General features: G+C 43.6%; 1 protein-coding gene and 3 pseudogenes across 1 annotated transcript; 2 read left to right on the plus strand and 2 right to left on the minus strand.

The window, feature by feature from the left end:
• Positions 1 to 19,589: 19,589 nt before the first annotated feature.
• LOC115321250 lies at positions 19,590 to 31,611 on the plus strand (annotated as a pseudogene).
• An 11,100-nt stretch (positions 31,612 to 42,711) lies between these two features.
• LOC115321246 ((3R)-3-hydroxyacyl-CoA dehydrogenase-like) lies at positions 42,712 to 60,009 on the minus strand. The gene is made up of 3 exons (XM_029981466.2): positions 59,721 to 60,009; positions 53,590 to 53,789; positions 42,712 to 43,116 (listed from the first exon to the last, which is right to left on the minus strand). The coding sequence occupies exons 1-3, from the start codon at positions 60,007 to 60,009 to the stop codon at positions 42,712 to 42,714; spliced, it is 894 nt and encodes a 297-aa protein (XP_029837326.2).
• Positions 60,010 to 89,894: 29,885 nt separating this feature from the next.
• On the minus strand, positions 89,895 to 92,360 carry LOC115321249 (annotated as a pseudogene).
• Positions 92,361 to 120,493: 28,133 nt separating this feature from the next.
• Positions 120,494 to 134,859, plus strand: LOC115321244 (annotated as a pseudogene).
• Positions 134,860 to 144,179: the final 9,320 nt, after the last annotated feature.

The following is a 144,179-nucleotide window of genomic DNA, read 5'->3' on the forward strand; positions in this document are numbered from 1 at the left end:
GCAAGTAGAGCGACAACTCGCCAGAAATCTTGGATTCAATCCACACCCCTCTCCGTTTTGAACTAAATAAACATCGTCCCTGCTAGCGGTCGTGTAGCACTAGTCCGCGGAGCATGTTAAAGACCCCAGGCTAGCAGTTGTACTACATTGGCTCCATTTCGCATTTATCACTCTAACCCAGCACTGCGAACCTCATTATTCTCAGAACCATCATGGATATCGCCGCGTACCGATTTTCCACTAAAAGTAGGGATCTCATACTGCATCACCTCCACTTTTCTGCCACCTTCCTTCCCCTGACCTCTGTCGACTGGAATCGCCTTCCCGCACCAGTAGTCTCACTTACTGACGCTACTGATATTAAAATCGCCAACACATATTCTGAATAATATTCCATAGCGATTCTGTACGTTGTGTTTTGTTCTCATTGTTTAATTTATATTGAGGTAAATTTCCACTCCTCTCTGTAATGCCTTCGGGCAGTGAGAGTATGACAAATGAAATAAATGAAATATAGCGCGAACCAGTGTCGTCGCAACTGAACCGGTGACCGACCTTACTCTGTAAATACAAAAACTTCAACTATTGTATTGTCACAATCAGGGGTGGGCAGCAAATATTTCAAATAAAAGTATGGGAATTACAGGTTTAAAATGCTTTGTATCTTTTGTATTTTGTATTGAATGTCATGGGAAGGGAATGCATCTATAGATAATATTTAAATACAACGAATTTAGTAATTCAAATGCTTCACTGCTGATACAAACCAAATCCAGGTTTGGCCACTGTTTGTCGCAAAAAAAAAAAAAAAAAAGAAACCAACCTTTCTGACCCCCTTCACAGGTCTTTTTTTTCTTTTCTTTTTTTTTTTTACAGATGTGGCATTTAGGGCAGACAGGCTATGAGAAAAGACTGCGTTGCCTGAATTACAACCTTAAAATTAAGCTCGCACTGATGAGAATGTTTCTTCCAAATGTACCCAGCTATGATTTGCAAAAAAGAAAAAAATCTTTTCAGGTTTGATAATTTGATTTTAACATCTTGATGCTTGATATAGTATATAGACTTCACTTTTTTTATAGGGACACGGTCTTTTTACTCCGGGATAAAGTTAAACCTAAGATGTCACACTATGGACACAAGTATTTGTAAAATAATTTTTAGATAATAAAATAGCCTTCATTCTAGTAGTGTTTTGTATGTAAATACTTTCGTAAAAAGTGTAATTGGTTACATAAATGAATACTTTTTTATCATTTCTTTTGTATTTTTATAGTGATACAATTTTGCAAGCATTATGCCCACCGCTGTTCACAATGATGTGCGAACCATAGGAATTAGGGCTGTGCAATTGATCGAATAACCTTCCGATTAATCGATTAGGGCTTTAATCGCGACCAAATTTTTTAGACGGTGAGTTGGTTTTTTTAATCGGTACTCAAAAAGAAGTCAACTTTACGCACGCAGGGCTCTATCCTGGATGACCTGCCCGAACTAGGGGTGACTCATGTCCCCCCCCCCCCCCCCCCCCCTCTAAGGGAAACGCTGTGTGGCGTACGTGTATCCGGTTGTTCTGTCCCGAGCGGTCTTCCGTTCCCAGCAAGGTGCTACTAGCAAGGTTGAATTCTCGCGCTCGCGAAGCGTCACGTGTTCGAGGATGTAGATTACAGTTCTGCAGAGGCCAGACGAACAAGCCGGGCCCCGAATTGATCTCCGCGAGACCGCGAAACTTCACGTGTTGAGGATCTATTACACATTCTGCCCAGGCAAGACAACGAAGCAGAAAAGCCAGCTGGGAAGCTAAAAACGCCATGGTTACTTGTTCCATTATTTGGCCATTATCCATTATTTATTATTCGAGTTCACGAGTATGAAAGGCAATCTCGCTGGAAAGTTTGGGTTTAAAGTAAACTCCAGCGGTGAAGTTTTTAACTCGAAGGAAGTCCACTGCATTATCAGCAAAACGCCGTTTTCGTACAGTGGAAGCGTAAGTTCGCTTCAGTATCACCTACGAGCGAAGCACCCATGTACGCCGCAGCAGCAAGGACCATCCGCCAAAATGCAGACAACAATCAACGCCTTCTCATCGACGCCCCCTTCTCTGAAAAAAGAAGAAAGCACCGCCCAAACCCTGACTTCTTTTCTTCCTGTTGAAGAATGTGGACAAACTTCTTTGGCTTCGGAGCTGGAGCAAAAATATGTGCGTCTTTGAATCGTTGAACTACTGTACCTGTATCCTCAATTCTAAATATCCTTTGCGCCGTGTTACAGAGATTAAAATAAGTCTTCAAAGGCAAGACGAGTTATTGCACACTTTTAATATATTATTTATAAAAATCTACGCAACCGATTGATCGATTAATTGATCGATTAAAGGGTGGCGTTTAATCTGGTTAAAATTATTAATCGACGCCCAGCCCTAATTGGAATTACCAGTAGAAATCCCACGGTTCATTTGGGTGTGGTCTACTCCACACCTCCATCCAATGTTGCAATGATGTGCGACCGGCAGCAAATGACAAATACCTGCTCACTCAATGAGATTGAGATATATTATGGAAGCCCGGTCGTGCGCGCGAAATGATGGTGGATGGTCAGGCGCGCCACGCAACATCGTCGTCGTTTTCTTCATCACAATATTAAGGAAATGTCTCCTGTCAGTCAAACATTTATTGATCTAGGTTAATAATTTTAGATTTGAGCATTACAAGAGAAAACAAAAACACATTCGGAACGCGACATTTCAATGACAGACAGGCAAAACATTACTGTTTATAGGTATCCTCTTACACTACCACCCAGTCACGTAGTTTACATGTTCGTAATGTGGGTCTCAGAGAACAACACATATTACACCGGGGAAGGAGTTAGAATACTAGTGATGCGCGAATATCGGTTGGAACCTATAAGAGCAGAGTCTTCCCTAGCTTTAACACTGTTAAGAAACCCGGTTGTCGTAGCTTTTCCTTCGACTCCCAAAACTACGTATGGGATGCTTCTATGTCTATGAATAATATTATATTAAGCTTTTTTGAACGTGGAGTGGAAGCAAGCCATGGGCAGAGTAGAAGCATTCGGGGTAGAATCATGTTACCCTGCTACACTGAATGTTATTTAGTTCGATGCCCTTCTTCTCTGAAGGCTTTGCAGTTCCGGCTCTGAAGATATCAACGCCCGCGTTGAAAAGGTCTAAACTACGCAGCACTATTTACAAAAAAAAAAAAAAAAACTGACAGGAAAGGTTGCAAAGCACCTGCTATCAGGAACATATTTTCCGTGTATTGCTACCCTGTTTGTTTGCTAACCTATCTGCTATCCCCAACGTGTTTTCCGTGGTTTGCTACCCTGTTTGTTTGCTAACTTACGTCACTTGTTTTGAATCTCCCTCGATGTAATGCGTCCTTTGGACGCCATTGAGGTGAATGAAATAAAATGAAATGAAATAAAATGAACGCCGCAGCTTTCACAAACTATAGCGAGTAGCCTTGGCAATGTGACTTCCTGTAATCAATTTCACTTTGCGTTCGCCCTTCTTCGACTCAAGGGTCCGTTCGAGGAAGTCAAACAGTCCTACGAACGTATCGCATTGCGCTAGTTTTTAGCACTGAAGCAGTAGCTTGTAGAAGCCTTTTGTTCCTCAGTCGTAGGTGAAACCTCAGCGACGATTGAAAAAAAAAATTTAAATAAAATGAAAGACGTTTACAAATCGCTGTAATGCCAGATTCGAGCTCAGCTCTTTGAGGAGGAGGTGAGGAGGGTATGCAGGGGAGGATATGCCCCTCCTGCTCCTGCATACCCTCTCCTCCTCCCCTCCTTGTCTTCTACTCCTCCCTTTCCTCCATCCCCTCCTGTCCCCTCCCCCCAATTCAGTTTTCCCGCTAAATTCAGCGGGGAAAATGACGTCACATGACTGCGTCACGTCACCTATGAACGAACTTAGTTTCTCCGTAATATTTAGCGGGAAAATTGACGTCACGTGACCTACACACCAATTCGATTTTCCGCTGAATTCAGCTGGAAACGCAATTGGTATTGAGGTTACATAACGTGAATTTTCCCGCTAAATCTAGCAAAGAAACTGATTTTGTCCACTAAATCTAGAGGAGAAACTGAATTTCCCCGCTAAATTTAGCAGGCAGTTTAATTGGTGTTGGGATCACGTGACGAAAATTTTACCTTCTAAATCTCAACGTGGTTACGCCGTCGCCGCTGAACCCGGAAACGGGAGCCTAAGGTGTGCGCTCTAAAAACGGCGATCAGTTGCGAAGACGGTGAACGTAATTTGTACACCTGAAACCAGACTTGTACGTAATCCGTTACAAGTAACGAAATTACTTGTAATCCCTTACATTTTTCAGTAATTTAGTAACGGAATAATTACATAGTTTCTAGGGTAATTTTAAAGTAATTCCCTTACATATTTGACGTAACGGATTCCTTGTAATCCGTTACATTTTTTTTGTCAGGACACGCCCCCCCCCCCCCAATTCTAAATAGTTTTTTTTTTTTTTTCATTTTTGTAAAGTCGAACGCAGTGACACTGTCACGCGAATTGCCCAGCGCAAAGTGAGGCTTGACACTCTTCAGTTCCGCAAAGCCTTTTCTTGCAACACCAAGCCCCTGAAACTATTTTTTTAGACCCTAACAACAATGTAAAAAAATCCAAATGAACATTTCTACAAAAAAAAGGGGGGGGGGGGGCAAGTTATTTCCGTTTTTTTTTTTTAGTCCCTGTGTTTGTTTGTTTTTTTGCGGTCGAAGGCGCGGAGAGGAGGACACCAAGTGATTGTGCGCCTCTTCGAGAAGCTCGAGGCGCTAAGTGCACTGAAAAGAACTAACAATGTCCTTCTCGGTTATAGTGACTACGACCATTTTCATAATGTCACAACACGGGACAACGCTCCGTCTACCCTACCCTTTTTGTGAGTCAGCATTTTGCGAAAACTTAGAAAATGGTAATAGTCTTCCTTTCTTCTTCGTCCTGCTTTGCCCCAGCAGGACGCATCTTATCTCAAGCAGATATTTTTACAAATAAAACATATTGGTGGCTGACGTAGACTTGATATTCTGGGCTTGAGGAGAAAGTGAAATTCGTGAGGCGCCGCTTACTTAGTACTCTACCCTTTGCTGCCCGTGGCATCAGTGGACGTCTATCTGGAGAACACCGGAGTAAACTGCAGTCGGTTCGTGCTCCGTGCGTTTTTGAACGGCACCAAGAAAGGTACACACGGCAAACGCTCATTTACATTTCCTTGTTTTAACCGACGTTCTAATTCATTGTTATTATGAGTGTCCTTCGTTTTCTTTTATTACTTATATTTGTATACTGGAAACTTCTTTTTATTCACCAACGTCTCAAGTGAGGCTCGAACTGTTCAGAACCAAAGGAAGAAGAATATCGAACCAAACCTTATTTATTGTTTAATTATCACCTTACTGTTACAACTATGTTTTGCTATTGATGACTTCTACAGCTTCGCGATTTAGACAATGGAGAATTTTAGTAGATCGGTCCGATGATTCCGATAACGATATCCGATACTTCGCCGCCGTCTTTGCGTATGCATCATATCGTTATCGGGTACCATTATCGTGGGTATCGGAGGTATCGGAAGGATCTACTAAATCTCTCAAATGGCAAGCAACGGCTGCAACGACGAAGCTTTGCTCTACATTCGAGGTAAATAGTACTTCCCTTGCTTCGCTGAAAAAGCTCAATGCAGAGCATGAAGCATTCGTGAGGAACAAGATGGCACTCCCATCCAGTGCCTCAGCTCAAATGGTGTTCAGCGTAGCAGTCGACATATTGAGTAAGAAATAACGCAAAATGTCTGACGAGACTTTCGAGAGACAGCTGTTGCTCAAAATACGCAAGGTCATTAAATGGAACACGTTGCAACAATAAGAACTTGAATAACCCTCTTCCCTTTGTTTCTTACTTGAGGACAATAATGTCAAAAGTAACGCCACGAAAGTAACGGATTACTTTTTCAAGTAACGGTCAGTTACTTTCATGGGAGGGTAATTGTAATTGTAATAAATTACAATTTAGCCTTGAGTAATTGTAAATGTAATTCCTTACTATTTTTCAGTAACGTGTACAAGTCTGCCTGAAACCCCCGGGCTATGTTTCGATCTAATCCCACGTTCAAGTACACAATGTATATAACAAAATTATTAAAATAATGGCTGGCCAAGAACACCGGACATTAGAGCAATCATAACGTGATAGTTCGTACTAAAAGCCCCTTCGAGATACGGGGATCTAGATCTGGTCAAGGGACCCTTTCCAAAGTTCTGTGCCATCTGGAGGCTCAAAAAGCAGTTTCACTGTCGGCAATATAATGACGGCCATGAAACTGTATTTGATCGAGAACCGCCACCTTCGCACGTAAATGGCAGAGGAGAATTCGTTCTGTAATCGCCACATAATTCTCTCTTTATTTGCTTTCCTTCCGATAGCGAGAGCGTAAAAACTGGCCAGTCTAAAGCAGCAACTTGTAAGCCCCTCGATTATATTCTCGAAATATATAGGCCTTAGAGCCAAACTTGCGCTAAAAAAATTGATTGGAGAATACTCCTAAATAAACACTTACGTAACCGTTACGTCTAATTCGTGCATCGAATTGTACATACTTCTTGAACGTACCTGTCTTTTGCAGCCTCCGCTTGATCGTATCTTCAACTTCTCCCCTTTATCACCATTATGAAAGCATCTATCAGTTTGGCACAGACGTCATACCTGATATGATGATACTGACCAATATTGTCAGACTGAATCTTGAACGGGTTTATTCCAAAAAGTTCATCGGATTGGCTTAATCCAGTTGTTTATCACGGCAATGAAAAGTTACTTTCTGAGCGTGATACTTCACACCTCTCGGCTACCCATGCGATGAGAGCTATTGAGGTGTATTTTTATATTTTTATGTCGACAGCCACCTAGAGTAAGTTGGCATGGTTATGGCGCCTCCACCTAGAGTCAATACAGGTGGTTCTGCAGAAAATACTCGTATGTAATTTGCGTTCCGCTAGGCACGAATTCTATTGATAGAACGCATCTTCAGCCAAATAGGCGCTCGCGAGTACACTTACGTACGGGGAGACAATTTGATTTATCTCTAATTTGGGGAAGCGCTAATATGAGGCAGAGAGGACGTGTCGAAATGTTAAGAGCACTACTGATCACGAAGCTAATAGGATATAAACACTTCTAAAAACGTGAGTTTTTTTTTTTTTTTTTTTGTGAGGCTCGCTGGCGTGGGGAAAATATGATCTTGTATTTACAACCGAGTAAAGCTAAACTATTACTTTTCTTCATTTGTCACTTAAATTGTGTCATAATTAAAAAAAATAGAAGTGTATATTAAACGTTTTTAGTAAAAACTGTATCACAAGGTTTATTAGAGAAATTCCGTCCATTACGAAAAATTTGAAGAATCTTCAAGATTACACAAGAATCGGAAAATCGTGAATCGAAAAACGTAACCGACTGCTCTAAAATTATAAAAATATCTCCGCCTTATTTTAGCTCAAACTGGCGAAGAGTTTTACAACATTATTATTTTGAAAACAATAATATATTATTTGTAGTCTTTGTTTTTTTGCTTGTTAATGAAATAGAGTGTTATCCAGTTTGTTGTGGCTGCATTAAAAATATATCGCCGCGCGCGCATCTTATCATATATGCAAAATGATACATTTCATATCAATTCACGTTTTATAATAAACGACTATCATATACTGCTGCTAATAAGAAACGAAGCAATAAAAAATTATTTTTGAAAAAGTCGATTTTGATTTTCGCATATTTTTTAAATGTTAGTTTATTCAAATGTGTGCAAAAAGTTTGATTTAATATATATATATATATATATATATATATCAGGGTGTCGAACCGGAACCGAACCGAACCGGAAACCGGAACCGAACCGGTATTTTTTCCGCAACCGAACCCGAACCCGAACCGTTATATTGTTATCGCGATGAACCCGAACCGGAACTGAACCGGAAAAAAAATAACGGTTACCGGCTCATGTCAAAACGGTTCGGCCACGCGGTGTTGACAATAAATGTGCTCTCAATGCCATTTGTTTTTTAAGTGCCGTCAACTGACACACACCTCGCTTAGATATTTTTCTTCTCCACTCAGTCTTAGGAATATAAACGCTGCATCCATGAATCTTGACAAACGCTCCATCCATGAATCTTGACATAGGAACCAGTATTGCTCTGGTCACGGCTTGCACGGAAGAAAAAAAATTGAAAGACTGTGCAAAAAAAAAAAAAATTCACGTCACGGGATTTCATTTTTCTACAATCTCGTACATCTGCTGCTGCTGCTGTGTGCTGCTGTGTGCTAATTTCATAACACGTTTCTAGAAAGCGCGAGTTCTTGGAGCTTGCTTCCATCGGAATGAGAAAAGAAAAGGCTGTGGAGTTTGATAATAATGCATCCGGTTTCGTATAGGCACTTAGAAGCTAACATATTTGTGAGACAGCGAACTCTTCCATTTTAATATTTATCCTATTACGTCCTTCTGGCGTTGCGTTCGGTGAAGTGTTTTTCATATTCCGTATCTTATTTAATGAAAACTTATTTAAGGGTCTAATTTAAGTTACCGAAGGCTAGTTCAAATAAAGAAATCTGTATGTTCTCCCCACTGTTCCTTCAATTGCTTACACGCCGAGGTGGTGGGATAGTTAGCGAGTTCTACTTGTAAGTGGGTTTGTAAGGAGGTCGCGGATTTTACAGCGGACCCAATTAGACGAAGTCCGAATGCGTAAACGTCGGTGAGGTAACCTTTGAGTGCACATAAAGAAACCATTCCTGGTAGAAATCCCTGAGCCTTACACTACGATGTATCCCGATTCGTATGTGCTGATTTCAGATGTTTTATTTGTAATTCATTTTGATGTTGCAATTTGTCATTTATAATTTCCGAACCGGTTCGCGAACCGGTTCAGCGCTCCGAACCGGTTCGCGAACCGGTTCGCGGATCGAATTAATCGAACCGGAACTGAACCGGAACAAAATAAATTTACCTGAACCTGAACCGTAACCGAACCCGTATTTTTTTCGGTTCGACACACTGATATATATATATATTACTGAACTTGTAATAATTGAAAAGGGGGCAAGTAAGTTAGTGCACCGTAGATCGGAGCAAGTGGAGCGACAACTCGCCCTCTAGAACCCGAAAATCCTGGATTGAATCCACACCCCTTTCCGTTTCGATATAAATGAGCATTGTACCGGCTTGCGGTCGTATAGCACTAGTGCTTGGAGCGTGTTAAAGACCCCAGGCGAGCAGTGGTACTACATTGGCTATATTTCACATTTATCACTCTAACCCAGCACTTCGAACCTCATTATTTTCAGAATCATCATACATATCGCCGCGTACCGATCATCCACTAAAAGTAGGGATCTCATACTGCATCACCTCCACTTTTTGTGCCGCTTTCCTTCCCCTGACCTCTGTCGACTGGAATCGCCTTCCCGCATCCGTACTCTCACTTACTGACGTTACTGATATTAAAATCGCCAACACATATGTTCTGAATAATATTCCATAGCGATTCTGTACCTTGTGTTTTGTTCTCATTGTTTCATTTATATCGATGTAAAATCCCACTCCTCTGTAATGCCTTCGGGCTCTGAGAGTATAACAAATGAAATAAATGAAATATGGCGCAAACCAGAGCCGCCGCAACTGAATCGGAGACCGACCTTACTCTGTAAATACAAAAAACGTCAAATATTGTATTGTCACAATCAGGGGTGGGCAGCAAGTATTACAAATAAAAGTATGTGAATTACATATTTAAAATGCTTTGTATATTTTGCGTTTTGTATTTAATGGTCATGGAAGGGAATGCATTTGTCGATAGTATTTAAATACAACGCATTCTGTAATTCAAAAGCTTTACTCCAAATACGAACCGAATTCAGGTCTGGCCACAGTTTGTCGCAACAAAATGCCCTTCTGACACTCTTCGCATGTTTTTTTTTTCTTTTTCTTTTTTTACAGATCTGACATTTAGGACAGGTTATGAGAAGAGACTGCGTTGCCTGAATTACAACCTTAAAATTAAGCTCGCACTGATGACAACGTTTGTTCGAAATGTAACCGGCTATGATTTGCCAAAAAACTTTTATTTTCAGGTCTCATAATTTAATTTTAATAACTTGATGCTTGACATACCATATAGACTTCACTTTTTTTATAGGGACACGGTCTTTTTACTCCGGGTTAGGTTTAAGCCTAAGATGTTGCGCTATGGACACAAAAGTATTTGTAAAATAATTTGTACATGATAAAATAGCCTTCATTGTATCTGTGCTTTGTATTTAAATACTTTCGTGAAAAGTGTAGTATGTTAAGTAGTTCATACTTTCTTATAGTTTCTTTTGTATTTTAATTTTTATACCATTTTGTCAGTAGTATGCCCACCCCTTTTCACGACGATGTGCGAACCATAGGATTTATCAATTGAATTCGCACGCTTCATTCGGATGTGGCCTACTTCACACCTCCATCAAATGTTGCAATGATGAACGACTGGCAGCAAATGGCAAATACCTGCTTCCTCAATGACATAGAGATATCGTTATGGAAGCCCTGTCGTGCGCGCGGGGTGCTGGCGGATCCGCAGGCGCGCCACGCAACATCGTCGTCGTTTTCTTCATTGTAATATTAAGAAAATGTGTCCCGTCAGACAAACATTTATTGAGCTACCTCGATAAAATTAAATTTTAGCATTCCATGAGACAACATAAGCACATTCGGAAGGCGACAAGTGAATGACAGACTGGCAACACATTACTGTTAATTGGTATTTTCTTTCACTACTACCCAGTCACGTAGTTTTCATTTTCGCAATGCGGGTCTAAACGAACAACACAGATTAGTACGGCGAACGCGAATAAGTATTAGTGATATCTGGATATCAGTTCGAATCGATCAAGGCAGTGTCATCCCTAGCTTTAAGACTGTTGAGAAACCCGGCTTTCGTGGCTTTCCCCTCTATTCGAAAACTATTCATGTGATGCTTCTATGGTTATGAATAGAAACGTAATAAGCATAACTGAAGGTAGGCTGGAAACATCCTACGGGTAGAGTGGAAGCTTTCGGGGTAGAATCATGTTACGCTTCAACCCTGATTGTTATTTAGTTCGATGCCCTTCTACTATGAACCCTATGCAGGTCCGGCTCTGAAGATATCAACGGCCGCGTAGAAAAGGTGAAACTACGCGGCATTGTGCATAAAAAGAAAGAAAACAGGAAAGGCCGCAAACCATCTGCTATCCGGTACATGTTTTTCATATTTTGCTACCCTGTTTGTATGTTAGCCTACGTAACTTCTTTTGAATCTCCCTCACGTAATAGGTCCTTCGGACACCCTTAGGGTGAATACAATGAAACGAGATGAAATTAAATGAAATGAAATTTATAAGCGTTGCAGCTTTCTCAAACTATCACGAGTAGCATTGGCAGTGTGAATTCATGTGCTCCGTTTCACTTTGTTTTCGACTTTCTTCGACTCAAGGATCCGTTCGAGCCAGTCAAGCAGTCCCACGAACGTATCGCATTGGTTGCTTGCAGGCACATTTTGTTCCTTAGCCGTAGTTTAAACCCCAACCAGCATAATAATATTAATACAAATAAAATGAAAGAGGTTTACTAATCGCTGTGACGGTAAATTCGAGCTCAGGTCTTTCAGGAGGAGGGGAGGAGGGTATGCAGGGGGAGTATATGCCCTTAATCCTCCTCCTCCCATCTTCCTCCCCTCCTCCTCCTCTTCACCCATTCAGTGCTCTCCTCTCCTACTCCAATTCAATTACCCCGCTATATGTAGCGGGAAAATTGACGTCACGTGAACTGAACACCAAATCAATTCTTCGCTGAATTGAGCTGGAAATTGAATCGGTGTTGACGTCACACGACGTCAATTTTCCCGCTAAATCTTGCCGAGTAGCTGAATTCGTCCACTAAATCTAGAAGAGCAAGTGAATTTGTCTGCTAAGTCTAACCGAAAAACCGAATTTTTCCGCGAAAATTGACGGGGAATTGTATTGGTGTTGAGGACACGTAGCGGGGAGTTGCAGTGGTGTGGTGGTCAAGTGACGACAATTTTTCCTCTAAATCCAACACCGTTACGCCGACGCCGCTCAACCCGGAAACGGTCACCTAAGATGTGCGCTCTAAAAACGGCGATCAGTTGCGAAGACGGTGGACGTAAGTTGTACGCCTGAAACCTCCGGGCCGTGTTTCTATTCAATCCCACCTTCGAGTAGACAGTGCATATAACAAAATTATTAAAAGAATGGCTGGCCAAGAATGTCGGACATAAGAGCAATGATAATGTGATAGTTCCTACTAATATCCCTTCGAGATATGGAGATCTAGATCTGGTAATCGAACTCTTTGCAAAGTTCTGTGCCATCTGAAGGCTAAAAAAACAGTTTCACACTCGGCAATCTAGTGACGGTCATGAAACTGTGTTTGATCGAGAACCGCCACTTTCACACGTAAATGGCAGAGAAGAATTCGTTCTTCAATCACCTCATATAATTTTTCTTTATTTGCTTTCCTTTTGACAGTAAGAACGTAAAAACTGGCCAGTCTAAAGCAGCAACTTGTAAGCCCCTCTATTATATTCCCGAAATCTAAAGGGCTTAGAGCCAAACTGGCGCTAAGATATTGATTGGACAATACTCCTAAATAAACACTAAGTTGCCGTTGTGTCTAATTCGCGCATCGAATTGTGCATACCTCTCGAACGTACCTGTTTTATGCAGCCTCCACTTGGTCGTATCTTCAACTTCTTCCCGTCATCAGCATCATGAAAGCATCCATCAGTTTGGCACAGATGTCAGACATGCGATGATGATATTGATCAAAATTGTCAGACTGAATCTTGAACGGGTCTATTCCCAGAAGTTTATCGGATTGGCTTAATCTAGTAGCTCATCACGGCAATCAAAGTTGCTTTCTCAGCGTGATACTTAATACCTCCCGGCTACCCATGCGATGAGAGCTATTGTATGTACTTTTACATTTTTATGACGACAGCCACCTCGAGTCAGCTGAGGTGGTTATAACGGCTCCACCCAAAGTCACTTAAGCTGGAGCTGCAGAAAGTACTCAATGTAATTCGCGTTCCGCGAGGGACAAATTCCATTGACGGAAGCAATCTTCAGCCTATAGGTACTCGCGAGTACAGTTATGTTCTGGAAGACAATTTGATTTATCTCTAATTTTGGCAAGCCCAAATGGGAAGCAGAGAGAAAGTGTCGAAATGTTAAAAGCTCTACCGATCACCAATGTAATGAGATATATGCTCTTATTAAACAGTGAGTGTTTTTTATATGACTCACTAGCGTGGATACAATATGATCTTGCATTTGCATCCGCGTAAAGCTAAACTATTACTTTGCTTGCTTTTTTACTTAAAACGTGTCCTAATTAGAATTTATAGAAGTCTATATTGAACTTTTTTTAGTAAAAAGATGTATCGGAAGATTTATTAGAAAAATTACGTCCTTTATGAAACCGTTAAAGAAACTTTAAGATTATACAAGAATCGGCAAAGTGTGAATAGAAAACGTAAATGACCGGACCAAATTTATGAAATCATCTCAGCCTTATTTTTGCTCAAAGTGCCGAAAGGTTTTAGAACAATATTACTTTGAAAACAATATTTAACAAAAATATTATTTACAGTCTTTTTTCTTTTTTTTGCTTTATAATTAAATTAGGGCGTTATAGAGTTTGTTGTGGCTGCTTTCAAAATATATCATGGTTTTGCTTGTACTAACGCTTTCGCACGTTGGTGCATCAGAGCTCCACAATGTAGTGTTAATTTCGTAGTGTACGGATTTCTGGATGGAAGTCATTTGTGACATAAAATAGTTTACCAGTTTTTAACACAAAAATATCGTAACATCACTTAGTTGAAGTTTACTTATTTATTTACTGATTTATTTATTGTTGATATGACTTTATATTTTGGAGCGCTTGTATGCCTGATGGTTGAATTTTCTTGGCAACACGGTGTTCAAAATATTAAAACATTTTTGACAAGAAATTTCTTCTATTCTAGCTGTTTTGTCAAGCCGCGGGGGTAGTGCTGTTGGAGAAAGATATTTTTTATCAAACTGAGTTACTCTACTTTCTTGTTTAAGGATACTGGTTAATTTATTAATCCATAAGATTAAGTACAAAAAAATAACTCTTTCCTGTAATGACTATAAAGAAAGGCCGACAAAATTTAGAAATAAAAAAGTAATAATAAAACAAGTTAGCAGCGACTTTTACCTTTAAAATCCTATAACGCATGAAATGCATTGTAGGGCTTTGCATTTTCAATTTTAGCGCTAAATTTAATAGAAAAAAATATATTGATGTATACTTCAGGTGACTTCAGGTTACGTGACATCTATTTCTCCGCCAGATTTAGCACGGAAACTAAATTGGTGTAAAGTTCCTGTGACGTCCTGTCGCGGAACAGCAATTTTCCAAGTTTCCCCAAAAATCTGGATTTGTGCATAAGGCACGTGGCATCAATTTTTCTGCCAAATTTAGTGGGGAAAATTAATTGCTGTATAGGTTACGTGACATCACTTTTCCCCGGCGAATCTACCGGAAAAAATGAATTGGTGCGTAGGGTCACGTGATATCAATTTTCCCGCCAAACTTAGCGGAGAAACAAAATCGGTTTATTGGGCTCTTGGCATTAATTTTTCCACCCAATTTTGCGGACAAACTGCGTTAGTGTGGAGGTTACACGACATGTATTTTCCCGCCAAAAATAGCGGGGAAACTTAATTGGTATATATATATCATGATACATCAATTTCCCGCCAAATCTATCGGGAAACTTAACTGGTGTATAGTTCATTTGACTACAATTTTTCCGCTAATTTTACCGGGGAAAGTGAATTGGGTCATTAGGTCTCGTGATTTCACGTCACGCGACATTATATTGCCCCTCGAATTTAGCGCGGAAACTGAATTCGTGTATAGGTAACGTGAAATCAATTTCCCCGATAAATTTAGCGGGAAATGCACGAACGGAAAGAGACAAGGAGACAGAACAATTTTTTGGGGGGAAGGGGGGATACAGTCAAAAAGCCCTTCCTGCTTCAAAAATCTGTTATGTGAATCTCACCCGAGCACCTCCTGGATTCAACCCCTACCTTAGATTTAAATGTACGACTTACTGGTATGTTGTGGTCTGATCACAGCTAATTCGTTCACGCTATAGAGACAAGATTAAGTGTCAAACTGCATTTGTCAAAATTGTTCCGATGCAGCTTTAACCCAATATCGCCATTTCTTACGTGCTCATTGATTTCCCCGTGTAGCAGCATTCTCGAAGACGAATTTTTATTTCTCTTCTTTTTTTCTTTTTGACGGAAACGTTAGGGGTATTACTGTGATCGCGCAGTCAATAAGGTTTTTAAAGGCTAGAGGGAATAACATTAAAACAGAGCATCACGGACGACACTCAATCTGGTCACCTTTTCTTCTTGTCCTTGCTGCTCGTGCTTTTCGCGGTTTCCTCCCGGAGAGCCAATTACCCCTTACGTCCCGCACCGTCAGATAAAAATAGCTTGCACGAGTCGCACGACTGGACAAAGGCCCCTGTAAGCCGGGTGCCGAACCGGTCATTATTTTTGGTTCGGTTCGGGTTCGAGTTCAGTTGCATTGTATTATGTTCCGGTTCGGTTCCGGTTTAAGGTAGCGCACATAATATCACTCCGGTTACCGATTTTAATAAGCGCGAACCGGTTCGAACGGGGTCCTAACTCGACCTTTGAATATTGACCCAGCACTTCCAGCAGCTTTTTCTGAGCATGAGATACCCTGCAGTAGACCCATCCCAATGCTACTTTCTCTTCAGGCAGATATGAAAACTCTGCACAGTGACGTGAGCAAAGGACACTGTTATAATGGCAAGGATATTACTTGTATATTTCACTTCTTAAGTAAACTATACATACGCGATCGGCTTTCCATTTTTATGGGTCCTTTTGCGCACGTCTCTGTGTTTTCATATCTGCCTGAAGAGAAAGTAGGCCGGTGCCATCTTTAGTTTTCGGGCGTATAGCGCGTGCTCTGCTCGCTTCCCGAAGCGACAAACACGCACGTGCTGGGCTGTGATTTTGTAAACAGTAAAAAGGTATCTAGCTAGATTGCTTGCCCTCCATATGTTTTGGTTTGTTTTGTTCTGCACACACGTGTTTTATTTATACATGCTACCTGTTTTCGGCACCTAGTAAGATGTCACAGCTATGCCCCAGAGTGGCTGACAGGGGAACGAGAGGAAACAAATGTGCCGTAAAGCACAGAAACAGGGACGTCGAGTGCAAAGTTCGGCTAGTTTATTGAATCCCGTTAAGCTGTGGACGTGTATACATATGCCAGACTGGCCGATATGTCAATGACCGGGCACGTCAGCACGCACGTATAATAAAGTGTGACTTCATCTTGACAGCACTTCGGGTTCCCGCGGAAAAACACTGTTCTAAAGATCTCCTGGCGATGCTTTGTCCAGTCACTTTGACCTTTTATCGCAAACAACGCTCTATGCAAATCACCCGGTCCGAGGGACTCAGACCGGTTCATTTGTACATATCAGCCACCAAACAAAGTTCCGGTAATGCCACCACAGCGAACGACGTTTCTCGAATGCTCAGTTGAAGACGATTAAAAAGGACTTCAAACAAAAATAGAAAAATGGTTGAAAAGGCGACATGCTGGCCTTGCTAAAGTCTGACAAACCTACAAAATAAATGAAGAGACACAATCTCTTCTCCCCCCCGCCCACCCCAACTCCCCCTCCCCTCCTCCCCTGGCCTCCTTCCAGTGCGCGGCGCGTCGGCGAATCATCGCCGAGTAACGTTGCCTCCGGCAGCCCATTATTTATTTATTTTTGTTTTTGTGCAAGACATAACACTTTGATCTTGTTCAAGAAGGGATTGTTTTTCATTGAAATGGGGACCACAGGCGACCCTACAAACTATACTGCCGATTCAGCGTGGTACTTGTCCCCCCTTCCTCCAGGATGTCGCTGAATCAAAATATTCTGGCGGGCTAGTCGCTGAACTCAAGCGGAAGGCCACGTGGTGCGCTCTCTGTGCTCGATTGACTAAATGGCTCATCGACTGTAACTACGGTCTATCTTGAGGTCAAACATTCGCGGACGCGTAGGCCTCCGTTCCTAGAGCGGCGCAATCTGCTCCGACTCTTGGGCATTTCGTAGCCGAGCGGCTAAGCGGTGCTTTGAAATTGCCACCACCGCAACCGCGCCGCCAGGGTCACTCCAAGAAACAAAGGAAAGTTGATGCTCTCCAGACGATGATGTATTTTTTATTACGTATGCTATAAAAACAGAGTGACTAATCATACACAGTATGTAGGATTAGTCTTGGCAACATAAGAAAAATATACGCCCACAACTTTCCCGTTTAGACCAATTATTGACACAATTGGCCCTGAACCCTTTTCGTTGAACCAGTAACCGCCACATCAGATTATGGTTTTGTTCCGGTTCGGGTTCAATATGAAGCGTTCGATTTCGGTTTCGGGCTTTTTCCGGTTTGGTCAAAAATAGCGGTTTTGATCCGGTTTTCGCTTCGGGCTCGGGTTGGGTTTGACACCCTGCCTGTAAGGCGATTTCAGCCTTGTCTTAACTACAAGAGGCGGCCGCCGTAGATTGTGCACTAATGGTACATCAACCGAAAAAGAGGTCAAGAGTTTAATTCTTTTCTCTACTGGGGAGGGGGGGGGGGCTATTCAAATCATGTCCGGAGCCTGGCACGAGTTAGTTTTAATAGAGGGATGCGTATGAAGATTTAAAGCGTACACCTTTGTGCAGTCAAGAGTTGTCCCCGATATCAGCGATGGTACACTCTTAAAAAAGGGTATGGATAGTACTCCCTTGGGGAGGAACGGTCTTGTAAATTATGATCCTTTAAAAAATTAGAAAACTTTCGTCCCTGAAGCAGGGGAGCAGAGTTCCTCCGTCGCTTACATCTCAATATGGCGGCCCCGAATCGAGCAAATCGAGCCCAATAAGGCTTGACGAGGACGCTACGTTTCTTGTACGGGACGAGAGGAGCAGCAGATGAAAGCGTAACACGAACTTTCCGTGAACTGTGTTTATTTCCCAAGCCACATTCCCCCCACAGGTACAGAAACTTGCGTTTCGAAAGCAGTTACTCAGTCTTCTGTGTCGAGAGCACTGCGATGTTAAACGGAGACAACCGATACCCAGTTACTTCGCGCACTTTGAGTCTTACCTTTGGTGTTCCTCGAGTCACAATTCCTTCGTCAACAACACATCACGGAGAAAGACAAACTCAATCCGCGAAACCAAGAGCCGCTCTCGAAAGAACAAACTCGAAGCCGCTGTTTATCGCGTAGCGTGAAAGAAGGTTAAATCGCTAGCCACGAGATGGCGGGGGTCAAACAGAGTAATTGCAAGTAGCTAGGCTAGGTGGCGCTAGGTACCGCCCAATTCATGTTGTGTACAAAAAAATAATTTGATTTCCACAGGCCACTATTGCGCTAGGGGATTCTCTACTATACACACATCACGCTTATTAGAAGCATCAGGTGAACATACATTGACCACATACACGGCACACACTAATATCAGCACAACAGAACACCACACTAACACCTACACTACACCCGTGCTCTGTGTTTCCGTCTTTTATACTGGTCGTTTTGAAAGGACGGAATTTTTCCTTGACTGAATAAGCAATAAAAAATATTCCCAGCATGTTGATTTTTTTCCAGCAATGTCATACCTCTGAGAGTAATTTGAATGGCTCAGGGGATGAATCTCTTATTAAAAAGCAACCGCTCGATCACGCCGTAATTATTTGAAGGCCAATAAATCAAGCCGCTCCAATGCGGTTCGAAGCCTTGAGCTTGTTTCGCTGCCGCTGAAGCTCAATCAACTCAACAGCTATTTAATAAACAACGTGCGCGACCTGCTCGAAAAACGAAACCGAAAGCAGATGAGTCGGGAGGGCGAAAGCTTTCTCCCGTCTGCCTGGAGAAGTAGATAAACGTTTCATTCCTCCCCTTTTCTCGTGTCCGCTTGGGGGCGCGTCAGTAGAAGGGAGGAAGATGCGCCGTTGCTACTTTTTTCCTCCATTTTTTCTTAGAGTGTAGTGACCGAAAGTATTGTAGCATTAACAGAAATTTCCTTATTTTTGTGACCCTACCACCTCAACGCGTCCTGGAATTAGATAATATTTTTTCATCGATCTTGTGGCCAGTATATAAAACCTGGCTGTTCGCGACGTTCCTCAGAGCAGACACTTCTCACGTCTATTCTACTTTTGTACAGAGTAATTAGAAATCGGTAAATATGTCTATCATTTCCGGAATACGTTTCCGGTTTGTGCTTTGCTGTAGCCTTTCGTGGAAGCTGGCCACCTGCGAAGCTGTACGTAAAGACAGTAGCACCACAGATGGCAATGAGACTTTTCCTTTCATATCACTCGGGGTCGGCTAGCACTTGTCACCGGTGGAGCAAGCGAAATTGACCGTACCGCCGCCAAAATGCTGGCTCGTGAAAGAGTTACCGTCTTCATCGCCGGCAGAAATGTGACGGGTGGTGAAGAAACCATAAGAATGCTACGATGATGGTGTGCATTTCGTGACATTCTTGTTTCTGCGAAAACTACTTTCTTATGAACGCTCCCACATCCCTCTTGCAGCATGTCACGTCAGCCAGTTAATATTACCTATTGAAATTCACGCAAAAATATATGCGATGGATATGGAACTCTATTTATGAAAGCGGAATGCTCGCGTTTCTCGGTGGTATTGTAACTCATGCTCACTGCATTTGATCACTTTTATATATGAGCGAAACTCTTATTTGTCTCGGACATTTTATGACAGCGGCATTAGAGTATAGTAGAATGATTGCCCTACAGGTAGGTACATACCAAGGCTGTGTAGATATACTCGAAAAAAGTATTCGGGAATAGAAATACTGAGATAGATGTGTTTTAGGGCCCAAAATACAAATACTGAGATGCATTTGTCTTTTCTGCAAAGGGATATCCCTGAGATACTTCTGCAAAACCGGCGAAGTAGTATTGGGGAATACAGATAGTGTTACTTATAGAAGTACATTTGTTGTCGAACGGCACTTGAGGGCGAGGGTGTAGTTCTTGGCGAATATGAATGATAATTTATGCTTGTGCTTCTTTTTTTGTGACTATTGATGCTGTTAAACGTGCCTCGAACTCTTTATTTAGCATTAATGCCGCTATAGGAAACATGTCACCCCCGTTGAAGAACATAGTTACAGGCTGCGTACCATGCTTGACAAAAAACGTCTGCCCGTAATGAACCCTGTTTCGCCGTGAGGGCGCATCTCCAAATGTCGTACTATAAGCTTCTGAGTCACCCATAATATAGGGAGATTCCACAATAGGGCTGTAATGTTTCTTCAATCAACTCCTTTACAGTGATCTCTGCTAAATTGGTAAGAGTGGAGGATTTTGTGAAAGGAGCTGATTTTGTTATTCTTGCCCGTAACATTAGTTAAACCACTTTTTTTTAATGTCGGCTACCGAAATGAGGTATGTTGTAGGGGGGTTGTATTATAAACAATGAAGCATCTTGCAGCAAAGAGATGTTTTATAATCTTTTAAATTTATCTGAGAAAGGACAACAATTGTAACGAGATACCTAAGCCTGGAAACGTATCGCGATACAAGCGATACATCTTAAATGTAGTTCACTACTAAGATACAAATACATTCATCGAATGTGTTTCGATACAGAAATACAGACACTCGGAAGCGCCTCTAAGGTACTATCGCGATACATTTGTATCGCGACACTGCCCAGCCCTGGTGCATTCATGCTCGCGAGACGCTCCTTAGAGGGAGATTTGGTCAGCTTGTGTTGTTTACGGAGTAGCATTTACTCGAGGCTTTGAGCTGGTTTGTCCAAAACGTTAGCCCGAGAAGTGTTATCAGCATTTTTGTTGTTCCCAAAATATAAAAGCTTTTTTTAGCATCTCGATGACATGTCGGCTGTCACTTACACAAGGGGCTTCATTTTAATTCAAACTTATTTATCTCAAAATTGTCGTGAAAGGTACTCTAATGTGGTCTATATGGGCGAGTTATATGGCCAGGGGGATATAATATAGATTGTTAAATTTCACAACAAGTAGATTAATTAACTAAAATTTGTTAAATGAATTGTTAATTATTGAAAATAAACATAATGTTCTAATCGTTCGTGTTTCCTAAGCGTCATCATGCAATTAAAAACAAATTAACCACGAACCACGTGGTAAGCCCTGGGGTGTACTAAGGTTTCCACTCGTACAAAAGGCGCAACGCCGGCGGTTTTTTAGCACGCATCAGCGCTTTTCACGTTATTCAAATCCATTAAAAATTGACTGATTGCGTGTTTCATATGACGCTCATCAGGTTTATATTTGGTATCGCATGTTTAGTATCGCAAATCAGAAGGTTGATTTAAAAGTATAGTTAAATATTTGACTTGCTGTGACGATTTGACACATATAATATGTCCCTCTATCCGTATATCAATCAGCGGCACAAATCGCATTAATCTACAATTCACGTTTTTTTTTTGTATTTTATTTTGTTTTTAATAAAGCTGTTCGAGTTAAAAGTCATACGCCTGGCATACCTAAGATAACGAAACCTTCCTAAGATCTTAGTAGTTTGGATATTGGTAATTTTAGTGTCCTTTAAATTTGGAAATCAATTAACAAACCTTTGCCAACATTGTAACTATACTTTATTCGGTAAAAGTAATGTTCACAATAAAATTGCAAGGGCCTAAGGTACTGTCCACTAGCGCACCTGTTTTTCCGGTAGTACGTAATTTGCTAAGGATCATAATTAGTCGTCAATATAATAATTCTATTCCTAGACGGTCAAACGCTAGTACCCTTTTAAGCTATGACAAGGTGTTCTTTTGTACCTGAAAAGCTAGGTTGTTTCTTTTTTATGGCCCGTTTCATTCAGGCATGTCGACATTTCTGTGTACTTCTTTCCACACTGGGTCTCCATTTTTTTGTGTTTTTTTTTTTGGCGGGGGGTTTTGGTTTACGAACGAGAAAATTATCTTTTTAACGTATGTTTTAAGGAGTGTTTGGCATAGCTAAATTTGTATAACTTTATTTGTAAACTATCAATAATTTCGATGCTTCTTGTGGTCACGCATGAGGGGGAGTTTATTTCACCGGCAATGCCTTTTTTGTTTATCTCCCAATAGAATATTGTTGAATATATAAATTGATAATATTTTAGTAGGTAATTCTTTTTGAAATATTTGTTTTACATGCTAATAATAACAAAAGTACGCTTTACATGCGTATTTTATAACTCGTACATGTGTAAACTGAGATGTTGCAAGTTATTCTGCCTGAGAAAAAAAATTCCTTCAAATAAAAAAAAGTAAAATGAAAATGGCGTAAAAACGGGGTAAAGTCCAAAAAAACAATTGAGGCAAATTCAGGTAGACAAATCACTACCTCTCGATCGGTCAAGGAGAGCAAAACGTTTAGAATAATTAAGACAAAAACAAATACTACCTCAAAATTATAAAGTCCTGGTTTGACATTGTTTAGTTCGGTCGATATTAACTATTCAGTATAGTTGTGGACAACAAACTAGCAGATAATTGTCAAAAAGCAAATACTTATCTATTTTTGTAAATTCACAAAACGCTAGCAAAGGAACTTTACTTTTAATGCAGCGTCATTAAGCTCATGGGGCACTATTTAGTCAAGACTAAACAGTCATCTTTTGAAAGAACATGCGCAATTAAAAGAATTCCCAAGTTATTGACATAAAAAATATTACCAAATGTGCTCCAACTTTTTGTTATACAAAATGTAATTCCTTTATTGTGTTTTCCTTCACAGCTATCCAGGACTTTAGTCACATAAGGATGTCCACTGATCTCTGAAAATCCGCCGACGTAGAAGCTCTCTTCAAAGAAATCGAAAGCAAAACTGCTTTCCCCGGAAAGGAGCAAGGTCTCGGGGTGAACATCGCGGAGAACCTGCAGAAGTCCACACCCCTGGGCTTGATCAGCGACGCCACATTTGACGGCGTAATCTTTATCAACCTAAGAGTGAGTCACGCAACAAATATTCATTTCATTCTCTGCACCTGTTTTTGATGAGTTGTTAAGCTCCAATAATACTTTAAAAAAAAGTCAGCTGGTGATGAATCATGGTTATAAAACCCGAGACTCAGCAACGCAGAAGGGGACGAACACAACACAAAATGAGAGGCCGTGACCTAAAAGACACCTTGGAACAGGCATCCGATTCAGTAGGCGTTCTAGGTATCAGTCAGGTGGGCCATATGAACGGAAACCTGATTTCAGAAGGAAAATTATATGAATCCTGTAGGATTCATATACCTGCAGAAGATTAAAGACGAAAATTTCGGGCAGACGGACCACAATTAAGCGTTTAGATGCAGATATGACTGGAAGTGCCGCGACAGGCGATGTGTCGATTTTCCCGGTAAATATATCGAGAAAACTGAATTGCTGTGCAGGTCATATGACATCAAGTCTTGTGACGTCATTTTTCCCGTTAAGTTATGCGGAGAAACTGAATTAATGTTGGGTACACGGGACAGCAAGCACTGATCTCTATGACAATTGCTGGATCGCGTTTATCCGCTCCGCGTTACGGCCACTGGCGGCCATCTTTTTGATAGAGTTATATTACCTCTAGACAAGGTACAGCTGGTGCAGCCACTATCATCCATCCATGGCAGACAGCGTTGTGGCAGTTGTGGTGGCAGGCTGCCATCAATATAGCGCAGGTTATATTTCGTGCTTGATTGAAATTGTTTGACGAAACATATTTTTGAAACCCGGCGTGAATGGTAGCCCGATCTTTGAGGACCCGGTACAAGTTTCACGAAATCGCTGCACAGGGGAAAAGCAGCACAGCACACATCGAAAGTCGCCTCGAAAGAAGCATCGAAAGCAGACGCCGATACGGAGTTTGCTTTCGATGCGAGCTGCGCTGCTTTCCCCCGGCGCTGCGCTTTCGTAGAACTTTCACCGGGTCCTCGAAGATGAGGCTACCGTTCACGCCGTGTTTCAAGAATCTGCTTTGTCTAACAACTTCAATCAAGCACGAAATATCACCCATGGTACAGTGTACTAGATCCACGGCTATATTGTGGCAGCCTTCCGCCATTGCGCTGTCCGGCATATAACTATGATGATGTAACTCTACCAAAAAGATGGCCGACCGTGGCCGCATTCCCGTCCATAGGCGGAGCTGGTCATTCGCGATCCAGCAAATAGGCATAGAGATCAGTGACAGCAAGTCATGCAACCTAAATTTTCCCGCTATAATTAGCGGGGAATCTGAATTAGTGTTGAAATCATGTGAAGTCAACTTTCTCGCTAAATTTGGGGGGGAAACTGAATTTCTGTACAGGCAACGCGACATCATCCGGCCTAATTTTGTCCGCTAAATTTTCCGGTGAAATTGATTTTGTAAATAGCCACGTGACATGAAGTCATGTGACGTCATTTTCCCCAGTCAATTTAGCGGGGAAACCATATTACTGCTGAGGTTAAGCGACGTCCATTTCTCCGTTAAATCTAGCGGGGAACTCATTCAAGTCATCCCTACCGAAAAATCCGGTATAACTTTTCGCTATCCGGATTATGGAACCGGAAATCTATCTGGATTCTATCCGGATTCTATCTGGAATTTAGGTTTTCAGAAATTATTCCTTTGTCTGCAATCTGGATTTCGGGTTTCCAGAAAAAAATTTCCGGTTCCATAATCCGGATAGTGAAAAGTTATACCGGATTTTTCGGTAGGGATGTGACGTTATTTTCCTCGCTAAATTTAGCGGGAACAATAAGCGGCCAGAAACATGCCTCAAAGTGCACTGAGATCTTAAAGGGGCACTGCAACGGTCTTAATGTTGAAAGAATTGCCGGTTTGCATTTTTTATATTGTTTATGCAAGCCCAAGTGACCAAAAACGCGTCACCTTCCCCCGAAAAACTGCTATCCTGCTGCGTAATCGCAAGGCAAAAAACGAATTATTTGCCGATCTGCAGCCGCCTGTGACGGCTATGGGAACTAAAATGACGGCTTCTCTGGGGGTACGCGGAAGTCAACAAACCCTGTCCCCCTCCGCTGCTACACTCGCCGTCAGCCCATTGGCGAACCGTCCTTTGTGTCCGTCGCTCGCCGCGACCTTCGACGAGGCTAATCCTTTGAAAGTCGACAATCGCGGCGGAAGCAACTGCGGACTTTGAATGGAGGGCCCAAGGGAAACCACGTGAACCCCCAGAGTACGTCACTCGAAACTCGGCGTGGAGAGTTGAGACCCACTTCGACCTTCGATTTGTTCCATTTTTAAAAAAAATAAGAACTAGCGGTGTTTGTGGAGAATAACATAGAGGACGAAAACCGGACGACACGTTTCTCCAACTGGCAGCATACATTTATTTTGACACCCGTCACCAGATGCAACAGTCCGCGGCTCACCTCCTGGAGATGTCCTGGGTTCAGTTCCTCCGGGGTCTGAAGACCAGGATGGCACAACACCCCAAGCCGCAGCTCGAACCACCCATTAACATTTCGAAAGTCAAGCTCTCGCAGGCCACCGAGGCCTTCCTGTCAGAGGGACCGAAGTTCGCTCAGGAGCTTCCAGTTTCAAGAGTCGACAACCTGGCAGCGGTGCACGAGGTGGCCTCGAAGATGCCGGAGGCCAACCGCCAGGATTTCATCAGCGCCGGCTCCAGGACCGTCCGCTTCCACGGAGGTGGATCCTCCACCGGGAACATGGCCCGAACGGTCATCGAGGAATTCCGCCAGGCGGACCTGAAGCTCCTCGAGGCAGACAAGGAGGGAATCTTTGTGGTTCTTGACAGGGACCAACTGGACCAGAAGACGTCGGCCGCCCTTTGTAAGAATTTCAGGCCCCTCAGAGCCCGGCCCTCTGGCTCACTTCGATCCGAGGCCAGGGCCCTCTGCGATTCTCTGAACCTTCCCTCTCTTAAGAGCTTAATAAGCCTGCCCTCTCAGCAATACCTTTCTATCTTTTTCTCGGCCAAAACCCACAAACCAGACATTCCACTTCGCAGCATTATCTCGTTAAAAGGCTGCTGACAGAGACCCTTGGCCCTCTTTCTACAAAAGCCACTCTCAGTCCTTGATCTCCCTCACCCCTTCCGCACTGACAACTCCACAGCCTTGATAAAGCCCCTAGAGGAACTCCATTCCGCCCAGAACACCGTCGCCGTTTTCTCACTTGATGTAGTCGACATGCACTATAGCCTAGATATCCCCACCATGCTCGGTTTCATCAGCGAGGCTATACACCTCCACGGTGCGGTCAGGTTATAGAACTCAGCGGGGGTCTCTGTGTCGGGGTTTCTGGACCTCATCGACCTTTACCTACGCTCAACCCTAGTGGAGCACGAGGGACAGGTCTTCGCCCAGAAGACAGGGGTTTGCATCGGCTCGTGCCTCGCCCCCATCTTGAGTGAGATCTACCTGTTCTTCGTGGACAGGCAGGTTTCCGACGCCCTCACAACTCTCGCCCAGGGCACATCCGTCTTCCGATATGTAGATGACTACCTTATCGTTCACCAAGCCACCTCAGACCCTAAAAATATTGAGCAGATATTCTCAGATAATTCGTTCGGTCTAAAATATACCAGCGAGGCCCCCACACAGAACGTACTACAGTTCTTAGATCTTCGCCTTCACCCCTCGGATTCCGGTATTTGCTGGTCTTTCCAGCAAAGATCATGCAAACCAGTGCTTCCCTTCCACAGTAAGCATTCAAAAAACGTCAAAAGCGAAATCGTTCAAAAGCTCCTGACCTCATCCCGATACAAGTCATGCCCTCACCTAATCTCGACGAACTGCTCCATACAGCTCACCTGCCTCATCAAAGCGGGCTACCCAAAGGACTTACTCAAGACCCCTTTAAAACGCATTATGACAGCCCAGGCCACCAGCACACAACCTAAGGACAGGCCACGCGCATCCCGCTTCGCGTGCATTCCACACGTGCACGTCTCCCACAGAATCAAATCATTAGCACTCCGACATGACACGCAGGTGTTCTTTCCATGTCGCCTCAGGCTCTCCTCGCTCTGCAGGAAGGTTAACAAACCAACTGCCCAAAGCCGTGCCCCAAAAAGCACGCTACCAAGTTCGTTCCTTGTAGACAGGCCAGCGTCTACTCGATCCCGCTCAAGTGCGGCTCGCAATACATCGGCCAGACAGGCCGATGTCTAAACGACCGCCTGAGCGAGAGCGCCAACGAGGTAAAACAGGCGGCTTCCAACCCATCCCTCCATTCCGCTCCTGCCCCTCTTGCGAACCAGAGTTTTCGGCCACAACGACTGTGGGAGCACGTAAATCAAGATACGGCCGCGCGATTATCGAAGCCTTCGCTATGCGCTATTCACCGCAAAACATCGGGTCCCCATCGCTTTATCTCTCCGACGCCGACGTTTCCTTTCTGCGTCCGGAAATGCGACAAAAGTAGGCGCCTTCGAAGTAGGGTCGCCCTTCCCTCCTCAAGGTCACTTCCCTTATTATCCCCCCCCCCCCCCCCTCTTTGACTCCCGCGTGCGCTGCCGGCTAAAAAACATGTTTCGCTTTCCCTCCATCTCCATTTTCTCTCCACCCCTACCCTCCCTTTCTTCCCCGTCCTCCTCAACCCTTCCAACTCTGCGCGGTGACTGTCGCGTCTGGTGACGGGTGTCAAAATAAATGTATGCTGCCAGTTGAAGAAACGTGTTGTCCGGTTTTCGACCTTTATGTTATTAGGGAGTTTTAGCGGGTCGTTTTTCAAGCACACGGTTCCGAAATCACGAACGGTACAGCTTGTCCGTTCCGTGAAACCGTACCTCAAATTTGATATACTTTAGGGAATCGTGAAAGTGGCACGACCGTGTAAACAATAATGATGATTGGGCTGAACGGTGGCGCCATCTTCTAGTAAACATGTAAAACATTCTGCAACCTGTAAATCCGCGGCGACGGGGGCGGACACCGTGGTGGCGGCTCGTGTTTCCGGCGTACGACTGATGTAAACAAGACGGCCGACGTAACATTTGCCGGTCGGAATTTCAAGAACTGCGAAGCTAGATCGAGTAAAAAGTGTCCGAACGACCGTAAAGGTATGTGGCGTGTCTCCGTCATTTTGAACTTGAACGATCGTTCACGTTGTGTGCCGTCGAACCAAATCATTTCGTCTGCTCGCGGTCGCCACGGCAGCTAGTCTGCCCGCAGATCGCAAAAATTTACTAGCATGCACAGTTTACAGCATTCACGATCGCTTACCATCGTGAGCAGTCCTCGAAATGATTTGGTCTAACCTCTCAAAGGAAGCAGACTAACAGGACGACAAATCGCCTCCCGGTGTCCTAAGCCTAACGCTCTGCTCGGTCGGCGAAGGCGGTCGCCGAACCGACCGCCATCTTTTTTTTTTACCCGAGTCGTGAACGGTGCCGGTGTTGCCAGATGGTCCCACCAAGAAACCGCCAAACGGCTGGGAGGTATAGCCCAAATATAGCCAAAGTCATAAAATAAATATAGCCCAAAATAGCCAAGACTGAAATCAACTATTCTTAAGGCTTTTATTGCCAATTTTTCATACGCGTAAAAAACACGTTACATTCTCTTTTTCAACCCTCAGATGTGCCACTTTCTGTGTACATTAGGTCCCCTGATAAAAAAAAAAAAGAAAAAAGAAAAGCTTCAGGAGGATGAAAATTTGTGAAACAATGACCCATCCTTCGTAGGTCTTCAGAAGTAGAAAACATACATGGACAGCTGTATTGTGAAGCCCGGCAGATATGATCATACAGTAAAAAAACGGAATGCAGAACAGTCAGAACTGGGAGTTTCAAGCCAGAACCCCCTATATCTAAGGTTCTTACCAATAACTAGGGTGTGCATTTTTCGGTTTTAACCGAAAAACACCGATAAACATCCGTCGGTGCGAAAATATAAAATCGGTTAAAACCGAAAAACACCGGTGGTTGGATATTTTCGCCCTGGTTAAAACCGAAAAACACCGGTCGTTGCTAGTTTCCGACCTAGCGAAACCCTTTCCCCGTAGAGGTTCGTCAAGCGTGTTATCTTGTGGATCCTGCATTCTTCCAGTGTTTATACATGGCTTGCAGGTGGCGTCGGTCCGCCCTCCTTTCTGGGGGTCAAAAGCGTCTAGTGAACGCAGTGGAAGCTAAGCTCTCATACGCCTTTCTCCCATAGTGTCTCCCATGGCCCCCTTTTGCGGACAAATTAACGCAGTGGAGGGTAGGCTCTTACGTGCCTTTTCCTCATTGTGTCTGGCCAAGTGATGTCGGTGCAAGCCATGTATTTAGAGGTTGCTGTGGTTCCTGGAAGACACTGCCAACGTCCGTGTCATACAGGAGCGTGCGTTTTCATAAATGCGGGTTGCGAACCGCAAGGAACGTGCTGCCATGACGGCAGCACGTTCCTTGCGTGTAGATGCAAGCATGAAAGTATGCTTGCATCTACTATAATAACCAAGTCTGAGAAATAGTTGCTTTCTAGAGAAAAAGTGTATGAACTATATGTGAATAAAATTGGAAATCTTTGTCTGTGATCAATCGCTTTTTTTTCACCGATAATCACCGATTTTAGCCTCGTCGTGAGACGTTCCTCCGAAATACACCGCTGTTTTGAAAATAAATAAACACCGAAAAACATCCGCCGATTTTTCTCACAAATAAACACCGGAAAGTACACACCCTACCAATAACCCACCCGTCTATTTTTCTTTGCGTAGAATATGAGCGTCCCCCGTTCCGGTTCACGTTATTTTTTATTGTATTTCCTTTCTTAAAGTGGGCGATGCCTAAGAATTTTCACAATGAGCACCAAAGCTGCGCTTGGAGAGTTCAGTCTACGTCCGGGTAGAAGACGCGGTACCGGGCCTGTGGTAATAGTGCAATCTGTTTGTTTGATTTGTTCCACTGCGTTGTGGGGAGACCGCTTGAACTCTGCTAGCACTGCTTTTCTGCGCATTGTGAAAACCCCGAAGTTTGTAGAAGTTTGAAGCCCTTCTCCTTCCCCTTTCTTTTCTCGACTAGCGAAAAGAGAAACAATTTTTTTCGAAACTGATTAGAAGTTCGGAAATTAACTAGTCGAACCTCAAAGGTCGACGTCGAACCTGAGGTTCGACAAGAGTTCGCCGCACCCTTAGGAATAGCCCAAAATTAGCCACATAGCCAACCACGAAATTTTGACGCCAACTATTAAAAAATGTAGCCCAATTTGGCTATATATAGCCCAATCTGGCAACACTGAACGGTGCTGGCCGCGTTGCGGTGACGACTCCAGCGGCCGGAATGGGAGAAACGAACGAGAAGAGCCCCCCGACTCCCCGAACGACTCCCGCGCGCATGCGCAGTGGTGTCGCGGATACGTTCGAGGGCGAACGGATCGTGTGGAAACGACCTGCTAAAACTCTATATTCTCCACAAACACCGTAACTTAACCAGCACGCTCCATTTCCATGAGCAAGAACTAGCGCTCGCAAGAAAATGCGGTTTACGGTTTTTCGTTCCATAGGTGACGCAGATTAATTTCCGCAGTTAATTCGCCAAAGTCTGAAAATCGTCGCACTGCCCCTTTAAGAACGCGAAAAATTTAAAACCTATTTTTGACTTAAGAAACAAAAAAAAAAAAAAAAAGAAAACTTGTAACTCGTTTTGGTCATCTCTGACAAGCCTGTTCAAGGTAGAATACGTTACTGAGTGGTCACGTGACGTGGCCACGTTCGCGTCACGTTAGTGACGTTATTTGTGCCGAACGTGAGTACGCTGAACATGGTGGCCCATGTCTGCCAAATTTTGCGTCCGACGCCACTTTCGCGTGGTTTGTTTGTATGAAATATATATGATATGAAATGGCAGATTGGGACGGTACGTTCAAATCTGCCATTTTATTCTTAGTGTGGTATATATTCCACTCAACGCTAAGTGTATCGCCGTTTATGGAAATAGTATGTAGTGTTTAGTAATGTTTTTGGATGGAGAGAGTTGGGTCATGCATTTTTAAGTCTCTCACAGGTCGGGTGGTGCCTGGCGCATTTTTTTCCGCGCATATATACACCTGGCGAGAAACATATTGACTATGTCCACGCTTCTAAGTATACGAATTTAATTGCAGGCCACGCTCCTCGTTACATAGGAAGCGGTCAATACATGGTGGCTTAAAACGGGAGCAATGGCACCATTGTGAACATCGCGAGCATCTTCGGCAGAAATGGAGCTGCGGGAGTATCCGCCTACGCGGCTTTAAAGAACGCAGTTCTAGCGTTCAACACATCTGTGGCTTTGGAGCTTTCGATCAAGGGAATACGGGTTAACGCGATCGTGCCCGGGCTCACCGATTCCCCCAGGATCTCTCAGTCACCACAGAAGTTGTACAAAACCAGGTTGCGAACGTCTAGCCCATCCAGCCTACTTCGAAGCCGGAAGAAATATCTGAAAAGATTGCGTGTATTTTGAGAGCCACGAGCAGTACGTAATATAACCAGGGGGTTCATCGATGCTACGGCAGAAATTAACATCTAAGTCTTCAATAAAACGTTGTATCCTCATAGCTTGTCGAATTACAAGAATGATGACTACGCAACTTGATCTTAGTGTGGATTTTAAATAGTAGCCTACTGAGCATAAAACAGAATATAATATCTTCTTATGTAACGTCGGGACTTATTAGCCAATAGGGAGTTGGCGATGAAAGGAAGAACATAACGTTAAAGCTGAGTGTAATGCCCTGGACAGCCGCGCAAAGATACGCAAAACCAAAAATGCCGCCTGCCGATAAAAATAAAAAAAATAAAACACGAGACGAAGTATTTTTAAAACATTAGAGCTCCAGAACGTCGGAGTGACGGGACATATTTCCAAACACATCGTCAGTCAAACCACACATACATAAAAAGAAAAACATATTTCCGCGCGCGCAGCTGGCCAAGTAGGCAGAGCGCGCGTGGCCTAACGGTTATTGCGCTTGCTGTCCACGCAGAAGGCCGGGGTTCGATTCCTGGCCGCGGCTTCACATTTTTGTTGACATTGTAATATGATGTTCTGGTGAATTCGAGAACCGTCTTGGCTGACTTGAGGTTGGAATGTTCAACGCGCCGAACCTCCACGCCGAGCGATCCAGAAACCTACCAGCGTACATAAGGGGGATTCCGCAAGGCGAGCGGAGTCGGTTTCGCCCCAGCGTTCGACTCTGCTCTTTCGCCGACTTCGACGCCCGCGACGCTCTGCTGTTATCTTTTGGTTCCTTTTTATGTTTGGGCACAAGTTCGCCCTATTAAACGTTTAGTTCCTTCAGTTATTCGCCGCCTCATTACTTGTCCTTCGTGACAATATACGCATAGTGTGTGGCATTGAAAAAAGACTAGGCTCATCCGTTAGGTTACTTTTTCAAACGTGTGCCTATCTCAAACACCCTACTCAAGTTACTGTAGTTCAAATACTTTTTGAAGTATCTTGGTATCCTGCAAAAAATTTTGGTCGAGAGTATTTGCTACTATATTTTAATTACATTTCTGAGTATCTTACACTCATTATCTCAAATACATTTCTGATATTCATTATTTTTCGAGTTTTTCGGTATTAAGTGGCGTGGGCGTGGCACAAGCAAACTTGAACATTCTTTCGAGCATCCAAATCCTGTTGCTAGCTCCGATAAGCTACGATGACCCAGATTGAGTTTGTGAAGACGTCGCTCAGAGGACGATTGGAACTAATATTTCACCCAAAATTTCGTACAACGAAGGATTTTCCCCTCGCCTTCCCAAAGGCGGCTTTTTTTTTTTAGAGTTTTCCACAAAATGTTTTCAAACAAAAGGGGTGGTTTTACGAAAGTAAGGACTGCGACACTGAGGTGCAACGCAGAATGGAAAATGACCCACGGCAACAATGCAGAATTTCGGTATGAAGAAAATAACAAATAGAAGAAAATGAGAAGTGAACGCAATACGAAGACACTTATTGTTTTGCTTGTATATCTGACCCCGCTACGGCAAAACGTCGAGGTTTTCTTTTTCCTTTTTTTGTCGTTGGTCCGGCAGTTATTGCTCTCGCGAGCACTATCTGTAGGTGAACATTGAGAAGCATTGAACAGGACTCTAAATAACAACAACGCGTCTCCCAACGATGAGTGCCTTTCTGAACGCACCTACTTGAAGAAGGTGCGACGAGTGCCGTGGCAATTATATAGGCTCTCGTTGCTATTCATTTACTAATTCCCGTATCCCAAGCTGGTTCATAGTTAACTCCCCATGTGGGAAATATGGATCGTAGTTAAACGATGCGCCTAAGGTCCGCCCGCGGGACGTGATATTCAGCGATATCACTATTGGCAACTTGCAGCGATGGTGGTACCGCGGTGTGAGAATTGCGCTCCTGAGCTCCTGGATAATCAGCCTCACAAAAAAGGTGCTTGCCTACACCTTTTTGTCGGTAAAAAAACAAGTAAGGGTGCTCGTATAAACCAAAACAAGAATTAATTACGCGCTGCAGACCCCGCCTCTTACTGCTATTCTGCAACGATCATCCACATGATAGCCATCTTGATAGTCACCACCGCGCCCCTTACAGGTCGTAAAAGTTGCGAAGAGCTAACGCGACCTCTTTTTTTTCCCAGAAATGTTTTGTAACACGTATCAGTGATATTCCGTTCCCTGTGGTTAAATGCATAGAATAGCCCTACGATGTTTTTTTGTTTGTTTTCGTTCTGTATTGTTGCGTGCTAATAAACCATTCTGGTAAACCAGATTTCCGCAACTGTATAATTGGGTTTGTCACTGACGTCGATACAAATTACGCAATGAAGAAGCATATTGAAAAGCTTTTGAATTACATCTCTAAGTATTTGTACTGTACTCAAGATACCTTACAGTGAAAGTAACTTTAATAGTATTTTAAATTCTTTATGAAACAATTATTTAGTAACTTAACTTAAATACTTATATCGAGTCTTTTGTCCAATAGTGCTTTCTAGATATAGCAATATTTTATTTTGCTTCGGTATTAAGACACACGTCTCCGCGTTGTTAAGATGAGTTTCTGAAGGTAATCATGTATAAGTAGCGAATTGTTTTTTTGAGGACTAAGTGAAATCACGTGATTTTGTTTTAGCTTTGCGTTGTGTTTTTTTGCAATGCTGTTTTCTCGCCGAAGTGTAGCACGCTTCAGGACTTCGTCAAGCTGCAGCAGCAGCTTTTATTCGTTGCGCCCCTTTTTATTTGTAAAAAGATGGAAAATCAAAACTATTATAAAATTAAAGGTTCTTTATTACGAGTACTGAGAATATTCGCCTATTAATCGCGCATGTGTTGTGTTTTGAGACCTAATATTTTAGCTGTTTATCCATTGCATTTGTATTGTTCAAGTGTGAAGATTGACTTGAAGATTCTGAAGGTCAGTCTGCCATAACATTGTAGGCGTCACCAATGTAGTGACGGGTAATCTACCAAAATATATAATTTATTATACAAACATTACATGAGCAGATTTAGAATACCGATGAAGACGCGACGTCGGTGTCTGTATTGGCCGCTGGTGTCAAGTCGCCTGGCCTAGTACAGGCTTGTGCGCGGTTTCGTCTGCTTCCTCTTTTCGCGGCACCATCTCGCAGTGCATGAGACCGTTGGCTGATGGGAGAGCATGTCCCAAATGGCAGGTCGGTTGTCGCCCCCCGCAATGAGTGGGGTCTTCTGAGAATGCTGTCTGGGGGACGTGTTGGTCGGGAGGAATGCGGCTGCCTCCATTACTGTCGGCCCCACCCCCACATCTTTTATTGCGACAAAGACGAGCTAATGCAGTGTTTAAAAGAATATATTGGCAGATTCGCGAAATTTATACACTCAAAGGGACACACAAGGTATTCATGCTCGCCGATGTTTGTAGTTGTACATAACATATGAGAGCCAAACTGACCAGAACAGTATTTGCGGATCGAAATTCAGTTTCTTTCCGCATGAAAACCGCCGATCGAGATCTGGCCCATTTAACCCGCGCTCACTCTCTTCTTTGTGGTAACGGGCCGTTTACTAAGGTTTAGACAAAACCACGAAATTTAATCAAAGTCGTGGGCCACTGAAGGCACACACTCATTATTAAAAATAGAAAAACATATGAAACCTAATTATGTGACTCCTAAAGAGCTCCGAATGCATTGAATACAAAAAAAAATTAAAGCCGTCTACAACTCCCTGTAACGCCAAATTAGAGCACTACTCTTGAGGAGGAGGAGGGAATGGTACTGAGGGGAGGGTATACCCCTCCTCCTCACCTGCTCATCCTGCCTGCTACCCCTCCCTCCGAGCGGCGTCGCCGTCGCCGTCGGCGTAAGCGCCAGGTCACGTGACCCTCGTGACCTCGCGGGGGTCACGTGACCCCCTGAGGTCATATGACACCGCGAGGACGTCTCGGCACGGTGCCGAAACGTCACCATGCCGAAACGTCACAGCGGTTACGCCGACGCCGACGGCGACGCCATTCAAGCCGGAAACGGGCGCCTAAGAGCTGTTCTGTACAAAAAAGGTTGCAGAAAAAACCGAAAGCATCTTGTGCATTGACTGCGTAATTTTCAACATGGCGTCGCATCGCGTATCGTGGGATACGCGGGATGGACGGAAATGGCGGCGGACAACGGGCGTGGGACATCTACTTGAGAATTGTCGTTCGCGGTAGGGACGAATCTGCCTTTAATCGAAAGAAAAATTTTGAACCGATCAAAACAATTATGATTCATTCCGAACGATACGCCCGACCCCCTAGCCGATTTGCACAAAGACTTCGCCGTGTCGTCGCCCCTTCTCGTGGCTAAATACATCTCGGGCCTTACGAACACGAATTCGTATGAGTTTGAAAAACGCGCAAAAGTCAAGCACGAAGGGTGTACTTCGAGTTAAATATGATTTTTTGCCCGTTTCCGGCTTGAGCGGCGTCGCCATCGCTTTCGACATCGGCGTAAACGCGAGGTCACGTGACCCCCCGTGAGGTCACGTGACCCCGCCCCCCCCTTCCCGAGGTCTCGTGACCTCAGGGAGTCACCTATCCCTCAGTGCCCTTTCATCCTATCCTCTCTTTTTGACACCTGCGAACTTACTTACCACAAAAGTGCAAGGAGCATATAAATCAGGTAGCGTCCACTTCGCCAGGTGCCCGTTACTGTTCCGCAGGAATTGCAGCCGACCATTGTCCCAGATTCCGTTGATCATTCGAAAACTTGTCCAGACCCTGCCGCACAATGCCACATTGGGATGCACGACCTGTGAGGCAGCTCTTCACGCGAGATCCTGGGGCAAACTTTCAAATTATTTTCCGATAATTTGGGAGGCGTACATCTTTTACTACGTTTAAAAAACTTGGAGCTTGTTTCACCCACACCCGATGAACAGGACAACTAAAATTCGTTCATATAGATACACCAAGAGGAGCAACGTAAATAGGATCCATCGGTAAGTAACCGACACACCTCAATAAAGGTGAATCATCGTACCTTTCAAACATCCAGTTATAAACACCGATTATTTTGACAAGCAAAATAGGAATTACGTAAATTGGGCAGGAGCACCTGGAAGTTTCGCCATGGTTGTCAGTATATTTCTTTGAAGGGAGAAAGTTTGGAATGCAACTTGATCCAGCCCGTAGCTGCAAAAGTTATCTCGTAATCGATGTTCCCTCGTTTCCAACGCAAAATGTAAAAGTACTTATGGGTACATTTGCTATACAAATATCAAATATTTATTTCTGTTTGAGTTCACAAACCCAAGATATAAGCAGAACACACCTGCCAGTCTTTTGAGTTGCATGTATTGAGTAAGAATTTATTTTACAAGAAATTGCCACAAAGAGCACTGGGTTCGAAGCCGGGCTGGGAAGTGAAGTGTAAGAAATAGGTCCAACTTTTTATTTTGAATGTAGATTTAGACAGACAAAGATACTTCAATTTCATGCAACTTTGTGCCGCATTTGTGGTGACCCATGTGGCATAGTTCTTTAGGGCGTATTTTGGGTCTTGTCTGGGAGTTTAGGTTCTTCAGAAGGTCGAAGCTGTAGAGCCAAACATTTACTTTCTTCGGCCAGAGTTCGGATACATTGACTCTCATTAGCTAAATGAGAGCCAAAGCTAGCCTTTATTTAGAAATAGGTTTTTTTCACGAAAACATTTAAGCTATAAATTTCCAAACAAGTGACTACTTTATGCTTCACTTTTGGTTCTTCGGGCTATAACCTGAACCTTCGGCTCAAATGTGGCGCTTAGGCAATTATGCGGCCAGCCACACAATAGTCACAGAAACGTCAATATAAATACTCTGACACAAACTAACGCCTTAGGGTAAAACCGCTTTGGGTCCAAAAAGAGACTTCCATCAGTGTCAAGCTTGTGCCGAGTTAGGCGTTTTCCCTGGCCTGATACCTCGTAAAGAATATAAGAACAGGCACATGTCAGTACTGAAACAAGCGTGAGTGACATATGAGTCACGCGGTACAAGACCTTTACGGCGCTGCTTGAACAATTTTACATACCGGTAAAAGTCAACAGGCAGGGAAAAGGCGTCATATCGCACATTCAGCATTTTTTATTCATATCTCTGAGTGTTCCTAAAACTGGCGAGTCATGAAGCCTGCTGTTATACTGCGTTTCACTTTAAGTCCGACCACAGCCAACGCTAGGCTGCTTTGGAGCCAATCAATCAGCGCCGTTGGTGGATCGCCACAGCACTCGTTGTCTTTGTGGGTTCGCTTACACCGGTTGAATTAACTACGTAAACGGGGGTGCCTTTCTCGCACGCAATGTGCTACGAAGCAAAACTGATAGCTGTAGCACGTTCGCGTACCTCAGGATACCTCGGGATCCTCACGTCGCCGTGTATGAGGTGCACGGGCGGCCTCTCGTTAGTGGTCAGAGTGTGCACGACGCCGGTCGCGAGACGCGGAAGTGCAGCCGTTCGCTCTGCGCTCGCTCCAGAGACGCAGGACGGCACTGGTACGGCGGCGCCATTAGGAAGACTACGTTATTTGACGGCGCAAGCAAAGACGCAGGATTTTCCAATCTTGTTGAGCGGTGAAAGGAGAGAGTGATGTTGACGGCTCTGCTATGAGTAAAGAAGGAGAAGCATGCAGGGAAACGAGGCAAATCTCTGCGGGCAAGGCGCGTGCAAGGCGACGAGTTTTGGCATAACATATTTTACGTTTCATGTAGTGATCGATAAGTAGAGATGTGGTAGTGAAATCGAACGAGGTTGGAAGCTTCAAAAACCCTCGAACATTGCGTGTAGGAACTGGAAACCGCCACAGTGGGGATTTCGTATAACGCGAGGAAAGTTCGAAAACACTTGTTTTGCAGTTGTCAGCAGACGACAGAAAAAGACGCTCCGCTGACGCTTCTTCGTCGTCGCACCGTCATTGGCATATCGTCGGGGCTCTTCTCTGTTCCCTTCTCGCGAGGAGTGTCCGATGGGAACACACGACGTGTCTCTCTTCGTGCCACATATTCGTTGCGACGATAGCCAACTACAAGCACCGATACCGAAATTCCTGCCAAGTATCACCCTTAAAGCTATTGGTTTAGAAAGCGCTGGTTTTCGGCGCAATCAATGTGAGTGATGGTGTATTTTCGGAATAGCCAACACGCAAACTGAGTGAGCACCGCGACGATGAAATTCGGCCTTGTTTTATCGGCACCATCGGATTGTAATTTCAGCCGTGTTGGGACTTGAAGTGAACTGGAGTGTAGTCGCTCGAACAGCGCGGTAGTGAGAGCAGCGACCGTGTGGTAGCTCAAAGCTCTGTCCAGTGCATGTATGTACAATGTGTCTCCTAAAAATTGACAGTTTGTATTACAAAAAAAAAAAAAAAAAGAAGAAAAGTACGACTCGCCGACCGCTCACTTTTTGTTGAAATGTAACACTAGTGGTTTAAATTAAATGCCGAAGTTTCGGAACTGATCGTTGTTTTATTCTAAAGTTTAGTGATTTTCAGTTTTAGCGGCAAAATGGGTTTCGACGGGGCTTTTAAATACATCGCATTGAATGGCGCTAGTAACTTAGAACGGGTCCATTTTCAAAATTTATAGTTTCAGATGACTTCAAGATTTTGAAGGCAATAACAGTTGGCTTTGAATCCTTCGCATCTGGTTCGAACCGCGCTAGCGTTACATTTCGGAGGAGAATTAGAAATTGCAATCCTGTGTAAATGACTTTGTTTTAATATCCCATACGGGAAGGATATGTACATTAGCATGATGTAGATGATATCTAAATAGGTTTATTTGTACAAGTTGCACTTCTCACTTCATTGTAAACTTTGACAACATAGTAACACTGAGGTGAAAGGCAGTCGTGGCATCTGGTAGAATTGCTTGAGGAAAATATAATGCGACGCATGCTTCAAGGGAACAGTAGAGCTTTGTTGTAACGTTCAAGCTCGTGGAAATGAGAAAAAAAATATTGCCGAAATTTTTGCACAGTTTGTCGTCGAAGTGCGAAAGGATTACACACTCTCTTGTTCAGCGTAAACGTTTTTTTTGTTTATTAAACTGCCTAGGGGGGAACTGCCTTTCAGGTTTTAATACATTTCATCGACGTCCATGAAGCAGTCAGTTATATTTAAAGCCAATTCACATAGCTTCAGGAATATACTAAAATATGACCTCCTCCGCAAGGCACATAACAACAGTACTTCGTCGTGTGACGAACTCTTCAAATAACCTGTCACAGTATTTAAATAAAAAGAAATGGGGTGAATGACGCATAGCTTTGAAGCTCGTTACTCGTATTATCTTTTATCTATTCATAACGCTACTTTTTCAAACCGAATAAAAATGAGGAACGTGCCACTTTCATAATCGTCGTTATCTTTGTTTAAAATAATTATTGCGTAATGCAAGGCGATTTTAACTAGGTTCAAAATAACTTGAAATCTAGCCAAAACGAGTTCTGCACACGTACAGTCAGAGGAAATTTGACCTGCGACAACGTGAACGCTGGCGGAGTAGGCAAAATGCCGCATGGGGCGCAGCGGTCGCCGCGTCGTTCTGGGAACGAAACTCTGCGGACTGGTCCACTCTGTAGAAGCGGGGGGGGGGGGGGTCGGCGGGTCGGCTATGACGAAGGGCCGGCTATGCGGCGCGGCATTTCGAAGCGGTTAACAAAATACGCCGACTTTTATTTTTTTAAGTATTTTTATTATTCCCTTGGCAAGGCTATCTCGGTTTGCTTCAGTTCTGGCACTCATATCTTAGCATGAGTTTGTAAAGCCGTCGGGCATTACTATCAGTTCTTTCGCACGTAATGATTCCAACTAGATCTCAGTTTAAGGTTCGCAGTTCAGTCTAACAAATATATAACTAAAAGCAAACGTATACCGTTTCCTCACATATCTGTAAAATTGTTCTGCCACATTTACAGCCCACATGTTCACTGTTTTGTTTCAGAAAAAAAAAAGAAAAAAAAAATGCCAACACATGAAAAGTAAGTGTCGAATTTCTGTCAAGTGCTGGCCGATGTGTTTATCACAAGATATCGCGAAGTCGGGAAGAGTGCTTAAGTTTGTTAGTTTTTATTCGGGTGTTGGAAGCATGAAATATACTTTTGTCTTTGTTTTAGTACGACTTATAAGATAAGCTGATCTTGAGGCGACTCACAGACGTTTCCGTAATGTCACAGGTGCCACTAGAAGATAGAATTTGTATATGTACCTTGTGTCGGGAAGAACAAAGTCAAAGAACTATAGCTTCTAGATTTGGATATGCACTGGACACTGTAAATCGCAAATCGCATCGTGCGAGCGCATAGGAATGAAGGGCGTGTAGCTGATGCGGCGCACAGGCGAAGACCCCGTTCAGCGACTCGTCAGGAGGACGAGCGGATTGCTAGTGCAGCTTTTGACCAGCCAAGTATAACAGCAGCAAAAATACGAGGGCAGTTGGGCCTTCAAATTTTTCTCCGAACCATCAGGCGGCGGCTTCACGACGCAGGGCTTCGGAGTCGTATTGCATGTCAAAAACCGATCCTGACTTCACACCGCAAGGAGCAAAGACTTGCATTCGCAGAGGCCCAACGGGACTAGGATGCCAGCGGCTGGGCCTCAGTCATCTTCAAACAAAAGCTTAGGTTCACGTCTGAATGGGACCAGCAGAAACGTGTGGAGCGTCCTACTTGCGAACGGTGAGACCAAAAACCACATACTGAACCTCTCTTGGCCTTTTCTTTTCTAGTTGAGTGAATAGGTGTTGTTATAGAGGTATGAACCTCACTACGTGCAAAAAGTGGCAACGAGCGGTCGTTGTTCGGTCAGCGTATGGGGCGCCGTAACTGCGCAAGAACTGGGTCCACTCACGCGAATCGACGGAAGGCTGACGTCGGAGAAATACTGTGACATGCTCCGTTATACCTTGCTTTCTTTCGCCTTGGGTGGCCAGTTCTCCGACGGCTGCTTTATCTTGCAGCAAGATAACAGTCCGATTCACAGGGCTGGCCGGGTGCAGAGCCTGCGCGACGGCTTAGGTGTAAGGCAATTAACATGGCCAACAAGGTCGCCGGATCTAAATGTCATCGAGAATATACGGGAACTAAAGAAACGGAATATCTTGACGCGGGACCTTCATCAGGCTTCTTCAGAAGTCCTTTGGGAAGCAGTCGAACAAGAATGGACCAACCTCCAGTCCATTGCGAGCCTCACCAGCGACCTCTATGAGTCCATACCCAGGCGCCTTCGAGAGGTGGTTAGTAGTGTCGAGTGCCCACTTTTTTTTCTATTTGCTTACTGGAAATAACTTCTGGCTAGATGTGATTATGAATCTTATTATTCTTTCAATAGATTCTAAAAAGAATCGATTACCTTTCGTGGTATGAGCAAATAAAGACTACGCTGAAGACAATGTTCTTGCAGCCGCGAAATTCCCGAGCACACGCACACAGAATCTTACACAGAAAAAATTATCCTTATGAAGTCGTTTTTTACCCTGGCCGTTCACAGTATTATTAGGAAAACTTCCATGCTACCATATATTGAGCGCACGCCTATATATGAAAAATTTGTCATTTTTAACTAACGTTTCATGACCAAAATGAAACAGCGGAGCGTTTGGCCCCTTGAGGAACTACAGTCAAAATTTACAAAGAGAAGGCGAAAGATAAAACACACGAAAAATATTGCGCAAAAAAGAGCTCATCTGATATGATAGAAGGCCATTCTAGCGTGAGGGGCATTTGTTTTCACTCGACCTCTCAATGATTATCTGACGTTATATGACAATCTGACGTACCAATAAGGTGATTGGTAGGAAAATGAGCCAAGTTGCGTTGATTAGTGTGTTTATTGCGGCGCTTACACCCATGTAATTTCGGCCGAGCCAAAGAAATATGAAAAAAGAAGGAATTGATATAAACAATTTTTTGTATGTTATATTTAAACTAAAAATAAATGAAATGCACACAGGAAGTTTTTCGTACAAATTTATTTACTAATTGCAGAAGCTCTTGAGTGTTTAGTTACGGAATCGCACCATACCCATGAAATAATTTCTTTCAACATCACATATTTTTCAGTATTTGAGGCTATATTTTAAATGAAAAGCACTCGTTATAAACATTTACTTATGTTTGTGTGCCTCCGGCAACGTCAATAGAAGCTCCGGTCATGTACGATGTTTTGGGGCTACACATGAAAAGAATTGTTTCCGAGATTTCGATTGGCTCCGCGATGCGCTTCATGGGGATCACTGCCGCTAGCCTCGCGGTTACAGCTTCGACTGAGTACTTCTGAATCATGGGAGTGTTGGTAAGGCCGGGCAGAATCGCGTTCACCCGAATTCCCTTGGTCGCCAGCTCAAGGGCGACGGACTTGGTGAACGCAATGACACCACCCTTGGAGGCTGTGTAGCCGCCGAGGCCTGGAAAGCCACCCTTGCCAAGTATGCTCGCAATGTTCACAATAGCTGCTCCTGTTACATTCCGTGATAGCATGTGCTTTACTGCTTCTTTGGTCACCAAAAATGTGCCCTGCAAGCAAAAAAGGCTGCATTAAAGTTTGAGGTTATCATGCAATAACACTAGTCGATTATGAAATATTTTGATATAAAAAAACCATGCATACTGGAATAAGGTGTGTTTAAAATATATCTAGAAAGTAGAAATGAAGAAAAAGAAATAATACAATTAAATATGTAGCAGCAGTATTATTTTTATTTGAGCATTTATCACCTCGGTAGCTAACCATCTCGCGACAACAAACACACATAGCGTATTCACCTTGGTTTGGAATTGCGCGTGAAAACTGGGCGATGTTATTAAAGACGTTCTAGATGAATGTTCGTCACTCTGTTGCATATAATAATTAACACTTAAGAACCATATTTGCCATGTAAGAATGACCGAGCGAATTTATTAAGAAATACATATCCTTAAGAAGAAAAAAAGGTGTTATAAACAAACGAAAATTAAGAGAGGGTTGTTCAGAACAGAAAGACATTGTATATGCTATTTTTGATACATGTGCGCAGGGAATTTCGCCCCGTTCCTGCTGTAATTGGAAACGCAATAGACTGCCATGAAGAGAAACGGGATTGAACTTGGTGCCACTTGCCCCCGATCTTCTGAAAATTTCAAACGGCATATTCTCGTCTGCCAAAGTGTGTTCTGGTTTCGATCTTTCGTGAACGCACCACGTACATGAATGCAGAGATAACGCGCTACTTCGTAGCAGTCACCCTCAGTAGACGGCACACGATGCGTTTGACTTTATTCTTTGAAAGTTTGCAGACGCAAGTTCGCCCCGTTAAGCACTTATTTTGAATTCTACATTTGTCCATCTTTTCTCTATTAGTAACAATATTTCAAGGTAGGTGAACATCTCGACGGGCAGCGGCGCTCATGGTCATCTCGACGTAGACTCCACGAGCTGGCTCGCCCTCTTTAAGTCGTTTTATCATCTGTCATCGCGTGTCATGTTCACCATGCGGCCGACGGTATCTTCGTAACACCATAGATATTTAAGTTTCAAGCAAAAATATTTTAGTAATACAGTTTTCCCTATAAACGCTTGCGTCTAATTTGCATTTGAAATAATTTTTGAAATAATAGTTTGAAAAAGTGAACCAAAATAAATTACCCCCCCATAAAGAAAAACCTGCTGTATTTTTTTATATATTAAGAATGAAGCTTTGGGTATTTATCTTAAATTGGCGTCAATTTTTTTTGTATTACATCCGTTTAAAGAGAAAAAATACTGCTGACCTAAAAAACTGATGCTTCTTTGTTTTTAATAAAGTTATATCTGGGTATCTAAAAAAACGACATTCCCAATACAGATACATCCCAACTTCTGTAAAAATATCTGGTCATAGAAATTACCGCATTTGACTGGGAAATAGGTGGGTTTATGTCTCACGACTGCGTCACATATATTTCTTCAGATACTCGTCTGGTTATAGACTTTCATTCCAAGAGTTTAAAGAGCACACTGTTTATTTTGATACAGTCGGTGCTACTCAATTGTTTAGTTCTTTCATTCATAAAAGTTGGGATTATACGAAAGTAATTTTTTAAACATTTTCTAGACACAAACGTTGGGACCAGCGTGGATATTTGTTAAAGACCTTTTTAATACTGTCGGCTATTGCTCGTTCCGTCTGCCCTCATGAGGAGTCAATCAAAGGAAGCGTAAAATAATATATTATACAACTTTAAAACAAGTCGACATTAATATAGGTAAGTCAGAGGAACCTTGTCATAACATGACGAACGTCATTCAACATAAAGCTTGTGCTTCATCTTGTTTGCATTCATCAATTATGCTCCTGTTATAGGTGTTTTTCGCAACAGTTCGCTTCGCGGATAATTTTGTATTATTAAATAAGTAAATAGTTGGATGAAGTCTGCTCTAAGGGTGGATAACTATGTCTCACTTTAACTACTGAAATAACCTCCATTACATGAATATATCTACATGTCATGAACTGAAGCATTCTCATGATCGAGGAATGCGTTGTAATCAGTAAGATACGTATTAGGTTACTTAAGTGCCGGAAACTCACAAGAGTTTCAAGTATGTTTTGGTAGGCAAGATGAGGTACGAACAAAAATTTAAAAAAATGCAGGGTTTCCAATAAAAAAAGAAAAAAATATCGGTCGCTACGTCATTACCAATGTATTTCTGCCTTTAACAAATGTTATGGTAAGAAGCACGTGTCGTACGAAAGTAGAGTGTCTTACGGTAACGCACTCAGTTAGAGATATTTCCTGGTATTACCCATTCAAGGCAAATGACAAAAATTGGTCTACAGGGTCCGATCGGCAAAAGTAAACCCAGCTTTTTAGCCCTCATTAAAAAACTAAGCTCCGCAGGAAGCTGAATGTTCACTAGAATGCGACGCAAGGAATATAAGCCAGAATGAAAAAGTTTGAGAGCATGATCTTACGTAGATCAAAGGATAAAATAAAATAAGGACTCATCTCTACGAGCAGATGACATCCCAGGAAAAATGGGGAATAATCATGTTTCTACGAGTAGACGACAACCCCCCTTCCCCTTTCGAATTCGGACTCTCTTATTTTCACAGGCGAGGCTGTGTTTCACCTTGACGGACAGGTCAACTCACAAAACAGCCGTCACTGAAGCGGCATCATCCCGCAGTGGATGCTCGAGAAGTGCTCTTTAAATGCGGTAGCTTCCCGTAGCGGACAAGTCGGCAGGGTCTGAATGTTTCAAGTGAATGAGTTATATTGTCGACAACAAGAAAACAAAAAGACGGGATGCATGGGCACAGCGAAAAAAGAGAGGAGCCTCTTTTCTGTTAGAGTTCGATCAGGTGGCCTAATGCTTTTATATTTCTAACCTTTTCTTTTTTTGTACAAATACTTGATGTTTGCGTACTTTTTTTTTCGTTGGTGGCAAATAATGAAAAATACCTAAAGCAATTCTGACATAAAAATTCAAACTCAATTGCTTTAGTTTAGTTTTAAGATTAAGAACATAAAAATTAAAAAAAAAGTGAGAGACGCTATTAAGCGGCTCCGGTACAGCGTCAGATTTGGCTACTGCGCAGCGGAGTCGTACAGCTAGGAAAGCGGCGGCGCCAGTGCGTCTGCCGCGGCTATGACGTCACTCCTCTGAAATGCGCAGACCGGCCGGGCGCGGGTGGAACGACAACGGTTCCGCGAGCGTCGTCATTTCTCCGGTGAACCAGCGGCGGATTTTTGGCCTTGCGCTCTGCGAACTGAGAGCGTCCTGCAACTTCGCCGCTCAAGCCGACGAAAACATGTGCGACGAGTTCTTCGCCGGAGTCACGTGCCCGCGTTTGCGTGAGAGACTGCTCCTAGAAAAGGACATGCTGACTTTCAACCGCGCAGTGGAAATTGCGCAACTTCGCGAGCAGGCTGCATGGGAGTCCGAAGCCCTAGCAAGCTCTTTCCGTCGCGCAGTGGGGTACCAACTTGTTTTTGAGTGGGTGGGCAAACGAGACACCACCCTTCCCCCCCCAGGGCCGGGGGCGGTGCCCTTGGTATTCCTTGAGCGCCGCCGGCCAGTGTTTGTCCTGCCCAGTGACGGCTTTTCAGGGGGGGAGAAGGGGGGCAAAATACATGACTTGCCCCCCCCACACTGAGAACTGGGGGGGCAGCGCCCCCCTTGACCCCCCGGTTGGTACGTCCATGCCGTCACGTCACGTCGCAAGCTCCACGGGGGCGGAAGTCAACCAGACGCAACGATCAAGGGAGATGTCGTTTTGACAGCCGCTCACGCGGTTCGCTGTGATCGCGCCCTGCACGCTCGCCAGCGTCACGAAACTCCGGCAGCGTCGTTCCGTACTCCGGCACCAACGGTCCCGCTGCATGTGGAAACTACTGTACATCAACGTGCGACTCGTCTCGCTGCCCCGCGCGTGGTCGTACCTGCTCCGCATGCGGCCGCCGCGGCCATTTCCAGCAATTCTGTCCACGCGCCCGTCAGAACCGAGGGGGAAGTTCACCTCGAGTTCATGAAGTGGTGCCAGACGAGGATGCGGCGAGCGTCTTCAGCTTTCTCTCCGTCCACACCGACAAGCGTACAGGAGTCTACGTTGACGTCCGAGTGACGCCACTTGTCTCGACGTCGCCGCCGCGTGTCGTCACGTTCTTCATTGACACCGGCTCTGCGGTCTCCATCATCGGGGACGAGCATTTCCGGAGCCTGTTTCAGAACAAGGTACAGCTGAGCAGCCCTTGACTTTCCCTGCCGGACTTTTCACGGCAGGAAATTCCAGTGTGTGGTTCCTTCTGAGAACGTGTCGCCCACAAGGAAGAGGCCCTGCTGACCATCTGCGTCACGCCCAGTGGAACATCGCTTCTAGTCCTCGACGCCGTAAAGGTTCTTGGTATTCAGATTTTGGGCGCCGAGCTTTGCTGTTTGAGTAGAGTCGATTGCTGGGCTAGTTGGTTTTGGAATTTGGAATACATTTTAGCGCTCAAAAACAGGGACAAAGAGGCGAGAAACAGACAGCACAGTGCGCTACTAACAACTGATTTTATTACGTGAAACGACACTTTTATACCATCCGAGTTTCTGATTTTGCTCCGTCACTAGCCAACCCGGTGCCAGGCCGCGTCATTGAGGAACGCACGTTCCTTGTCCAGTAAATCAATTGAGGCCACGCTGACACATGCTGCACCACCCTTCCTAATCTCATCTGCCTCGATTATCTCCCTCACAGTTTTTCCTTGTGCCGTGCCAGAATCTTGCTCTCGGAAAACAACGGCATACACTTGCACCTTTCACAATGATCAGACAGATGACCATCCCGATAATTTCCTACTTTAAGTTTGTGCTCCCTCAGCCTATCATTAACACACCTACCTGTCTGACCTATATACTTGTTTCCGCATGATAAGGGGATCTGATATACTACTCCCTCCGCACATTCAACGAAGGGATCCCTGTGTTTTACCGCGCAGCCTGAAGGGGCCTTACAAAAAGGATCTGTCATCCTACATAATCTACTAAGTTTGTTTGGTGCGGAAAACACTACTTTCACGTTTGATCTATTGGCCACCTTTTTCAAGCCATGCGCCGTTTTGTGAATGTACGGTATCACCGCGACCTTCTGTTTATCTCTGAGAACCATTGGGCAAGGGCGATCTTCACTACGCAATCTTTTTAATACGATCTCTGCAACTGAGACCACTACATTCTTCGGGAAGCCAGCTGCCAACAACCGCCTATACTGCGTGCCCAGACCTTCTGACATCACATGCTGTTTGTACACCCCTGCAGAACCAACGTAGGCCACGCTTGCCTCCACCCCGTCCACTTGTCCTTCAGGCAGCGTGAAGCCGACCCTTGTTGCTCCAAGCCTTGGTCTACCAGCGCCGCTCTCAACAAAAGTTGGTCACCTTTTCTGACCAGGTTTGGGACTTGCCAAAGGGGTGCAGCACGAGCTCAAGATCAAGCAGTCTGTTGTTCCAGTCGCGCTGACGTTGAGGCGTCTAATGCTTTCCCTTGACGCACACTGAAGAACTACTGCACGCCCTCAGTGGAGCCCGCCACTTCTCCAAACTGGACCTGGCAGCTGCATATCACCAAGTCCTGCTTCACCCAGTCAGTAGAGACCTCATGGCATTTATAACACATGAGGGGTTCTTGCGTTTTAAGAGGACCTGCTTCAGATTTGCGTCGGCCCCAGCTGCGTTCCAGCAGCTGATGCCAAGGATTCTGCATGGCTGGAGTAGCGTCCTCTGCTACATAGACGATATAATCGTCTTCGGAAAGACTCAGCTAGAGCACACCGGGAGCCTCCGCGAAGTTCTTCGTCTGATCTGCAAGGACGAACTCAAGTTCAATGAGAAGTGTGTCTTCAATGCATCTGAGCTCGCATTTTTCGGACATCGCGTCAGCGCTGAAGGCATAGCACCCCTTCAGGCCAAGGTCGATGCGATCGCCCATGCAGCCGTTTCACCTGAGCCTGGCATGCTGCGCTCTTTCTTGGGCCTCGTTGAGTATTGCGCCAGGTTCGTCCCTATCTATTTGGAGAAGGTAGAGCCGATGCGTCGACTACCTCGGAAAGGTTTTCCTTTCGTCTGGGATGCCGCCGCGGACGCAAGCTTTGCCAGGGTGAAGAGACTTCTCGCCTCGCACCAAGTGTTGGGCGCCGTCCTGCAGCAGGTCGACGGGCCTCTTACTGGCACTGTTGCCTTCGCGTCACGGATCTTGACTGCAGCCGAGCGGAAGTACTCGGCAGGTGAGCGAGAGGCCTTGTCCTGTTTATGGGCCTGTGAGAGGTGGCACACATACTTGTGGGGACGGCCCTTCACTCTTCTCACGGATCACCAGGCCTTAGTGGCCCTGCTCTCTGCACGAAGCACGGGACAGCGTCCTCTTCGCATCGCACGATGGACAGCACGGTTGCTATGCTACAACTTTAGGGTCGAGTACCGTCACGGCTCTGACAACAAAAAGGCGCATGGCCTGTTTCGACTACCAGTGCCAGGCACCGAAGGTGGAGAGCAGGCCGAAGAAGAGGTCGTGGCCGTGGTGACATCAGTTGTACATCGAGACGACCTGCAACGCGCCACAGAGGAGGATGGCACGTTACAAAACGTCATGCACTGTGTCCAGACGGTATGGCCTGCTCGGAAGAACCTGACTGCAGACCTGGTTCCATACTATGTGGTCCGCAGCGAGTTGTTGCTGGTCCACGGTCTGCTTCTGCGCTCAGAATGCTTCGTAATCCCGGCCGAGCTAACGACCACATTTGGATATGAACGCGCACGAGTCCCACCCTGAGATTGTAAAGACAAAGAGGCGCCTACGAGAGAAGTTCTGGTGGCCTGGACTAGACAAGCAAGTCGAAGGCACCATCCGCAGCTGTACAGTCTGCCAGTCTGCTGACAAGAGTCTCAAGACAGAGCCAACACCGCTCTAGCCAGGGCCACTGCCTGAAAGACCTTGGAGAAAGGTCGCCATCGACATCGCAGGCCCCTTCGAGCAAGCACCAGCGAACTGTCGGTTCGCCATCTCAGTTGCGGACTGTTACTCAAAGTGGCCGGAGGTCGCCTTCGGCAGCGACATCGCATCGCAGAAAGTCATGAGTTTCCTGTCCACCGTTTTGGCACGAGAAGGCTACCAACAGAGATCGTCTCCGACCATGGCAGACAGTTCACATCAAGAGAGTTTGAGACGTTCCTCGAAGCAAGAGGAATAAAGCACTCGTTCTCCTCAGTGTACCACTTCCAGGGAAACGGCCTGGTGGAGAGGTTCAACAGGGTGATAAAATCGTATATCCAGTTGGCGCTGCTAGAACACCGTCCTCTCAAGGCAACCGTCGTAGATTACCTAGGAAATTATAGGGCTACACCACACTCCACCACCGGGTTGGCTCCTGCTGTGCCGCTCCATGGACGCCCCATGAGGACAGCACTTGACGTCATTGGCCTTCCGACTGCAGAGCTTGGCACCAACCCTGCTCGGGAGATGCGTCGCCTTGAGAAGAGGGTGAGAGACCAACAAGCCAAGCGTAAGGCTTATGCGGACCGACGCCGAGCTGCCAAGGCCCCGAGATTTCAAGTGGGTCACTATGTGAGAGTGCGGAGTCAAGGTTCTGACCCAAATCATACCCCACTTTCGCACCACCGCTGGAGGTCCTCAAGCACGTTGGGCAGTGGTCGTTTTATCTAGAAGACGGACGTACGTATAATGGGTCGAAGTTATCGACAGTGCCCAGGGAGTCATGGCCAATCCAAGACTCTCTGCAGAGTTCTTTGTATGACAGCACTGAGTTACCTGGCACGACTGGGTCGACTCCCTCCACGTTACCGGTGGGCACACCACTCAGTCACCGGTCGGCGCACAACCAGAACTTCGGGCGCCACAGGTGGAACGAAGTTCACCGGTGCATTTCCAGGAAGGTGACTGAGAGCCCGTACTTCGACAATCTTCTAGAGAGTGACGCTCATCCCAACGTCTTCTGGCCGGACTATGTTTAGTTACTCTTCGTACCTTGCAGAAAGTGACTGCTTGTGTTTTTCAGACTGTGACTGCTCGTGCTTTGCAAACTGTGACTCTTTTTTCTGTACAGAGAAACTGCTTTAAAGTGAGTTAATGCTCAAGCAAAGCATGTAGTCATAAGGGGGTGTGGATGTGGTGACGTGAAGCGACACCCTTTGGTTACTTGGAGTTTTGATGCCTTTCGTCAGATGGCACCACCACCCATACTCTGTATAGTATTGCACGAGACAAGTAAAGACACTTTCTGTCTGGTCGGGACACCGTCTGGTCGTTGTCTAGAGTTGCCCCCTTCCGCAGCTGTCCTGCCCGGAACACAACAAAAATATACAAAATTAGGACAAAACGAGGGGAAATAAAACAGATCAGTTGTAGGATATTGTAGAAATTGTTTTTTGGCTGCATTACGTCGTTTGCTTTTAACTGCCGTTTTTACCGCGTCTAGTTTTTTTTTTTTTTGCCTGCAAATTTTTTATTGTGCTTTTTTGTAGTGCATACGTCCCCTTCATGGTGCGGGTAGATCTCAACGATCGACTCATGGTCGATTTCCGGTGCAGAGAGCGGCACTGGCCGCAAGAGGTCGGCTGACGTTTTAGGGCACAGTTTCGGAGGCGACCTAAGGACTCCTCTACAATGCTACGCTGGGTGAGGCGCTTCACTAAGGAGATAAACCAACAAATCAGGCCACCGACAACAGTGGTGTAACCACTTGCGACTGATACTTTAATATGCGGTTGTCCCTGCTTTTGCCGCTGACCCTCGCCTCTCTATGCGGAGGGGACCAGCGAGACCTGTCGGCTATTGCGGCAATAAGGCGTCTTTTGCTAGTAGACGGACGCTGTAGGCAGAAATTCGAGGTGATTGATTTGTAACTTTTTACTCAGGTATTTAAACAATGGAATTCTTATTTCTTAATGCACATTCCTCGGTAACATCTCTGCATACTTTTAGCTAGATACTTTGAGAAACTGATTTATGCGGCCCCTTCAAACAGCCATGGGCCCCCTTGACTCACTCTGTAAAACTGGCGGAGGACAGACGCTTCTCAAGGATCGGTTCGTGCTTACCTCAGTAAAAGATGAACCACATATCTCTCCTATTTCAACCTGCATTCAGGTTGCATTCACTCCAAAATACAAATCCATTTTAATTCCAGCCTTTAGTATACGAGAATAATTTAGGTGAACCGGTGTCATCAAACTTACATAAGACTAACATCGCGGCTTAAGAATCACTGAAGGGTAACTGAGATGGCATTCATGAACAAAAATACAAATTTTAAATGGAGACTTCTTATAACAAAACGTAAAAACCTCAATTGGCGTAGAGCTTTTTTTTTTTGTTGACATTTATAGGTTTTATTACTCTGATATTCAAGAGAATTGATTATTTTTTATGTACCGAGCGTAAAGATTTGTTAGGTGTTGAAAATGGCAGATTGGCGTAGACAGAGCTGGTTCCAATTCCTCGGTGTGAACGATAAAGGGGTGTACGGGGACGAATTCGATAGATTTTACATTGTTATATTTAAAAGTGTCTAATAGTCAGAATTTAGTTTTACAAACTTGGCACAACGATTTATTTGTACAAAATTTCGGGTTTTACGGCAAGAATAACACTCGATAAAGCACCCAAGTCTACACCAAAATCGTCATTTTCTCGTGTCTGCCACATTTTGGGGCTTTTAGGGTTCCACCATGTTTTTCTCTGACTGAAACAAGCCTATCAGATAAAAGCTGGCCTATGTCACGGGGTGAACTCCCGCCTAAGAAACCGCAGGAAGATAAATCTAAGACCTCTTCAGCTCTCAACAATCATTACAGAATTCCTCGAAGATTCGTTGCCTTCATTGCTCGCCCTGAATAAGGCGCCAAGCCACGACTGTACACGTGTCAATCGGCTTGAGTTTCTAGCGACAGAGACGACGGCGACCCGCATTTTCATACACTCCTTTTCCGCGAACACTCCCTAGACCTAACCATACCATAGCGTAAATCCTCAGTGTAAGAATCGCCCGGCCTCGTCCTCTCGACAGCGAGACGGGCCAAGCCGGTCCTCGTTGATTCTGATTCTTAGCCCGACGAAGCAATTGAGCTCTTGAAGCCAACGCAAGTTTGTGACTATGCATTTCTTAGAGTTAACCATGTTAAAGGTAACTTCTTGGCAGTGGCGTCACTAGGATGAGCGGCACCTGGGGCGGCAGCCCGGCGCGACACCCTCCCTCTCCCCCCCCCCCCCCCCTTCCCTCTCATGGCCTGCCGCGACACCACTCTGAGCGCTGCACCCGGGCCGGTCCGCACCCCCCCCCCCCCCCCTTGTGACGCCACTGCTTGTCGGTATTACAATAATTGCATATTAAACTTGCGTGGTATCATACATTCATATATAATCGTGAGTGTGTATAGTGAGCAAAATAGTTTTCAAGGTTATTTCTTATAACCCTACTAAACCCGTAAGGTATTCTGAAGTAAGGAGTGCCGGAAGCCAGCTCAGTGATTCACCTTTAGGTTGGTGTTGAATACATCGTCGAATATCGCTTCACTTAGATTTACGAGCGGAGTTATACGATGCAGAATCCCAGCACTGTTGACCACAATACTGATGTTCATTTCGTATGTAGTTTCGATGCATTCGACGAGATCTTTGACTGAAGCCGAATTTCGAACATCCACGTAGAGGGCTCTGTGGTTAAGGTGTTTGTCTGCAAGTAAAAGTAAGTTTACTGAGCAGTTAGACCAGTTGATTATCAATTTGAAGAAATACGAAGGGTTCTTAAAATGAATTCGAACAGTTTTCTTAATGCTTTAAGGTAATGCAGCCTGTGCGGGGCAGTTATACGACTAGCGCTCCATATTATAGCTGGCTAATCGTTAAAATACGTCGGCTGATAAACTATTGCCACGCGAGTCACTGTGCGAGCGTGTGCGTGGGGAAACGGTAACGGTGCCTGGCTTTCATGCCGAAGCGCCAGGTTCAAGTCTCAAGAGCCGACACTTCTCATATTTTTTTTATCCGTTCTACGCCGAATGATCCAGAATCCCTCGAGGGTACAAGAGATGCTCCCCGTGGTTTTCCGACGTCAGTCTATGCGCAACACCGCCACGTCAACTCCTCCTAGATAACGAAGGCGGAGTGCTGAGTGAGATGGCGTCATCAGAGATGGCCGACGCTGGACACAGATTGGAAATGATTACTGCGTCAACGCACGGCTTCGAGTTTAGTTTGAGCCGAGCGTTGATGCAATCGCGCCGTGTCCATCCTGTGTTCAGCGTTGACCTTCGCTGGTGACGCCATCTCATTCAGTAGTACAGCTTTGTTATCTAGGAGGTTTTGGTATAGCCAACACCTCCTAGATGAAAAAAGCTGTAGTGCTGATAGTGACGATTGCGTCAACGTTCGGTTCAAACTGGACTCGAACCCGAGCGCTTACGCGGCACTTGTTTCCAATCTGTGTCCATAGTTGGCCTTCAATGTTGACGGAAATACGTTGGCCGTACACGGCCTTATCTTCTAATCGGTGTTGCCTACGCACCGAAAACTAAGGGAGAGATGTGGAAAGATTATGAAGGCATCCGAACGCCGAGCTTTGGTTCAAATTATTAATGAGTATACCTCAAGCTACCCGGTTTTGTCTTCACTACACTCGACAAAAGCGTTCTAATGCGAAAGTCAAACGCCGACGCCTCCGTTTCAAGTCCTAAGGCGTTCGACGCGTGGTACTGGAGGCAAAAGCAGCTAGATTTAGGTCGACCCATTAATCATTCGAATCAGTGGTCGACCTTCTGACATCCCCGCGCTCTCTCGTCTCCTCCTCGCCCTCACTTTCGGCGCATTGCCAGCGCTTGACTCTGCTGTGACGCCGACATTCGACGCCTGCAACGCTTTTTCCTCTTTTGTTCTTGGCACAAATTCGCGACATTAAACCTGTAGATTCTTTGGTTATTGCCTGTTTCTCTACCGGTCATCCCCGACACTAAAATATATTATTTAACTTACTAACTAGTGAAAATGAACATAAGGCTCAAATTAGAAGCTTGCTGAGAGTTACTGAAAACAACTGATTCATTAAATTTAAGAACATTTTAAGGCACATGGAGCGTGCTTGCGGTCGCTATAATTAACACCGAGTTCTCGCACCGCGAAACTTGTGCCTGTTGCGGTAGTGGGTATTTTAACGGACACCAGCACTTCCCACGTGCCCGAAATCTTTTGAAGTTCATTTACTTTGGAATTTGGGTTACGCTCAAGAAATTTATAATTAAAGGCGTATGTTTTCGTTCAACATTTCAAAAGTTTATTAGCAAGATTTGGTCAGTTATCTGAGGTGGTGTGAGGAATTTTATGACCTACTGTCCGTACAGCTTACCTACATTGATCGTATTAGTGAACCTTTATCAGATTCTTTAAAAATAAATATTTTGGAAATGGAAATTAAACACGCTGTCTATTTCAAGCTTGATACCGTAATACTTAATTATTACTTTCTTAAAATTTGAAAAAAGTTAATTAGAACACATAAGGCTTATTCTTTTGACATACCCTTCATGCCGTTCAACGCTGAGTAGTATTAAAGGGGCGGTGCAATGATTTTAACACTGTACGAATGTGCAGCTTGTATTTTTTATATTGTTTACTTCGGCATAAGCAAGAGAAAAAGTGCCACCATATCCTAGAATACCTCTATTTCGCGGCGTAATCGCAAAATAAAAAACGCTTTTTTTCCCAACCTGCGGCCACATGGTGGCCGCAAATGGAACCTGTAGTGTGACGTCTTTCGGAGTGGTTTTTGTAAGTGATAGTGTTAGGCAATTGTAACCTTGATTTAAGGTTAAGTTTAAAAAATCTTGTTGTTTAGGCATGCAGAAACGCTTCAGAAGCCTAATATTGCCGCTAAAAGGGTATGAATTACTCGTGGCGCCATCTACCGCAAGTCAACAAAACCTGCCGTCACCGTCATCCGTCGACGCCCGAGGCGCCTACGGCGGCTACACGAGCAACCCGGACGTTTTGTCTTTCCCTCGCATGACGGAGTGCGTTGGTTGTGGTCCGTAGTATCGTGGTATCGTTATTGTTACTAGTGTCTCAACCTCGACTGCGACTTCGACTTCAACTGCCCGCCGCGTCGACTGCCCGTTGCACAAGTCCAAGACTTACTATACGCAAGCATCTTGCACTCGACGTCGCTCAGGCCGTCCGCCCATGCCGCCATGTTGGTCGGGAATCGGCGGGAGCGCGGCGAGCCGGCGAGCGCTGGGGAAACGGAAGCCAGAAGAACCCAACCGGAAACCAACGCCACTCCGAGTGACGTCACAGGCGAAGCTGGTGCCGCTTCAATGTTGAGTTGAGGGGTGCCAGAGATACCAATTTCTTTTATTTTTTTAAATGAAAACTAGGGCAAGCAGGAAAGAATAGTTTGCGGCCCTTCGTTTTATATGTGGCCGGGATCAATTCCCGCAATTAATTACCCAAAGTCCGCAAATTGTTGCACCGCCCCTTCAAGCGAAAGTAAGAAAAATTTCCTGAAGGCCAAATTAATATAAGAATAACGATTTCGTTCAAATACACAAAATGTAGGTACGCAATTCAGCTACTCATCCACATAATAATCACACCGATTTAGGAAGTGATTAAGACATGGCATAGGTCTTGGATACCCTTGCTTTCCTGCCAGGGATTTCGCCAGTGTTTTCACTACATACGAGTCCTTCCGAAGAACGGAATAAGAAACAAAACAAAACAAAAAAAAAGCACAAGGATATATATTTTTATATATACACATAATGTTTATAAATACTCTAGCTATATCTTAGCACACGTATGTAGACAGGTATCATGACGTGGCACAAGCTTTTGCATTCCCCCCCGAAAAAAAAGTGGCCGCCTGTGTTCTCAATCATTCCGTCACGAGTTCAATAAAGCCACCAGTCGCCACAGCCGTTCTTTCCTAACCCCCATCACGAAGGACGTCTCTCCGCCCTATACGAAGCATCATGCCGTTTCCTCTATGCACATACAAGTTTGTGGAGAGTGACGGTCTCAGTGACGCATAATGAAATGACTGAGAACACCGACTGCAACCCTTTTTAAGGAAGGCATCAAAAAACCTGTGCAACTTTATAGTAACTCTCTTAGTTAGGGGTGAGCGAAGTGGAAAATTTAAGCTTTACTGCATGGATTATATTTTGATAAAGCCTGTGACGTGAGACTGAGTGTCAAATGCCCGTATACATTCCAATGAAATCAAGATGGTCAGACTCGGCACGTCACCGTTTCTTTTCAGCTGTGTACTGCTGAGTCAAAACCTTCCTCTTGCAAAGCATTCTGAGCACTGAGGCATATCCAGTGAACACCTCGCCTTCAAACCCGCGAATGCGCGCGATAAGAATAAAAGATTGTAATATAATAACTGTCGCTTCACAAGACTCCCCGTAGGCCTATTAGGTGAGTGTCGTGCTCAAAATCCTGGGTCCTGGAATCAATTATTTTTGAGGGACGTTTGGAATTGTTTTTTTATCTCAATGCATCCACTTATTGCCATAACGCGCATGCGCATTCGCTTCGTGTATTTGATTGAATTTTCGTAAAGCAGGTCTAGGAGAAAAGAATTGCTATCGCATAAAAGAAGAGAATCCGCAAAAACGTGAACAAAAGTATAATGTGTTTATTGTTTTGCAAGACACAAGGAAGGACGATGTTAGCACCAAAAAAAACGTTGTTAATGACCGCATGTACACGACGAAAGTAAGACGCAGCTGACGGATGTGCACATTATTCCACGTGTGCATAGGCAATGTAATGGGTAAATGGAAGGATGTGACTGAACCGTTTGAATCGGGCGATGTCTCGCGTCACATATAGCTCTATACTCCGTTTCACCTTGCGTCCGATGCCAGTGCCGGCTACGAGTCATCACAGCCAACCCAGTTCTGTGGACTTAGCACGTGACTACGCTTTCCTTGCGTCACGTCGCTTTCTCTAGAAAGCAACCTTAGATTGGCTTCGATAGCTCATAAGATCCACTTAGGATGTCATGAGTCATCACGACGGATTGTCGGGAGCGGCCGGTTCACTTATCGCTGTTACTATTATTTTCACAACAACTTGCCATGTTATGGACGTAACAACCGAGCATATCTTTACGGTTCACACATCTGACTGCGGGTGGCGCAAGATTCTACACATTCAAAGTCACGATGCGCGTACGTCACGGGTTTCTGTCGAATGCATCCAAGAACATGGAAGTATGACTGCATCGTTCGAGAAACATGAAATAACTAAATTCTGCAGAAATAACTTGTTAGTGTGTTCTTCTCAAAGCAGCTGCTTGATTATGATCCTACCCAAAACAGTGAGGACTATTTCGCCATATGAACGGCGCAGTAAAGCAAAGGTTTTCGTGAGCGGCACTGATATTCGACGAATAAAATTATTCGAAAACTGGAATACTAGAAAATTGGGAAGTTGAATAAATATATTCTGTCAATCACTACGTCATTCAAATTGTATTCTAGTATATTCTCACACCCCCAGTATTTATCTGTGTGGTGTTTCCATGACGAAGTAGATAACATATTTGCAGTATTTTCCGGGCAATAGTCCGAAAAAGCCCATTTAGACCTAAAAAGAGAGTTTTTGCTTAGATTGTCTACACCCAGGGCATATAGTCCCCACTCCGTGCATAGTCCGCACCAGGCGCTTACTGGGACGCGACATTCGCCTCATACACTGCACACATTGAAGAATGTCTGCTTTCCAAGCTGACAAAGAAGATCGTATTATACATAAATCATGATTAGCACATTTCATTCACAAAATTCATTACGTCTCGTCATAACGAACGATCTTAGAAACAAAATTCCAGTATTCCGCACGCGTAGGTAGTCCCCAAAGCCTAAAATCTGAACTTTAAAAATTCTATAGTGTACGGACTATAACCCCAGAAATACGGTATCAACATTATGTTTACAAAAAAAAAACAAAAAAAAAACGCCTTTTAACCATTAGTTTTTTTCTAGCTGATTTCATCGGAGCGTGAAAAAAGAAATACAGCCCTCGTATTAGTTTCAGTACTTGCATCATACGTCATTGGTCCTCATATCCCATTTCTCCTACACGAATATTTGTAAGTAACCTTGCGTTCTGCAGTGAGATGAACTAGGTTTGTTCATACATATATATCAAACACTTGAGTTTGCGAAGAAACGAACCACTGGGCGTGATTTGCTGTTTTCCGCTAGAAAAATTTTCCGCTAGATTTAGCGGAGAATTTTTTTCCGCTAAATCTAGCGGGAAAACTTTTCCGCTAGATTTAGCGGGGAAATTTTTCCGCTAGATTTAGCGGGGAAATTTTTCCGCTAGATTTAGCGGGGAATATTTTTCGCTAAATTTAGTGGGGAAGTTTTTCCGCTAGATTTAGCGGATAAATTTTTCCGCTAGATTTAGCGGGGAACTTTACCCACAATGCACCGCGCGGTTACGCCGACGCCGACGGTGACGCCGACGCCGACGGCGACGCCGTCCGACGCCGCTCGAGCCGGAAACGGGCCCCTAAGAGCTGCGCTCTAAAACAAACAACTACAAAAATCGTTCCACACCCAAAATTCGCGTATGCAGTTAATATGGTCATACGTACTTGGAAGCATACCAACGGTTTCTTCTCCTCCGGTCGAGTTGATATCAGCAACGATTACGGTGACATTTTCCCGAGCGAGTACCATAGCAACACTCCGCCCGATGCCACTGGCCGCACCAGTTACAAGTGCCAGTCGACCGCCCAATTCGAGTGAGGATGTTCCAGCATCGTTATTTAGCTTTCCGACATCCGCGTCGCCTTCACGACTATCAATATGACCGTTTGAGATGCTTCCGGTAACTAAGCAGCCAAAGACAAGGTAGCAGGCAAGCTTGTGATTGTTTAACATGCTGCTACTGTGAAAGAAACGTGGACAAGTCTCTGGGAGTCGTTGCGGCCACGTTATATAGAGCGATGTTTTTGTTTACTTATTTTCTATCTCAGTCACACATGTGCGTAAAAGAAAACTAAAGAAACATAAATTCTTATCCAATATCCGATTTTTTCGCAAATGCCAATAGAGGCTTTGCGCGACTACTGTTTTTGCGGAAAATATACGAAATCTTGCTTTCACGGAGCAGCTGCAAGGCCTTAGATGTACACACGTAATAAAAACAAATGGCGATGTCGCATTTCCCTTGCGGCAACCCGCCTCGGCAATTAACATGACGCAAACACGTTGGTTCAACACGTAGTCAAATGTTGTAAGGTGGTAGGCTGAACGAGTTGGTAAACGTTGAAAATGATGAAAAATTGTGCACGAAGAGACGAGGACAAAGAGAAAGTAACACAGAACAGACAAAGAATGTGGTCGTTAGTTGTTTTATACAGCAGGAGTTTAGTCCGCGAGACTATGGCCACATTGTTACCCACTGCAGATCAGGACAGTACGGCTGCTAGCCTGGGGTCTTTAACGTGCACGACGCGGTTAGAATACGCGTCCGCACGCCTGTACAATGCTCATTCAGTTCGAGACCGGCAGGGCTGAGGATTGATCCCGGGATCCCTGGGTTCTGCAGCGCTAGCTTTTGCACCACGTGCTCCGAGCTGGTGTGCTCTTGCCCACTCTACCACCGATCCCCCTGAAGGCAACTTAAACAGGCGCGTACTAATAACTCTGATATATGCGATGAACCGAAAGATGGACTCATAACAGGGAACAGCGGCACCAGTAAGAAGACAGTTCAGTCGCAAGGAACGTTACTGGAGTGGGTCGCTATGCGAACTCGAGCGGCATTCCTCGGAGGAGCGCGGGCGGCTGCGGTAGCTGGCGAAACGGTGGCGCTGCCGTCGCCGTCAAATTAAAGCCACTGCATCAAGGCGTCTCTTATTTTTTTTTTTTTTTCAAGTAGTGCCAACCATTGTTGTGAAAACGCGCGAGACACGTGCCACGAGCGGGTTGTCCGCCGTCTTACGCTTCCAAAGGCCGCTAATTTCAGTGGTACGCCACAATTTGCATCAAAGGGCCACTCGATACCAGAGATGGCAGTAATGACAATACTGTAATGAAATTACAGTAATTAAATTACTTTTTTTAATAATGAGTAAGTAATTAATTACTTCTCCGGGCTAGTAATTTAGTAATGTAATGAGTTACTTTCAGGGAGTAATTTCGAGAAAATTACTCATTACTTTTTAAATTACTTTTGTCCTAAATTAGAAAATTCGCTTGCATCCTTTAGGAAAGACGAGAAACATTATTTTGCATTGCAAAACGTTGTTAAAGAGCATCAGAGGAAATATTCGACGGCCACCTGAGCGCAAAGCCTTGTACGAACAGACACACAAAGGAGGGCTGGAAAGGCAACGGAGTGCACGGCGTCGCGTCATCTCGACGACATATTCGTTCCTCTCTAAGCTAACAGTGCTGTGGGAGCTGCAAGCTAACCAGAACCAATCAAACACCTTCTTTTAATAACGTGTCCCGTCCCTTTCTCTGCGCGTGGGTATAAACGGGAGTGTGGTTACGTGGCGAACGATAGACGTGTGACTGTTCCAAGAAACACGTAGTTTCCACCGTTCATCCCTATGTTGACGGAGCGTATGCTTAGGGAGGAACGGCTCCTAGGCTACAAGGCGACGGGCACATCAGTGAGTTAAACATAGTTTAAAACCTGAGAGGACAAGGCAAACAGATCCCCAGTCTCGTACTTTCGTCAAGCAAGGTCAAACCGTAAGCTTCGACCATTGTGAACAACAAACGACAGGAATAAAGAGTTAATTTCAAATTACTTGTCAAAGTCCCAGACCGTTTCGTGCGTCCTCGAGCAAAGCAGGTGCCCCTCGCGGTATTCCTCGCTGCCTTCCCTTGGGAAGTTTATTCGGGAATAAGCCTACAAGCAGATATCGCCCCCCGTTTGTTGGGAAAGTACATAATTTAAGAAGCTCGCGCCATTCCTCAAGTGGCGACGCTTCTGCTTAGCAACTATTCGGGCCCTTTGTGTGACAATGCGCAACAAACTTGGACTCTTCGATTGTTTTGGAAAAATACTCCTTGAAAGAAATGACCGAGAATAGGTAAAAAAAAACTCGGTGACAGCTATTCTTCACAATGCAGTGAAGGGTTCAGGCAGCCATTCCCTCTCCCATTTGGAGCACTGAATAAAGCGGTGCGCGTGCTCCCCTCCTCTCCACTGCATTGCCAAGAAAAGTTACCGCCAAGTATATAGTTTTCTCGGAAGAATAGAATTCGACAACGTCAAAGCAAAAGCGAGACGTTTCACGTGACGACTCCTTCTAAGGACGAGCTGCCATTGCCCGAATTAAGAAACTTGCACGGACTCCAATTTCTAAATCAGAAAGACGGAAAAACATCACCCTTTTAGTAAAAAAAACTTCATCGTTGAATAAACAGCGAAACAGGTGAGTCGACTGTCTTTCTGAGTCACATCTAAAGAAGCTATTCATCATGTTAAACACTTATGTCGTGTGCGCCAGCAAAACCACTGTTCAATATGGTTCACTTTGAGGCAGATAAGGTTGTTGCGTTGTAAACAGGAAGATGGGAGTTTTGGTAAATATAGACCAGCTCAGCTCTTTGACGTGACATCACTGCGGTGGCGCTGCTTTCGGTACTGCGTATGCGCAACGCCTCGCTTCTGCCGGATCTGGATCCTCTACACTCGCTGTGTGGGCAAACGAGGGCTTGTTTTGTAAACACTGTGTTGGTGTATACGGTAAATAAAATGAGCAAGATTCGCTGCCTCAAGGTCTTCAAAAGTAATGTCAAAGTAATTTCAAAATAATTTTTTTACGTTTGGGAAGTAATTGTAATGTAATGTCATTATATTTAGTCTAAGGTATTTTGTAATGTAATTTAATTACATTTTTGCAGTGTTCAGAAAAGTAGTTCGTCATGTAATCTAATTACTTTTTGAAAGTAATTTTGCCATCTCTGCTCAAGACATCGACCTCGTACACTGGTGAATTTGACGCTACTTGCAAGAAAAACGCAAACATATCCTTTGGTGGATCTCTCCCCGCGCAGTGTGGAGGGATCCACGCTGCGCGGAACACACACGACACCAAACGTAGGTGCTGTTGTGTGTTCGGGAGATGCCATCGTCGTCTGCTTCGGGTTCATCTCTGATTGTCACATCGTGGGTGGTGACAGAACTGGCTGCAGCCTGAGCAACGGTTCGATCGGTGGGGGCCTTTGGTTTTGTGCTCTTCGTCGTTGACTGCAAGATATGTGCGGGCACATTAAGGAACATACATGGTACAGCAACCTTTTAATGCCCATTGGCGCATGGTTATCAAAACCTTATTCTTTTTTATCTCGGAAATGAACTGATACATCATTCTGTATAAGTCAGTTGGCCTGGCAGCATTTGCGCCATCGAAATGCCTAAAGTTTTCGTAGTTTCGTTTCTGCTGCTGCTCACTTTCCTGGTTCCATCATGGATTACACCAAACGGCGACGGGAACACTATCATCGGCTGCAAGATTACATCATCTGCTTCCGTGGAACCTGCTGGAAAAACGTATTCGTCATCAGAAGCCTACCCTTTGTGGGTTGTGCATAGAAACGTATCCACTGCTACACCGTTTCCCACGGTGCCGTTACAAATCGGCCTATCTACTTCTACCATCACTGCCACCTCAGGGCCACCGAGAAGTAAAGCGCCTGCTTCCGTCAACTTTGTCAGTGGGCCTGGCAGCATCTGCTCCATCGAGATGACTAAGTGTTTCGTCATCTCATCTCAGATTGGTAAATTTTAAAATCTTCAATTGAAAGGCTTTTGTCGTTTTGTGCTGCCGGGCTCCAAGGCATGCCTTGAGTTGCATCTCTAATGTATAGACCTGTACAACATTGCCTGTGCATCCATTTCTACATATGTCGATAGTGTTAGATTAAGGGTGCTCCTACCCCTCGGTGGGGATATTGAGTATAACCCTGGGCCTATGTCCAAAGAGCAAGACGCTCTAATAAATAAAGTCCTTGATCTTGTAACAAGACTTCAGGGAGGCCGAAATAATATCCTTCAGGAAGTCAGAGACCTTAAAATAAAACAAAGCGGCACCCAAAATTCACAACATGCGCTAAATATACGGGTCAACGAGTTAGAAAACAACCATTCGCAACAATATCAACCGGTGTAAACATCAGCGTCAGTTCTGCTCACCTGATGGAGTCTACTGCCGCCGCGATATTTCAGCTCAGAGCACGCTGTGATGGCGCTGAGAGCCGAGAGCGTTGGGCTAACCTTCTTTTCTTTGCTTTCCGCGATACTGAGGGGAGCCTTGGGTGCAACCCGAGAAAACTGTGCTTGATGTATGACTCGAAAGATTAGGTTTACAACTTTTCGCGTCATGTATCAAATAGCTCATCGCCATGGCTTATAAATGGTTATAAGTTCATGGGCACCGACTTCTCAGTAAGTTTATAATTATAATGCAATTAAATGCAAAGGTGCAAGCGAGCTGGACAAGAATGATGAAAATAATCCCTGGAGAAGGGGAACAAGAGGGACAAAGGACAAACACACTTAGCTGTGTTTGGAGATTTATGTTTGTCCTTTGTCCCTCTTGTTCCCCTTCTCCAGGGATTATTTTCATCATCTCAGTAAGTGAAGATTTTATCCCCTCGGTGCGTCTCGCTCGGCATAAACGGCTCCAGTTTGTCAGGACAGAGGGACGTCCTTTTGAACTGCGGTTCGACAAATTACCCACATTTCATTTGAACATAATGCCGGAGCTTCCAACTCTCGTTAAACTTCATTACCGCAGTTTAATTTGCGTCAACATAATACCTGTAATACCAATCAAGCTCTTCAATAAGATGCAGTGATGAGTGGAAGCTGTGAAGTTATCGCGTCTCCTAATATTCCTCTTATTTTTACTAACATTATACGCGTCATGAACAAGAACGATGACTTATGGTCTTTTATTTAGTGTTCTAATGATGACGTTTTAGTCTTAATAATACCTGGTTATCCGGCGAGATACCTAACAGAGAGATTTTAAATTGCAGAAAATTTTGCATGTGAACTGTCATGACAGTGTTGAAAGACAGGTGGCAGCGTATTGATTGCGCTATCGGAAAATGTACCGTCATTTCATATCAGCGTGGTATCTGAATTTGAGCTAGTGTGGGTTCAACCTAAAAAAAAAAAAAACAAGAAATACATTTTAGGCGCGTGTTATCGCCCTCCATCTAGAAGTGACACTCTTGTTTCTAAATTTCGGGATGCAATCAAAATAGTCATTGCTCGCTTTCCAAATGCTCCAATCGTTCTTTTGGGCGATTTCAATTATCCTTCCTATGTTTTGACAGATGTTTCTACTCACCTTAATCCTTCTCGTCTGAGTGTAGGGAATTTGTGAACTTGTGTATCGGTTTTAATTTCTCACAAATGGTTACACAAGCGTGCGTATTGCTGTTTCGACTCGTTCTGTTTTAGAACTTATCATAACAACGTCGCCTGAGCTCATCTCTTCGTTAACTCATTTCCCAGGTCTTTAGTGATCATTCCTTATTGCATTGTTATTTAGATCTAGCTACATGCTGTAGGTCGAAAGAAATTAAGCGTATTTTTGAGTATGCACGAGCTGATTTTGATTTCATTAAAAGGAACCTTTGCCTTTCTCCTGATACTTACTAGGATTGTTTTGGTGAGCAGTCAGTTGAGAATAACTGCTGTTTTTTTTAAAGAAAATGTTGCGTACCTCATGAAAGCGCACGTGTGACTTCGCTCTATTTCGTCCTCTCCTGAATCGGTTTGGTATAACCTGTTCTTAAAAAGGCTAGCAAACAAGAAAAAACAAAGATTTCGTACTGCAAAGCTATCGGACAACGAACAGCGGTGGTCAGCGTATTGTACTGCAGCTAGTGTGAATAAAAAAGCAGTTGTATATGCAGAATCTCATTATTTTAATAATACGGTACCCTCCGTATGGTCAAATAACCAGCCTTAATTTCGAAGGTTATCAATTCTTCTTTCTCTTCGAATATAACGCTTAGGGATGCTGACGGAGACGAATTATCCAACAATCAGTGTTATTTTATTTTAAATGAAGCGTTCACTAAATATTTATCTATCTCAGTTAGTTGATGTGGCCTGTGAGTTTTTGCCTATGCATCCTGTTGTTGTAGATAGTGAAGAAATTGCTTTCTAACCTAAAATATCTTTTGCGGTATGTACTGATAATATGAACAGAACATTTTTGAGAAGCACTGAAATGCATTCTAGCATTATCCTGGCCAAATTTTATTCTCAGTCACTTCAACATGGTGTCTTGCCATTGGATTGGAAGATGGGGAAGGTGGTTTCTGTACGCAAAGGTGGCGATCAACAAAATCTATTTAACTACCGTCCAATCACCATAAAGAGCACAGCTTGCAAAATCCTTGAGCACGTACTTTACTCTCATCTTGCTAACTTTCTGGATTCTAACTTTGTCCTTAACACATCATAACTTTGTTTTCGGAAGTATTACTTCTGCGAAAACCAACTTTTTACATTTACTCGTAATCTCCATGTCACCGACCAGGGTTCCAGAACTGACTGCATCTTCCTTGGTGTTTCCAAAGCTTTAACAAATTTCCTCACGCCCTTCTTCTCCATAAACTTAGTAGCCTTAACATATGCCCATAGATTTTCGCTCAAATAGACGCCTTTCTGACTAACCCTCTACAGTTTGTCCACGCCAACGGAACTAATTCTTCATAGTCGCTTGTCCACTCGGGTGTCCCACAAAGTTTTGTACTCGGTCCACTGCTATTTCTTATTTATATTAATGAACTCCTTACCCGTGTCTCCTCTTCTACTAGCCTTTTTGCTGACGACCGTGTAATTTACAAATAAATCCTTAACGACTCTGACATATCTGATCTTCAGACCGATATTAGCAATGGAACCTAAGGGTGCAACGACTGGCTTATGGAACTTAATATCTCTCGATGTAAATCCATGCGTGTCTCTCGTGAAATTCATAATTCCCCTTCTTACTCCATAAATAACTCTACCCTCCATATTGTGCCCTTCTCTAAATACCTCGGAGTTCACATTTCAAATGATTTGACTGGAATATTCAAGTCGACTATGTCATGAAATACGCTCTCACTGATCGGGATACATTAAAAAAAAATGTTTTCCTTGCCTCTCTCTCATTAAAGCTTTTCGTTTATAAAACGTTAATTCGACCCGAACTTGAATATGCCGCCTTAATCCGGAACCCTGGTATGCTGGTATCACCCTTGCATCTGCATAGAGTCCATTCAAAACCGTTCTGCCCGTTTTATACTTTCTAACTATCACCGCACAGCTAGCACATCTTTAATGAAAGCATCTCTATCCTTGTCCACTCTTTCTGTTCGTCGAAAATTATCCCATTCATGCTTGCTTCATAAGATTATTCACTGAAACCCTACTCTTTGTCACGGGCTATTTTCTGAACGATTTTAGATATCATCACGAACCGATCATCACCTAACAGTTGCGATCCCCCATTGCAGCACATCTACATTTAATGTCACAATCACTGCCTCAGATGAATTTAAGATTGCCATTACTAACTAGTTAAAAGATGTTTAGTAGTAATTTTGTGTATTTTTTGCCTTTTCATTGATATATTTTTCATTCCATGTACTTTGCCATTACTAACCTGTTCAATAGTGTTTAGTAGTTATTTTGTGTATTTTTGCCGTTTCATTGCTTTTTGTTTCGCTCCATTGACTGTGCCCCACTCCTCTCTGAAATATCTTCGGGCCCTGAGAGACATAATAAATGAAATGAAATGAAATGAAAGTTTTGTATCTTGTGGTTTTCGACAATTTGACTTTGCAGAGTTCGTAACTTTAAAAAATTTAAAACCACTTTCTCTTCTTCTCTTCTAGGGCGGAAGCTTTCCGGTACGTTGTTTTGCGTAAGAGTAATAAAACTATTTCAATTCATTAGAACTATGTTCCACCCAGAAGCACACATGTGCTTTTGCAGGCCCGAGGCGATTTATGCCCTCCTTTATTCTGCAACAAAAATATGTATGTACGTATTTATGTATGTATTATTGGCTTGCGAGTAATGACGATTAATGTCATTGAGCCGAAAATCCAAATTGCACACATGGGTCTTTTATGTAAGTGTGAACATTTTTCCAGGGACCACGTTCTGCCATACGTTCAGACACAGCTTTCATCCAAGCGGTAAAGAAGTGGCACTTCTCGTCACTTTTTGAAGACTCTGAGACGTTCCCACTGCGACAGCCGGAAGCGAAGCAGTTCGGCATGCTTTCTCATTCATTGGAAAAGCACTCGAGGATCCAGGAACCAGAAAAGAACGCTTAGGAGCCTACGACAAGCCACTGATGAGACGAGCGAAAACATGAGGCACAACAAAGAGAGCTAGACACCGCCGAGAATCGATCCTAGGCAAAGTTACGTTAATCCTAGGTAAAGCCCCTTGATCTGTTCGCGTTTGCCTTGCAAGCAGGGGCTCTGGAACTAGGGGGCGGTGGGGGCAGTCGCCCCACAGGGTCTAAACCAGTGGGGGCATGCCCCCCCCCCCTCAAAGCCGTTCCGACTGCCCCCCCCCCCTCATCTCCCCTCCCGCACCCCGTGAGGCTTTTTCATGTTGAAGCTGCACTCCGTAGGCGACGAAGAGCCACATGCTAATCCGACGCGAAAACCAAACCATTTGTGGAAGGTGCCAACACCAGGCTGTACCGCGTTGCAACCTTCGAAGATTCTATAAGAGTGCCGCCTTCATTTCTCTGCAGAGTGCTTCGTCAGTAATCGTTGATATATATATCTCTCTGTCTCTCTCTCTCTCTCTCTCTATATATATATATATATATATATATATAGAGAGAGAGAGAGAGAGAGGGGTGAACTACACGATGCGACATTTGCTCAAGACGTCGCCCCCACACATCACATACACTTCCGGGCCCTCTGCTCTCAAGCAGCCTCAAATACGCCAGTGCACGAGGCCCGTGTCTCTAGCGGCCCTTGAGAGCAAATGGCGGCGCAGAACTTAAATGAGCGGCCCTTGAATGTGAACATGGTGGCGGACCACACTCTCATGCCACGTGTCTTACGCGTTTCGACAACAATGGTTGGCCGTACTTGTAAGCGTGAATTTTATTAAGAAACTTTTACCCCAGGGCGACCACAGCACCACTTCTCGCCTGTTGTACGAAATCGCACCACGCTAAGAAGCTAGTTTGAAAACTAACCTTTCTGGCAACTTTGGTCTACACGAAGTGTCTGCATTCACTTAATGCCGCCGACGGCTGACAGCGATCGGCCAAACCCGAGACGGTAAACTCCTCGAGAAACTTGGGTGCATTTTTTTGTACCAACCGCCCAATTTTTTAGGTTTTTTTTTTCTAAAGATGGCGAACGCGTCCAGCTCTTACAATGTACAGAAAGCTAAGCAAGAAAGTAAGTAATATTTATTTTTAGCATTATTGTGCTGAGGGCACCAGGCAAAAAGCTTCCATGACATAGCTTGTTTGGGTCTGGTGCCCCTGCACCCACAGAGCATGGTAAAAATAACCACAAACCCGTACATCCTTTTTTGCTAAACAGTGAATGTCATTGTGGTTTATAATGACCTTGTTGAGTAATGTAGGCAGGTTATGCGCAATAGATTATAGTGCATAATTTGTACGAAAATGAGGTACATTCCAGAACTCTCTGAGTCTGACAAGGATGGAAGATTCACGTTTTGTAAGGTGGGATACATTAGACAAAAAAGGAATAAACCCATTGGTCGAAAATAAATAAGAACAAAGCAAGTGGTACTCGCATAAACTGGCAATCTTCATGACGTTGAATTAAAAAACAAAATATGGCTTGGTATGACAGTCGTAAGGCAGGATTCCAATAAAACGCAGCATTTTCTTTTTTAGGATAGTTTGTTAATATTTGATTTATCGTTGTGACTCAAACCAAATAAAAATATTTAGTTTGTGAGCAAGACAGATCATGATAAATTTGCATTAACATATATAGGCAGCAAGGAGTGACAGTGACGTACTATTCCAACAACTTTTAACCGTTTCTTAATTAAGTATTAGATGTGATTATCCCAGTGCATATGTTCTGAAAAAAGACACCTAGCATTTTATGCTGTTTAACTATTTATATCTGGTCGGTGCCAATCTCTAGAGGACATTTACTAATAACGTGTTTATTAAGAGGTCTAAACAAAATTGCTTTAGACTTTAGAGTGTTTATTTGAAGACCATTTATTGTTGACCACGAAAGAAACTTTGCCAAATCCAAGTTTCTCGTGGCTAGACGTTCGTCCATATTCGATGCAGATAGAAATATACTCGTGTCGCCTGCATACATGGTAAAACATGCTTGGTAGCAAACACTGACTTGATCGTTTTTATAGACACTGAACAGCAGAAGGAGGAGTATGCTGTCTTGGTGCACACCAAACTTCAAGATTTGCAAAGAGGAAACATGATCATTCACTGAGCCGCATCGCTTAGGATGTTTTCTTCCCTAAATTTCCGTGGTTTTCCGCGCTTTCCATGAATTTTCCCTTGCGAAATCGGAACTGGGAGTCAGTTAGCACTGATTTCTGGGTTAAAACTTCGTCTAAACGATATACTCTAACTTTTACAGCCCTCTGAAAATGTTGGAAGGACCGAGATTGGTCTGTAATTTCTAACTAAATTTTTGTCTCCACCTTTATGCAAAACTGAAACTTTCGCAAGTTTCATGTTCTTCGGACATTGGCCAATCGACAATGCTAAGTTAAGTCTATATATACCAAGAGTGGGCCACCACATCGATTGCGAATTTAGTGGGCTTTATTTGCATATCGTCTCTGTCATAGCTTTCACTGTTATTCAGCTCCATAAATATACGGATCACTTCGAATTCCTGTCGGTTGTAGTAAAAGTGTGTCTGCTACACGGTGCGAGATATACGAGGAAGCATGCTCATTGTGCGCGCTAGAAGGCAAGTTAGTAGAATGTCTGTTAAAGAGCACATATAGTTGTATTCCGCACACGCTTTCACCAGAAAGTGAAAGTTCATCGATTGAATTTTTCTGCTGGCTGCGTTAAAGCACTTTGTTTGTCGACTGCGAAACAATCGCAGGGCGTCTTGTGAGCGTCATCAAAAGTGACGTTCGTGATATCCTGTTTTTAATATTTTAGCGCAGATGTGAGTTGATTAATATACTTATTTAAAACTGCATGGTCACCGTCATTGTTTGAACAGAGGTACGCCTTACATAAACGATTAGTTTTTCTTATTATTGTTAAAGTAGGTCTTGGTGCACACCAAACTTCAAGATTTGCAAAGAGGAAACATGATCATTCACTGAGCCGCATTGCTTAGGATGTTCTAAATATAAATGAATAAGTATCAACGGCGTGCCACGTATGATATAACATGAAAGGTTATCGAAGAGCGTTGAATGGTGAAGGAAATCAAACGCTTTACTAAGATTAATAAATATTCCCATTTTCAGCCGGTTTAATTCTATCTTGTGTAATATTATTTATTTCTGTGATATCAAAGCGGTTTCCGTGGACTTTTCCTTGCAAAATCCGAACTGGGAGTCAGTCATCACTTATTTCTGGGTGAAAAATTCGTCTAAACAATATAATTGTTTCCATCCCTTTGAAAAATGTTGGAAAAACCAAGATTGGTGTGTAATTTGTGACTAAATTTTTGGCTCTACTTTTATGCACAACTGAAACTTTCGCAAGTTTCATGTTATTCGGAAATTGGCCACTCCGAGAATGCTAAGATAAGTATATATATACCAAAATTGGTTCGCCACATCGATTACGAATTTAGCGGGCTTTATTTGCATATCGTCAATGTCATAGCTTTTACTGTTATTCAGTCCCATAAATATACGGATTACTTCCAATTCGTCTGTCCGTTGAAGAGAAATTGCGTCTGCTACACGGTGCGAAATCAACGAGGAAGCATGCTCATTGTGCGCGCTAGAAAGCAAGTTAGTAGAATGTCTGTTAAAGAGCACATATAGTTCTATTCCAGACATGCTTTCAGCAGAAAGTGAGATGTCATCTATTCAATTCTTCTTTTTGCTACGTCGAATCACTTCGTTTATCGTCTGCCCGACCTTCGCCGGACGCGTCTTGTGAGCGTCATCAAAAGTGACGTTTGTGATATTCTCTTTTTTGATATTTTACTGCAATAAGAGTTGACTGCGATACTTCCTGAAAACTGCATGGTCAACGTCATCTTTTGAACAAAGGTACGCTTTATATAAGCGATTTTTTTTTCTTATTATGGCTAAAATAGGTGGTGTGACCCATGGTTTTCTTATTCGTTTTTTTTTTTTTTTTACCAGTAACCGTCTTAATTGAAAACGATGCGATGTATGTCGTCTTAAAATATTTATGAAATCATCATATACTTCGTTCACGCATTGCTTTGACAAGACAGAAGTCCACTCTGTTTGCATGACTGTGCTTCGAAAAGACCCCAGTTGGCTTTCAGTTATCGCTTGGAAAGTTGAGTCTATCAACGCTCCCCAATAAATCACGGGTTTGAAAAAAAAATGCTAATTCATAGTACCTGCACTGCTAACTAAATTATTTATATTGGTAATAAAAACGTCCATGCAACTTGCTGTAGAACGGGTAATTCGTGTGTAGGATACAATCAGATTGTAAAATCCACTACTACTGAGTGTATTACTCTGTCGCGAAGAAAGAGAAGAGTTTTCAGAACTATTTACATTTACGTCACTGCCCAGAACAAGTGAGTAGTTATTCCCAAGGATATGAAATCGAGATACCTCTCAAGAAAAGACAAAAAATGATTAAACTACCTGTTGGCGGTCGATACATTACAAACAGCAGCTGACGTCTGTGCTTCACAGTTACGATTTCATAGTCGTCTGTAATTTCGGTAAAGGCATCGGGTTTTTCGCACCTAATATCCTGTCAAACATAAATACAAACAACTCCCCGTCGTCTTCCGCTTCGACTCAAAAAGAAGTGATTCGAACCCAGCACGATAAGAACATCGTCATCTGTTACGTACTATGTTTCGGAAAGCATCACCATTTGAAACGAAACGCAGAGTTGATCTAAAAAAGTGATGAAATTATCGGTTTTACATTTCAAAGAACGTATAATTAAAGCGATTGTCCGGTGAATTTTTGTATTGGCGCAAACCATTGAATATCATTGTTATTGCCTCGAGACGAATCGTACGTATGCCCCTCTGCCCCTCTGCGTGACTAATTGAATTTATGCTGCTGCAATCGCATTCTAGCGCAAATGCTGCTTTCCTTGGCAACATTGAAGCTCTGACGTCACGAAACACAAAGCGAGCATTTTTGTCTGCCTCAGCGTGCTTCAATTTTGTTGTTAGGCTCGACTTATTTCGTAGTTGGGTGGGATTTTCGTTGCGCGGTTGGGTGCCACAACCAGCGGGCAGCACTTGCGAGCCAAGACATGACGTTCCACACTTTTCCGCGAGACGGACAGTGTCGAGCGAAGTGGATCGTCGCCGTGCGTAGGGACTAGGTTCCCGTCGATATCGAGATCCCGTTTATGCAGCAATCATCTCACAGAAGAGAGCTACGAGCTGAGCTCTAAGCGGACGGAAGGCTCGTAAGCTGAGGTGTGATGCTGCGCCAACGATATTATACTGCGTCCATCTACTCGTCGCCCAAATCGGATCAATCAATTTGATTATGCAGCGAAACCGAAACCAAGCGCTAGGCCATCTGGAAACGATACCAGAAGATCCATTTAGCACGCGTGCAGCCCGATTCTCTTAGACCCGCGTGTGAAAATGGAGCGTGACTGCGATTCACCAAGCTCGTCCAAGTCTGTCTTCGCGGTCTGTCTTCGACTCGCGGACATCGCCTCTGAGGGAACGACCCGCAGTCTCATCACCGATCCAGTGGATCCGCTGACATGTGTACCCAGATGCCGCTTCATGTACTGAGGTGCCGATTCAGGGGCGAAATCTCCATCCGTCGCAGTTGAGTTTGCTCGAAACGGCATACGTTTGCTCGAAGCTAATGGCTGTCTGCGAGTAATTTCCTGCTAAAAGGCGTGACTCTTTTTGCACATGCTTCGAAACTCCAATAAAAGAACCGTATTTAAGTAGGGTACAACCTAGGAGACTATATAATTCGAACAAAAATATAAGACATCCATCGACCAGCGCTTGTTATCCCGACCATCCGACAAACCTTTGCGTTTTGTGACGTCACGCAGCACCTACGGATGTCAGCCATCGACAATGGCGAAATCTGGGGTGCAGTTTCGTACATAGGCTCATGAAAGGTTTTATTAATAACGGGAGATCATATATCAAAATAAAAATGACGTTTCTCTACATGAACTTAAGTACTTCTGAAAAAGAAGACGAAGACGATTGAAAGTCAACACGGAAGTCCACCGAGTTCCGCGATTTTTCTCCTTTTTCATCGAAAGCTCAACACGGATCCTCTAGATTTGTGCAAGGAGGTACATAAGATCACCCGGCACTAGGCGGCCACTCCGCGGCCCACCGAAGACTCGACAGTCGTGTTTTGACATCGACCGCTCACGGTCAGAGGCATATCTTCAAGCAAGGACGCGGCATCCGTCCTCGTCCGAGACCACAAAACCCTGCAGAATGGACACTCAAGAGACTCCGTCGGAACAGGAGTGGCGATTGGTCGGATCTGACCAACGCCTGAAAGATAACATCACAGTCGTAATGAAGTTCACTGATGGCACAGGCCTGGGGACCCTCCCGCCTGATACAATCGTCAATAGCGTTCTCCAAGCAGCCGGCCTCAACTCGGCTGAAAGAAAAGACGCCTTTATCAAGATAAGAACAATCCAAAATCTTATCGCGATAGACACCTACCGCCACTCGGCAGCGTAGAAGATTATCCGTCTCCAAGAAGTCCAGATGCATGGTCAAACGCGCAGCTTGATTGTCTATCAAGCCAGTGGAAAAGACACAATCAAAGGAGTCATCAATGGTATCCAAGTACCTGTCCCAGACGAAATAATCCAACGCTCACTGGAGGTCCAGGGAGCGAAGATCCTTCAAGCGCGAAGAATCGCATCGCCAAAAACTATTTTGATAACCCTGGAGGGCAACCGCCTTCCCCGATATGCTCTTTACGGTCGGGTAGTCATGAGACTGTACCCCTACAGACCCAGGAGCCTTTTCTGCCACATCTGCGCCGTCATAGGCCACCAAGCAGATGTGTGCCCCAACAAACCCCATTTCACCACCTGTCTTAACTGCGGAACCAAGCTTCCACCGGGATCATCGGGAAACACGCCCCACAACTGCTAGATTCAGAGTCAAAACTGTGGCAAAGAACATCCAGCCAACTACTTCCAATGCCCAGGACGTCAACAGGAAGACCATGCTCGAAGGGAGGAAGAGCGCAACAGGAAGCGGCGCCAACAAGCCCCACCCAAGAAAGACCCTGAAACACAGACTAGAGGAAGATCGCGCAACCGTGACAGGTCACAGAGGAGACGCAGCAAGAGCACAACGGGAATCCAGTGGCCAAGCCTACCAACAAACAACAGGCACTGGAGCCTCCGTAGCCCGGAAAGGGCAAGGAGCAAAAGCAAGGACTCTAAAAAACGAGACAACAGCCGCCCACGCAAACAAGCAGAGACTTAGGCCAAGGACCGACAAGTCCCCTCGAGAGATTCGTCAACCACACAGAGCTCGCCGATCCACCCATGAAACGGGCGGAGCTGGAGGGTGAGTGGGCAACTTCCTATCCTAGCCGCTGACGTCACCTCTAGCCAAGAAGCACCAGCACCCATATTATGCCCCGTAACGCACTATAACCTAGCACTGGAAGCAGCTAAAGAGGCTCCCTCTCAAGTCAACCTTATCAAAGCAATGAAAGCAGGCATAGGAAAAACTCAGGAAACCAAAACTCCCGCAACACAGGGCGAGGTAATGACAGAGATTCTCAGCAGGCTAGACCTTTTCCAAAAAGAGCTGCAACAAAGAGATGAGATATTTCACCAAGAGCTTCAGAAAAGAGATATTATTTTGCAGAGTATGCAACGAGAATTCCAAAAACGAGATATTATCCTAGCAGAGAAATTCGCCAGTCTAGCGGCAGGACAAACACAACTCGGAAAGTCATATAGCAGGCTCGAATCAATCCTTAACTCGATTAGAAAGAGACCTTCAAACCCGAATACGGACTCGGTAGAGAGTCCCTGCAAAGTAACTATCCCTGAAGTCAGCACCCAGAGTACACCAACAACTATGCGATATGAATAATCTCAACCAGCCACAGAAAAGCAACCCTAACAACCTTGCTATCAATATGGCAGTGGAATTGTCAATGACTACGAAAGAAAAACGGCTTACTCAAACAATACATTCAACAAACAACAAAAGCCCCTGATATCATTCTAATACAGGAGAGCAATGGGTTAATGCACATACCGGGTTACAACTTATTCAGTCAACCTAGCATACAAAGAGTCAAAGAAAACAACCCAGGTAACAGTGCTCCTTAAGAAAAAGTCGCTACATATATACATAAGAGCCTAGACGCTATCCAAATGAACACCACGAACCTAAACACACAAGAGCAAGAATACGTAGCTACGAAGATTAAAATCACAGATTCAGAGCTCGTAATACTAAACGCATACTGGCTTCCTAACAAGGCACACAAAAAATGGAATGACCTAGACCGATTCATTCGCGAAAATAACAGGCACCCCTTACTTATAGCGGGGGACTTTAACAGTCCTCATGCCAGTTGGGGATAGGCCTACACCTCGCCCAATGGCAGGAAGCTAGAATCAGTCATGTCTAATAGGCAATCAACCCTCATGAACGACACCACATCTGCCACACGACAAGGTAACAGCATAGAAAGAGACACCATTCCAGATTTAGCTTGGTTTAGAGGAAAACTGAACTGCGAATGGGAGAACCTCTTAGAAAATCTAGGTAGTGATCACTACATTCTGTACATAGCCATTCAAATCCGTAGAAGAAATAGAAAAAATAGTTAAAGGTACGAAAATAAGAATCACCAAATGGGATCAAATGAGAAAAGAACTAAGAGAATCTTTGGAAAAAAAACCACATATGAACTGGCACCAAGGACTAAATTTCATACGTAATAGCTATAAATATAACACGAAAGACGTCCTGAGCAACGAGGACGCGCCATATGTCGATTCCCATCTTTTCAATTTATGGGATAAAAGAAATAAACTCGGCAAAAAAATAAAAAACAAAAACAAATAAAAAACCATTCAGATAATGACGGAGGAAGCCTCCGAATACGCGAACAAGCTGGCAAATGAAAATTGGCTGACAGCATGCGATCAACTAAATGGCCAACTGCATACTCGTAAAGAATGGCAGATTCTTAGAACGCTACTAGGACAGCCTAAAACAAGAGATACTACAACTAAACTATGTCTTCACTATTAGAAAGGACCCAAGGAAATAGCTGAAAAATTCGCAAACAAATTTTATCCTAACCAAAATGCTGCACCATCCTCGGCAGTCGTTACAGAGGATAATTGCGACGAAGATGCTGAGGGTATCAATTCACCATTCTCGGAAGAGGAGCTACTGGTAGCCTTAAACAGCTTCAAACGCAACACCACCCCTGGAGAGGACGGTATAAAGTATGGAATGTTAAAAAATCTACCAGATGAATATATAGATCTCCTACTTGAGGAAATCAACAGGGTCTGGAACGAGGGCAGTTTACCGCCTCAATGGAAAGAGGCACTAATCATTCCTATCCCAAAACCAGGGACACAGCCCAACTCTGTTGACAACTTTTGACCTATTTCCCTAACATCGTGCGTAGGAAAAGTAATAGGAAAGATGGTTCTCAGAAGACTGGAATGGCACATGGAAAGCCAGAATATCCTCCCAGAAACTATGATAGGATTCAGGAAACATCTCAGCACGCAAGACGCAAGGTTATGACTTAAACAACAATTTTTTGATAATCCATGTTCGGTGCAACTAAGGCCGGTTGCAAGGGTTGATATGAGAAAAGCGTTCGTGGGGGTCTTGCACACCACCATACTAAACAATCTAAAAGAATTTTATCCCGGTCGAAAAATATTCAACTACATTAAATTTTTTCTCTCGAACAGGAAGGCCAAGATTAAGCTGGACGACTTTACCTCAGACAGCCACCCTATCACAAGGGGAACCCCGCAGGGCTTTATACTCTCCCCAACACTCTTTAACATAGTAATGAAAAACCTACCTAAACAGCTGAACCTCATACAAGGACTAGAACACAGCATATACGCAGATGATATCACAGTATGGACGACAACAGGGTCTCCTGGAGAACAAGAAGAAATAATGCAGAAGGGCATAGATACCATCCAAGACTTTGCATCCTCCATTGGGCTAACTTACTCAGCCGAAAAGTCTGAATACGTCGTGATTACCCAGGACACAGCCAGTAGAGAACCGAGTACAGAAGAATGACAAACCTAGCGATAGATGGGAAACCATTACCCCGGAGAAATTCTTTAAGAATGCTCGGATACCTACTACAAAATGACGGCAAATTCAATCTTACCATAAATAAGCTAAGAAGACAAATAGAGCGAATTTTTGCCATGTTACGGAAAATTACCAGACAAAAGAGAGGCATGAAAGAACACAAACTGCGTAAAGTTATTGAAGCGCTAACATAACCAAAACACAGCACGCCAAACTAGAAACAGCACTCCGAAACACCACCCGATTGTCGCTAGGGGCATTCAGATACGCAGCCAACCATAAAGTGTAAGCCACAGGACTTTTTAGCTCACTAAATGATAAATAGATATACACAAACTTGGGCAAGAACAAAGGCTAAAAGCATCAACCCAAGGCAGGAAAATCCTTCAAAACCTCGGCTACGATATAACAAACCTTCACTTCAACCCCTTGGAAGCCCCCCCCTTGGGACCAACTCCCCAGAATTATAGTTGACCCAATCCCTGAGAATATGCATCAAGCAAGAGATATAGAGAGAAGAATAGATAGGGTCAAACGCCTCCAGAACGAGGAGGAACACTCAAATGCAGTATTTTATTATACAGACGCTAGCTACAGCACGGAGCACTGCACTATTGCGATATGGAGCCGGAATAAAACACTGACCCGCAAGTATCAGGGAGCCCCAACGCCCATGCACGTCGAGTTGCTAGCCATAGCAACAGCAATAACTGAACTCATGAAATATGAAAAAGAATCTATAATTAGAACCGATAGCCAAGATGCCTGCAGAGCTATCCTGAATAACGATTTACCTACATACATTCACAACACTCTACAACGACACATGCATAGCTACCCGCTTCTAAATATCAAGATCCAATGGGTTCCAGGACATCAAGGACTGAGAGGGAATACCCGAGCTCACTAGCTCACCCGCGAATCAAATCCGGGACTCCTCTACCCTGGCCTGAAGAGTGTGAATATGAACCAAAAGTGGAAATGAAAACTCTACATAAAGCTAGAAAAGATATCCTTAAGGACAGGCGAAGAATCTTCTCTTTTCTACCCTCACCATCATATACACATTCAAGAGAAGAGGCATCCCTCATTAGAAAAGCACAAACACACACTTTACTCACCGAGCAGTATATTCATTACTTCGCCAATGCTCCAGGACACCCCAACTGCTCCCATTGAGGTGGATACCCCTCGAACCAGCATACATTCTGGGACTGCCCAGCAGCAGACCAGAGTCGACATGAATCCCTCTCCCAGTTACCCCACGACCTCAGTCCAAGCGGCTGGGAGGAATGGTCCTTCCCCCCCACCAGAACTCCAGAAGTTGTGGTGGCCATCCCTCGTTCATCATATTCAAACTATGATGGGTGACGGAGACCGGCACCGCTACATAGGCCCGGACCTGGGCTAAGATCGAAGAGATTCTACTCTTCGGTTAAAATAAAGTTTCTCTCTATCTCTCTTGAGTACTTCCGGTTTTGACCGGACAATTCCTTTAAATGTAAGATCATGGTCGAGTCTTTGATTCCTGCATATCACTTTGGCTTAACAGGCAATCGAAGTTCATGGTGTTCGGGAATCAGACTAGAGGTTAAAAATGCAAAAAAAAGCCATGCATTACGTTGCAGTAGCACCAGCCTTAACGATGCTTGCTGCACTATTAAAGTGGTGCGACGCAGTAAGCGGTCAAGTATGTTGCCTGAAGATGCTGCCTTCTGGCCAGACAGACACGCTGTTTATCGCTGCAAATACGCCTTTGTCACAGAGAATATGAAAAGACCTATAGTACGAAAGTTTGTTTTTCAATTTTGTGCATACAAAGGTTAGTAGTGTATTATGATACACGATGGAACAGGAAATCAACAAGGGGGCTAGCCCCCGCCCCCTTGTTTATTAAGGGGGCGGGGCCAGTCTCGACCAATCACAGAGCCGCAGGGCGGGGCCTCTTCCCTCTCTCCCATCCCAGGGCCAGTCTCGACCAATCACAGCGCAGTAGGGCGGGGCCCTTTCCCTCTCTCCCATCCCATTGACGAATGGGAGCTCATCGAGGTACCGCCCTCTGGTGACTTACGCGGCACGTGCCTCGTACGTAATACCAGGAGTTAACAACACCTGGTATTATGCACGTGCCTCCTGGTATTACGCACGTGCCTCCTGGTATTACCCACATCCCTCCTGGTATTACGCACATCCTCCTGGTATTACGCACGTGCACGTGATGTTAACCACGTGATTTTCCCCGGGTTCGAGTTGCGTCCGACAGAGGGCGCTCACGTGATCTCACACAGGGTTCGAGTTGTGTCCGACAGAGGGCGCTCACGTGATGTCATCAGGGTTGGTGTTGCATCCGACAGAGGGCGCTGCGCTGCGGTCACATAACAGTCACGTGGGATGTCATCAGCCCGGCTCCCATCACGTGATTCTAACTACGTGATTTCCCCGGGTCGAGTTGCGTCCGACAGAGGGCGCTCACGTGATGATCCACAGTGTTCGTGTTTCATCCGATAGAGAGCGCTGCGCCGCGGTCACATGATGGTCACGCGACATTATTTGAATCGCTGTGCGGTAAACAACTTTTATTCGCTAAAAAAAGGATCTGCGGCGGCTGGGACTCGACCGCTCTACCTTCAGCTCAGAGGTCCAACACTCTACCCCCTAAAGCTACGAGCACTTTTTGTTTTTGTTTTTTGTTTTTTGTTTAGACAAGAACACAAACAGTCACATGGATAAAAACACATGCACGACGGATGGCCGACGTGCGTGAGGGTTAAAAATTTCTCATATTTTCTAGCACATTCAGAACTCACACAAAGTCAGGTGGACACTTCAGCGTGGCATAAACTGAGTTCAGTCTGCGGACCGTTTCCACGAAATACATCCACACAAGACCTGCATCAACATCCGCGTGCCGCACAGCCATTCTGCTTTGCCAAATCGCGTGCAAACCCAAAACCATAATAAAATCAACAGGAGTTTCACCATCTTTATCAACAGGAAGGAATCTGATTCCTTGGGGCGTTAACGGCAACTCTTTTTTGATAGTCCTTTGAAGGACATCCCAGAACAGCAAAGCGTCCCAGCAGTCTAAAAATACGTGCTCTATGGTCTCAGATTTCTTGCACAGAAAACAATGAACACCCCATGGAACAAAAATATTTTTCTGCTCAAGCCAAACTTTCACAGGAAGGGCGTTTGTGTGTAAATAAAAGAAAAATGTTTTTATACCAGGTGGGATTGCCATCTTTTTAACCCGGGATAACACGTCTTGCCCAGGACTTGCCTGGAAAATGGACCGGTACAAAGGGACGGGGAAAACAGTTGCAATGATATCACGCGTTAAACGCTTGCGCGTGACACCCGACAGGTATTCAAGAGAAAAACGAACAGACAGAAAACGGAACGCCTCTAACACTTCTCTAAGAAAAGTGCCAATGTGGCGCTGTTTCCGACAACACGATGAAACGACAAACAAAGGAATTTCTTCTGGCAGTCTGGTCTGAATTACAGCTCGAAGAAATGGATTTGATTGGTCCCTAAGAAACATGAAGCGCGACAGAACCTGCCTGACAAAAATGTGTGACAATGACAACCCGCCGTTTTTGACGTGACGAAACAAATTGTCCCGACAAATCCTTTCCCATCCAGACCGCCAAATGAACTCAGCAAAAACGCGGTGCAGCTTTTGCACATTCACACGTGCGCACGCCAAGACTTGAAGCACATACCAAATTTTTGCAATTAAAAAGATGTTACAGACGGTGGCGCGCGTAAATATAGACAACTCCCACCCACCCAACTTACTACACCTATCGCTTGTTTCCTTGACAACATTTGACCAGTACGCCTTCGAGCTTTTATAATGCTGCAACGATACTCCTAAATACTGAGTAGGCGTTGACATAAAATTGATATCTAGAAATACACAAGGCTTCGTGGCCCACGTTCCATGCCAAAGCCCGCAACACTTTTCCCAATTAACTGCCGCACCGGTCAGGTCGCAGTAATATTTTAGGTCACGAACGGCTTGTACAATGCTTGCTTTGTCTCTACAGAAAATAGCGACATCATCTGCATATGAAAGTAGTTTTACTTCGGTTCCGTGGAGCGAAAAACCATTAATTAATCTATTCTTCAATACAGTTCTACAAAAGGGTTCTTAATAAACACAAAAGAACAAGGGCGACAAGGGGCAGCCTTGCTTGACGGACGACTGTACGCTGATGCGCACAGACGGCTTCCCATTAATTATGAGTTGTGTACTACACCCGGTCTATGCCATCTTGACAAAGCTAGTTATAACTTCACCCACTCCTACATATTCTAGGATTTTGTACATTACACTGTGCTGAACCCGGTCGAAAGCTTTTTCCAGGTCAATCTGGAGCATAGCTACCTGGTCCGCCTCCTCGTCGCACAGCTCTAATAAACTTCTTTCAATATGCACGTTTGTTAAAATGGTTCTACCTTTAATAGCACAAGTCTGATGCTCCCCAACTATTTCAGTAATAACATTCTGTAACCTACGGGCTAGAACTTTCATTAAAACTTTGTAATCAACGTTACTAAGCGCAATCGGTCTGTAATTTTTAACGTTCCTTAGCTTTTGGGCGTCATCATTCTTGGGTATGAGTACGGTATGCGTGTTTAGAAAAGACGACGGCAATTTGTTTGTCATGTATGCCTCACGTATGACTTGATAAAGCTGCTCAGAAATTTCGCTTTTATATTTTTTATACAGTGCCGCTGTCAAACCATCAGGTCCCGGAGACTTTTTCGTTGGCAGTTCCTCGATGGTGCGCTCGATTTCGGCGACGCTTATCGGATCTTCTAATCTTTCTTTCATCTCGTCGTTTACACGCGGCATCACCGACAGATAGTCGCCGAGTTGCGAGTCATTGCCACCGTCCTGCCGCTGCAACATTGCGCTGTAGTAATTGACGAACGCCTTTTCTATAACATCGGGACGACTACTTACAAGACCACCATATTCTATTTCGACAATGCTTTTCTTTTTTACATACTGAGCCTCGCTACTTAATGCCCGTTTGGTTGGTTGCTCACCTAAAACATACTTTTCTGCCCGCGCTCGTACAAGTGCCCCTTTATATTTTTTCAGTTTCGAAATCCGCGATATTGGACTTTACTCATTTAAGCTCCTCTGTGAACGTGCCGGGGTTCTCACATTCAAGGCGATGTATCCGTTGAAGATCTTCCATGAGTAGCTTTTCCTCCGCTTTCTTCCAGTACGCGAGAATACCGGAGCGTTCTATCGCACAGTGCAGTTCGTGGCGAATATGAATGGTAATTTACGTTTGTGCTTCTTTTTTGTGACATTTGATGCGGTTAACCTTGCCTCGAACTTTTTATTTATCATTAATGCCGCTAAAAAAAAAAGATGTCACCCCCGTTGAAGCACATAGTTACAGGCTGCGTACCATGCTTGACACAAGACGTCTGCCTGTAATAAACCCTGTTTCGCCGTGAGGGCGTTTCTCAAAACGTCGTTCTGTAAGCTTCTGAGTCACCCATAATGTAGGGAGATTGGATAATAGGGCTGTAATTTTTCTTCAATCAACTCCTTTACAGCGATCTCTGCTAAATTGGTAAGAGTGCAGGGCTTTGTGAAAGACGCTGATTTTGTTATTCTTGCCCTTAAGATTAATTAAACCACAATTTTTTACATGTCGGCAACTGAAATGAATTATGTTAGAGGGGGTTTGATGTTGTAAACAATGAAGCATCTTGCACCAAAGAGATGTTTTTTATCTTTTAAATTTATATGAGAAAGGACAAAAAATATAACGAGATATCTAAGTCTGGAGACGTATAGCGATATATCATGTAGTTCACTACTGAGATACAAATACATTCATCGAATGTATTTCGATACAGAGATAATGATACTCGAAAGTGTCTCTAAGCTACTATCGTGATACAATTGTATCCCGATGCTGCCCAGCCCTGGTGCATTCATGCTCGCCAGACGCTCCTTAGAGGGAGATTTGGTCAGCTTGTGTTGTTTATGGAGTAGCATTTACTCGAGGCTTTTAGCTGGTTTGTTCGAAACGTTAGCACGAGAACTGTTATTAGCATTTTTGCTGTTCCCAAAATATAAAAGTGTTTTTTTAGCATCTCGTTGACATGTCGGCCGTCACTTACACACGGTGCTTCATTTTAGTTCAAAATTATTTATCTCAAAATTGTCGTGAAAGGTACTCTAATGTCGTCCATGTGGGCGAATTATATGGTCCGGGGGATATAATGTAGAGTGTTTAACTTCACAATAAGTGGATTAACTGACTAAAATTTGTTGAATAAGTTCCTAATTATTAAAAATAAACATAATGTTCTAATCGTTTGTGTTTCCTTAATGTCATCATACACTTAAAAACAAATTAACCACGAACCACGTTTGTGAGCTCTGGGGTTCACTAAAGTTCTACTCGTATAAAAGGCGCAACGCCGGCGGTTCGTAAACCCGGATGATAATCTTTTGGTCCACATTTTTGGGCAGCCAGCGTTGCTCCTGCCGCCCAAGTGGAACCTTCAGCACGCTTCAGCGCTTTTCACGTTGTTCAATTCTATTAAAAATTGACTGATTTAGTGTTTTATATGACACTCACCAAGTTCATAATTGGTCTCGCATCTTTAGTAACGCAATTCAAAAGGTGAATTCAAAAGTTTAATTAAATATTTGACTTACTGTGACGATTTGACACTTATGATATGTCCCTCTATCCACATAACAATCCGCCGCACAAATCGCATTAATCTACAATTCACGGCTTTTCTTGAATAAATCTGTTCGAGTTAAAAATCATACACCCTGCATACCTAAGTTAACGAATCCTTACTAAGATCTCGCTAATTTGGTGATTGGTAATTTTTAGTACCCTTTAAATTTGGAAATCAAGTGACAAACCGTTACCAATATTATAACTATACTTTATTTGTTAAGAGTATTGACCACAATAAAGTTGCAAGGGCCTAAAGTACAGTCCACCCGCACACCTTTTTCCCGTCAATACGTAATGCGATAAGGATCATAATTAGCCGTTAATATAATAACTAATCCCTAGACGGTCAACCGCTAGTTCCTGTTTAAGCTATGACAAGGTGTTCCTTTGTACCCGAAAAGCTATGTTGTTTCATTTTTATGGCGCGTTTTATTTAGGCATGTCGTCATTTCTGCGTAGTTATTTCCACACTCCGACTCCGTTTTTCTGGTGGGGAGGTCCTGGCTTACGTACAAAGACAATTTTCTTTTGCAACTTATGTTTTAAGAATTGTCTGGCATAACTAAATTTGTATTCTAAAATATCTATATTTCGATGCTTCTTGTGGTTATGTATAAAGGGGAGGGGTGTTTTATGAATAGGCAATGCCTTGTTTGTTTATCGCGCAATAGAATATTGTTGCATATATGAATTGATAATATTTTTGTAGGTAATTTTTTTAAATATTTGTTTTGATATACTAATAATAACTAAAGTTTGCCTGACATGCGTATTTTATAACTGGTTCATGTCTAAACAGATGGAGATGTTGCAAGTTATTCTGCCTGAGAAAAAAATCTGTTAAAATCAAAACAAAGGTAAAATGAAAATGGCGTAAAAACAAGTTAAAGTCTAGAAAACAATTGAGGCAAATTAGGTCAAGGACAGCAAAACTTTAAGAAAAAAACAAATACTAACTCAAGATTATAAAGTCCTGCGTTGACATTATTTAGTTCAATCTGTATTAACTATTCAGTAAAGTTGTAGAAAAAAAACAGCAGACAATTGTCAAAGAGCCAAGATTTATATATTTTGTTTAAAGTCACAAAACGCTATGCAAAGAAACATTACTATAAATGTCGCGTCATTAAGGTCATGGGGCACTATTCAGTCAAGACTAAATAGCCATCTTTTGAAAGAACATGTGCAATTAAAAAAAATTCTAAGTTACAAGCATAAAATTACTGCCAAATGCGCCCGCAGCTTTTATAATACAAAAAAAGTAATTCTTTTATTGTATTTTCCTTCATAGCAATCCAGAACTCTGGGGTTGAACTTCTATCATCTAGCCAAGATTGGCTGGCCACTCGGCCACTAACCTGGCTCATGCTGTATATAGAATAGAGAGCCCAGCATGGGGTACCACTGAGCTTCCCGCCTGGCCCAGGCCATAATTCCAGCGATCAGCCAGTCCACAGCTATACAGGGAACTGCCGGTATTCGCTAGGCTGGCATACAACCATGGGGCTGCCTAGCACCAAGGGGCAAAACGATCTAAGCAAAGTGAAACTTCCCCCGCTGTCTGACTCAAGCTTGAGCCGCGCTTGTCGCACCTTCTTCAAGTAGTAGAGTAGGCAGTTGGGCGAGTTGGTAGTTATTGAACATACAGTTGCGCTCACAGGGACAAGGACAGGGACAAGGACGCAGGGACAAAGTCATCTACGTGTTCCTCTTCTCTGTCCTTGTCCCTGTGTGCGCAACTGTAACTATGTTCTTCAAGTAGGTTGCCTTCAGAAAGGCGCTCAACGTTGGGAGACGCTTCGTTGCCGTTTGGAGTCCTGTTCTATGCTTCTCGATGTTCGCTTACAGATAGTGCTCGCGAGAGCGATAAGTGCCGGACTGGCGACAAAAAGAAAAGGAACAACCAAAAGAACCTCGACGTATTGCCGGAGCGGGGTCAGATATGCAAGCAAAAAAAATGAAAACCGTTAACTCCCTGTAAATCTGGATTAGAGCGCAGCTTTTGAGGAGGAGGAGGGGAAGTGTACTGAGGAGAAGATGTATCCTTCCTCCCTCCTCCTCACCCTGCCTGCTACTCCTCCCTCCGAGCGGCGGCGCCGTCGTCTAACGAGGGTAACGTGACCTCTCGGAGGTCACGTGACGATGACGATGACGTCACCAGTGACGTCACTGATGACGTCATCATTAATAGTGACGTCATCAGTGACGATGACCATGCGGATGCCGATGACGTCATCAGGGACATGACTGATGACGTCATCAGGGACCATGACAATGCGGATGCCGATGACGGCGTCAGTGACGTCACTGCTGACGTCATCAGGGACGATGACGATGCGAATGCCGGTGACGTCATCAGTGACGTCACTGATGACGTCATCAGTGATTATGAAAATGCCGATGACGTCATGAGTGACGATGACGATGACGATGCCGATGACGTCGCTGACGACGTCATCAGCATCGTGGGTCAGTTCCCGTTCTGCGTTGCGCCTTAGTGTGGCAATCTTTACTTCCGTAAAACCACGACTTTTGTTTGAGGACTTTTTGGGGGAAACTACAAAAATAGGCGCCTTTCGGAAGGCGAGGGGAAAAACCTTCATTGTACGAACTTAGTTGTGAAATATGAGTCACAATTAGCATAAAAGCGATGTTTTCATGAATTCCATCTAAAGGCCCATTCACATTCTTGCAACCGAGTACGACCGAGTGAGACGAGACCGGTTTTTAAGCCTTTTGAGACTTCTTAGGACCGGATGCGATGCAGCGGAGCTGGTAATAAGAGATCGCAAGAGGCTTAAAAATCGGTCTGGTCTCTCTCGGTCTTAGTCGGTCGCAAGAGTGTGAACGGGCCTTCATAGTTTGCTCGTGCCACTCCCATGGCACTGCGTACCAAAAAAAATCAAAACTGGCGGAATGCCAAAATGTATTTGAGATAATGCGTACAAGATCCTCGGAAATATAATTAAAATATAGTAGTAACTACTCTCGATTAAAAGTATTTGCACGATACCAAGATAGTTCAAGAAGGTATTTGAAATGCAGTATCTTGAGTAGAGTATTTGAGATAGGCACAATCAGGGATGGGCAGTATTTCAAACACAAGTATTTGAAATACGTATTTCAAATACTTTCTGTATTTTGCCTTCGTATTTAATTACAAATTAGGTAATGTATTTGACGTGTGTATTTAAATACTAAAACGTGGGTATTTCGAATACAATTGCAATTAAATACAATTTTGTGGCCGAAACTACATCTTGTTTTTGTGCATGTGGTTGTAAGATATAGTCTCCATCGTTTATTCGGCCATCGGGCTTTTTTGTTTACCTCCTCCGGCTTTATTTTAAAGGCACTGTCCAGAGCAGGAAAGAAACTACGTTCTGCACTGAATGCAGTGTCTCTCAATCAAGCACAAGCGTTTAGTGACTTTGTGATTACGGTGCTAGTCCAGGGCAAGAATAGTTACGAACTCTACGTTCACAGGCAGACTGGCTAAATAAGTGCCTGTGACAACTTGTGATGCTTTCAAGCCTTATTTTCATTCATATTTTTGCCGGGAACATTCTAAATGCGCGGGTCGTCCAGATTTTCGTAACTGGTGCGAGTTGCGACAATAAACAATTCTCTAGCTAGTGCTGCGCGTTTTGGTCGTCTCGGTCCTTTGTTGGTCTATACCAAAATGTAATCGACAAAAAAAAGTTGCTTCAAGCTCTGTACCTTTTTCACCTATTACGCCCAAGCTGATTACTTTTTTTGTGTGATTATATTTCTTTTACGTTACTAGAGCCTCGCACGCTAACTCCCGAGTGTGCAATGCAAAATTAAAATCATATACCCATAAACCCGTTGCAAGTGCCCTGAAGTCGCTGACGCAAATTTTGAGGAATGTATTTGAAAAAGTATTTGGAGGAAATCAAATACATTTGGTTGTCTTTGTATCTGGTTTTTAAATGCTTTTTTGGAAATGTTATTAGATTTGTAATTAAATACATTTTTGACGAAGTATTTTGTATTTGTATTTCGATACATATTTGCTTGTTTTTTGCCCATCCCTGGGCATAAGTCTGAAGAAGTTACCTACTGGATCATCCTAGTCCTTCTTTTAACGCCACACAATATGCATAGATGTTTTTCTTTTTATGGGTGTGTTGTTTCACTAACAATGTGTTTTGAAGGTCTTTCTCCTGACTCTGACGTTCTGGAGCTCTGATTTTTTAACATTACCTCATCGTCGCGTTTTTTTTTTTTCGTTAGGTGATATTTTTAGTTCCGCACACCTTAGCGCGGCTGTCCAGGGCATAACCCTCAGCTAGAGTGTTGTGTTCTTCCTTTCACCGCCAACTCCTTATTGGCTAATATGTAGCGACGTTACATAAGGTATTACATTCTGTTCTATGTTCAGTACGCTACAATTTAAAATCCATACTCAGAGCAACCTCTGTAGTCATCATTCTAGTAATTTGACAAGCTCTGAAGGCACAACGTTCTATTAATAACTTAGATGTTAATTTCTCCCTTAACATCAATGCACGCCCTGGTTATATTACTGCTCTAGGGGCTCAAAATCAACGCAATCTTTTCAGATATTTCTTCCGGCTTCGAGGTATACAGCGTGGGATTGATGTTCACAACCTGGTTTTGTACAACTTCTGATGGTGACTGACAAACCCTAAAGGAATCGGTGAGCCCGGGCAAGATCGCGTTAACCTGTATTCCCTTGGTCGACAGCTCCAAAGCCAGAGACTTAGTGAAGGCCCGAACTGCGCCCTTTAAGGCCGCGTAAGCGGAAAATCCACCCCTGCCGAAGATGCTCGCGCTGTTCACAATGGCGCCCTCGCTCCCGTTTTGAGCCCCCATGGACTTGACTGCTTCCCGTGTAACGAGGAACGTGGCCTGCAATTGCATTCGTATACGTAGAAGCCTGGACATAGCCAATGTGTTTCTCGCCAGGTGAATATATGCGCAGAAAAAAATGCGCCATTCACTACCTGACTTGTGAAAGACTTCAAAATGCATGACCAAACTCACTCCGGCGAAATACATTACTAAACACTACATCATATTTTCATAAACTATAATAAACTTAGCATTCAGTGTAATATAAACCACACTAAGTATAATATGGCAGACATAGATGGTACACAAACAAACCATGCGAAAGTGGCGTCGGCCGCAAAACATGGCAGACGCGGGCCACCATGTTTAGCGTACTTACGTCCGGCACAAATAACGGACCTAACGTGACGTGAACGTGGCCACATCACGTGACCATGGAGTAACGTAGTCTCCCTTGAACAGACAGTCACAGATGACCAAAACGAGTTTCAAGTCCTTAGAGCACAGCTCTTAGGCGCCCGTTTCCGGCTTGAGCGGCGTTGCCGTCGCCGTCGTCGTCGGCGTGACCGCGGCGACCTTTCGGCACCGTGCCGAAACGTTCGCGCGGGGTCACGTGACCCCCATCATGGGGGTCAGGAGGCCATCTGATAACCCTCGGGTGGGGGGGGGGGTCAGGGGGCCACGCGACAGCCCTCGGGGGGGGGGGGGGGGGTCAGGGGGGACACGTGACACCCCTCGAGGGGGATAGCGTGCCCCCCTGAGGTGACCTGACCCTCGTGACGTCACATGACCCCCATGAGATCACCTGATGTCGTAAAGTCACGTGACCCCCACGAGGTCACGAGAATCATGTGACCTCACGGTTACTCCCACGCCGCTCGGAGGGAGAACCAGCGTCGTGAGGAGGTGAGGAGGAGGGAGGAGGGGTATACCTTCCCCTCAGTGCCCCTCCTTCCTCCTCTTGCGCTCTTGAGGAGAAGATTTGAATGCAATTTGATGCCTGACTCTGCGCGTTTATATTTCCCGCTAAATTTATTGAGGAAAATAACGTCACATGACTTGAATCAGTTCCCCGCAAGATTTAGCGGAGAAATGGACGTCATGTAACCTCAACACTGATATGGTGTCCTCGCTAAATTGAGTGAGGCAAATGACGTCACATGACTTCATATCACCTGATTTATTCACAAATTCGATTTCACCGCAAAATCTAGCGGGCAAATTAGGCCCGATGATGTCGCGTTGCCCATACCGAAATCCAGTTTTTACACCAGGTTTAGCGAGAAAATTGGCTTCACATGATTTCAACACCAATTCGAATTCCCCACCTAATTGAGCGGGAAAATTGACGTTGTATGACTTGATGTCATCTGTCTCCCACACCAGTTCAGTTTCCCCGCATAATTTAGCGGGCGAAATGATGTCACAAGGCTTGATGTCATCTGACCAGCACAGAAATTCTGTTTTCCCGCCACATTTATCAGGAAAATTGACACATGACCTGTCGCGGCTCTTTGAGTTATGCCTGCATTTAATCACTTAATTAAACAAAAACATTGTGGGTTGCGCTTGCCCGATTTATTTGCCATTACTCTTTCGCAGGTATATGAATCCTACAGGATTCATATACTTTTTCTTTTGAAATCAGGTTTCCGTTTAAATGGCCCACCTGACTGATACTTCGCTCTCCTATTAAATCGGATGTCTGTTCCAAGGTGTATTCTGGATCACGGTCGTTTATTCTAACTATAAGGTTAACAACTCATTAAAAGCAGCTGCAGTGGATGAAATTATTATTTTTCCTGAGACTCACTCTTAGGTTCGTAGCGATTACGTCGTCAGATGTGGCGTCGCTGATCAAGCTCAGGGGCGTGGACTTCTGCCGGATCTCCGCGCTGTTGACCACGAAACTGAGCTTCTTTCCGAGGAAAACAGTTTTGATTTCGATTTATTTGAATAGAGGTTTAACGTCGGCGGAGTTTAGAAGATCAGTTGACATCCCCATGCGACCACAGTCCAGGATTGCTGTGAAGCAAAACACAATGAAGGAGTTACTGTTTTGTATATAAAAACTGCGGGCGCATTTGGTAGTAATTTTTATGTTCATAACTTAGAAATTCTTTTAATTGCACACGTTATTTCAAAAGATGACTATTTAGACTTGCCTGAATAGTTCCCCATAACCTTATATGACGCTACATTTATAGTAAATTCCCTTTTCATAGCGTTTCGTGAATTTACACAAAATAGATAAGTCTTGGCTATTAGAAAATTGTGTGCTGTTTTTTTTTTTTTTTTTTTTTTTACAGCTTCACTGAATAGTTAATATAGAGTGAACTAAATAATGTCGACGCCGGACTTTACACTTTTGAGTTAGTATTTGTTTTTTTCTTCGTTATTCTTAAAGTTTTGTTGTCCTTGACCGAATGAGAGGTAGTGATTTGCCTGCCTGAATTTGCCTCAATTGTTTTCTAGACTTTACCTTGTTTTTATGCCATTTTCATTTTAGTTTTGTTTTTGATTTGACCTGATTTTTTTTTCTCAGGCAGGATAACTTGCAACATCTCCGTCTAAACATGTAACAGTTATAAAATACCCACGTAAGGCGTACTTTTGGTAATATTAGCATATCAAAACAAATATTAAAAGAAATTACCTACTAAAATAATATCAATTCATATATGCAACAACATTCTATTGGGCGAAAAACAAACAAGACATTGCCTGCCACTGAACCCCCCCCCCCCCCCCCCCCCCCGATGCATGAACACAAGCATCATAAATATAAATATTTTACAAATAAAATTACACATATTTAGTTATGCCAAACACACCTTAAAACATAAGTTACAAAAGAAAATTTTCTTTGTTCGTAAGGCAGAACCTCCTTACCAGAAAAACGGAGTCGGAGTGTGGAAATAACTACGCAGAAATGACGACATGCCTAAATGAAACGCGCCATAAAAATGAAACAACATAGCTTTTCGGGTACAAAGGAACACCTTGTCATAGCTTAAACGGGTACTAGCGGTTGACCGTCTAGGGATATAGTTATTATGTTAACGGATAATTATGATACTTAGCACATTACGTACTGACGGGAAAAAGGTGTTCTGGCGGACAGTACTTCAGGCCCTTGCAACTTTATTGTATTCAATACTCTTAACGAATAAGCTATAGTTATAATATTGGTAAATGTTTGTTACTTAATTCACAAATTTACAGGGCACTAAAAATTACAAATTTTCAAATTAGAAAGATCTTAGTGAGGACTCATTAACTTAGGTATGCAAGGTGCATGATTTTTAACTCGAACAGATTTATTTCAGAAAAGCCGTGAATTGCAGATTAATGCGATTACTGCCGCTGATTGTTATATTGATAGAGGGACATATTATAAGTGTCAAATCGTCACAGTAAGTCAAATATTTAACTACACTTCTGAATTCACCTTTCGATTTGCGTTACTAAACAATCGATACTAATTGTGAACTTGGTGAGTGTCATATAAAACACTAAATCAGTCAATTTTAATGGATTTGAATAACGTGAGAAGCGCCGAAGCGCGCTAAAGGTTTCACTTGGGCGGCAGGGGCAACGTTGGCTCCTGAAAACGCGGACGAAAAGATTATCATCCGGGTTTACGAACCGCCGACGTTGCGCCTTTTATATGCGTAGAAACTTTAGTGCACCTCAGGGCTTATAAACGTGGTTCGTGGTTACTTTGTTTTTATTTTATGACGACGCTAAGGAAACCCAAACGATTAAAACATTATATTTATTTTCAATATTTAAGAACTTATTTAACAAATATCAGTTAATTAATCCACTTATTGTGAAGTTTAACAAATCTATATTGTATCCACCGGGGCATGTAACTCGCCCATATAGACCAGATTAGAGTAACTTTCACGACAATTTTGAGATAAATAAGTTTGAATTAAAATGAAGCACCTTGTGTAAGTGACGGCCGACATGTCATCGAGGTGCTAAAAAAAACACTTTTATATCTTGGTAACAGCAAAAATGCTAATAACGCTTCCTGTGCCAACGTTTCGGACAAACCAGCTCAAAGCATCGAGTAAATGGTACTCTATAAACAACATAAACTGAAAAAATCTCCCTCTAAGGAGCGTCTCGCGAGCATGAATGCACAAGGGGTGGGCAGTATCGCGATACCAATGTATTGCGATAGTAGCTTAGAGACACTTTCGAGCATCTGTATCTCTGAATCGAAACACATTTGATGAATGCATTTGTATCTCAGTAGTGAACTCCATTTAAGAGGTATCGCGATACGTTTCCAGACTTATGTATCTTGTTACATTTGTTGTCCTTTCTCAGATAAATTTAAAAGATAAAAAACATCTCTTTGTTGCAAGATACTTCATTGTTTATAATATCAACCCCCAATAACATAATTCATTTCAGTCGCCGACATTAAAGAAAATGTGGTTTAATTAATCTTAAAGGCAAGAATAACAAAATCAGCTCCTTTCACAAAGCCCTGCACTCCTACCAATCTAGCAGAGATCGCTGTAAAGGAGTGGATTGAAGAAAAATTACAGCCCTATTGTCCAATCTCCCTACATTATGGGTGACTCAGAAGCTTACAGAACGACATTTTGAGAAACGCCCTCACGGCGAAACAGTGTTTATTACAGGCAGACGTCTTTTGTAAAGCATGGTACGCAACCTGTAACTTTGTGCTTCAACGGGGGTGACATCTTTTCTTTAGCGGCGTTAATGATAAATAAAAAGTTCGAGGCAAGGTAAACCGCATCAAATGTCACAAAAAAGAAACGCAAACATAAATTACCATTCATATTCGCCACGAACTACACCCTCTCCCCCAAGCGCCGTTCGAGAGCAAATGTACTTCTATAAGTAACTGTATTTGTGTTCCTTAATACTACTTCGCCGGTTTTGCAGAAGTATCTCACGGATATCCATTTGCAGAAAAGACAAATGTATCTCAGGATTTGTATTCCTGAATACCTTTTGGAGTACGTCTACCCAGCCCTGGTATGTACCTACTTTTATGACAATCATTTTACTATACTCGAATGCTGCTGTCTAAAAATGTTCAAGAAAACCAAGAGTTCCGCTCATATAAAAAAGTGATAAGGTGCAGTGAGCATGAGTTACAGTAGCACCGAGAGACGGGAGCATTCCGCTTTCATAAATAGAGTTCCACATCCATCGCATACATTTTAGCGTGAATTTCAACAGGTAATACAAACTGGCTGACGTGACATGATTTAAAAGGGATGTGGGAGCGTTCATAAGAAAGTATTTTTCGTAGAAACAAGAATGTCACAAAATGCACGCCAACATTGTGGCATTCTTATGGTTTCTTCACCAACTGTCACATTTCTGTTGGCGATGAAGACGGTAACTCTTTCACGAGCGAGCACTTTGGCGACGCTGCGGCCAATTTCGCTTGCCTTACCGGTGACAAGTTCTAGCCGACCCCCCAGGTATATGGAAGGAGAAGTTTCATTGCCATCCGTGGTACTACTGTCTTTACGTAGAGCTTCTGAGGTGGGCAGCTTTCACGAAAGGCTACAGTAAAGCACAAACCAGAAACCTATTCTGGAATGATTGACATATTTGCGAATTTCTAATTACTCTGTACAAAAGTAGAATAGACGTGAAAACTGTCGGCTCTGAAGAACGTCGCGAGCAGCCCGGTTTTATATAGTGGCCACAAGATCGATGAAAAAAAAGTTATCGAATCGCCGCACACGTTGAGGTGGTAACGCCACAAAAATAAAGAAATCGCTGTTAACGCTTCAATACTTTCGGTCACTACCATCGCTGATATCGGGGACAATTCTTGACTGCACAAAGGTGTACGTTTAAATCTTTATACGCATCCCTCTATTAAAACTAAGTCGTGCCAGGTTCCTGACATGAATTGAATAGTCCCCCTTTCCCCAGTAGAGAAAATAATTAAACTCGCGACCTCATTTTCGGTTGAAGCATCATTAGTGCACTACCTGCGGCGGCCGCCTCTTGTAGTTAAGACAAGGCTGAAATCGCCTTACAAGGGCCATTGTCCAGTCGTGCGACTCGTGCAAGCTACTTTTATCTAACGGTGCGAGACGTAAGGTGCCGCTGGCTCTCCGGGAGGAAACCGCAAAAAGCACGAGCAGCAAGGTCAAGTAGAAAAATGCCCAGATCGAGTGTCGTTCGTGATGCTCTGTTTCTATGTTATTCCCTCTAGCCTTTAAAAAACCTTATTGACTTCGCGATCACTGTAATACCGCTAACATTTCTGTCAAAACGAAAAAAAAGAAGGGAAATATAAATTAGGCTTCCAGAATGCTGCTTCACGGGGAAATGAATGAGCACGTAAGAAATGGCGATATTGAGTTAAAGCTGCATCGGAGCAATTCTGACAAATATAGTATGGCACTTAGTCCGGTCTCTATAGCGTGCACCAGTTAGCTGTGATCTAACCACAACACGTTAGCACGTCGTACATTTGAATCTAAGTTAGGGGTTGAATCCAGGAGATGCTCGGGTGAGTTTCACATAACGGATTTTTGAAGCAGTTAGTGCTTTTTGAGTCTATCCCCCCCCCCCCCGCCCTCCAAAAAATTGTTCTGTCCGTTTGTCTCTTTCCGTCCGTCCATTTTCCGATAAATTTATCGGCGAAATTGATTTCACGTTACCTCTACACAAATTCAATTTCCCCGCTAAATTCGAGAGGCAATATAATGTCGTGTGACGTGAAATCACAAGACCTGTTGACCAATTCATTTTCCCCGGTAAAATTAGCGCAAAAATTGTCGTCAATTGAACTATACACCAGTTTAATTTCCCGATAGATTTGACGGGAAAATCGATGTATCATGACCTACATATACCAATTAATTTTCCCCGCTATCTTTGGTGGGAAAATGCACGTCATGTAACCTCCACACTAACTCAGTTTGCCCGATAAATTGGGTGGAAAAATTGATGCCAACAGCCCTATAAACCGATTTTGTTTCCCCGCTAAATTTGGCGGAAAAATTGATGCCACGTGCCCTATGCACCAATCCAGTTTTTTGGGGAAAACAGTGTTGGAAAATTGATGTTCCGCGACAGGACGTCACGGGACCTACACACCAATTTAGCTTCTGTGCTGAATTTGGCGGAGACATCGATGTGACATAACCTGAAGTCAGGTAATGTATAGATCAGTATAGTTTCTCTACTAAATTTAGCGCTAAAACTGAAAATGCAAATCCCTACAGTGCATTTCATGCGTTATAGGATTTTTAAGGTAAAAGTCGCTGCTGATTTTTTATTATTATTAATTATTTTGTTTTAAAATCTTGTCGACCTTTCTTTATAATCAATTCAGGAAAGAGTTCTTTTTATTATTTAATCTCATAGATTAAGGAATTAACCGGTATCCTTAAACAAGAAAGTAGAGAAGTTCAGTTTGATGAAAAATATCTTTCTTCAATAGCACTAACCCTCGCTGCTTGAAAAACAAGCCAGAAAATAAGAAATTTCTTGCTAAAAAACTGTTTTCATATTTTGACACCGTGTTGCCAAGAACATTCAACAATCAGGCATACAAGCGCTCCAAAATAAAAGTATTATAAGTAATAAATAATAAGTAACCAAAATATAAATAAGTAACCCTTAACTAAGTTATATTACGATAACTTTGTGTTAAAACTGGCAAACTATTTTATGTCACAAATGACTTGCATCCAGAAATCCGTACACTGCGAACTTAAAACTACATTGTGAATGTCTCATACGCCAACAAGCAAAAAAAAAAGAACAAAAAAACATAAAGGCAGTAAATAATATTTTTAAATATTGTTCTCAAAATAAAATTATTCTAAAACGTTTCGCCACTTTGAGCCCAAAATAAGGCTGAAATAATTTCATAACTTTGGTCCACTCATTTATGTTTTACTATTCACATTTGCCGATTCTTGTGTAATCTTAAAGTTTCTTTGACGTTTTTATAAAGGACGTAATTTTTCTAATAAATCCTTCGATACAATTTTTACTAAAAAAGTTCAACATAGACTTCTATAAATTCGAATTAGGACATATTTTAATTCAAAAATCAAGCAAAGTAATAGTTTAGCTTTACGCGGATGCAAATAAGAGATCATAATTTCCTCAAGCCAGTGAGCCACATGAAAAACACTCACTCTTTAAGAAGAGTATATATCCCATTACCTTGGTGATAGGTAGTGTTTTTAACATTTCGACACTTCCTCTCTGCTTTCCATTTGCGCTTGCCAAAATTAGAGATAAATCAAATTGTCTTCCAGAACATAACTTTACTCGCGAGCACGTATTAGGGTGAAGATGACTTCCGCCAATGGAATTCGTGCCTCGTGGAACGCGAATTACATTGAGTACTTTCTGCAGAACCACCTCAAGTGACTTTAGGTGGAGCCGTCATAACCACCTCAACAGACTCTAGGTGGCAGTCTTCATAAAAATATTAAAATACACAGAATAGCTGTCATCGCATGGGTAGCCGGGAGGTATGAAGTATCACGCTGAGAAAGCAACTTTTGATTGCCGTGATGAACCACTAGATTAAGGCAATCTGGTGAACTTCTGGGACTAGCCCCGTCTAAGATTCAGTCTGACAATTTTGATCAATATCATCATCTCATGTATGACATCTGTGCCAGACCGATTGATGCTTCCATGATGCTGATAACGGGAAGAAGTTAAATATACGATCAAGCGGAGGCTGCATAAAACGGGTACGTTCGAGAAGTATGCACAATTCGATGCACGAATTAGACCCAACGGCAACGTAAGTGTTCATTTACGGGTATTGTCCAATCAATTTCTTAGCGCCAGTTTGGCTCTAAGCCCTTTAGATTTCGAGAATATATTCGAGGGGTTTACAAGTCACTGATTTAGGCTGTACAGTTTTTACGTTGCTACTGTCAAAAGGAAAGCAGATGAAGAAAGAATTATATGAGGTGATTGAAGAATGAATTCTTTTTTGCCATTTACGTGTGAAGGTGGCGGTTCTCGATCAAACATAGTTTCATGACCGTCACTAGATTGCCGAAAGTGAAACTGCGTTTTTAGCCTCGAGATGGCACAGAACTTTGCAAAGGGTCCATTGACCAGATCTAGATCTTTATATCTCGATGGGCTATTAGTACGAACTATCATATTATCATTGTTCTTATGTCCCGCGTTCTTGGCCAGCATTTATTTTGATAATTTTGTAATATACACTGTCTACTTGAACATGGGATTGAATCGAAACATTGCCCGGAGGTTTCAGGTGTACACCTTACGTCCACCGTCTTCACAACAGTCGCCGTTTTTAGAGCGCACATCCTAGGTGCCCCTTTCCGGGTTGAGCGGCGTCGGCGTAACCGCGCTAGATTTAGCGGTTAGATTTTTGTCACGTGACCTCAACATTAATTAAACTGCCTGCTAAATTTAGCGGGAAAATTCAGTTTCTCCACTAGATTTAGCGGACATAATCAGTTTCTCCGCTAGATTTAGCGGGAAAATTGACGTCGCGTGAACTCGACACCAATTTAATTCCCCGCTACGTCACCTCAACAACAGTTCAATTCCCCGTAAAATTTAGTGTAGAAATTTGGCATTTCCATTAGATTTAGCGGAAAATTTCACTTTCTCTTTTAGATTTACTGGACAAGTTCAGCTTCTCCGCTGGATTTAGCTGGAAAATTAACGTCATGTAACCTCAACAACAATTCAGTTTCCAGCTAAATTAAGCGGAGAATCGAGTTGGAATTGAGGTCACGTGACGTCAATTTTCACGCTAAATCTTGCAGAGAAAAATAAGTTTGTTCATAGGTGACGTGACGCAAAGTCATGTGACGTCATTTTCGCCGCTACATTTAGTGGGTAAACTGAATTGGGGGAGGAAAGAGGTGGGGATGAAGGAAAGGGAGTAGAAGACGAGGAGGGGAGGAGGAGAGGGTATGTAGGAGGAGGAGGGGCATATCCTCCCCTGCATACCCTCATCTCCTTCTCCTCGAACAGCTCACCTCGAATTTGGCGTTACAGCGATTTGTAAACGACTTTCATTCTATTTTAATTATTATTATGTTCGCAGGGGAACTGAGCAACAAAATGTTCCTGCAAGCTGCTGCTTCAATGTTCAAAACAATAAAAGCTGAAAGAAATGAAAGCTGCGGCGGTCTTCCATTTTATTTCAATTGATTTTATTCACTTCAAGGGCGTCAGAAGGGCGCATTACATCAAGGTTAACAAACAGGCAGTGTAGCAAAATCGGAAAACATGTTCCGGATAGCAGATGCTTTGCGACCTTTCCTGTTTTATTTTTTCTTTGTGCATAGTGCCGCGTAGTTTGACCTTTCTACGCGGCCTTCGATATCTTCAGAGCCGGAACTGCATAGCGCTCAGTGTAAAAGGGCATGGAACTAAATAACATTCAGGGTAGAAGCGTAACATGATTCTACCCCGAATGCTTCTACTTTGCCCATAGCACTCTTCCACACTACCTTGAGAGAAGCTTAATGTGTTTTCATATTTCAAGTATAGACGCATCACATGCATAGTTTTCGGACTAGAAGGGAAAGCCACGACAGCCGGGTTTCTTAACAATGTTAAAGCTAGGGATGACACTGCTCTGATCGATTCCAACTGATATTCGCGCATCACTAATATTTGAACTTGTTGCCCGTTGTAATATGGGTTTTTCTTTTAGACTAGTATTTCGAACATGTATACTACGCGACTGGGTGGTAATCTAAGAAAATACCTATAAACAGTAATGTTTTGCATGTCTGTCATTCACTTGTCGCGTTCTGAATGCGCTTTTGTTGTCTCTTGTAATGCTCAAATCTAAAATTATTGACCTAGCTCAAAAAATGTTTGACTGGCGGGCGACATTTTCATAATATTGTGATGAAGAAAACGACGACGATGTTGCGGTGGCACGCCTGACCATCCGCTAGCTTACCCGGAAAGGTCCGCGGCGATGCGCATGCGGCAGGGGAGCGTTTTTATTCTGCCGTTATTATAAAGACAAAAGAACTAGAGCTGAGCAACGAACACTGTATAATAATAAATATATTAGCTCGTAATACTTTACAAAGGCAGAAGGCATTGATGTCTTACAACATGTTAAATGTCAACGTCCGAGAACCATCCCCAATTTTCGCGGAAGTGAGCTGGATTCTGCGCTAGAAGCAGTGTCGAATAATGACGTAGGAAGGAAGAGCTAAAAATATATTTGGAGGCAAGCTATCACGCTTCGCATTATCGCAACGTTTCGAATGGGAACTACCATTCAATATTGTGCTCGCCCCTTGATTTTTAGGACCTACGAGGTTCCTAAAAATGATCAGTGAGGAGTTCTATGGCAGGACAAAAATACCTAACTGAATTCAGTCCACCGTAAAGTCCACTTATAATCGTAATATCACGTGAATGTCAGTCAATACTCTGAAATTAAAAAAAAAATACATGAAAACATTAGATATCCATTGAATATTTATCTACATGTCATATTTCAGATATTTTAAGTTATAAAATCAGTTTCAGATCCGGAGGTGAATTGAGCACCAATTCGTGGCGGCAGCAGTTCAAGGGCGATAGTTGTAGGGCATCAGAACTGGCATGTTTTAGGTGTTTTTATCTCAATTCAAACACGGTTTCAGACTCAAATTTCTAATTTTAGCAACAAAAAAAAAAGATATGTTTTTAGGGCGTTCTTAAAATGAAGAAGAGCGGAGGGCAGGCCCGGAGGAATTTTTTTATGGCCAGGTGTTTTTTCTCGACTATTGATGGGGCCGAGGCAAACAAATAACGTTTCTTCCCCGCGGTCATAGATCGCAGGTTTCAACGCTTGCTGCTTTCTCTTTACTTAAAATGAAGTTTTTGAAATCTTGACATGACAATACATTTTATATCCACCTCTGCAATTACTTAAAATTCAGTATAATATATATATATATATATATATATATATATATACATGATATAGCAGTACATGAATGTCGTTCATTATCATAAAAACATGAATCGATATGAAATATATCATTTTGTTTATATGACCGCAATTAAAGCTTGAACCTCGTCGGAAGTGCCTTGTAGAACAGCAAGTTTAGTTGAGGAGTTGATAAACATTTTACTCCGCGTTACAAACAATTTTACTGATTATCAAGTTTACTCTTTAATTAAGGTAATATTATTACATAATTAAATATACCACGCGAAAGTTATGGTCAGACTCTCCTTGGGGTATGGTGGTCTCAAAATGAAACCACCAAAAAACACGTGTCTTAAGAGTGCAGCGCACATTATTATCAATCTTAAAGAACCGAACTTTCTCGATTGATATCGTCCTCTTTCGGTAGAAAATAAAAATATTCGAGTTTTCTTTTTCCTGAAGATGTGCACTAGTTTGCTGCAAGTATCTTGTTGATCATGCGCATTCAACACGTTATAATCATCAATTCGCAATTATAACACATGTTAAAAAAATAAAGGCGTCTGTGCACATTTGCTTAAGAGCTGCCAGATGAAAGGAAACAGTTTTATTCAAATCGATCCTACTGCATAAGCTATCAATTGACAAAAAATAGTGGCGGTTCATTTTAAGGGACCACTGTACCGCGCCTGTAAGTTTCACAATCCGAAATAAATAAAAGGGTGCTTACAAACACCTGAAACCGGATGACTCACCTGTATTTCTTTCAGATAACATAAACGAACATTTTGTACCAAATTAAGTTATGGCTCTCACAGCTTTCATAGCTGTGCCCATAGGTTAAACTGGAGTCAAAATACTTTTATTGCCACAGAATACCACTGATATCGTATTAAACGCATACCTTCAGACGAGGGTTCCGGGAAATTAAGGCGTGATAACAAACATATACACAAGCAGGTGTTGTGTAACTTTCCCAAGATCAGAGAGCACACAAAACTCCAAAACAAATTTAGCTGAACATTATCGACAACAGTTACACGTGTATAAAAAATCTGAGTATAAGTTTGCTGTCAGGTAGCGTTATTATATGCGATTTCTATGTTAATTCACAACAAAATGTAATATATATATATGACTCTTGAGTTTGCACCATTTGCAACAAGCTTTCATCCGGTGCGGTACGTGGTTTTGCAATCGTAGCACCCTTTTTATACATAAATAATTAGACTATTTGACTGAAAAATGTTTAACGCTCATTTTAAGATTATGACCGCCATGCAGAAGGATTTAAGTTAAAAATTTATTATAAAATGAACCTGCATTTCAAAAAGTCAACAAACAAATTTTCATGTTGGAAGCTTTAATTGCTATCATATACAGGAATACTATATACTCTATCATATTTCCTGATAAACGACAATAATCTCTTCCCAATATTAAAACACGAACTAATTACCAGGTTGGGTTTTCAAAATATCGGTCCTGAATTTGCAGAATTTTTTGAAACATTTGTCCATACAAATATATGCAACATTTATAATTTTGACTTTTAAGCTTATCATGTTGAACGTGTTTTAACAAAATGAACTGTTTGGGCATTTTGGTGAAGTCAAAGTGATTAAAATGTCTAAATTAGGGCACGCTTAAAAATTTAGGAACTTCCGAAAATCATCAATTCGAGGTTTATTAAAAAACTTTAAAAATATTTTAAAGTATAAGAAAAGATGTCCCTTTGGTGATTTTTTGACAAAGTTTGGCAATTCTTTTAAGTGGGATCTATTTAAGATGTATTACTGACCTTTAGATCAACGAAAAGCCCGATCATCTCTTTTATATGAACACAAATTCAATTTTTTATTCTTAAAAAAATAAATTCCATAGGTTTTAATACACGAATGTTTTAAAAATCCAGCAAATATTCTAAGGGCAATTTGTTTAACTTCATTTTTATTTCCTTCGTGTTTCATTAGTATCAAGATATGAATATGGTTTATCAGGAACCGTTTTCCGCGTCCCTCTTTTGTTGTCGTAATATAAACAGAAAATGTAGTATTTTATCTGTATGATCGCAATTAAAGTGTCAATATTGCCAGTTCTTCCATGCGACCGCATCCTCGCATTGATGCTATTCCGGCTAACATTGCGTCGTTCGATGTCAAACATTTGATCCCCGACCGGTGAGAGAGGAATACGTTATCGAATCTGCGACTTCAGTTGTGAATAAAGCGAAAACAAAAAAGTCGTCAAGATTGTCTTTTGCGCTTTTTTTTTTATTGAAAGAATGTCCCGAAAACATTTTGCTCAAAATTAAAAAAAAATTGAGCTGAAGTGAGATGAAAACAACCATATGCTAAACAACAAAGTAACGTCTTTGGTTCCCTGCTCGTCGGGCGTCGTGCATAATATTGTCGCGGGTGGTGACCAATAAACAAGAAATAAACAGGAATAAATAAGCGTTTAATGTGGCGAACTTGTGCCAAAAATAAGAGGGTACAAATGATAATAACAGAGCGTCGCGGGCGTCGAGGTCGGCGTAGCAGCAGAGTCGAACGCTGGGGCGAAACTGACTCCGGCTTGCCCGCGGAGCCGCTTTTGTACACACGTTGGCTTCTGGAGCATTCGACGTAGAAGGTTCGACGCCTAGAACATTCTGACCTCGAATCAGCTAGACGGTTCTCGATTTCACCAGAACATCACAGTACAGTATCAACAAAAAAATGCATAGCCGCGGCCAGGAATCGAACCCTGGCCCTTCGCGTCGGAGGCAGGCGCGATAACCGTTAGGCTACGGCCGCGCTGCCTACTTGGCGCGCGGCAATATTCCTCTTTCGTGTGCAGGATGCTATGTGCGACAAACTGGACGTTGTTAAATGACCGGCTACGAGAGCATAATGTTTGCTGTGTTTGTTTGACTCGCTTTCACTGAAAGTGCGTGAATATCGTCAATGATAACTACGACCTACTCATGCAAGATGGGGTGAGCCAGTACAAGTGTTTGAAAAGCGTCAAGCGAAAAAACAACAACGACGACGAAGTTTCCACGCCTAAGCTTTTAACCACGGAATCTACGATGGACGCGACAGCGGACACCGATGACATTCCGTGTGCTGCAGGTTTAGCGACATCAAAGAAAGACATTCAAACGGTTCTGGAATATCTCGTCGACAACTTAGCATGACTAAAAGCGGAAAACGTCTCGCCACGTCAAGAGGTTCGTCGTCTCATCGACACCGTTTCTTTGCTCATGAGTCACCGCTCCACGAATATTTCAAACAGAAGTGACGGTTCTCATTCGCTGTCCTACGCCTCAGCCACTGCAGAGTTTCCCGCCTTGAGTTACCGACAGCAGAGCCTACCGAGACCTTGAAAAGCGCCGTCAGTTGTCATTTCGACGAATACCATCGGAGCAACTTGGCTCCTTCTACCTGCAGGGTCTACAGCCACACGAGACTCGGTTCCGCGAAGCACCATGGATGGCGACGGCTTCATTCTTGTCACCCGCCCTAAGCCCGTAAAGCTCTCTGTCTGAAATTCGAAATCATCCAAGATAGCCGGGATTCAACGTGCTCCACAAAAAAATACCGTCTAGGCTGCTTGTGTCAAGACTGTCCCCGGAATCAAGTACGAAAGACGTTGAGGATTTGGTCGCTGCTGTTTTGCAAGGTAAAACTTTTGTACGCACAAAATTGAGAACTAAACTTCCTTGCTATGCGTTTTTTCGAATTCTCGGTGACAAAGAAGTATTTGAAGCGATAAACAGCGTGTCTGTCTGGCCAGAAGGCAGCATTTTCATGCAACATACTTCACCACTTCCTGCGTCGCGCCACTTCGAAAGTGCAGAAAGCAACGTTAAGGCTGGTTCTACAGCAACGTAATGCATGGTTTTTCTTTGCATTTTTCAACTCTAGCCTCAATGCGGAACACCATGAACTTCGATTGCCTGTTAAACCGAAGTGATATACAGGAATCAAACACTCGATCACGATCTTACATTTAAACCAATTGTCCAGTCCAAACCGGAAGTACTGAAGTTCTTGCACTCGTTACGTCGAGGGAGCATTCATGTAGACAAACGTCATTTTTATTTTGATATATGATCTCCCGTTAATAATTAAATCTTTCATGATCCTATGTACAAAACTGCACCCCCTATTTCACCAGTGTAAATGGCCTACAGCCGTAGGTGCTGCGTGACGTCACAAAACGCAAAGGTTTGTCGGGTGGTCGGGATAACAAGGGTTGTTCGATGAATGTCTTGTATTTCGTTGCGAGTTATGTAGTCCCCTAGGCTGTACCCTCTTAAATGCGGTTCTTTTCATGCAGTTCCCAAGCATGTGGCAAAAAAAGTCACGCCTTTTAGCAGGAAATTACTCGCAGACAGCCATAAGCCTCGAGCAAACGTATGTCGTTTCGAGCAAACTCAACTGCGACGGTCGCCAATCGAACTAGGGGCGCTTGCAAAGCAAAGGATGGAGATTTCGCCCCTGAATCGGCACCTCAGTACATGAAGCGGCATCTGGGTAACATGTCAGCGGATCCACTAGATCGGTGATGAGGCTGCGGGTCGTTCCCTCAGAGGCGATGTCCGCGAGTTGAAGACAAACGGCGAATCGTTAAAATGCATGTTCTCACTTTACTTGGACGAGCATGGTGAATTGTAGTCACGCTCCATCTTCACACGCGGGTCAAACAGAATCGGGCTGCACGCGTGCTAAATACAACTTCTGGTATCGTTTCCAGATGGCCTAGCTGTCGGTTTCGGTTTCGCTGCATAATCAAATTGATTGATTCGATTTGGGCGACGAGTGGATGGACGCAGTATAATATCGTGGGCGCAGCATCACACCTCAGCCAACGAGCCTTCTGTCCGCTTAGAGCTCACCTCGTAGTTCTGTTCTGTGAGATGATTGCAGCATAAGCGGGATCTCGATATCGACGGGAGCCTAGTCCCTACGCACAGCGACGATCCACTTCGCTCGGCACTGCACGTCTCACGGAAAAGTGTGGAACGTCATGTCTTGGCTCGCAAGTGCTGCCCGGTGGTTGTGGCACCCAACCCCGCAACAAAAATCTTACCAAACTACGAAAGAAGTCGAGCCTAACAACAAAATCGAAGCACGCTGAGGCAGACAAAAATGCTCGCTTTCTGTTTTGTGACCTCAGATAAGCAATGTTGCCAACGAGGGCAGCGTTTACGGTAGAATGCGATTGCAGCAGCGTAAATTCAATTACTCACGCAATGGGCATAGAAAATTCAGATATTGCTCGTACGATCCGTCTCGAAGTAATAACAATAATATTCAATCGTTTTCTCAAAAACAAATTTGACCGGACAATCCCTTTAAATATGCGCTCTTTGAAATGTAAAAGTAATAATTTCATCACTTATTTAGATCAACTTGTTTCAAGCGGTGATGCTTTCCGAAACATGGTACGTAACAGATGACGATGTTCCTATCCGCGCCGGGTTACAATCAGTTCTTTTTTAGTCGAAGCGGAAAACGAGGGGGTGTTGTTTGCATTTATGTTTGACAGGATATTAGATGCGAAATACCCGATGCCTTTACTGAAATTACAGACGACTATGAAATCGTAACTGTGAAGCACGGACGTCAGCTGCTTTGTGCAATGTATCGACCGCCAGCTTGTAACTTTAATATTTTTTTGTCCTTTCTTGAGAGGTATCTTCATTTCATATCCTTGAATGACTACTCACTTCTTCTGGGTGGTGACGTAAATGTAAATAGTTCGGAATACTCTTCTCTTTCGTCCCGACAGAGTAGTACTCTAAGTAGTAATTGCTTTTGCAATGCGATTGTATCCTCCACACGAATTAACCGTTTTACACCAAGTTGCATGGACGTTTTTATTGCCAATATAAATAATTTAGTTAGCAATACAGGTACCATTAGTAGTAACATAAGCGATCATTTGCAATTTTTTTTTTCAAATCCGTGATTTATCGGAGAGCTTCGATAGACTCTTAACTTTCCAGATGATAACCGACTGCCAACTGCGGTCTTTCGAAGCACAGTCATGCAAACAAAGTGGACTTCTGTCTTCTCAAAGGAATGCGTGAACGAAGCCTATGATGATTTCATAAATATTTTTAAGACGATATACATCGCATCGTTTCCATGTAAGACGGTTACTGCTAAAAAAATTAATAAGAAAACCCTGGGTCACGCCACCTATTTTAACAATATTAAGAAAAAATAATCGTCTATATAAGGCGTACCTCTGTTCAAACAATGACGGTGACCTTGCAGTTTTCAGGAAGTATCTTAATCAACTCACATCTGCACTAAAATATCAAAAACAGAATATCACGAACGTCACTTCTGATGACGCTCACAAGACGCGCGCTGCGATTGTTTCGCAGTCGACAAACGAAGTGCTTTAACGCAGCAAGCAGAAAAATTCAATAGATGAACTTTCACTTTTTGGTGAAAGCTTGTGCGGAATACAACTATATGTTCTCTTTAACAGACATTATACTAACTTGCCTTCTAGCGCGCACAATGAGCATGCTTCCTCGTTGATCTCGCACAGTGTAGCAGGCACAATGTTCCTACAACCGACACACGAATAGGAAGTGATCCGCATATTTATGGGACTGAATAACAGTGAAAGCTATGGACAGAGCCGATATGAAAATAAAGCCCACTAAATTCGTAATCGATGTGGTGGCCCACTTTTGGTATATATGTACTTAACTTAGCATTGTCGAGTGGCCAATTTCCGAAGAACATGAAACTTGCGAAGGTTTGTTTTGCACAAAGGTGGAGACAAAAAATTAGTTACAAATTACCACACCAATCTCGGTTCTTCCTACATTTTTCAAGGTTATATTATATCGTTTAGACGAAGTTTTAACCCAGAAATCAGTGCTAACTGACTCCCAGTTCAAATTTCGCGAGGGAAAATCCATGGAAAGCGCGGAAATCCACGGAAATTCAGGGAAGAAAAGATCGTAAGTAATGCGGCTCAGTGAATGATCATGTTTCCTCTTTGCAAATCTTGAAGTTTGGTGTGCCCCAAGGCAGCATACTCGGCCCTTTGCCGGTCAATGTGTATATAAACGATCAAGTCAGTATTCGCAACCAAGCACGTTTTATGGTGTATGCAGGCGACACGAGTATATTTCCAAATACCATTGACTACCTATACTGGAAACTCGAGCCAAAATACGTGGGGTTGACGGGAGACACAGAAGTGCTGCCATCTCTCGGTGTGGGATGGTAAACTATGAGCTCGAAATTAAGAGGAAAAGAGTCATTCACTACACTATTTCTTCTCTTCACACTATCAGGAATTGTGAATATATGGCAAATCGGCGTGCCGATTTCAATTGAGCAAGAGCTGATACACGGTATTTCTGATAGTGAGGTGCGCTTCATATTGGCAGTAAGTATTTAGATTATATAGACCTATGTATTACAGCTGGTACAAATGACCTACCGGTATTAGTGACGTTTTAGTAAATTGACAGTTTATGGAGCTGCAGTGACTGGCTCTTTGCAGTTAGAAATAAAGCACAGCAATTCAAATATGTAATTGCTCCATGGGTCATTATTTTAAATTGTATGAGATTCACTTCCAATGAGTCTGGAAATGCTACACGACGTAGTGATTACAGCCAGTAAATGCTACACTGGCTGTTTAACGAAGAGTCAGTATTTATAAGGAAGTAGAAATAGTGTCCGGTTCAGTTTTACCTGTCGTTTTGGGGGTCTGGTTAGCCTCTAATGACTGCAATTACTATTGGATTATATTTCTGAGTTATTTGAACGAGTATAAACTAGATTGCCTTCCAAGGGCTATTAATGGCTCTGGGCCAGTATCCTAAGCTATTTCGCGGCATATAGACCAAGCAGCTGTTTATTGGGTAGTTCCATTTGTGATGGACTTTATTGACCATTAGTGACCATTTCGTGATATTTGTAATGTAATGTCTGAGATTGGATTTGAATGCCAATTATTTACTGTTTGATTTCATTTCCTAATTATATGGTGGATTTCGGTTCCAAATGACTTTTAATGACAATCAATGACTATTTGTAACTATTTTGAGTTATTTGATTTTATGCAGACTGAGTTGGCTTTCAATGGTTAATTTTGGCTTTTTGATCAAAATTTGACATGATAGATATGTAGTTCAAATGACTTCTAGTTACTCTTACCGACTTTTGGCCACTATTTTGAGTTATTTGTTTGTGTGCAGACTGAGCTGGCTTCATATGGCTATTATTGGCTACGTAACCATGTTTATAAATTATATGACAGATTTTGGGTCCAAATTACTTCCGAGACTATCAATCACTATCGGTCACTTTTTCAACTTATTTGTTATGTGCAGACTGAGTTGGCTTCCAGTGGCTACTATTGGCTATACATTCATATTCATAATTATATGGCAGATTTAGAGTCCAAAAGGCTTCTAGTGAGTGTCCATGATTATCAGTCCCTATTTCGAGTTATTTGATTGTGTGAATACTGAGTTGGCTTCATATGGCTATTATTGACTATATGATTATATTTATAAATTATATGGCAGATTCGGAGTTCAAATGACTTATACTGACTATTAATAACTATTGGTCACAATTTTGAGTTATTTAATTGTGTGCGGGCTGAGTTGGCTTCAAATGGCTTTTTATTGGCTATACAATATTTTTTTATTTATATGGCAGATTCGTGGTTCAAATAACTTATAGTGACTATCAATTGCTATTAGTCACTATTTCTACTTACCTGATTGTGTGCAGACTGAGTTGGCCTAATATGGCTATTATTGCTGTATGATTCTGTTTATAAATTATAAGGTGGGCTTGGGGTCCAAATGACTTCTAGTGACTATCAATCACTATCAGTAACTAATTCGACTTATTTGATTTTATGCAGGTTAGTCGGCTTTCAATGGCTACTATTGGCTATACAATCATATTTTTTATTTATACAGCAGATTCGGGGTCCAAATGACTTCTAGAGACTCAATGGCTATTAGTCAGTATTTCGACTTACCTGGTTGTGAGCAGACTGATTTAGCTTCATATGGCTATTATTGGCTATATTATCATGTTTATAAATTATATGGCGGATTTGGGGTCCAAATGACTTCTTGTGACTATCAATGATGACCAGTCACTATTTCGACTTATTTGATTGTATACAGGCTGAGTTGGCTTCCAATGGCTATTATTGGCTATAGGCATCTGTTATTGACCTGGTTGGCTCGAATTGCCAAAAAATGGCTATTAGTGCTTATTGGTCGCAATATGCTGCTATTTTCTACTTATGAATGAAAATGGCTTCAAGTGGCTATTGTTAGCAATCGCATATCATCTTAACAATATCACCTTAAATTGCTTCAGAATGAACATTAGTGACATTTAGTGACATAGTAGTCATGATGTTTTTTCAATATGAATGGATTCAAATGTCTACTATTATTGGCTATGGGCAGTTCTTGGCCAAATCGACTTGAAATGGCCATACATGTCTATCAGTGACTATTATTGGCAATTTATGCAGTTGGAGTGTGTCTAGATTTGAATGACTTCAACTGGATAGTATTGGCTATAGGCATCTATTCTTGACTTGGTTGGCTTGGATTGGCTATTATTGGCTATATTCACCTGTTCCTGACTTGGGTGGCTTGAATTGGCTACAAATGGCTTAAAGTGACTAGTATTTATAATTAGCAGCTATTTCTTTGTCTACAAACTGAAATGGCTTCATGTGGCTAGTTTTGGCTATTACCATATATTTTGTACCAGACTGGCTTCAAACGGCTATTAATGGCTATTCGTGGATATAGTTGACAATTCTATGCTATTTCAGTGATTCTGACTGAAAATGACTTCAAATGGCTATTATTGGCTATTAGCATATATTTTTGTTAGATTGGCTTAAAATGGCTATACATGGCTATCAGCAACTATTATTTACAATTTATGCAATTGAAGTCTATATAGATTTGAATGACTTCAACTGGATGTTATTGGCTATAGGCATCTATTCTTGACTAGGTTGGCTTGGATTGGCTATTATTGGCTAAGGTAATCTGTTCCTAACCTGGGCGGCTTGAATTGGCTACAAATGGCTTAAAGTGACTAGTATTTATAATTAGCAACTATTTCTTTGTCTACGAACTGAAATGGCTTCATGCGGCTAGTTTTGGCTATTACCATCTATTTTTACCAGACTGGCTTCAAATGGCTACAAAGGCTATTCATGAATATAGTTGACAATTCTTGCTATTTCGGTGATTATGATGGAAAATTACTTCAAATGGCTATTATTGGCTATTAGTATCTATTTTTACTAGATTGGCTTGAAATGGCTATACATGGCTATCAGCAACTATTATTTACAATTTATGCAATTGGAGTGTGTATAGATTTGAATGACTTCAACTGGGTATTATTGGCTATATGCATCTATTCTTGACTTGGTTGCTTGGATTTTCTATTATTGGCTATAATCATCTGTTCCTGGCCTCGGTGATTGAATTGGCTACAAATGGCTTAAAGTGACGAGTATTTATAATTAGCGGCTATTTCTTCGTCTACAAACTGAAATGGCTTCATGTGGCTAGTTTTGGCTATTACCATCTATTTTTTACCAGAATGGCTTCAACTGGCTATGAACGGCTTTTCGTGAATATCTATTGAATGGCTACGCATGGCTATTTATGAATATCCATTGAATGGCTATGAATGGCTATTCATGAATATCCACAATTATACTTGCTATAGCCATTGCTAGCCAATTGAAGCCAATCTGGTTAAAAATGAATGATAATAGACAACAACAGCTACTAAAAGCAAGTCCGGTTAGTAAACACTAAAATTGCTCATAACTATCAAGACTAGCCACTAATAGCCATTTGTAGCTATTTCAAGCCAGTTCGATAAAGAATAAATGCTTATAGTCAATAGTAGCCACTTGTAGCCACTGAAACCACTGAAATAGCACATAATTGTCAATCATACTCACTAATAGCCATTGCAAGCCATTTGAGGCGAATCTGGCCAGAAAGAGATGCTAATAGCCAACAATAGCCACTAGAAGCCATTCCAGTTAGTAAACATAAAACCTGCTTATAAATATGAACACTAGTCACTACTAGCCATTTGTAGCAATTTTAAGCCAATCTAAATCATTATAGCCAGTAATAGCCACTTGTAGCCAGTTTCATCCAAAACTACTGAAATAGCACATAATTGTCAATTATACTTACTAAGAGCCATTGCAAGCCATTTGAGGCAAATCTGGCCAGAAATAGATGCTAATAGCCAACAGTAGCCAATAAAAGCCATTCCAGTTAGTAAATGTGAAACCTGCTTAAAAATTTCAACAATAGTCACTACAAGCCATTTGTAGCAGTTTTAAGCCAATCTAAATGCTTATAGCCAGTAATAGCCACTTTTAGGTAGTTTCATTGAAAAACACTGAAATAGCAAAGAATTTTCAATTATACTCACTAATAGCCATTGCAAGCCATTTGAGGCAAATCTGGCCAGAAATGGATGCTAATAGCCAACAATAGCAACTAAAAGCCATTCTAGTTAGTAAGCATAAAACCTGCTGATAAATATCACTAGTCACTACTAGCCATTTGTAGCAATTTTAAGCCAATCTAAATGCTTATAGCCGGTAATAGCCACTTTTAGCCAGTTTCATTCAAAAACACTGAAATAGCACATAATTTTCAATTATACTCACGAATAGCCATTGCAAGCCATTTGAGGCAAATCTGGCCAGAAATGGATGATAAAAGCCAACAATAGCCACTTAAAGCCAGTCCAGTTGGTGAATACAAAAATCCCTCATAACTATCAACAGCAATCATTAATAGCCATTTGTAGCCAAATTAAGCCATTGCAATAAAAAAAATGTTTATAGCCAGTAATAGCCACTTGTGTCCATTTTCATCCATAAACACTGAAATAGCCCATAATTGTCAATTATACTTGCAAATAGCCACTGCTAGCCATTTGAAGCCAATCTGGTCAGAAATATATGCTAATAGCCAACAATAGCCCCTTAAAGTCATTCCATTTAGTAAACACTAAAACACCCATAAATATCAACACTAGTCACTAAATAGCCATTTGTAGCCATTTCAATCAAATTTATCTAAAATTTGATACATAAGCCAATAATAGCCGCTTGAAGCCATAATCATTTTTAAGTACCGAAATAGCACGTAATTGTTTAATGATCTCATCAATATCCATCAGCAGTCATTTCGATTCAATCTGGTCAAAAATAATTACAAATAGCCAACATTATCCACTTGAAGCCCCATTCTATTTCGTAAATATAAAAATAGCTCAAGCAATAGTTATCTACTAATAGCGGTTTGTAGCCATTTGCAGCCAATCTATTCGAAAATAGGTGCTTATAGCCAATAATGGCCACTTGAAGCCATTCTCATTCATAAACACCGAGACAGCAGATAATTGCTATTATACTGACTAACAGCCATTAGTAGCCAGTGAGCCAATCTGGTCAGAAATATATTCTAATCGCCAACAATAGCCACCTGAAGTCATTCCAGTTTAAAAACAGAAATAGCTCAGCTTTCATTACTCATTAATATTTGTAGCTATATCTATCAAATATATATAAAGGTGGAGGCTGATAGCCAATAATAGCCAGTTGAAACCATGTGCATTCACCAACGCCGAAATGGGTAATTGTCAATTATCTCATCAATAGCTATTGGCAGCCATTTAAGGTCAATCTGGTCGAAGAAGATGCTAATAGCCAACAAAAGCTACTTGAAGCCGTTCATAAGAGTAAGCACACAGAAGAATCACATAATTATCAATAGCAATCCCTTCTACTCACTTGGAGTCATTTCAAGTCGGTCTCATAAAAAATTGATGCCTATTGTCAATTATGGTCACTTGGAGCCAAGGGCATCTGATAAGACATGTTTCGGTAGGAGTAAAACAAATAAATCAACAAGCTCAGATAAGGTTAATTATTATTTAGATTGTACAAAATCGGCTATACAAATCCTGACTGGTCCATACAACACACTGTATTTTGACATCAAAATACCAAGAGGTCCAATATCACGAGCTTATGCTGCCTATGCTCCATCAAAAAATGGAAATATTTCATAGACTATCAATTTCTCTAGTGAGTCAGACCCATTTGATTCATTTCCGGGGAAAGTGGCGAGTTTTCCACTCCACACCGCCAGGATCGCTTTCTACTTCCGTCTCCCATTTTAGCCCGGAGTTTCCTGTATTATTCTCAACGGTATTTGATATTTCTATCCACATCAAATATGGACGAACTTATACCCATAGAAAACTTAGTTCTAACAAATTTTCTTTTGTGGTCAATAATAAATGGTCTTCAAATAAGCACTCTAAAGACTAAAGCAATTTTGTTTAGACCTCTAAATAAGCACGTTATTAGTAAATATCCTCAAAAGATTGGCACCGACCAGATATAAATAGTTAAACAGCATAAAATGCTAGGTGTCTTTTTTCAGAACATATGCACGGGATAATCACATCGAATACTTAATGAAGAAACTGTCAAAAGTTGTTGGAATAGTATGTCACTGTCGCTCCTTGCTGCCTGTAAATATTAATGCAAATTTATCATGATCTGTCTTGCTCACAAACTAAATATTGTTATTTGCTTTGAGTCACAACAATAAATCAAATATTAACAAACTACCCTAAAAAAGAAAATTCTGCGTTTTATTGGAATCGTGCCTTACGACTGTCATAGCAAGCCATTATTTTTTTTTTATTCAACGTCATGAAGATTGCCAGTTTATGCGAGCACCACTTGCTATGTTCTTATTTATTTTCGACCAATGGGTTTATTTCTATTATGTCTAAGGTATCCCACCTGAAAAAACGTGAATCTTCCATCCTTGTCAGATTTAGATAGTTCTGAATGTACCTCCTTTTCGTACAAGTTATGCACTGCAATCTATTGCGCATAATCTGCCTACATTACTCAACAAGCTCATTATGAACCATAATGAGAGTTACTTTTTAGCAGAAAACGATGTACGGGTTCGTTTCATTTGGCCAAGGTGTAGCGTATAGTAGTTGTTATTATACCATGCCCTGTGGGTGCAGGGACACCAGACCCGGACAAGCTACTTCATGGAAGCTTTTTCTCTGGTGCCCTCAGCGAAATATTGCTGAAAGTAAAAATTACTTAATTGCTTGCTTACCTTTCTGTACATTGTAAGAGCTGGGCGCGTTCACCATCTTTAGAAAAAGCTAAAAAATTGGACGGTTAAAAGAAAAACAAACACCCAAGTTGCTCGAAGAGTTTACCGTCTTGGGATTGACCGATCGCTGTGTTAGTCAGCTGTCGGTGGCAATGAGTGAAAAAGACGTTGCTTCTTTGCAAACATTTCGTTTCGACTAAGGTTATAATAGAGAGGTCAGTTTTTAAACTAGCTTCCCAGCGTGGCGCCATTTCGCACAACACCTGAGAAGTGGCGCTGTGGTCACCCTAGGGTAAAAGTTTTTTTTTAAAATAAAATTCATGCTTACAAGTACGGCCCACCATTGTTGTCGAAACGCGTAAGACACGTGCCATGAGAGTGTGGTCCGCCGCCATTCACTTTCTAGTGCCGCTCATTTAAGTTCTCCGCCGCCACTTGCTCTCAAGGGCCGCTAGAGACACGCGCCTCGTGCACTGGCGTATTTGAGGCTACTTGCGAGCAGAGGGCCCGGAAGTAGAGGGTCCGATCGAGAAAAGTAAACCCTACTTTTCGGCCCGCATAAAAAAACTACGCATCGCAGAACGCTCAAACTCCGCCAGAATGTAACCCTAGCGGTCCAAGCAAGATGCCAAAGTTTCAGTACATGAGCTTACCTGAATCAAAAAATAAAAGAAAAAAACAAGAAATCCTTACGGGGAGGCTCCGACCACGGAGAGACGCAGACGGAGGCCGTCTGCTTTGCGTTGCATCGCATAGGTGGCGCCACCACCTATGCGGGTTGGCGGCGGCCTGGAACGGTGCACTCGACGGTATCAGCGGTGAGCATCCTTAAAGCTTCTGCGCTTTAAATACCCAACCACGACGTCCGCGTGTTCCTTTTGGGTTCATTTCCTCTTCAGGCCGGAAAGTGCAGCGAAACACGGTAGAGATTAAAGTGATCAACGGGAGAACCGGTGTTCGGGTTTGCGAAGAGCAAAGCAGACGACATCTGCTAAAATTATTAGCATGAAGAAATGTTATGCCTGAGCAAATGCACCGAAGTATCACAAATTAGAGCGTGTAATCTTTATTTCCGTTGCAGTGAAAAGCAGTGCGTAAGTGAAACTTCAGAAATGATAGAGAACAATTCCGAATTTGCCGCCAAGCCCGGCAGATGCTCGTGATAACCCGCCTACCCACATAGGAAGTGGAGCCACCTATGCCGTGCAACGCAAAGCAGACTGCTTCCATCTACTTCTCGCCGTGGTCGGAGCCTCCCCGTAGAGTTTTCTCGTTTTCTTTCTTTTATCTTTTGATCCAAGTAAGCTCATGTTTTGAAACTTTGGCATCTTGCTTGGACCGCTAGGGTTACATTCTGGCAGAGTTTGAGCATTCTGCGATGCGTAGTTTTTTTACGCGGGCCGAAAAGTATGGTTTACTTTTCTCGATCGGACCCTGTATATCTGAAGTGTGGGGGCGACGTCTCGAGCACCTGCCGCATCGTGTAGTTCACCTCTGTCTTTATATATATATATCGAAAGCGAGAGAGACACACATATATATATATATATATATATATATTAACGTTCACTGACGAAGCACTCTGCAGAGAAATGAAGGCTACACTCTGATAGAATCTTCGGAGGTTCCACGCGGTACAGCCTGGTGTCGGCACTTTCCACAAATGGTTTGTTTTTCGCATCGGATTAGCATGTGGCTCTTCGTCGCCTATGGAGTGCAGCAGCCTCACGAGTGGTGGGAGGGGAGAAAAAGAGGGGTGGGTGGTCGGAACGGCTTTGAGTGAGGGGGGGGGGGGAGGGGGGGGGGCATGCCCCCCTGGTTCCGGAGCCCCTGCTTGAGAGGCAAACGCAAACAGATCAGGGGGCTTTATCTAGTAGCAACGTAACTTTGCCAAGGATAGATTTTCTGCAGTGTATAGTTGTCTTTGTTGTTCCTCGTGTTTTCGCTCGTCTCATCGGTGGCTTGTCGTAGGCTCCTAAGCGTTGTTTTCGGATGCCAGGATCCTTGAGTCGTTCTCCAATGAATGAGAAAGGATGCCGAACTGTTTCGCTTCCGGCTGTCGCAGCGGGAACGTCTCAGAGTCCTCAAAAAGTGACGAGAAGTACCACTTCTTTAGTGCTAGGAAGAAAGCTGTGTGTCCGAACATATGGCAGAACGTGGTCGCTGAAAGTTCACGCTTACATAAAAAACCTATATGTGCGATTTGGACTTTCAGCTCAATGACATTAATCGTCATTACTCGCACGTCAATAATACACACATAAATACGTACATACATATGTTTCTTGCACACTAAAGGAGGGCATAAATTACCCCGGGCCTGCAAAAGCACATGTGAGCTTCTGCAGGCCCGTACCGGAAAGCTTCCGCCCAGGAAAGAAAAGAAGACAAAGTGGTTTTAAATTTTGGAAAGTTACACACAAACGCTTAGCTACATGTTACAAAACCCAATAAGTTACAAACATTGGAAATTCAAATTGTCGAAAACCACAAGATACAAACACGTTCATTCAATTTCATATCATTCATTATGACTCTCAGGACCCGAAGGCACTTCAGAGAGGAATGGGGCGCAATAAATGGAACAAAATAAATAGCAATGAAACAGCAGAAAATACGCAGAATAACAACGAAACTTAATTAAACAGGTTAGTAATGGCACAGTACCTGGAATAAAAAATATATTAATGAAAAGGCAAAAATACACAAAATTACTACTAAACATCATTTAACTGGTGAGTAATGGCAATCTTAAATTTATCTGAAAAACCCCCACCCATCGAACCGTTGCTCGGGCTGCAGCCAGTTCTGTCACCACCCATGATCTGACAATCACAGATGAACCCGAAGCAGACGACGATGGCATCACTCGAACACACGAGCACCTACGTTTGGTGCTCGCATGTGTTCCGCGCAGCGTGGATCCCTCCACGCTGCGCGGGGAGAGATCCACCAAAGGATATGTTTTCGTTTTTCTTGCAAGTAGCGTCAAATGCGCCAGTGCACGAGGCCGGCGTCTCGAGCGGCCCTTGGATGCGAATTGTGGCGTACCACTGAAATGAGCCGCCCTTGGAAGCGAAAGCGGGCGGAGCACCCGCTCGTGGCACGTGTTTCGCGTGTTTTCACAACAATGGTCGGCGCTACTTGAAAACAAAAAAGAAAAGAAGAAACGCCTTGATCCAGGGGCTTTCATTTGACGGCGACGGCAGCTCCACCGTTTCGCCAGCTATCGCAGCGGCCCGCGCTCCTCCGTCAAATGCCGCTCGAGTTCACAAAGCGACCCACTCCAGTAACGTTCCTTGCGACTGAACTGTCTTCCCACCGGTGCCGGTGTTCCCTGTTATGAGTCCGTCATCTTTCTTTTCTTCACATATTATATCCGAGTTATGAGTACGCGCGTGTTCATGTTGTGTTCAGGGGGATCGATGCTTGAGTGGGCAAGAGCACACCAGCTCGGAGCACGTGGTGCGAAAGCTGGCGCTGCAGAACCCAGGGATCCCGGCATCAATCCTCAGCCCTGCCCGTCTCGAACTGATTGAGCATGGTACCCCCGTGCGGTCGCGTATCCCTACTACGTCGTGCACGTTAAAGTCCCCAGGCTAGCAGCCGTACTGCACTGGCTAAATTGCTCAACTAAAGTGGGTAACAATGTGGCCATGTTCGGGCGGACTAAACTCCTGCTCTATAAAACAACTAACGATCAATTTGTTTCTTTGTTCTGTGTTCCTTTATCTTTTGTCCTTGTCTCTTTGTGCGCAATTTTTCATCCTATTCAACGTTTACCAACTCGTTCAGCTTACCACCTTAATACATATGACTACGTGTTGAATAAACGTGTTTGCGTCATGTTAATTGCTGAGGGGGGTTGCCGCAAGGGAAATGGAACATCGTCATTTGATTTATTGCGTGTGTACACCTAAGGCCTTGCAGCTGCTCCGTGAAAGCAAGATTTCGTATATTTTCGCAAAAACAGTAGTCGCACAAAAGCCTCCATTGGCCTTTGCAAAACATCGGATATTGGATGAGAATTTATGTTTCTTTAGTTTTCCTTTACGCACATGTGTGGATGAGATATAAAAAAAGTTAACAAGAACATCGCTATATATAACGTGGCAGCCAGGACTCCTAGAGACTTGCCCACGTTTCTTTCACAATAGCAGCATGTTAAACAATCTCAAGCTTGCCTGCTACTTTGTCTTTGGCTACTTAGTTACCGGAAGTATCTCTAACGGTAATATTGATAGTCGTGACGGCGACGCGTATGTCGGAAAGCCAAATAGCGATGCTGGAACATCCTCACTCGAATTGGGCGGTCGACTGGCACTTGTAACTGGTGCGGCCAGCGGCATCGGGCGGAGTGTTGCTATGGGACTCGCTCGGGAGAATGCCACCGTAATCGTAGCTGACACGAACAAAACCGGAGGAGACGAAACCGTTGCTATGCTTCCAAGTACGTATGACCATATTAACTGCATACGCGAATTTTGAGTGTGGAATGTTTTTTGTAATTGTTTGCTTTTTCACACCAGAATCATAAGGTATCAAAAACAGCAAATCACATCCAGTGCTTCGTTTCTTCGCAACCTCAAGCGTTTGATATAGATAAACAAACCTAGTTCATCTCACTGCAGAACACAAGGTTACTTACAAATATCCGAGCAGGAGAATTGGGATATGGGGACCAATGACGCATGATGCAAGTACTGAAACTAATACGAGGGCTGTATTTCTTTTTTCACGTTCTGATGAAGTGAGCTAAAAAAAACAAAAAAAGACTAATGGTTAAAACGTTATTTTTTTTTAATGTAGACATAATGTTTTTACCGTATTTTCGGAGTTGTAGTCTGCAGACTATAGATTTTTTTAAAGTTCAAATTTTAGGCTTTGGGGACTACCTACGCGTGCGGAATACAGGAATTTTGCTTCTAAGATCGTTCGTTATGACGAGACGTAACGGGTTTTGTGAATGAAATGTGTTAATCATGATTTATGTATAATACAAGTTTTTTTGTCAGCTTAGAAAGCAGACATTGTTCAAGGTGTGCAGTGGATGAAAAGAACATCGTGTCCGACTAAGCGCCTGGTGCGCACTCTGCACGGCGTGCGGACTATATGCACTGGGTGTAGACAATCTAAGCAAATACTCTTTTTTTTAGGTCTAAATGGGCTTTGGCGGAGTGTTGCCCGGAAAATACTGTACATATGTTATCTATTTTTTCATGCAAGCACCACACAGATAAGGACTAGGGGCGTGAGAATATACGAGAATAAAATTTGAATGACATAGTGATTGACAGAATATATTTATTCGACTTCCCAATTTTCTAGTATTCGAGTTTTCAAATAATTTTATTTGTCAAATATCAGTGCCGCTCGCGAAAACGTTTGCTTTCTTGCGCCGTTCTTATGGCGAAATATGCCTCACTGACTTGTGTAGGAACATAATCAAGCCGCTGTTTTGAGAAGAACACACTAACAAGTTATTTCTACAGTTTATTTCTTGTTTCTCGAACGAAGCAGTCATGCTTCCATGTTCTTGGATGAAATCGACAGAAAACCGTAACGTACGCGCATCGTGACTTTGAATGTGTAGAATCTTGCGCCACCTGCAGCCAGATCTGTGAACCGTAAGGCTATTCTCGGTTGTTACGTTCATAACATGGCAAATTATTGTGAAAATAGTAGTAACATCGATAAGTGAACCGACCTCTTTCCACAATCCGTCGTTCCTCGCGGCGTTGAGCGAGGTGCAAAACCCCCTTTTCACCTTTCGCCCGGCCTCAGTGGATGTCATGAGCCATCGAAGCCAATCTAAGGTCCCTCTAGGTTACGTTACCTTCCAGAGAAAGCGACGTGACGCAAGGAAAGCGTAGTCACGTGCTAAGTCGACAGAACTGGGTTGGCTGGGATGACTCGTAGCCGGCGCTGCCATCGGACGCAAGGTGAAACGGAGTATAGAGCTATATGTGACGCAAGACATCGCCCGATTCAAACGGTTCAGTCACATCCGTCCATTTACCCATTACATTGCCTATCCACACGTGGGATCGTGTGCACTGCCGTCAGCTGCGTCTTACGTTCGTCGTGTACATGCGGTCATTAACAACGTTTTTATTCGTGCTAACCTCGTCCTTCCCTGTGTCTTGCAAAACAATAAACACATTATACTTTTGTTCACGTCTTTGCGGATTCTCTCATTTTATGCGATAGCATTGCTTTTCTGCTCGACCTTCCCTACAAAAATTCAATGAATTACACGAAGCGAATGAGCATTAGCGGTATGACGATAAGTGGATACATTGAGATGAAAGAAACAAAATTCCAAACGTCCCTCAAGAAGGATTGACTCCTGGACCCAGGATTTTGAGCACGACACTCACCCAATATGCCAACGGGGAGTCTTGTGAAGTGACAGTTATTATGTTACAATCTTCTATTCTTATCGCTCGCATGCCCGGATTTGAAGGCCAGGTGTTCACTCGATATGCCGCAGTATTCAGAATGCATTGCAAGAGGAAGGAGTTGAATCAGCAGTACACAGCTGAAAAGAATCGGTGACGTGCCGAGTCTGACCATCTTTATTACATCGAAATGTATACGGGCATTCCACGCTCAGTCTCACGTCACAGACTTTATCACAGTATAATCAACGCAGTAAAACCTCAATGTCTTTCTTCGCTCACCCCTAACTAATATAGTTACTTTAACGTTGCGCAGGCTTTTGGATGCTTTCCTAAAAAGGGTTGCAGTCGGTGTTCTCAGTCATTTCATTATGCGTCAGCGCCACAAACTTGCATGTGCATAGAGGAAACGGCATGATGCTTCGTATAGTGCGGAGAGACGTCGTTTGTGATGGGAGTTAGGAAAGAACGGCTGTGGCGACTGGCGGCTTTCTTGAACTCGTGACGGAATGACTGAGAACACGGGCGACCACCTTTTTTTCGGGGAGCATGCAAAAGCTTGTGCCACGTCATGATAACTGTCTACATATGTGTGATAAGATATAGCTAGAGCATTTATAAACGTTCTGTGTATATATAAAATGATATCACTCTGCTTCTGTTAGTTATTTTTTTTTTTCTTATACCGGTCATTGGAAGAACTCAGATGTACTGAGAACCCTGGCTAGAAGCCTGGCAGGAAAGCAAGGGTATCCAAAACCTATGTCATGTCTTAATGACTGCCTTATTTGGTGTGATTAATATGTGGAGGAGTAGCTAGATTGCGTACCTACATTTCGTTTATGTAAAAAAATCATCATTCTTTTATTAAATTAGCATTGAAGCAATTTTTCAACTTTCGCTTAATACTTCTCAGCGTTCTACCGCTTGAAGGTTATGTTAAAAATAAAAACCTTATATATTCTTATTAATTTTTCACAAATTTTGAGAAACTAATATTTAAGTATCACGGCATAAAGCTTGGCGAATTAATGCCTCCGTTTCCGCTGCGCCATTAAAACCTGTATCTTACTTACCTACGGTATAAAGCTTGAAATATACAGGGTGTTTGATTTCTATTTCCAAAATGTTTATTTCAAAACAATCTGATAAAGGTTCACTAATACAATCTATGTAGGTAAGCTATACGGACAGTAGGTCATAAAATTTCTTACACCACGTTAGATAACTAACCAAATTTTGATAATTAACTTTTGAAATATTGAAAGGAAACATACGCTTTTATTGATAAATGTTTTGAGGGTCACCCGAATTCTAAAATAAATGAAATTCGAAATGACTTCGGGCGCGTGGGAACTGCTGGTATCCGCCAAAAATACCCACTAACGTAACTGGCACAAGGTTAGCGGTGCGAGAACCCGGATGAAGATATTATCATCCACGGTTTAGCACTGGTAGCTTTGTGCACCTTGGACGACTGATAGTTACAGCGCCCACAAGCACGTCCCACGTGCTTTAAAACGTTCTTAAATTTAACTAACTTGTTGTTTTCAATGACGCTCAGCAAGCTTCTAATTTGAGCCTTATGTTTATTTTCACTAATTAGAAAGTTAAATAATATATTATAGTGTCATGGATGAGCGGCAGATAAACAGGCAATAACCAAAGGAACTACAAGTTTAATGTGGCGAATTTGTGCCAAAGACGAAAGCGTTGCAGGCGTCGAATGTCGGCGTGACAACAGAGTCGAGTGCTGGCAATGTGCCGAAAAAGTGAGCGCGAGGAGGAAAGGAGAGAGCGCGGGGATGTCAGAAGGTCGACCACTGATTCGAATGATTAGTGGTTAGACCTAAATCTAGCTGCCCTTGCCTCCAGTACCACGCGTCGAACGCCTTAGGACTTGAAACTCAGGCGTCGGCGATCGGGTTTCGCATTCGAACGCATTCGACGAGTGCAGTGAAGACATAAGCGGATCGCTTGAGGTATACCCATTAATATTTTGAATCAAAGCTCGGCGTTCGGACGTCATCATGCGCTCTCCACATCTCACTCTCACTTTCTCGGTGCGTAGGCAACACCGCCTAGAAAATAAGGCCGTGTAGGGCCGACCTTTTTCCGTCACCATTGAAGGCCAACGCAGGGCATAGATTGGAAACGAGTGCCGTGTAAGCGCTCGGGTTCGAGTCCAGTTTAAACCGAATGTTGAAGCAATCGTCTCTATCAGCACTACGGCTTTTTTATCCAGTAGGTTTTGGCTATACCAACACCTCCTAGATAACAAAGCCGTACTACTGAATGAGATGGCGTCAAGCGAAGGTCAACGCTGAACAGAGGATGGACACGGCGCGATTGCGTCAACGTTCGGCTCAAACTAAATTCGAGGCCGTGCGTTGACGCAGTAATCATTTCCAATCTTTGTCCAGCGTCGGCCTTCTCTGATGACGCCATCTCACTCAGCACTCCGTCTTTGTTTTCTAGGAGGAGTTAACGTGGCGGTGTTGAGCATAGACTGACGTCGGACACCCACGCGGAGAATCTCTTGTACACTCGTGGGATTCTGGATCATTCGGCGTAGAACGTTCGCCGCGTAGAAGATTCGTAATTTAATCAGACAATCACGAGAACGTTAAAGAGAAGAAAAAAAATATGAGAAGCGTCCGCTCTCGAGAAATGAGCCTGGCGCTTCTGCATGAAAGGCAAGCACGGTAATTTTTTCCCCACTCACACGCTCGCACGGTGACACGCGTGGAAATAGTTTATTAGCCGACGTATTTTACGGATTAACCAGCTATATTATGTAGCCCTGGTCGTATAAGTGCCCTGCACAGGCTGAAATAATGTACCATTTAAGCATTAAGATAGCCGTTCGAATTCATTTTAAACACCCTTTATTTTTCTTCAAATTAATAATCAATTGGTCTAATTCTCAGTAAACTTACTTTTACTTGCAGACGGACACCTTAACCACACATTCCTGTACGTGGATGTTCGAAATTCGACTTGAGTCAAAGAACTCTTCGAAGGCATCCAAACTAAATTCGAAATGAACATCAGTATTGTCGTCAACAGTGCTGGGATTCTGCATCATATAACTTCCCCCGTAAATCTGAGTGAAGCAATATTCGACGATGTAATCAACACCAACCTAAAGGTGAATCACTGAGCTGGCTTCCGGCTCTCCTTACTTAAGGATACCTTACGGGTTTGGTAGGGTTATAAGAAATAACCTACTAAACTATTTTGCACAATATACACATATACACGCTCATGATTATATGTGAATGTATGATACCATGGAAGTTTAATATGCAATTATTGTAATTAATTTTTAATGAACTTTTTGCCGACGACGTAACACGTTCACTTGAAACATTCAGACTCCGCCGACGTGTCCGCTTCGGGAAGCTACCGCATTTAAAGAGCACTTCTCGAGTATCCACTGCGGGATGATGCCGCTTCAGTGACGGCTGTTCTATGAGTTGACCTGTCTGTCAAGGTGAAACACAGCCTCGCCTGTGAAGATAAGAGAGTCCGAATCGGAAAAGGGGGAGGGCTTGTCGTCTGCTTGTAGAGACGTTATTTTCCCCCATTTCTCCGGCGATGTCATCTGCTCGTAGAGATCAGTCCTTATTTTTTTTTCATCCACGTAAGATGATGCTCTCAAGCGTTTTCATTCTGGCTTATATTTCCTGCGTCGCATTCTAGTGAACATTCAGCTTCCTGCGAAGCGTAGTTTTTTGTTCGGGCTAAAAAGCAGGGTTTACTTTTTCCGATCGGACCCTGTAGATCAATTTTTGACATGTACCTTGAATGGATAATACCAGGAAATATCTCTAACTGGGTGTCTTACCGTAATACGCTCTACTTTCGTACGACACGTGTTCCTTACCATAACATTTGTTAAATCAGAAATGCATTGGAAATGACATAGTGACCGATCTTTTCTTTTTTTTTTTGGAAACCCTGCATTTTTTTATTTTTTTTCGTACCTCATTTTGCCTACCAAACCATACTTGAAACTCTTGTGAGTTTCCGGTATTTAAGTAACTGAATACGTATCTTAATGATTACAACGCATTCCTCGGTTATGAGAATGCTTCAGTCCATGACATGTATACATATTCATGCAATGAGGTTATTTCAATAATGAAAGTGAGACATGGTTATTGGCCCTTGGAGCAGACTTCATCCAACCGTTTACTTATTTAATAATACAAAATTATCCGCCAAGCGAACTGTTGCGGAAAACACCTAGAACAGATGCATAATTGATGAATGCAAACAAGATCAAGCCCCAGATTTATGTTTAATGACATCCGTCATGTTATGCCAAGGTTCCTCTGACTTACATATATTCTACGCTTGCTTTGATTGACTCATCATGAGGGCAGACAGCACGAGCAATAAGCAGCCAGTTTTAGAAATGTGATTAACATATATCCACGCTTGTCTGGACGTTTGAGTCTAGAAAGTTTATAAAATTTTCCTTTCGTATATTGCAAACTTGTGTGAATGAAAGAACTACACAATTCTGTAGCACTGACTGTATCAAAACAAAACAATGTGCTCTTTCAACCCTTGGAAAGGAAGTTGATTAACCAAACGAGTATTTCAAGAAATATGCGTGACACAGTCGTGAGACATAATCCAACCTATTTTCCAGTCAAATGCGGTAATTTCTATGACCAGATATTTTTACAGAAGTTGGGCTATATCTGTATTGGAAATGTCGTTTCTTAGATACCCAGATATAACTTTATTAAAAACAAAAAAGAATCCGTTCTTTAGGTCAGCTCTATTTTTGTTACTTTAAACGGATGTAATACAAAGAAAGTAATGCAAATTTAAGATAAATACCCAGAACTTCATTCTTAATATATAAAAAAATACAGCATGTTTTTCTTTATGCGGGGCATTTCATTTTAGTCCACTTTTTCTAACTATTATTTCAAAAATTATTCCAAGTTCAAATTAGACGTAAGTGTTTATAGAGAAAGCTATTTTACTAAAGTGTTTTAGCTTGAAACTTAAATATCTATAGTGTTACAAAGATACCGTCTGCAGCATGGTGAACACGACACGCGATGACGGATGATCGAACGACTTAAGGAGGCCGAGCCAGCTCGTGGAGCCTACGCCGAGATGACCATGAGCGCCGCTGCCCCGTAGAGGTCTTCACCTACCTCATGATATTGTTAGGAATGGAAAAAGATGGACACATGCAGAATTTAAAATAAGTGCTTAACGAGCCGAACGTGCGCCTGCAAACTTTAAAAGAAAAAGGTCAATCGCATCTTGTGCCGTCTACTGAGGGGTGACTGCTACGAAGTAGCGCGTTATCTCAGCATTCATGTACAGTCGGGAGCAAAAGTTTGCGGGGCACGGGAGCGCGTGACGAAATGCATCGCCGCGCCGCCCAACGGCGCGCCGCCGCATTAAGGAGCCGCGCTTTGCGCGTGCGCACCTTTTGTGCCCGCTATCATGTCTCTTTCGCTCGTTTCTTTCCGACGCACTCGTGATAACAGGAGCCGGCGCCAGGGGCGCGAGATAGCGCTTCGCTGGCTTTCATGCTGCGCGTCTGCTTTAGCTGCCTCAGCCGCTGCGCTTTTGCACGGAGGTCGCGGGGTGGGTGAACCAGGCGCTTTGTCACCCAGCGCGGCTGCGGAGGCAGCTGAAGAAGACGCGAGACATGACAGCCAGCGAAACGGTAACTTGCGCCCCTGGCGCTGACTCCGGTTATCAGGGGTGAGTCGGACAGAAACGAGCGAAAGAGACATGACTGTCAGCACGAAGGGCGCGCATGCGCAAAGCGCGGCCTTTTTATGTGGCGGCGCGCCGTTGCACGGCGCGGCGATGTATTTCGGCACGCGCTGCCGTGCCCCGCAAACTTTTGCTCCCGACTGTACGTGGTGCGTTGACGAAAGTTCGGAACCAGACACACATAGGCAGACGGGAATAGGTTGTTTGAACTTTTCAGAAGATCGGGGTAAGCGGGACAAAGTTCAGTCCCGTTCCTCCTCATGGCAGTTTATTGCGTTTCCAATCGCAGCACGAACGCGGCAAAGTTTCCTGCTCATACGGTCTCGCACATTTATCAGCCATAGTGTAATTTTGTTTGTTTCTAATACACCTTTTTTCCCTTGAGAACATGTATTTCTTAATACATTCGCTTATTCATTCTTACGTGGCAAATATGGTTCTTAGGTGGTAAATATTATATTGTGGTCACGTACGAACGCACCGACCCAGCGGCTCCCGAGAGAACTTTTCTCCACTCGATCGAGCGGCCCCGGAGAGCGTCATGTTACCTTACCCGGCTCAAGTGCTGCGTCGTCGACGAATGTTGCCGCACGCTAACATAAGTCCGCGCAACATCCATTGCACCACATTAGACAACATCTTGGCAATCACCCCATAGCACTGCCAATACTGCTGTCTCATCTGGCTGACGTATTGCCTCGCGATTCCACCAGTTCACGCCATTGCGAGGTAACCCTCAGCACGAGGGTTTAAAAAGAAGTCGGACAGAGGAATAAAAGAAGACGAGACGGAGTGAGCAGCGAGACGGCATGGGACCATCGGCCTGAATAGACGCCGACAACGCTCTTTCATCATTATTATAAATTTGGCCAAGTAATAATCAGTTAACGAAATAAAATGTTAGTGTTCTCACCAACTGTTCCAGACCAAGTCTAGAACAACCCGAGATACTACAGTGGTGACCCGATTTTCCCCAGCGCAACCACCAACAACCCCAGCTCAGCCATGCCGGACGAGGAGCCCGTCTCCAGCACTGTTTCCGCAGTCGCCCTCAAGCTTCCCCCTTTCTGGCCTGCGGACCCGCAGCTGTGGTTCGTCCAAGTCGAGTCTCAATTCGCCACTCGACGGATCACGGCTGACATGACGAAGTTCCACCATGTCGTGTCCAGCCTCTCCCCAACCATTGCCACAGAGGTGAGGGATCTGCTACTCACACCGCCAGCCGTCGATGCCTACAGCACCCTAAAGGCACAGCTGATTCGCCGCACAAGCGCCTCAGAGGAGAAGCGTCTACAGCAACTCTTGACAGCAGAGGAACTTGGCGACCGCACTCCAACGCAGCTGTTGCGTCGGATGGAGCAGCTCCTCGGAGACAAGGCGACGACCATCGACGAGTCCCTCCTCCGCGAGCTCTTCCTGCAACGCCTGCCGAGCAACGTTCGGATGGTGCTGGCATCAGCGGGGGACATCGGCCTCGCTAAGATCGCCGAGCTTGCAGACAAGATAATGGAGGTCTCTACCCCATCCCCGAACATCTCAGCAGCCCACACCCGATCCAGTCCAGACGAGGTCCGTGAACTACGAGCCGAGGTCGCGCGTCTCGCTGATCTTGTGGCAAAATTGCAAGCTCCTCGTGGCCGTCGCGCATCACGCGGGCGTTCCCCCGCCGGACGCCGGTCTCGCTCTTCCTCCCGCACGGACTCAGGCGAGTGCTGGTATCATCAACGTTTTGGCGCCGAAGCTCTTAAATGCAAGCCCCCTTGCACCCAAGCGGAAAACGAGAAGGCCGAGCACTAAGGGTGGCAAGTGCTCCCGCCGATCTCCACAGCCGCCGATCCTTGTTTTTTGTGACGGACCGCATCTCTGGTGTTCGCTACCTCGTGGACACCGGGGCAGAGGTTAGTGTCGTCCCCGCAACCGTACAAGATCGTCGGCACCCCAGCACGTCGCAACATCGTGCCGTGAACAACTCGGCCATTTCGACATACGGTGCGCGTTCCTTGACACTCGATCTCGGACTGCGGCGCACTGTTCGCTGGGTTTTTATCTGCGCGGCCATTCCGCACGCAATTCTCGGAGCAGACTTCTTAACGCGTTTTGGGCTGCTGGTGGACGTCAAGGGGCGACGTCTTCGAGACGAAGCGACACGACTCACCGTCCAAGGCATCGCCTCGTCTCTGCAGTCTATCAGCCCCACATTCGCATTTCCAGCTGAGGACTCCCCGTACACGCGGCTGCTCGGCGAGTTTCCACAGCTGACGCGCGTTGGACCGGACGAGTGCCCTATCCAACACACCGTGACACACCACATCGAGACGTCAGGAGCACCTGTCCACGCGCGTCCCCGCCGGCTACCCCCAGACAAACTACGGGTCGCCCGACAACAGTTCGAACACATGCTCGAGCTGGGCATTGTGCGCCAGTCGGAAAGCCCTTGGTCCTCGCCTCTCCACATGGTCCCCAAATCCACGCCAGGGGACTGGCGTCCGTGTGGCGACTACCGAGCCCTCAACCGCAACACAGCAGAAGATCGCTACCCAATCCCACACATTCACGACTTCACTGCATCGCTCGACGGCACTACCATCTTCTCCAAGATTGATCTGGTACGTGCTTACCATCAAATTCCGGTCGAGCCCTCGGATATTCCAAAAACCGCCGTCACCACACCCTTCGGTCTATTTGAATTTCTGCGCATGCCATTCGGACTCAAAAACGCTGCGCAGACCTTCCAACGTTTCATAGACCAGGTGCTGCGAGGGTTTCCCTTCTGCTATGCCTACATTGATGACATCCTCGTGGCCAGCAAAACTGCCGACGAACATCTCGGACATCTCCGAGCCCTGTTCACTCGCCTGGCCGAATTTGGACTTGTAATCCAGATGGACAAGTGCGTTTTTGGCAAGCCCGACCTCGAATTTTTGGGCCATACTGTCAACGCTTCCGGCATCCGCCCACTCGATACCAAAGTGCAGGTGATCAGAGAGTTTCCTAAGCCATCAACCAAGAAGCAACTCCGGGAGTTTCTCGGCATGATAAATTTTTATCGACGTTTTCTCCCGGGCTGCGCAGAAAAGCTCCACCCGCTGCACGGCATGCTCTCAGGCTCACGTAACCCCAAAGCCGAGCTCACTTGGGACGAGCGCTGCACATCAGCATTCCATCGTGCCAGATAACTTCTGGTTACAACAACCATGCTTGTGCATCCCAAGGAAGCGGTCCCACTTTCGGTAGCCACCGACGCTTCGGACAACGCCGTCGGCGCTGTGCTTCAACAGGAAGTACACGGACAGTGGCAACCTCTTTCTTTCTTTTCCCGGAAACTAACTCCCACCGAGCAGCGTTATAGCACTTTCAGCCGCGAGTTACTGGCGATATACTTAGCCTTGCGGCATTTCAGGCATTATGTCGAAGGTCGGCAATTTTTTGTCTTGACCGACCACAAGCCCCTCGTGCACGCTTTTCGTTCACTGCGACCCGACGGTGGCAGCCATTCTCAGCGAGAGCTGCGACAAATGTCATGTGTCTCGGAATTTACATCGGACATCCGGCACGTTCATGGCGCAGAGAACGTCGTGGCTGATACTCTGTCACGAATAGGCACATGCACCAACGAAACTCTGGCTGTCGTCGATTTCGCAAAACTGGCAGCGGCACAACGCAACGACGCCCAACTTCGCGACCTCCGTGCCACACCCGGATGGCTGGTATTCAGTGAGCTCTCTCTTCCTATGTGTTCGACCGACCTTATATGTGACACATCAACGAGATCACCACGCCCCTACGTGCCACTACAGTTTCGCCGCCAGATCTTTGATGCCCTTCACGGACTTTCGCACCCCGGAATCAAGGCTACCCAACATCTTATAACATCTCGCTTCGTGTGGCCCGGCATCAACAAGGATGTTCGCCACTGGGCCCGCACTTGCATACAGTGTCAGCGCTGCAAAGTTCAGCGTCACACGGTCACACCCCTGGGAACCTTCAATCCACCCGACGCACGGTTCGACCACATCCACATAGACATTGTTGGACCGCTGCCGCCTTCCCAGGGAAATGCCTACCTTCTGACTTGCATCGACCGTTTTACTCGCTGGCCGGAAGTCGTCCCCCTGCCCAACATAACTGCGGAAACGGTGGCACGCGCATTCGTTGCATACTGGATTTCGCGGTTCGGCACGCCTTCCACTATCCCGACTGACCGGGGCCGACAGTTTGAATCCAGTCTCTTCTCCAGCCTCACTAAGCTGCTGGGATCTCGGCGCATTCGCACCACTGCTTACCACCCCGCCAGCAATGGCATGGTGGAGCGCTTTCATCGCCAGCTGAAAGCCGCCCTCAAGACCCATCAACGTCAAGATTGGATGGAAGTTTTGCCCCTCGTTCTCCTCGGCATTCGGACAGCCCTCAAATCTGACCTCGGTTGCAGCGTTGCAGAGTTGGTCTACGGTACGACCCTTCGCCTCCCCGGTGAATTCTTCACATCCACACAAGCCGACGCCTGTCTGGACTCCACCAACTACGTAACCCAACTGCGGGAGGCTATGACACACATCCGTGCCACCGCACCCCGTCAAAAACCCAGCCAACCCTCCTTCATCAGCCAGGACTTGGCAACGTGCACACATGTCTTTCTGCGAAATGACGCCGTGCGAAAGCCCCTGCAACCGCCCTACGACGGGCCACACAAGGTGTTAAGGCGAGGTTCAAAAAACATCACACTTGCAATTCGTGGTCGCACCGAGGTCGTCGCATTAGATCGCGTTAAAGCAGCTTATTTAGATGGCGCCCCAACAGACACTTCTGCAACGGCACCACCCCACCCGGAAGCGCCACCTAAACAAACAACGCTCGCGCCGACCTCGCCTCTCCCTTCTCCACCCGACCACAAACAGATCATCGCCCCCGACAAGCAGCGCCCGACGAAGATCCAGACACGCTCCGGTCACCACGTGCATTGGCCACAGCGTCTGGGCATCGCAGCTCCTTCAACAGCTGCTGCACACCTCACTCGCGCGCCCGCGGCGAGTCGAAAGCCTAGGCTCGGATAACGGTGGTCTCTAAACGTTCGCCTACTCTCTGGGGAGGGAGTACTGTGGTCACGTACGAACGCACCGACCCAGCGGCTCCCGAGAGAACTTTTCTCCACTCGATCGAGCGGCCCCGGAGAGCGTCATGTTACCTTACCCGGCTCAAGTGCTGCGTCGTCGACGAATATTAGGCAACATCTTGGCAATCACCCCATAGCACTGCCAATACTGCTGTCTCATCTGGCTGACGTATTGCCTCGCGATTCCACCAGTTCACGCCATCGCGAGGTAACCCTCAGCACGAGGGTTTAAAAAGAAGTCGGACAGAGGAATAAAAGAAGACGAGACGGAGTGAGCAGCGAGACGGCATGGGACCATCGGCCTGAATAGACGCCGACAACGCTCTTTCATCATTATTATAAATTTGGCCAAGTAATAATCAGTTAACGAAATAAAATGTTAGTGTTCTCACCAACTGTTCCAGACCAAGTCTAGAACAACCCGAGATACTACAATATCCTACAGAATGACAAATATTTATCTAGATCGTCTTTAATATCATCACGTAGTTTTAACGCGCGAATTCAAAACAAGGGGGATGCACTCTGAATTTTCGTTGCCATGAGATGGTTAGCTACCGAGGTGATAAATGCTTAAATAAAAATAATACTGCTGCTACATTGAGGTGTATCGGCATGTATTTAGTAGTATTATTTCTTTTTCATCATTTATATTCTCTAGATATATTTTAAGCACACATTATTACTTGTAATATGTATGGTTTTTAAAACATGCATATTTGAAACATGCATGGTTTGAAAGATAAATAGGCTATAATAGACTGGTTTTATTGCATGACAATCGCAAACTTGAAGGCAGCCTTTTTTGCTTGCAGGGTACATTTTTGGTGACCAAAGGAGCGGTGAAGCACATGCTATCACGGAATGTAACAGGAGCAGCTATTGTGAACATTGCGAGCATACTTGGCAAGGGGGGCTTTCCAGGACTGGGCGCCTACACAGCCTCCAAGGGCGGTGTCATTGCGTTCACCAAGTCCGTCGCCCTTGAGCTGGCGACCAAGGGAATCCGGGTGAACGTGATTCTGCCCGGCCTTACCGACACTCCCATGATTCAGAAATACTCAAGCAGCGATATAACCAGAAGGCTAGCGGCAATGATTCCCATGAAGCGTATCGCGCAGCCAATCGAAATCTCAGAAACAATTCTTTTCATGTGCAGCCCCAAAACGTCCTACATGACCGGAGCTTCCATTGACGTTGCCGGTGGTTCAAAAACATAAGTAAATGTTTGTGACGAGGGCTTTCGATTTAAAATACAGCCTCAAATACGGAATACATATATGATGTGGTGACAGATTAATTCATGGGTATGGTAGGTTCCGTAAATAATCACTAATGAGCTTCTGCAATTAGGAAATAAATTCCTTCCAGAAAGTCCCACTGTGCCATTTATATTTTCTTATTTTCTTTAAATATAACATACTGTAAAAAGGTGTCTATATCAATTCCTTCGTTCCCATATTTTTTTACTTGGCGGAAATTAGATGGGGGTAAGCGCAACCATAAATATAATAATCGAGGCAACTTGGCATATTTTCTTACCAATCACTTCACTGGTACGTCAGAATGTAGTTCCAGTGTTGAAAATAGTGTTTCTTTTTGACTATATTGATCAATAAAATTAAGAACTGGCAGAATTTATCTTAAGTTATTCAACGATCATTTGTCTTCCTGTTTTACCGCGCGACCTTGAATATAGATTCCCCCAAAAACGTGAACCCTTCTACCGCTGTAACACGTGTAATATATAAGTAGAAGTGTTGAGCACCTGAATTGCATAATTTTGACGCAACCCTGTCACAAATATACGACGGGAAGTTGGGACAACTCCTTTATCAACTTATTCATGGAACTAGATGTTAACTCCGTAGGGATGCATCGCCACCCAAATAGCTGCTGCTCGGATTGCTTTATCGCGAATATTTCCTATAGCATTAAAATACGTATAGTCAATTAGGGCAGGTTCGGTTGTTAAATATTTCAAAGTATTAATGCGAAGTGTTTCTTAGCTTGTTCCTTGAGGTGGCTATACTTATGTATAAATTCGGCACTCGGCTTAGTCAAATTGCTGCTAAGTAGCAAATATAGCCTTGTATTCCTGATATCTACCTAACCTTTTCTTATGTAATAAGGGATACAGAAGATGAATAGTCTTGCCGTTTTGTCTCCAAGATTTGTTTCTCCTGTTAGCCGGGTTCATTAGGGCGTTGCACTCCAGAAGTGGAAGGCTGCAAACTACTGAGGCGTTCTATATCTTATAAACAGCCATAACGCTCTTTTGTTTTATGTGCTTGGGCGTATTGCGTGTTTTTGAATTAAAGTGAAACATTTAAAGTGGCCGCATATATTGGTTTGCTAGTGCTACAATTTTTATTGGTGCCTGAAGGTTGTGAAAGCATTGTACCGAAATTAAAAAAAAAAAAAAAAAAAACTTGCCCGAGTGAAGCGAAGTAAAAATAAACACCATAACTGTCTGCCCGACTGGCGCAATAACCGACAGATGGCGGCAGCAGCTTCAGCTGCTTGCGGCTGCTTACAGAGCCTTTCCTACGGCGGCTTCAGCTGAGCAGCCGCCCGGTCGCACCAAAAGCAGACGACATCTAGCTGAAATTACTTCACGAACTATCGCTTTTTTCTTATGTTCATTTATTGGGTTTGATTGGTAACGAAAAAGAAATCATGCACTGATCATTCCAGCACCGAAAAACGCTCGCCATTTATTATAAAAAAAAAAAAAGTTGTCTTCTTTGCAAGCGACCGGATGGTTGCTGAGCTGCCGTTAGCCGCCGACCGAGCTGCCACCACCTTTCGGTTGTTGCGCAAGCCAGAGGGCGCGCGGTTAGCAGACAAAAGTTGTGTGTACAGAATACCAATTATCGTTCTGTTTATTTTTTAATGAAGTAATTTTTTTTTAGGGATGTTTTCACGGTTATATTCGCCTTTTGTGGTATATTGCAGCACGATTCTTTACCGAGAGGATTTATGTGATCTTTTTAAAAGGCTTCACCCGGGTTCGGCGGCACGCGTTGGATGTTCGAATACGTTTATGTTAGTTAGCACCCGGAATACAACGTGTCAGTCTGGAATGGACAGAAAATTAGCCTTTTTGCTAATTCTCAAGGCAGTTCTTGCTGCTGATTTATCTCTTAGAGCGGTGCACATTTGTCAAATGATGGTGTTCAAGAGAAATTAAGACACGGTGAAAGGAGCATCTCACCGTAAAACGGTAGTTTTACTTAGATTAATTTCTTTAATTACTAAGGTAAAGGATGCAATTCAGCATGTTCCGCCCACAAAGCATCGCCGAAGAAGAATTAAGGTTATTGCTACCAACTCAATTTTTTTAGCCCTTTGACATCCTCCGACATTCCTCTTCTTATTTCAGGAACATCCTTAATGTACCTGTGCGAAATTCCTTTTGGCTACATATAGAAATTCCAAGTTATCTTGAACGTAGTTGAACTTGTCTTTCACTTCGCAATAATTATTTCAAACATAGCGAAAAATGCATATGAAAGCGGCTTGTTCTACATTTTTATTCAGTTTATACGAATAGTTTTATGAATGGATACAACACAATACAAATAATGCTCATTTCTAAGCTATGCGGCATTCAACCTTTTTTTATAACAAAACTGCGACTGGTTATTGGGTTTTATGAGTTTGTCGCACGAACGTGGGGATGCAGTAATGTGGCTTGCGGAGGCGATCATCTTTTTTTTTTATTTTTTGTTTTAGTATAATATTGAAGCCATGTGAATTGAAATTCAATGTGACTGAATACTTCATAGAGGTCATTAAAATCTATTAAAACATTAATGGCACTTCCTAGGCAGATTAATAAGAAAAATAAACGTTTACGCAAAACAAGTCAGTGCGAAATGCTATCGCACTTCGACGACGACCTCTGCAAAGGTTTCGGCAATTTTTTTTCATCTCCGCGAGTTTGAATATTACAACGAAGCTCTACTGTTCCATTCAAGCATGCGTCGCATAGTATTTTCCGCAAGCTATTCTACCAAATGCCACGACTGTCTTTCACCTCATTATGACTATGTTGTCAAACTTCGCAGATAAGTGAGAAGTGCCACCTGTACAAATAAACCTCCTTAGATCTCTTCTACAACAAGCTAATGTGCATAAGCTCCTCGTATGGGACATTCAAAGTCAATTCTACATGAGTGCAATCTCTGATTCTCCGCCCAAATGTAACACTAGCAGTTCGAATCAGATGCCAAAGTTTCAGAGCTAACTTCTATTTCATTGAAACTTTTTAAGTGATTTTTTAAAATTATCAATGGGAAAATGGGCCTGTTCTAAGTTACTGGCGCCATTGAGGTCGATGTATCCGAAAGTCCCGGCGAAACCAATTCTCCCCGTAAAACGGAAAATCACAAAACTTTAGAATAAAATAACGGTTAGTTCAGAAAATTCGGTGTCTGATTAGCACCACTAGCGCTACATTTCAACGGATAGTAAGCGGTCGCCGATACGTACTTTTCTTTTTTTTTTTTTATGTAAAGAAACTGTCACTTTTCTGAAGATACCTTTTACATACGTTGACTCGACATAGCTTTGAGCTACCACACGGTCGATGCTTTCACTACCACGGTGTGCGCGCGACTATACTCCATTTTGCTTCAATCCCCAACACAGCTGACGCTACCATGTGATGGTACCGATAAAACAATGCGAAATTTCATCGTCGCGGTGCTCACTCGCCTTGTGTGTTGGCTATTACTGACTAAACCATCAATCACAGTGAATGCGCCGCTATCGACCGCTTTCAAAAGGAATAGTTTTAAGGGTGACACTTTGCAGGAATTTTGCTGTCTGTGCTTGTCCGTCGTCCCAGCGAATAAAAAAGCTTCTTCCTTTCAATTGCATAAGGAGGAGACGACCCGTCATTAACAGCGCGGCGACAAAAGTAGCCTTAGCGCAGCGTCTTCCCCTGTCGTCCTCTGACAACTGCAAAACAAGTGTTTTCGAACATTACTCGCGTTATACGAAATCACACTGTGGCAGTTTTCAGTTGCTACACGCAACGTTCAAGGGTTTTATAAACTTTTCGCGTGTTCGATTTCACTATAACATTTCTACTTCTCGAGCCCTACATGAAACGTGAAATACGTTCTGCCAAAACTTGTCGCCTTGAACGCGCCTTCACAGCAGAGATTTGCCTCGTTTCTATCCATGCACCTCGTTCTCTACTCATCGCAAAGCGTCAACATCACTCCCTGCTTTCACCGCTCAACAACATTGGAAAAACCTGCGCCTTCTCTTGCGTCGTCACTGCAATGTAGTCTTCCTAATGGCACCGCCGTACCAATGCCGTCCTGCGTCTATGGAACGAGCGCAGAGGGAACGGCTGGTTTCCGCATCTCGCGACCGGCGTCACGCGCACACTGGCCACCAACGAGAGGCCGCCCGTGTTCCTCTTACACGGCGACGTTTGGATGCCGAGGTATCCTGAGGTGCGCCAACGTGCTAAAGCTATCAGTATTGCTTCTGCGCACATTGTGGACTAGAAAGGCACTCATTTTATCGCAGTTGATTTAACCTGTGTCAGCAAATCCACAAAAACAATGAACGCGTTGACATTTATTGTGTTGATTCATTGGCTCCATAGCAGGGCAGGGTTGGCTGTGGTCGGACTTGTGAAACGAAGTATAATAGCAGGCTTCATGTCTGGCCAGTTGTAGAAACACTCGAAGATTTAAATTAAAATGCTAAATGTACCATATGATGCCTTTTCCCTGCCTGTTAACGTTTGCCGGTATGTAAAATTATTCCGAGAGCGCCGGAGAGGTTTCGAACCGCGTGACTGATATGTCACTCACGTTTGTTTCAATACATACTTTTGCCTGCTGTCATGTTCTTTACGCGGTATCACACCAGGGACAACACCTAACTCGGCACAAGCATGGCACTGGTAGAAGTTTCTTTTGGGCCTAAAGAGGATTTACTCTAAGGCGTTAGTGTGTGCTAGAGTATTTATATTAGCGTTTCAGTAGCTATTGTGTGGCTAGTCACATAATTGCTCAAGCGTGATATTTGAGCGAAAGATTCAGGGTATAATCCGAAGAACCAAAAGTGAAGCATAAAGTTTTCACTTGCTTGAGAATTTATGCCCTACATTTTTTACATGAAAAATCTATCTCTAAATAAAGGCTAACACTGGTACTCCTTTGGCTAATGAGAGCCAATGCACCCAGACTCTGTCCGAAGAAAGTCAAGTTGGGTTCTACAGCTTCGAGCTTTTTAAGAACTTAAACTCCCAGACAAGACCCGAATTCCGCCCTAAAGAGCTATGCTACATGGGTTACCACAAATGCAGCATAAACTTGCGCAGAAATCGAAGTGTATTTGTCTGTATATATCTCCAATCAAAATTAGAAAAAAAAAAACAACTATTTTTTACATTTCACTTTGCAGCCTGGCTACGAACCCAAATGTTCTTTGTGGCAATTCCTCGTATAATAAATTCCTACCACATCCATGTAGCTCAAAGCAGTGTTGTACACGTTCCTCAAAAAAAGGAACGAAATCTCGTTCCTCGTTCCTTCTGATTTTTGGAACGCGTTCCCGTTACAAGTTCCATATGTGAAAAAGGAACTCGTTCCCGTTACAGTTGAAAAAATGGAACGTATCGTTACATATACGTTACATTTGTATTTTTTTCTAATTACCATAGTTAGTTAAATCAAAGTTTTTTTAATTTTTTTATCTATCCCATGAATAGTCAGCATACGATTTTGTATGTCGTGATGGAAGGGCACAAAGAAAAGAAAACACGCGGAAGCAGGGTTTCATTTGTTGACATGTTCATGTTAAAAATCTCAGCTAACAACCGTGTCCATGTTTGTAGAGGATAATTCAGACGAGCCAAATGTACTTTTATCCAAGATTGCACGAGCGTTTTACTACTACCTCACACGTTTCAATTCAACAGAGTCCCGTGTTAGAACTTAACAACAGTTGCTTCTCGATGTTGCTGTCCGTAAGACGAGCAAGTGAAGGAGAGGCTAGGGCTTTTGGAAAGTCAGTCTTGAAAGCTACAAATGCTTCGTTGTAAAGGTTAGATTTGTTTTTTTTTTTTTTTTTTGGAGGTGGGGTACAAGGAAAGGAATAAAAATTATTTTTTTGTGTATCTTTTAAGTGAATAATGGTCGGGGTAGAAGGGTGAGTCCTATATCTGACAACCTGTGATCTTGTTGTAATTGGAGGTCTCGTTATTGAAGTTCAAAAATGGATGTAGTCGGAAAAAGGATTTCTGGGTGTATGAGGATTCGTAGAACCAAAGAAAGTACCTGAGTTTGCAACAACCCTCTTTCTTTGCCTTTTCCTACGACTAAAAGTTTTGCTTTTTGTACCGCAGTTTCGGGCACTCAAAGAAGTATCAATGCCCGCCAGCTCTCCTGCACCCGAAACTGTTAGCAAGCGAGGACCACACAAAATAGTTCATAAGATTAGTAGCCAAAACGTTAACGAGATCCTGCACTTCGTAAAGATATTTTTTTTTGTACTTTCGTACTTTCCCTGTTAGAAATAAAATAGAAATTACCCCACTAGACGAAAAAAGGAACGCCGTTACTCTTTCCGTTACAGTAGAAATGTAACGCGTTCCCGTTCCAGTTCCAGCGATGCAAAATGGAACGGCGGCGTTCCTTCGTTCCTCCTAAAAGGAACGCGTTCCAGGAACGCCGTTCCGTACAACACTGGCTCAAAGTATTGGCCATGGTGCTCCGTGTACTTTGATTCGTGTAACTCAAAAATAACTAAATCTTTGGTATTTGTATAGCAAATGTACGCATAACTATTCCTACATATGGATTAGCCAGAAATAAAATCTTAACACCAACATTTGACGTTAGAAACGAGGGAACACCGATTAACAGATAACTTTGGCAGCACAGTGTCAAAACGCTACGCCGACTAAAAGAGCAAGTGTCAAAACAGCACGGCGTCAAAACAGCACCGCGAAAAAACAGCACCGCGACAAAACAGCACAGCGTCAATACAGAACATTGGCAATATGCGGAGGGCAAGTTCGTCTGCTTTTTGCGCAGGGGGTAGCGGTGACGTCAGAACGCCGAACCCTGATTGGCTGATCGCGCCCCCCTATCTGAGCGTCGTCTGCTCCTTTGCAAAGTCGTCTGCTCGCAACGTCGTCTGCGTCTGTCTGTCAGCTTTCCTGCGACTTTCGGACGATCTTACGCCAGAAATGTGCGTAAGACAAAACTTAAAAACAAATTCGTATTCACGAAACAAAATTTTCGTAAGTTTTGCGCAGGTTACGACGAAATCTTACGACAGCTCCGAAGCTGTCTTACGCACTTCTTACGATCAAATCAGCATGGCCGACAGCGTCGCGGTCGCGACGACCCACGGACGTTTATTTCTCTGTGCGCTTCTCATGCGTCCCGACTTCAAGCAGCGAGAAAAAAGTAAAAAGTACTTGAAGCAGACGACGACGAACAAGAACGCAGGATCCACAAACACCCAGGAAAAGGCCACGATTACACCGAACACGACCAAGCGAGTACGGCAGTTAGGCCTAGCAGGCACCCCGCGACCGTCTGCCCACGACCGGCTGGCGTGCTGAATGGAATATGCCCGCGCGACCCTTGTGAACCCTTCCCGTATTATACTTTGATCGCTGACCTCAATTTTAGATTAAGAGGTCAATTTCTTCCTCTTGTTATTTCCTTGTTTCCCGAGGCAACGGTGACTCTCGCCGGTGAAAAAGCGGTGAATCTCCGACAGACGCAGGAAAGGTACAGCAGCCATCGCTTTGACTAGCAGACGTAAAGCAGACGACGTTAACTGCGCCAACCCGCCGACGCCGTTAAAGAATGAGGGGTCTCGCCGCACACGAAAGGAGGGAAAAAGTATTTGGGAGGGAACTTGCGGGCACTAACACGCTCACCTCTCGGTTCTCAGCAAACAAGCCTCGGCGCCTCGGGACACCTCGGCAGTGAGTCCTTTGACTTCTCTCCTTGATGCGCGTCTGCTAGTTGTTAGAGAAAAACAAGGTACCGCTCGAGTTATTTCGTCTGCCCTCTCTGAAAGGCGAAGTCGAGCTCGCTCGACTTCCGAAAATCGCAGGAAAGGTAAGACAGGCGCAGACGACGTTGCGAGCAGACGACGTTGGAAAGGAGCAGACGACGCTGAGATAGGGGGTCGCGATCAGCCAATCAGGGCTCGGCGTTCTGACGTCACCGCTACTTCCTTTCTCATGCGCAGAAAACGAAAATGAGCCCACTTGCGAGGCGTATAGCTAGAGTTTGGCGTTTCCGTTTTTATTATTTTGAAATTCGCCTTACCATTTTTCGATTTTTATTCCAAACAAAAGCTTTGGGTTTATTGCGGTTAATATTTGTAGGCTCATAAACGTTTCGGTTGTTTTCGGTTTATTGACGAAAACAAGTAAACTGACTTAAATGCCATATTTAAAAGCGTTTGTCTAAAATGTACATTGAGCTAACCAGTTACTGGTTTTCGTATTGTTGTTGTCTGTGACAGCCGACGCGACTTGTTCTGCAAAACGCACTGGGGCCCTATCGTGATCTGACATTCTCGTCGTGTGCTCGTATTTGTACACAGGGCGAACATGAGCGTCACTACCGCTGCGGTCGGAGAGGCAAATATCAAAATCCAGAAATTTGCAAGCATTGTACTCAATGCGTTTTTTCCCCGTTTTCACGACTGCGAGAGCTGGTAAATTCGCACCGACCTCGGGAACGACAGTAAAACAATCGTATGTGTGCCCTCCTCTAGTATATGGCAGCTAAGGGTGTTAAAAAATGTGCGGAATTTACGGACGCCCTTCAATTTCTTTGTTCAGTTAACGATTAAACTCTCTTTGAACAAAGAATTCGACACACAAATTCCTATCTGCTTAAAAACCCGGATTTTGCCTGAAGACCCCTGCAACCCCGGAGGTTCTGTTGAAAGTTGAACCGATCTCGGTGACAAGATGAAAACTGCTAAAGGAAGCGGTCATACGGTTAGTAGTGGGTCAGTAATGAGCCACCCTCCCTTCCTCCCTCTCCCCCCCCCCCCCCCCCGCCCCGCGCCAAACGCCCTAGAAAATACTGACTTTTTTCAGTTAAAGCCGGATTCGGAAAAGTGAATTTGGCTACTTTTACCGGTAAAGGGACGCTGACACACACCAAAACACTTTTCTTCATCTTTGTTCAGGCGATTCAATATGGTGTCAGAAGACTCCCCAATTAATATTTTATAACAGAGTCGCGTATACTTTAGCAACGCCACAAAACGAAATTGCTCGAAACCGAAACCTGCGCACGGAGGTCGTACAAATACAGAGGAGAGAGTGCCGGAAGTGACGAGGCTACACCCCACTGTGCGCTTTTTTTTTTCCCCACTGTGCTTTTTTTTCGTTTTTTTTCCTTTTCTTTTTTGGCCATGCGCAGCAGACAACAGGCGCTAGGGAACCGTTTGTTGTGCGACTTGTTTTTTCCGCTCGCTGTTCTGCACGTCCAGAGGAGTTTGTTTTCTACATTCAAGAGTTAGGAATGAGTTGTGAGTGCACGTTTGGATTCCCGTGATC

The sequence above is a fragment of the Ixodes scapularis genome, unplaced genomic scaffold, assembly GCF_016920785.2.
Source record: "Ixodes scapularis isolate PalLabHiFi unplaced genomic scaffold, ASM1692078v2 PGA_scaffold5__190_contigs__length_132052651, whole genome shotgun sequence".
NCBI lineage: Eukaryota > Metazoa > Arthropoda > Arachnida > Ixodida > Ixodidae > Ixodes > Ixodes scapularis.

Coding starts and splice junctions, on each gene's coding strand:
- LOC115321246 (XM_029981466.2), bottom strand. CDS start 60,009: ATGTTAAACAATCACAAGCTTGCCTGCTACCTTGTCTTTGGCTGCTTA. Junction 53,790..59,720: donor AACCGTTGGTATGCTTCCAA/GTACGTATGACC, acceptor TTTTACTTGCAG/ACAAACACCTTAACCACAGA. Junction 43,117..53,589: donor TATTCAACACCAACCTAAAG/GTGAATCACTGA, acceptor TTTTGCTTGCAG/GGCACATTTTTGGTGACCAA.